The 107563-nt window shown below is 50.8% G+C and overlaps 4 protein-coding genes and 1 long non-coding RNA gene across 12 annotated transcripts; all 5 read right to left on the bottom strand.

Moving 5' to 3' along the window:
- Positions 1 to 12197: 12197 nt before the first annotated feature.
- PBX4 (PBX homeobox 4) lies at positions 12198 to 49780 on the bottom strand. 3 transcript variants are annotated; one of them, XM_072721112.1, is made up of 8 exons: positions 49570 to 49780; positions 35837 to 35910; positions 19356 to 19603; positions 18888 to 19078; positions 18292 to 18427; positions 15222 to 15378; positions 14896 to 15002; positions 12198 to 12574 (listed from the first exon to the last, which is right to left on the bottom strand). In XM_072721112.1, the coding sequence occupies exons 1-8, from the start codon at positions 49719 to 49721 to the stop codon at positions 12482 to 12484; spliced, it is 1158 nt and encodes a 385-aa protein (XP_072577213.1). In that variant the 5' UTR covers positions 49722 to 49780; the 3' UTR covers positions 12198 to 12481. The 3 variants fall into 3 exon arrangements, with proteins under 3 accessions (XP_072577213.1, XP_072577211.1, XP_072577212.1); XM_072721110.1 differs by having other exon boundaries at positions 12198 to 15002; XM_072721111.1 differs by lacking the exon at positions 49570 to 49780 and adding an exon at positions 45948 to 49051 and having other exon boundaries at positions 12198 to 15002.
- A 3391-nt stretch (positions 49781 to 53171) lies between these two features.
- On the bottom strand, positions 53172 to 56742 carry LPAR2 (lysophosphatidic acid receptor 2). Of its 2 annotated transcripts, none has more exons than XM_072721109.1 (3): positions 56693 to 56742; positions 54768 to 55509; positions 53172 to 54041 (listed from the first exon to the last, which is right to left on the bottom strand). In XM_072721109.1, the coding sequence occupies exons 2-3, from the start codon at positions 55507 to 55509 to the stop codon at positions 53728 to 53730; spliced, it is 1056 nt and encodes a 351-aa protein (XP_072577210.1). In that variant the 5' UTR covers positions 56693 to 56742; the 3' UTR covers positions 53172 to 53727. The 2 variants fall into 2 exon arrangements, with proteins under 2 accessions (XP_072577210.1, XP_025845159.1); XM_025989374.2 differs by lacking the exon at positions 56693 to 56742 and adding an exon at positions 56299 to 56440.
- A 602-nt stretch (positions 56743 to 57344) lies between these two features.
- GMIP (GEM interacting protein) lies at positions 57345 to 66860 on the bottom strand. 5 transcript variants are annotated; one of them, XM_072721105.1, is made up of 22 exons: positions 66675 to 66860; positions 66266 to 66391; positions 65684 to 65766; positions 65144 to 65219; positions 64974 to 65031; positions 64536 to 64661; positions 64383 to 64447; positions 64165 to 64272; positions 63678 to 63758; positions 63397 to 63567; positions 63171 to 63308; positions 62652 to 62848; positions 62234 to 62340; positions 62071 to 62160; positions 61629 to 61706; positions 61406 to 61560; positions 60998 to 61186; positions 60764 to 60901; positions 60467 to 60663; positions 59719 to 60106; positions 58271 to 58334; positions 57345 to 58140 (listed from the first exon to the last, which is right to left on the bottom strand). In XM_072721105.1, exons 1-22 carry the CDS (start codon positions 66843 to 66845, stop codon positions 57767 to 57769), a joined length of 3180 nt encoding a protein of 1059 aa, XP_072577206.1. In that variant the 5' UTR covers positions 66846 to 66860; the 3' UTR covers positions 57345 to 57766. The 5 variants fall into 5 exon arrangements, with proteins under 5 accessions (XP_072577206.1, XP_072577209.1, XP_025845144.1 ...); XM_072721108.1 differs by lacking the exon at positions 59719 to 60106; XM_025989359.2 differs by lacking the exon at positions 66266 to 66391 and having other exon boundaries at positions 65682 to 65766; positions 66675 to 66828.
- Positions 66861 to 68425: 1565 nt separating this feature from the next.
- On the bottom strand, positions 68426 to 84923 carry ATP13A1 (ATPase 13A1). Its single transcript, XM_025989343.2, has 26 exons — positions 84489 to 84923; positions 82182 to 82271; positions 81878 to 82068; positions 80297 to 80369; positions 79916 to 80071; positions 79692 to 79761; positions 79507 to 79613; positions 78804 to 78933; positions 78626 to 78681; positions 77947 to 78073; positions 77729 to 77866; positions 77528 to 77648; positions 77027 to 77184; positions 76444 to 76619; positions 76263 to 76373; positions 75122 to 75247; positions 74195 to 74303; positions 72522 to 72721; positions 72343 to 72439; positions 70807 to 70967; positions 70620 to 70734; positions 70327 to 70523; positions 69391 to 69533; positions 69061 to 69172; positions 68832 to 68975; positions 68426 to 68746 (listed from the first exon to the last, which is right to left on the bottom strand). The coding sequence occupies exons 1-26, from the start codon at positions 84888 to 84890 to the stop codon at positions 68636 to 68638; spliced, it is 3621 nt and encodes a 1206-aa protein (XP_025845128.1). The 5' UTR covers positions 84891 to 84923; the 3' UTR covers positions 68426 to 68635.
- Positions 84924 to 89442: 4519 nt separating this feature from the next.
- On the bottom strand, positions 89443 to 107214 carry LOC140593945 (uncharacterized). Its single transcript, XR_011994433.1, has 3 exons — positions 106817 to 107214; positions 106276 to 106434; positions 89443 to 100745 (listed from the first exon to the last, which is right to left on the bottom strand). It is a non-coding gene; the product is annotated as an uncharacterized lncRNA (long non-coding RNA).
- Positions 107215 to 107563: the final 349 nt, after the last annotated feature.

Genomic DNA, 107563 nt, shown 5'->3' with positions numbered 1-107563 from the left:
GACACTCTTGTGGGCTGGGGTTGGGGGGAGAGGGCAATGTTTCCCAGAGAAGGGGACATAGGTGCTGGCTTTTGAGGGATGTGTAGGAGTTTGCCCCCAGCAAGGCAGGAAGGGTGTTCCTGGCTGCCAGAAATGTGTCTGTGAAGGAGGAGGACACGGAGAGCAGAAGCTAAAGGGAGGCACGCAGGGAGATGACCGGAGCCTTGAATGCCGAGTGAGAAGCTGAGCTCTCTCTAGCAGGTGATGGGGAGCCACAGAAGGTGCCGGAGCAGAGGAAGGTTACACAGTTTCTCATAACAAAGACTCCTCGGGAGCTGGTGCAGGATTCAGCCTGTTGGAAAGTGTTTCTTTCATGGCAGCGTGGTCTGGCTCTTCCCACGTGGCAGCCTTTGTGGGGTCCAAGCCCTGAAGGCCGGCGCCCCCTCCCCTCCGGCTGCCTCCTGTCCTGGCTGAACATTGCTGGCTCCTCCGTCGAGGCCTCGTGGACCTGGCGCGGCCACCCACCACTTCCCCGGCCCCGTCTGTCTCTCTCATCAGCCCTTGGAGTTGGGTCCGTCCCAGGCTCAGACCCCAAAGACGGGAGCCAGCCTGGCGGGGAGACCTGGCTTCGGTCGGCTGGGGGGAAGGTGGAAACAGAGGCAGCGCGCCAGTGGGAAAGAGCAGTCCAGGTGAAGCCGGTGTCCTGCTGCCTGACCCCTATCAGGGCCTGGGGTGGGGGTCTACGCGGGCAGGAAGGAGGAGACCCCAGGCATAAGGGGAGCAACAGGCCCCAACATTTTGGCGTGTGTGCCCTGCAACATAGGCTGCCCGCCCCAGGGTCACCGCCACCACGCGGTGCCTCGGGGCTGACCCCCCTCCGCTCAGTCCCAAGATCACAGGGTCCTTGCCACACTCTGTCCCTGTCCTCTCCAGACACACCCTCCCACATCACCATTTGGGTGACGCTGTCACTCGCAATTATAGCCCTTCGTGCAGTCACCAACCCCCCCCAAAGTGCACGTGGCTAGACTTGCCCGATGTACTGGATCCCCCAGACACGCCGGACGCTGTCCCAGGGGGCAGAATGCACCGCGACAGGCTGGCCCACGCCGCAGGGTTACGTGAGGTGCGTGCGCCAAGCACACCTGTGCACCGTGTAGCATCTCCCTGCCCCCCTGCACTTGGGGGTGCTCTGATCCCCAGCAGCGGCTGCCGGAATCCAGCCAGGTAACCCCTCAGGGGCTGGCGCAGTTCAGCCCCTCCGAACACGGTGGGCCATAGCCCAGCACATAAGGCACCTTCGACCCTTCCAGAGCCCCGGGGAGGGCGTGGGCCGGGGGGGCTGGGCAGGGGGGGGAGGGGACAGAGTCCCAGCTGCTTTTCCTGGGAAGCCCTGAATCCCTTCCTGCTGACTCAGCCCGGGGGCCGGCTCCGGTGCTGCCAAACCTCAGGTATGTCCTCGCAGGCTGCCCGGTGGGGCCTCCGTCAAGGCGTGGGAGGGGGGCTCCCACTCAGGACTCGCGCTTCCCCAGCCCCAGCCTCCCCTCTCGCCCCAGATGACGCTTGAACTTTGACGGTGGGGCCCCAGGCCGGGTGCCAGCTCGGTGGAGGCTGAGGCTGGCTGCTTTCCGATTGAACGTCGGCGGAGCAAGGAGTTTCCAGCCAAGCCAGGCTCCCTTGTAAAGGCAGGGGCCCTGCTCAGCCCACTCTCCCTGCCTGTGTAGACGCTGATGTCCGGGCGGTCTGGGGGCAGCGGGCCTGGCTGCTTATCCTGGGGCAGCACAGGGGCGGGGAACACACGCATGTGCACACGCACACACGGCTGTGCACAGGGCTCCCATGTGATGTCTACATGTAGACCCGTGGATGCAAATATGCTCGGTTATGCATAGACTCAGCCGCTGGACTGGCCCTCACAGAGCCCCATCCTAAAGAGCCAGACGAAGCCAGGTGCACGTACCCCAGCCTGTGGGGTAGGGTCTGGGCCAGCAGGAGGGCCGGGGGCTGGGAAAACCAACAGGAGGGCCCGGGGAAGGGTTTCTGGGAGAGAGAGCAGTTGCTATGGGCTTTGAAGGGTGAATAGGAGTTTGCCACACCAAAATCGCACATCCCAAGGTCTTGAATGCTGGTTTTATTTTTTTTTTTTTTGAGAGCTTTTTTTTTGGTTGAGATTTTTATTTATTTATTCATGAGAGACACACAGAGAAGGGCAGAGACATAGGTAGAGGGAGAAGCAGGCTCCCTGCGAGGAGCCCGATGTGGGACTCCATCCCAGGACCGGGGGATCACACTATGAGCCGGAACAGACGCTCAACCACTGAGCCACTCAGGCGTCCCTTGACTGCTGGCTTTAGTTTACTTTTTGTCCATGAAGAGTTTTTTTTTTTTTTTTTTTGTCCATGAAGATTTTAAGCAGGGGAATGACACAGTCAGACAAACCCCAAGCCACTACCTCTTCTCAAGGACCCAGCCCATGACCTTGGGGAGCCCTTTATTCAGGTGGGGGAAGCAGAGCAGATCCAACCAGGCAGGCGGGGTAGAAGAGACCTGAGGGGGGATCCCTGGGTGGCGCAGCGGTTTGGCGCCTGCCTTTGGCCCAGGGCGCGATCCTGGAGACCCGGGATCGAGTCCCACGTCGGGCTCCCGGTGCATGGAGCCTGCTTCTCCCTCTGCCTGTGTCTCTGCTTCTCTCTCTCTCTCTCTCTCTCTCTCTCTCTGTGACTATCATAAATTAAAAAAAAAAAAAAAAAAAAAAGAAGAAGAAGAGACCTGAGGTTTGTGAAGCCCTTGCTCTGCACAGGCTTGGAGCCCGTTAACAACCCTTCAAGGTTTCTGTTACTCGCCCCGTCTTAAAGCCCAGGAAGCCAAGGCTGAGAGTACTTTGCCCCGGGTCCTACTACACAGCCCCGGCCTCCCACCCGACACTGGCTGCTGATCTGGTCCCAAGCTGACCCTAAAGTTTGGAGGACAGAACAGTGAGGCTCAAATGCCAGGGGTCATGCGTTTGCACCTGGCCAGGGAGCTTCACGCACAAGCTCCCCCTGGGCCTCTTCAGGAAGACTGTCCCCCATACCTTGTCGTTTGGCTGCTGAGCAGCTTTACAAGGGGCTTTCAGGCAGAGCGTGTCCAACTAGAGGCCCGAGGGTGCTCCTCCTCCCTTCTGGGAGGCCTGGGCCCCTGGGCTTGGCCCCCGCCTGCCGTCTGGCCCAGCTGAACACAAACACTTGGAAATGGCCGACCCAACGGAATCTAGGTTGTGGTCAGGCTGTGGCTGAAGAAGCCACTGGAAAAACACGCAGTCCACGGGGCCAGGCCCGGCTGACGTTTCACCGAGCAGGAGTGGCCTGCCCGGCGCCCAGAGCCGAGGAATGTTCATTTTCTAGCTCTTTGGAACCTGTCCTCTGAGCAATCCAGCCGCTGGGTGATGCCACTGTCCGTCTCATGTCACCAAGCTGGGTGGGACCTGCGTCCGAGGGGGTCCCTGAAGAATCAGGGTGCTTGGGTTGGCCTCCTGGTCCCGCTGCTGTTGGAGACTCCTTGCCTGCTTGCGTGACCCTGACGATGGGGAGTTCACCCCTTTACGGCTATTATGCCCTGCAGCCAAGAGCCTATAATTGGGCAGATTTCTCACAGGAAGTTCTGGCTTCCTTGACCACATAGAGGGGAGGTCAGGCAGCCTGAGCACCCCACACCTACACCCCTCAGTGGGTCTAACCCCTTCTGGGTCTCTGGATGACCCCAGGCCCTTTGGGTTCAGTGTGTCCCAAGGGGGTCCGAGTGTCTCTCCCCAAAATGTGTTCCTCACCCTGTGGCCATGTTTAGTGCTGTCTGCTTGTCCACCTGTCCTGAGCCACAAGGTCCGGCCAGAAGGTCCCACACACCCATTGAGCACCTACTGGATGCTAACGCACTTTACTTACATCTCTTCAGTGACTCCTCCCAGTGAGGCTGTTCCTGTTATTGCCCCATTTACAGATGGGGAAGCTGAGGCTCAGACAGTTAACTTGGTATCCTGGGGTCACAGGAGCAGACATTGGAAGCAGAAGCCTGTGTCCTACTGGCACCAAGATAGGGGCCTGGGCAACCTGGTCTTCTGGGCTGGGGCATCCCCTGGAAGCCACAGTGGCAGCTGGCAGGCCCGAGGGTCTCCAGCTTTCCAGAGGCTCCAGTCACGCAGCTGCTCACACACTTTCCATGACTCCCACAGTCCCGCTCAGTGAGGTGGGGGCTCTGGGTGAACCCTTGCTGGGTTACCACAGAGACCTCTGAACACAAAACCTGGCCTCTTGGGTCAAACTTAGGCCCTGTCCCCAGTCAACCTCACAGACTCAGTTTCCCTCAGGTGAACAGCTGGCCTCTGCTTCTTCGGGTCTTAGTGAATGCAAGCTGGCATGCAGTAGGTGCTCACTAACTGCAACGATCACTCTCAGTAACGTGTGAAGAGAGGCAGGGATTTGAGCCGGGGCGTCCCAGGCAGCCCCAGCCCCCCTCCCTTAGCTACTGCCACCTCCAGAGCTCTGCAGTGATGTCGAGTGGGGAAGTTAAAACTCCCCAAAGCACCTAAATCAGGTCCTCGATTTCCCCACTGGCATCTGCGGGCCTCCAGGCTTCCTCCAGGACTCCGGGGTGAGGGTCTCGGGGTGAGGGTCTCGAAATACCGCCTGGAGTTTCAGGGGAACAGAAATCTTTTTTTTTTTTTTTTAAGTTTATTTATGAGAGACACAGAGACAGAGAGAGAGAGGCAGAGACATAGGCAGAGGGATCAGGATTCGATCCCAGGACCCTGAGCCGAAGCAGATGCTCAACCACTAAGCCACCAGGTGTGCTGGAACAGAAATCTTTACTAGGGTTTGGGTTTGGGCCCTCCTCAGGCGCTGGAACTGCATGTGGGGGCCTTGGAACTGCCACAGCAGGAGCGCACCTAACTTGGGCGGGACATGCCTCTGCTACCTGGACTGGGGGAGCCCTCTAAATCTTTCCCATGGACTGGCTTAGGGGATCTGGAAGTTTCACCTAGGGCTTGCACATGGGGAGCCTCCGAAATCCCAGTTGGGGAGCCTTCAAGCCCCCTATTTCAAGGATCACACCCTTAGTGGCCCTGGGGGGTTGTGGCCATTCTTGGAGGGGGGAGACTGGGGTGCAGGGAGAGAGAAAGGGAAACCTGAAAGGGGTTTGGCCCGGACCCTTCTGACCCCCTCTCAGGTCGCAGGGCAGCAGCGGCCAGAACCCCAACCTCTGACCCTCCCCTCTGTCCCAGGTGACCTTCTAGGCTTCCCTGGAGATGGAGAAGGCCTGAGGCCGGGAGCAGCACGCGCCAGGGGAGGAGCTTCAGGGAGAGAAGGGGCGGGGCCAGGATGGGGGGGGCGGCCCGGCACCCCAGGTAGAAGATGAACCCTGGCTGCAGCCGCGGAGGGACCGCCGGCGCAGAGCCGCTAGTCTCAGGGTCGGGAATGGGGGAGACCAGCCGGCAGAGCCCAGGTCCCTGGGGGGGGGGGGTAGTCAGTGAGGGGCGGGGTCTAGGTGGACAGAGACCAAGCACCTGTGGGTCCCCTAACTCTGCCCCAGCCCAGGGGAGATCAAGAAATTAAACCAGAAGCTGCGGGAAACTTCGACCCAGGACCAACGTGAGGTGACTGAGGTCAGAGACCTCCCCCCGACACACACCCCGCTCTCCTCACCTCTCAGCCCTCCCTAGGACTGCCCCATCCACCAGGCTGGCCTAAGGGTGAGGCCAGAGAGGGGCAGCCTTGTCTCTAGGGACACACAGCCACTCCCTCCCCATGATTTCAGGGCAATTGCCCCCACCCCCGGCAACTGCTGGAATCGCCCCATCTGTACCCCAGACGAGAAGGAGATGCCAGGCGGGACAATGCCCCCAGCATCGCAGCTGAAGTCCCAGGATGCTGGCTCGCCTGGGGGTCAGCAGGGAGCAGGGACTCAGAGGGCAGCGCCTGGGAAGGGGCTGGGGGCGGGGGGGGGCTGGGAGCTGAGAAGAGCCTCAGCAGCAGTGCAGCGTTAGCCAGGCGTTCAGTGCAAAGGCCCTGGGGTGGGAAGGCGCTCCGGGAGGGGTAGTGAGGAGGCTGGCGCCGGGAGAGAGAACGTCAAAGACAGACCTCGTGGGGCCCTGGGGGCGGAGATGGAGGGGGGATTGAATGCGGAGAGGGAAGGGAAAGCCGGCTGGGTAAGGCAATCGGCGGGATCCGATTCACGCTGTAGGATCGCCCTCTGGCGGCCGCAAGGAGAACGGGCCGAGAGGAGTCCACCCTCTGCACGTTATCCTGGCCCAGCGAGCCGACCCGGTCCGACCCGGTCCGACGAGCGGCCTCCTGTCTCCCTCAGTGTCCCCCTCGGGGGATGGGGACAAGACAGCCCGGACCTGAGAGCGCCCCCGACGCGGACACTGTCCTCAGTGCCCTACTTCACAGAGACGCCCCTCGAGAAGAGACAAGTTGAGGAATAATAATAGTAACAGCGGCGAACGAGGTCCCGTTTCTTGCCCGGAGCCCGGCCCTTTGGGTGGATCGGCCCTGGGACAGCACAGCCACACTGCGGGGGGCGGGGGGCCTCACGACCCTGGGAGAGGCCGGGGCTCCAGGCCCCCAGCTCGGCGCTCGCGGCGGGGTCTGCGGGCCACGGCGACCCCTGGTGGTGGGGGGCGGGACACAGCGGCCGGTCGGCTGGCCCCTCACCCTCCGGTCCTCTGTGCTGTGGCCTCCACTTCCCTCGCCTGATGGGTTCCCCTCTGGGGTGAAACCCTTCATCATGCGCCTCCTAAGCCCCAGGCTGGTGGGACGATCATGAGCAGGGCTGGCTGAGAAGTGTGGTCAGAGTTTCAAGGGCTCCAACTCCTGTCCCTCTTCGGAGTTGTTAAAATGCAGGCTGCCCCAGGGTATAAGGAGGAACAAGAGGTGGCCTTCCCTGCCAACCCCTGGACCCCTGGCTTCCTCCCTACAGGTCAAGGCTGTGACCGGTGTCTCCTTCCAGAGATATTTGGATATAAGGTCCCCCTCTCCACCCCATTTCTTCTTTCCTTTCTTTTCTTTTCTTTCTTTTCTTTTCTTTCTTTCTTTCTTTCTTTCTTTTTCTTTCTTTCTTCTTTCTTTCTTTTTCTTTTCTTTCTTCTTTCTTTCTTTTTCTTTTTTCTTTCTTTTTCTTTCTTTCTTCTTTCCTTTCTCTTTATTTTTCTTCTTCTTCTTCTTTCTTCTTCTTCTTTCTTCTTCTTCTTCTTCTTTTCTTCTTCTTCTTCTTCTTCTTCTTCTTCTTCTTCTTCTTCTTCTTCTTCTTCTTCTTCTTTCTTCCTTTTTTTTTTAAGGATTCCATCCATTCACTCACGAGAGACAAAGAGAGAGAGGCAGAGACACAGGCAGAGGGGGAAGCAGGCTCCACACACAGAGCCCGACAGGGCACCCGATCCCAGGACCCCAGGACCATGCCCCGGGCCGAAGGCAGGTGCCAAACTGCTGAGCCACCCAGGGATCCCCCATTTCTTTTTTTAAAATAAAGATGTTATTTATTTATTTGACAGAGAGAGTGAGCAAGCAAGCAGGGGAAGGGAGAGAGAGAGAGAGAGAAGCAGGCTCCCTGCAGAGCAGGGAGCCAGATGCGGGGCTCCATCCCAGGACCTGTGATCATGACCTTAAGCCGAAGGCAGATGCTTAAGCTACTGAGCCACCCAGGCGCCCCTCCTTTTTATTTTTTTAGTTGTAAGTTTTATTTATATAAACTTCATTAAGAACATAAAAGATAAAAAAAAATAAAAAAAAATAAAAAAAAAAAAGAACATAAAAGATTAAGTTTCTTTAAAAAATCTGCAGTTAGGGCAGACCCAGTGGCACAGTGGTTTAGCGCCGCCTGCAGCCCAGGGCCCGATCCTGGAGACCTGGGATCGAGTTCCCGTCAGGCTCCTGCATGGAGCCTGCTTCTCCCTCGTCCTGTGTCTCTGCCTCTCTCTCTCTCTCTCTCTCTCTCTCTCTCTCTCTCTCATAAATAAATAAATAAATCTTAAAAAAAAAAAAAACTGCAGTTAGGTACAGCAGTGTTGCATAAATAAAGTGGCAATTACCCTGTCAAAATTAAACAGTGCAAAACACAAGTAAGCCAGGGAAATCACAATACACGTGCTACAAACGCTGGGTCCTAGGAAACAAGTTAGTGACGGGTCAGTATACAGACAGATCAGTGCTCTTTAGAATGTGTACCTGAGGAGTTCTGGTACAGTGACTAGCGGTCGCAGAAACTGGACATACAACTTTAGCTTCTCTAAAGTCCGATTCCCAAACAAAAGTAGTCGAGTTACCTCGCTGGCAACTTGAGGATGCTTCCTGAATACAATGCCATTTAGAGAACAGGAGTCATCTCAGCTGGTTTAGTGTCACATGTGGACACATCCCTGCACACATGTGAGTGGGGAGTGGATACACACAGGCACCAGGCGAAATCAGCAGGGATGATAGAAGCATCTACTGACACGGGATCCGCTAGGAAGTCTCTCTACAGCTTCCACATCGTCACATCCAGTCTCGTGGGATCCCCAATCTCTCTCCAGGCCAGCAGAGAAGCAGAAGGAAGACAACTGATTTAAACAGTCCCCAACTGATATTTGTTTTCAATATTTTGTAGTTAAAAAAATGTGGCAAGAAATGCTTTCATTTTGCCTTTCTCGCATACATATATTTGTATACTTGTGTACGTTTATCTGTAGAAAATTCTTAGATGGGAAATTGATGAGGAAAAAGGTGTGTGCACTTTTAATACTCACAGATTCTAGAAAATTGCCCTCTTGAGCAGCTGAATGGATGAGCAGTCCCAGTAGTGAGGCCTTCAGAATCATAGCCGTGGCCCTGCCAGTATCTAACTGGGGCCCTGGGGACCAGGTTGGGAAGCCTCTGAGCCTCAGCATCCCTACCTGTCTCATGGAGACCCCATCAGCACCCATTCTGCTTGCAGGGCCCTCTTGGGGTGCTGAATGACTCCTCTGCATTCTTGTAATATTACTGGCTCAATTATTCTTGCGAGGCCACATTTTAGGTGTTGTTTTTTTAAAAAAAGAGAAAGAGCACGAGTGGGGGGGGGGCAGAGAGAGGGGGAGAGAGAAACTGAAGCGGACTCCTCGCTGAGCCAGGAGCCTGATGCGAAGCTCTATCTCAGGGTCCTAAGATCGAGACCTAGGCCAAGACCAAGAGTCAGAGGCTCAACCGACTGTGCCACTGAGGCGTCCCTAGGAGTTTTTGAATAGCGCAATATAAAATGTTAATAAAGTGCGACTTTATGTGCAGAATTTGAGCAAAGGGGACGCCCGGGTGGCTCAGAGGTTCAGCATCTGCCTTCGGCCCAGGGCATGATCCTGGAGTCCTGGGATCGTGTCCCACGTCGGGCTCCCTGCATGGAGCCTGCTTCTCCCTCTGCCTGTGACTCTGCCTCTCTCTCTCTCTCTTTGTCTCTCATGAATAAATGAAAGCTTTTTTAAAAAAGAATTTGAGCAAAGATATTCTTTCAAATTACACCCCCCCACCCCCCCCAAGACCCAGCTTCCCGAGAACCACGGTCCTAATTCACACCGTGGCCACCAGAGGGCGCCCGTGGGCGGGAGGCCAGGCGGTGGGGGGAGGGCTCCTGCGCCCGCCGCCCGAGAGTCGCTGCTTTGTCTGCGTCCCCGGGAACGCCGGCCTCGGGCCTGGGCCCCCCTTCCCCGCCCGCACCCTCCACCTCCCCGTCACACCTCCCTGTTGCCCAGACGACCTGTCCCGGCGCAGCCCACCCTCTCCCACCCCAAGACCTGCCCGGTGCTTGCTGCCGGGTTGGCCTCCCACGTCGCGGGGTGCTTGGCCATCTCTCCGCTGGGAATCTCCTCCGGCCCGACTGTGCTCCAGTCGCTGATTCGGTCTTGAAGCCGTCAGTGGGGGTGGTCGGTGGTCGGTGGTCGGTGGTCGGCGCCCCAACCCACGCGGCTGCGCCGGCGGTAACTTCTAGCTGCTAATGCAGCCCCTGCTCCTGAGATCTAGCCTTCCGTCTTCCATGACATGCTCTCCTGGTTTTTGTCCCATATTCCGGCCTCTCCGGACTTCCCAAATTTCTCTCCCCTGAACACAACTAATACATCCAGTTGTGTGATAGACTCCCCAGCCCTGACGGTCCAGAGCCCAGCTACCTTCCCTCCGTGGCATCCTACCTACTCTCCCTGTGGCTCAGGCCACCCCTCTCCCACTCAACAGCAAGTCAGATATGTGCCCCCCACCCTGCCTACCCTGCCTGCATTTGCCCACCCTCCTCCCGGTGATCACAGGACCCTCTGGCCGCCACCCCCTTCAGTCCACTCTGGGCTCAGCAGCTGGGGGGGTCTGTGAAGACCTGAGCCCCCGCGGCCCCCACTGCGCACACCAGCCTGGCTCCCCCCTCGGGCGGGCACCTCTCATCCCTTCCACCTCTGTGGGCACCTGGGGCAGTGCCCAGCCCACCTGCCCCACACTGCATGCTCCCTGGCTCACCTCCCTAAGGTCTCGTCTCAAACCTACCTTCCTGGGTGAGATATTATCATAAAATGGAATGAAGCCCTGACACACGACAAACCTGAAAAACGTCATGCTCAGTGAGCGAAGCCAGTCACAAGAGGCCGCAGAGCGTATGATCCCATGTATGTGAATGTTGGGCACAGATAAATCCATGGACAGGGAAAGCAGGGTGGTGGTTGCCAGGGGTGGGGGAAGGGGTGAGGAGTGACTACTGGTGGGGACCAGGTGTCCTTTGTCGGGGGGGAGGAAACGTTCTGGGACTAGAGAGAGGTGGTGATTTCACAACACATTGTGAATGTAATCTGTGCCACTGGAGTCTTTAAATGGTTAAAATGAAAAATTTTATGTTATATATATATTTTACTACAATTTTTTAAAAATATATTTATTCATGAGAGACACAGAGAGAAAGAGAGAGAGAGAGGCAGAGACATAGGTAGAGGGAGAAGCAGGCTCCCCTCAGGGAGCCCGATGTGGGTGGGACTGGATCCCTGAACTCCAGGATCATGCCCTGAGCAGAGCTTAACAGCCGAGCCATCCAGGCGTACCATCTTGCCACGATTTTAAAAAGAAAGAGGAGGGGCACTTGGGTGGCTCAGTGTCTGCCTTCAGTTCAGGCCATGATCCTGGGGTCCTGGGATGAGCCTGGCGTTGGGCTTCCTGCTCAGCAGGGAGCCTGCTTCTCCCTCTCTCTGCCCTTCCCCCCATCACTCGTGCTCTTGAGCACTGCCTCTTTCTCTTTCTCAAAGGGGAAAAAGGCACCTTCTTCCGGAGGTGGGCCCTGAGCCCACCCCCAGACTTCTGCTCATGTTTATTCTTTTTTTCTCTGGAATGTAATCTCACTAGAGCAGGGCCCTGGTCTGCCAGTGAATCCTGGGCTGCGGGGAGCCAGGAGGCAGGCTGCAGGAACTGAGGACAGGCCAGACCTGAGGACAGGCATCTCAGGCAGGGGGAGGGAGTCAGCTGCCACTGTATGGATGCAAACGACAGAAAACCCACATGGAGCCTTGTGAGGAGAAATACCCGCAGCAGGCAGTGCCGGGTTGGTCCCCAGCTGGCACCCGAGCAGCCGCAGCCAGGGACAGACACCAAGCCCTGAGGCCGAGGGGCTCCTGCCATGGCGCTTCATTGGCTGGAGGAAAATCCTGGCAGCCATGGAGGTGGTGGCCCCCCAAGCTGCACCATGCGGAGAACAGCAGGGCGTTCAAAGTAGGGACATGTAGCTGGGACACATCACAGACTGTTACAGGGCATCTGGGTGGGATGGCCTGGGAACTGGCAGGCACTGGTGACCTCTGGAGAAGGGAGGAGGGGCCAGGCCCCAGACAGGGTGGGAGGAGGCGGCAGGGCCCACCTGAAGACGCCAGCAGAGGAGGAACTGGGGCAGCCGGAGGTCACCCAGGAATGAGGGGGGTTAATGCCAAGGCCCTCAGTGCTGCACCAGCACAGCGCTCGCTCGCTCTCGCTTGGAGAGTGTATTGACAGGTCATTGGAGGATGGTAGAACTTATGTTAACAGAAAAAAAAATATAAACCCATCCCCAGTAAAATCCGGAGCTCACAACAAACGGAAGGAAACAACAGAAGAGGGCAGGGAAGGCAGCACCTGGGGGAGCAGACCCACGAAGGACCCCAGGAGCGGCCAGATCCGCACTCCGACCCACCCCGCTCGGCCAGCTGTCGCCGAAACAAACCTGATATGACCAACATCGACATGAAAATAAGTCCAAAATTTTAATGGGAGAATTTGTGACAAGTCCTAGAAGAAACAATTCACAGTCTTATCATAAAATTACTATTAAAAAAATGAACTGAATTGAGAAAATGAGCAGCATCTCAGCCCATTTCAGATCCCAGCCGGCAAGCAACGGATGGCGCCTGCCACCTGCTGCGGTTCTGGGTCTTTGAGGTAATCAGCTGCACGCGCAGCAAAGACTCGGGTGCCTGCAAACCACTGCAGGCCACCCGGTCCACTTTTCTGGTCGACTCCAAACCTTAATTAGATGCGTCTGAGTGGACGCTGCCGGGGTCTCCAGGGGGGGAAGCGGTGGACGCTGGGGGCACGGCTCCCTGCCAGCCACCCTTGGCCTGTAAAGACAGAGACTGGGGGTCAGAAGGCCGTGAACTGAGATGAACCGAGAAACAAGGAGAGGAGCCAGGAGCCAGCGGAGGGACTGTGGGGCCCTCCTGGGTCACAGCTGGCCTCACTGCCTGACCCCTGACATGGGCGAGCTTCCCGGCCAGAATGGCCTCCACTGGCCACCCGACGAGGATCTGGTCAAGGACAGATGTGGCATCGTGGTGCAGCCGAGGCTTCTCCACACACTGAGCGGGAGGCAGCCTGGTCTGGCCTGGAGCTGACGACAGAGCCGGAAGGGGCTTTGGGACCCGGCTGGACGCTGGTCTGGCTGCGCAGCCAGAAGGGTAGCAGCCATGGCCCCCAGGCACGGGGACTCTGTCTGCCGTGCAAGGACAGTAGCAGGTACACGCAGCCTTGGGATGTTTGCCCATGGGATCTCCCCACCCACTGTAGTGGAAAACACCACTGGAAGCGGCTCTTTGCGAGTGGTCTGCTCTGTGGTGAGTCCTGTTTGTAGCCCACGAGAGCAGGGCCATTCTGCTTCCTGACATGTGCCCGGAGGGCGGCTTCCAAGCCCAGTGGTCCCAGATGTCATACCCTCCACGTGACCCTGAGGGCTTGTTGGGTCCCTGCTGAGTTGGTGGGCGATCACACAAGTTCCTCCTTACCTTCCTCTCTCTAGCACTTTCCCTGACAGGCTGAGGCCTTCTGCCTGCATCTTCTACCTCATCTGACCCCACCAGGCCATAGACCCTGCCCCCTGCTCCTCCCCACCGCAGCTCCTTCCTCACCACGTGTCCCCTGGTGCTGCCCCAGTGCCTGCGCTTCAGAGGCCAGTGTCAGGTGACTGGATCAGCGGACCACTGGCTTCCTGAGGGGGCCGCCTCATCCATGACATGGGGCACCCTGCCCATCAGTCTGACAGCAGCTGGGATGAGCACCAGCCTCAGGGGGTCACTGTGCCCTCGGACACCCACAGGCCTGTGTTCCAGGAAGGAGGCCATGAGTGGTGAAGGGAGGGGGGTCCATTCACAGGACTGACAGGTGACAGGCTAGTATCCAGGTGCGGGACTGACAGCCAGAGGGCAGCCCAGATGTTCCTTGGGCACACAGGGTGGAGGCCATGGCTTCTGGCCAGGTGGCCTCCGCCCTCGGGGTCTGCCCTCTTAAAAAAGCATCTGTGCCCCACCCACCCCAGCACAGGTGGGGCGTCCACACCAGACCAAGGACATTCCCACTTACTCTGCTGGGTGGATAGGACCTGCCTCCTGGTCCAGGGAAGCCACGAGACTCCAGATCTCCTGGGCTGGTTCTAGGGGTAAGGACGGACCTCGTCTATCAGCTCCCCACTCTCATACTCACACCCGCTACACCTGAGGCACTGAGCCAGCCACCGAGCTCCCTGCTCTGCCCAGGTGCTCATTATGGGGCTGTGGGGTTACTGTGGTGACAGGACATGGAGGACCCTGTGCCAGGTCCTGCCAAATGGCACCAGGAGGCATCCAGTACCTGCACCAATTAGGGGGTAAATCAGTGGGGGTCACCTGGCACTGTAGGCTACACTTGTGTGAAGGAAAAGGTGTGCTAAGGCCTTGCCGGATGCCACACAGCCTTGAACCTATAAGATACCTCACAACTGTGCTCACAGCCTCTTCAGGATGGCCCTGTGTGTGGGCCAGGCCCTTGTGACAGCAGGGTGCTGGGGAGGCACCGGGGGCCAGGAGAGGGATGGGGCCCCCTAATCCTGGCTAGCCCAACACCCTGAGAAAGTTCCAGAGGGCATGTCTGAGATGCTTATGATCCCCGGCTCATTTTCCCAGCCACCAAAATGGATGTTCACTCTGACCCAGCTGGGCCCTAGGTGAGGTGACAGCTGGGCTGGCAAGGCCAAGGCACTGATGTGGTGGAGGTCTGAGCCTAGTAGGGCTCCAAGTCCCAAGGGTCAGGGCCTTGTCTGTCTGTCCCCTCCCACCCCCTCCGGGTACAGATGCCTGATGGGAAGGAGGGCTCCTTCCCAACAGCTCAACAGCTACCGTGACTTCCTGAGTCCTGGGGCTGGGAGTGAAGGGAACATGTCTTTGCAAAGTGGGCCCCACAGAATCGTGTCCCAGACGCAGCTTAGCCAACCTGCAGTCATCAAGGCAATGGATTGAGTACCCAGTGGGCCCTTCCTCATTGCTGGGATTCCTGAGAGAGCCTTGGGGAGGCTGAGAGGTAGCTGGCAAGATGGCCCATTCCCAGGACCCCCTACCCACTTTGTCTCTGAGTCTCTGCCCCAACACTGAAGCAGGGACCCCAGGGCATCCTTGGACTGTGCCTTGAGACTCACCTGGGACCGCAAGCTGCCTCCTGCAGGAGTACGGCGGAGAGAGGCCAGTGTCTGTAGGGTGATAAGTGCATCCCCGGCACTGGTCAGTGGGAAGGGATCAGAGGAACCTAGAAGGGGTGTGAGGTATCAGGACTAGTGTTCCAGCTCCAAAAGTTACAGAGGCTCCTCAGGTGGGATCTACTAGACCTTCAGCCAGGAATGCAGCTCCTGCCGGCATCTGCTCCACAGAGGTCTCTGGCAGCCCCGGCCCCTCTTATCCCTTCCCGCGCAGCTCAGCGGCATGCCTATGTGTGAGGACAGGCCCTGGGCTGGGCAGCCTCACTCACCAGAGCTGGGTGTTGATGGGCAGCTAGCCTGGCTCCTCAGGCCCCCGACTTTGGTGGTGTCGACTGCCATTTTAGTAGTATAAATGGTAGCCTCTTCTTGAAACTTCCCCATGTTCTTTTTATATCGAATTCTTTTGTTGCCGAACCAGTTGGAGACCTGTGGACACCACAGAGAAAGAAGTCGCTGGAAAAGCTAACCCAGTAATGAGGTAACATGAACATATGGTGGGCTCTCTCTGAGATGCCTGTGCTCCCACTGCCCAGGAGGGACATCCCTGAGTGGCAACAAGCAGCCCTGGGGCCGGGTGAGAGGATGGGACGGAGAAGCTGGCACTGATTGAACCATGGACACAGGGAAATGGCTGCAGTGGGTGGAGGTCACCCCAGAGCCGGCCTGTCCTACCATGTGCTGCTGGAACAGGGATGGGAAGGAGCTGGAAGGAAACAGGATGTCTGACATGTGGAAAGAGGAGCACCGTTCCTCTTCCTGCAGGGGCAGGAACAGATTAGATTCCAGATTGTTCTTTAGGGAAAGTGAGACCCAGGGAGACACGCCTCCCTGGGGACCCGGTAACTCCACTCCTGGGAATTCAGTCTAAGGAAAGATCACATTGATCCACAACTTATCAAAGGATGACACAGGTGGACGAACTGGCAGGGCAGTGGAGAGGAGCTGAACACTGAGCTAAGCGCCTGTCTAGTGCTCGGAGCAGCTGGGGCAGCTGCTGTCACAGCCAATCTACAAGCAAGCAGGCTCGGCAGGTGGAGAAGCCCAGGGCTGAGCGGGCCGAGCCCAGCTGACTCCAAATCTGCAGGACTGACCAGGGCTTCTCCCCGGGGTCGTTCTCTAACTCAGGGCTGTCCTGGACTCTGTGGGGTGCTGAGCAGCATCTCCCCCAACCAGATGCCAGTAGCGCCCCACCCAAGGGTTATGACAGTGAAAATTTCCCCTGGGGGCAGAATCTGTCAGCCCCTGACCAGCACCTTCCTGTGGAGACAGCCATGACTGGAAACACTTCAATACCCCAGAGTAAGGCCTGGGGCCCTGCAGTGAAATATGTGTGGGTCAATGAACAGAAAAAAAAAAAAAAAAACAGTTGAGTGACGGTGGCAGGGTTTTGATGACCTTTTCTCTCTTGAAAATGTATTTCTTTAATGTCCCTACCCAAGTGCTCCACATTATCCTCTCCATGTTAACCACGAAAAGAAAAAGCCCTTATGTGCGCTCCCTGCCCCTCACACCGGGTCTCCTTGTGCCTGCCCCCGGGGTGTGAGGGCAGCCAGAGCAGCACTTGGCTCCCACCTACAAGGAATGTGCTAAAATGTCTTTGTGGAACGGAGTTTGCAGAGGAATGGCAGCAAGCAGTTTTCCATATTAACTGGCATTTTAGGAGGGCAGAGAGCGAGCTTTTCTGTGTGTGGGAGGCTGGCCCTGTTCTGGACAGATGGGGGACCCAGGGGTTGGGAAAGAGCAGTGTCCACCCTCTCCATGAGGAGCACCTCAACATGGGCACCTCAAGCAGGCTCTCAGATATTCTCTCGGCCGGTGTGGATTCCAGGGAGCCACTGGCCACCCCTACCCAGTCCCTCTGGCCCGGCCCTTCCAGCCGAGCCTGCTGCGGCTGCTGCCCAGTCTCCACTTGTCACCTCATCTGTGGGTCAGCAACCTGCCCCTTTCTCCCTCGGGCCTCCTCAGCCTGCAGCTGCAGCTGATTCTAGCTTGAAAACGTCTGTGGCCTTATTTGTGACACCCCTTGCTCTAAGGGTGCCCCCATTACCTTCTCCTTAGGTGAACCTCACAGCTTGCACATCTGTACCTTAAATTCAGAATGTCCCCTCCACTGTTAGCCACTTCAGGCTGTCCTGAGACCTGGTGGATGCACCACATTGGGGAGGGGCTCCCAGCACAGAATTCTGCTGCTGGTTGGTGTGTGTGGGGGGGCATCTTAGGGCACGACCACAGAGGGGGAGTCACTGGGATGTGGCTAGTGCTTTTCAAACTTTTGTTTGCAACTGACCCTCTGCTCGATGAAGTCTAGACCCAAGACCCATCTGCTTTCCATAGGCTCTGGGCCTTGAACTGAATCTGGCTGTTCTTCAGAAGACAGCACAAGATGACCAGGAAGCGCCACAACGCCCGGAAGCTCATGAGGTGTGCGCCTTCCTTCAGCTCTGGCCTTGGTGCTGGGGATGCCAGAGCAGTCCAGGGTGAGTGAAGTCAGATGTGACCAGGACACCTGCAGGTTCTTCTGCCTGTGGGACCCTACAGGTTCCTGCGTGCCCCTTATCATGAAGTTGCAGCCTGGACTTGGCCTGGGCCAGGGTAGAGAGCTCTGGCTAAGGGCATGGGCTCTGGAGGCAGCCAGATTGGGCTGGAATCTCAGCCCCTCCGACTGTACAGCTGGAGGAGGGGGCTTCCTCGGAGCTGGTGGCAAGATCCAGTGAGCTAGCATTAGCACCAGTCAGCTCTGCTGCCAGGGGCTGGGGGGTGCAGCCTGACCCTAACTGGAGCTCCTGAGCTGCCCATCCTCACCATTCCCACCTTGAAACCGTCTAAGATGTTTCTTGGATTGTCCCCTCAGCACCACCTCTCTCGCCCCCGCTCCACTGAGGACACTGGAGGACCAGGCTACCAGGCTCTCCCAAGGCTGTTCGGGTCCCATCTGCAATCTGTACCACTGCTCCTCGTATGGAGCCAGATGTTGCTTGACATTGTATAACCCTGGTCATGCACTCTGGGCCACTGGAGAAACAATCAAGCATGTGTACATCCAGGCCTTTCCCAGGATAGCTGAACCAGTTCTTTGGCACAAGAGCTGGTCTATCATTTCAAGTCCTAATTTTGTTCCAAGTTCTCTTTCTTCTCTTATGCTAATATGCTAACCTTCCTTATGCAACACAGAACATCCCTGTGATACAAGTGTGACGAGGGCCACACTCCACGTGCCACTGGTGCTTGCGTCAGGGACTTCACACTCTGTCCAAGTCCATACAGTTAATGAACTTCCCTGGGTGTCCTCCTCATTGGACACAAGCTTCTCCCCCTCCTACATTCAGGGAGGCCCATCACCTGGGAGACTGTGATGCCGCCCTTCCTGGCCAGCTCTTCTTTGGCTTCTTCACTGGGATAAGGGTTGCTCAGATGGGAGTAAAAATACTCGTTCAGCACTTCCGTGGCCTGCTTGCTGAAGTTCCGCCGCTTGCGCCTGCAAAGACGGACAGCCTCAGGCAGTATGTGCACCGGCCTCTCATAACGTCCCTGTGTCCCTGTCTGTGATTTCCTAGAGGTCAGCACTTTTATTTTTTATTAAGATTTTATTTAATAGAGAGAGAGAGCGCGTGTGTGCACGGCCAGGGGGGAGGAGCAGAGGGAGAGGGAAAAGCAGATCACCCACTGAGCAAGGAGCCTGATGTTGCGCTTGATCCCAGGACCCTGATATAATTACCAGAGCCGAAGGCAGATGCTTAACTGACTGAGCCACCCAGGCGTGCCTAAGTCAGCACTTCTGATTGCCTCTCAAGAAGCTGTGTGAGGGCTGCACCCCTGGTCACAGCTAGAGCCCCAGGACAGGCTGGGAAGCCCCCAGAACTTAAACCCAAGCCAGCAGCAATTCGGTTCTTCTTAAGAGCCAACCCTAGGGTCACGGGAAGCACGTAGGGCCTGACCTGGCATCGAGGAACCGTGAACGCAGGGTCATCACAGCCTCACAGGTGCTCTGCTTCAGCTGCATCTGGATGGCATTGAACTTGCCGTGGATGACACCGACCATGCGCTCAATCTCCTTGGGTGAGACGGGCCTCATCCTGCTCTGCTCCCGGAGAAGGTTGGTGACATGTGTGGTAAACTCACGGCAAGCCTGGGGTGGGAACATACATGCCAGCCTGTGACCACCCAGCTGGTGGGCTCGGGACTCCATGTGGGACCAGCCACCTGCCGCCCCCTGCAGCTCCCACACAGGCTGGCTATTAAAAGTGAATGCAAAGGGTTTCCAGCAAAATTGGCCACCTCTGCCGTGAGACCAAGTGCATGTACTCTCTGGTCTGTGCCACAAAAGAAAGGTGGTTAGCGTTCCATGTTTTGCTTTGACAAATGCGCATTCACATGATAAAAACTCTTCCATGCAGAAAGATCACCTGTTCATATTTCTCTAGCTCAGAGTGGTAAATCTGTCGGATCTGGGACAGCTTGGCCCTGTAGTCAGAGTGCTCAAGGCTATTGTCATTTGGACAGCCACCTGGTGTTGCTGTGTTGGCCGCTGCCGCCGATCCTCCTCTTCCTCGCCTCTCCGGCCTGGATACACCCTCAGCCAGCAGCATGTTATCCAACCTCATGAGCTGAGCATTGGAGGGACCTTCTTCTTGAATGCCATGGATGCTTAACACTAGACAGGAGAGATGGGACCGAATCAGTGGGGGCTGTCTGAGCAAAAACAATCACAACAGATTATTAGCACTGGTGTCATATCTGAACACTTGAGGGGAAACGAAGGCTTCCTTTTATCTGTAAGAAACACTGAGTTCCTCACTTTGAAAGTGGTCCAGGTGCCACATAGGAGCACAATCCAGGGGGTGAAGACAGGCTACCATTCAGTGTAGCCATGTGGGCACATATAGGAGGCCTTGATAGGGCGAGTTTGGGGTGGCACCTAGCACTGGAGAAGCCCGAAGCCCTGAACCATGCCTCCAGAGGGTGGGGAGTGCACATTTCCAGATGCCCATACCAGCACAGGCATGGACATGAATGTGACTGGCAGCCTGCTGTCAGTGCGATACTGTGGTGGTGTGTATCTGTTGTGACTATGTGTGTTGGGGAGGGGAATTGGTGCTATAAAGTCAGAGAGGAAAAGCTTGATCCGGAGGGTACCAGAAAAGATGAACTAATCCACTTAGACATTTTAAGCAGAGAGACAAGACATTTGACCCTAAAACCTGGAAAAGCCATTCCAGCTGGGCTGAGAGGGTGATCTGCTGAGGGGCAGGGCTAGACAGGCAAGGGAGGCCTTGGGGAGAGCTGCCGATGTTCAGGTGGATACGGGGCAGCCGCAGGGCCTCCGGAGGGAGAGTCCTCAGGATCCTTAACTACCAGATATGGGTGTGAGAAACAGGCAATTCCCAAGTTCATGTGGACAGTGCCATGGATGGCACATTCTCCCAAGCACAGTGTGCAGAGTGGCAGGTTAAAAGGCTGACCCAGCCTGAGTCCCTGACGCAGCCAAGCACAGACGTGAGGTGGCTGCTTACTGGGAATTGGGGATGAATTGACCAGTTTGGGTGGGAGACAGGTATTTGTGTGTCATCTGCATGTGGTACTTGGGACATCTGTATATACCCACCTATCCCCATAGCTATACTTATGAGAAGTAGGCCATGCCCCTCGAATGCTAGAAAACCAACACAAGGGACAGGCAGACGAGGAGATGGAAAAGAATGATCAGGTAGGTCAAGGAAAAACCAGAAGTAGTCATGGGGTGAGACATGGGCTTAGTCATTAGGAGACCGCCATTAATCTCTGCAAAAGCAGCTGCAGGATCTGGCAAAGTAGAATCTGACTAGAAAGCTCCAGGAGACCGTGGGAGCCAGGCAGTGCAGAGAAGGAAAATGAGGCTCAGATCCGAGGGGGGCAGTCTTGTGGGACCTGAAGTTTGTTTGCTTCTTCAGTGACTGAAGAAGTATCTGTAGCTACAGAGAAAGAACTGGGTGGATGATCATTGTGGGTGGTGGGGTGAGGAACGAGGTGATAGTGTCCATCTAGATCTGACTTTCCAGAAAGTCTAAGTTTTGTTTTGTTTTGTTTTTTAAGATTTTATTTATTCATGAGAGACACACACACACACAGAGAGAGAGAGAGAGAGAGAGAGGCAGAGACACAGGCAGAGGGAGAAGCAGGCTCCATACAGGCTCCATACAGGGAGCCCGACAACGTGGATCTCCAGGATCACGCCCTGGGCTGAAGGCGGCGCTAAACCGCTGATCCACCCAGGCTGCCCCAAGAAAGCCTAAGTGCTCCCCACAGGGAGCCTGCTTCTCCCTCTGCCTGTGTCTCTGCCTCTCTTTCTCTCTCTCTTTCTCAGGAATAAATAAACAAAAATCTTTATTTAAAAAAAAAATAGTGTTTTCTTGGGAACAGCCTTCTTTAATACTATCAGCTACTAACTGACTCCAGCACTCAAATAAAAAAGGAGTGGAGCCCTCTCAGAGATATTTACGTATGGCTTGTCCTTCACCTCATCCTTGTATAAATGATGGACCTTTTCTGTCACAAATTTACTTGTGATAACTGAAGAAGCTAAAAAACTATCCTTGTAGGAATCTCCCTTGTGTGTGGGGCCCCTTGACTCCTACTCCATCCCCCTGGGTCGCAGGCAGGCACTTTCTGGAAGAGCTGAGGGAGAGAGCTGTCTCTCCATCAGCTCCCTGCGGCCTTCCACTGTGGAGAGCCAATTCTCTCACAACCTGCCTTGATCTCCAAGAGGCAGCGGATGTGAAACCTAGTTCCGGTGCTCTACCAGGACACCAGGACAGGGACTTGTGAGGCTAAACACATCCCCCATTTGGTCCTTGCAGACGCAAGCTGCAGTTACAGGGGTTGGGGGCTCCTGGATGGGTCCTAAGTCTGCACTAGAGTTAACCTGCACTGCCTGGTCTTGGTTCAGGCCCCTGTCCCCCTAATCTCTCCTCACCCAGAGTAGATAATGGACGCCTTCCTGTTCAAGTTCCACTGTTTTCTAATTCTATCAAATCTACCTCTTCAATCAACTGACCATCCATCCTCTCCCTTAACACTATTCCTGGGTCCTGCTGTTGACCCCTCCCATGCCCTCCATGATCTGCAGAGGAAATCCCTCTCTCCATCCATCACATACACCTGCAAACGGACTACCTTCAAACACTTGTTCATCATGCCAATCTTTTGTTCAAAGACGTCAACGACTCCCTGACTCCCACAGGTGAGACCTAGAATCTGACACCTGGCACTCAGAGACTTGCCTGACACCCTTCCAAACTCATGTATGTCTTTGTGAACCTTCCCTCTGCTGGGCCCTTTGATGGCACAGCAGATACTCTACTCCTTCATAAGGTTTATTCTGCAGCTGTTCCCTGAGTGCCTGTGGTCTGGGAGGGGGATCAGGAGCAGGCCAAGAGGGACACATGGGACCCATTCCCTCCCCAGAAAGGCCCCAGCATGCCCTGATGCCCAGGGCTGGAGAGGCTACCTCTTCACTTTCCATTATGGCTTCAATTGAATCAGGGAAAGGAGTGGTCAAGGTTGGAACATGAGGCTTTAGTGAAGGCAGGTGTGTGCACGCAGAGGTGTGGGCACATGTGAGGGTGAGTGTGTCTGTGTGTGCCCATATGTGCATCTGGGCTGCTGCAGGCATGTGACAGTCTTTCTTGTGCTATTTATCCAACAGCAAGCATCTATGGAGCCCATCACAAGCTGGATACCACACCAAGTGTTGGAGATTAAAAAAAAAAAAAAAAAAAACCCATCAAAAATACACTCAAATGAAAGTTTGAGAAATTATAGAGAAAATTCTCAAATTACAGAGAATACCCAAGTCTTTTCTCATATCTCATATCTCTCTACAGGTATGTAATGGTACAGCCATTTTTGGAGGCGAGTTTTGAAATGCTGATTAATAGTGAAAAAGTGCGTATCCTTTATCTCCAAATTCCTGGTCTGAGAATTTGTCCTACAGGAACATTGACACCTACAGATGCCCTATTTATAGGACACACATTCCCTACACTGTTTGTAATTTTGAAAAACCGAAACTACCCAGATGTCCATGAATAAGGAGGCAACATGCCTGTCATACCCTAGGCCCTGTGGTGTTAGCCAGGCATAGGTCTTGAGGTGCTGCTACGGTAAGCTACCACACCCTGTAAGCTTTATTAAGACTGGATGTCTTTTTTTTTTTTTTTTTACATTTTTACAAATGTCCTTAATTTGCAAAATTAATTTGCTTTTACTCCTTAATATAGGAGTAAAAGCAAAACTTAAAAAAAAAAAAAAGCGACCCCGTGCTAAGGTCACCACCAATTATAGCTGTGGATGCGGCTGTGCAGAGAGCACACATGTTTGGATGTCACTTTACATGCTTGCAAAATGTGCCTTGCCCTCTCCCAACTGCCCTGTGTGTAGCTCTGTCTCTCCCTCAGCTCCGAGCGTCTGTCCTCCCAGGGCACCGAAACTGGCCTAATTATGGTCATTAGATACTCACTGCCATCAATTACAACAAGCTCATTTCCGGTAGGCTGTTCCAGAGCATCTCAGACGTGCTCCTGGGCACCCTCAAGGGCCCTTGCTGGCGACTGGGAGGCCTCAGGGACCAGGAGCTCAGCCCAGGGACACTGTCTGCCCAAGGCACTTAGAAGAGGAGGTACAATCTATAATAAAGCCCCCCAAGCCCCCACCCTGGGGCCAAATGCCAGATTTCCTTCTGTTCCCAACTTACTAAAGGTGACAGAGCACCTGATAAATCAAACAATGAAAGGAAACTGTGAATATCAATACATTATTTTTGTTTTTAAAAGAAATCATACAGAAATGTTATGGACTGAACTAAGTCCCCCTAGTTCACATGCTGCAGCCGTAATTCCAGTGGGACTGTATCTGGAGGGGGTGATGAAGACTGAATGAGGTTGTGAGGGCCTTCATCCTAGGACAGTGGCCTTCTAAGAAGAGGGAGAGCCTTTCCATTCCCCCAACGTCGGGTGTGAGGGTAAGGCAAGAAGGGGGCTGTCTGGAAGCCTGGAGATGGCTCTCAGTAGGAACTCAATAGGCTGGCACCTTGATCTCGGACTTCTACCCTCCAGAACTATGAGAAAATAAATTGTTGTTGAAGCTTCCTCAAGTAGATTAAGATAGGAGCATGATCCCAAGTTGCTTTATTTTTCTCTCCTTGATGGAACAAAGACATGGCTACTGGGGGAGACAGAAGGCTTGGAGGGGAAGCCTCCTTCACCCTGACTCCCCCCATCCTGCATGCCTGTCCCTGTGCCCAATCAGGAGTGTCCTATTTGGCAGCAAGACTGTGTCCCAGCTTCTTTCCACCGAGGTGGGAGGCTGGGTCCAGCCATCTGCAGGACCAATACCCACATGGGAGAAAATCTAACCCATGAGCTGAGCCCCCAGAAACCTCAGATGCCCCTAATTGGCCTGACCTCCTGGCTGCAAATGTGACACCCTGCTGGCCACAGCTCACAGCTATGAATGGAGCTGCTCTGAGCACCCGAAGGGATGGGATGATCCACAACAGGCCTGACCTGGAGCCTGCCAGTGTGCAGAACTCAGCAAAAACACTGACCTCCCTTTCTCCTTACTCCCCTCAGAAGCCTGCCTCCCTCACCCACACAGTGGAGTCTCCACCACCCACTGCCTGGATGGATGAAGCTGAGAGAACCCAACATAGAAAGATGCACTGAGGCCAAGTGAGAAGTGACAACTGAACTGCTTTCTGAAGAGCGTTTTGACAACAGAAAGGCCAAGCCTGGTGTTGGGACCTCAGGGTTAGGGTTGTGAGCCCCAGAGTCTTGAGAACATGCTGAGCACCCACAGTCACCACTCATCTGGTCACACCAGTCCCCACATCCCCATACCCGCAGCACCAGTCTGGAAGTGACAGCATTAGTGTCTTTGCAGTCATGAGTGACAATAATCATTAGGAAGAAAAACTTGGGGACTTCCTGCTTCCAAAAACTTCGCCATGTTTTTTTTATCCTTTGCTCAGTCTAAGTGTGGGGCACAAGCTAGGGCTTTGGGGTAACTAGTGGCTGCTGCTGCCCCCAGGGAGCAGCAGAGACCGGGGTCTCCTGCTGCTACATCTTGGCAGGAACAGGGCCTCTGGGGTGGACCCAGTGGGGTTCCCTGAGACCTGCACTGAGGTTAATGCTCCTGTCCTCATTCTCAGGCTCGAGTTCAGCTCCCACTGGCTCCAACTTCTCTTGCAGTCAAAGAAGCAAAGGTAATAAGGGAATTCTACAACCAATTCTGGCAAAGTGCTAATCCCAGCAACCATGGTCATCTTTTGTGAGAGTGTAAGAGTGTTTCTTCCCTCACACAATGCCTCTGATATTGGAACATGGAAAGGGGTGGCATGTGATGAATGATCTTCTGTACTTGGACCCAGTGGCTCAAGAAAAAAAACCCAAACGACTCCAGCTATAGGAAAAGTCTCAATGGCTCATGGTTTCTTTCTGATTCTGTTGCATCCCTTGGGTGTCCCCTACGTCCTTCCCTCAGGGGGACACCAATGGAGCATGTACACGGGACCCAGGAGTCTTTTCTTATCAGGGTAATTTCATCTGATAGGCCAGAGGTTTCCCAAACTAACTCCACACTCACCTGGGGAGCCAGGAAACTACACACACCCCCTAAATGGTTGCAGAGATTAGACAATCAGCATCTTCCTACCCTGATATGGAAACTGGTTTGATCCAGTCTTGGTCAGTGGCAGTTGTTGTTAGTAATGGACAGTTTCTGAGCCTTAATTCCTGGGTACAGGAGCTGCTGCTGCTGTGAAAACCCCATCAAGCCACAGGCTGGGTGCCCCAGCAATGCCCCCAGCATCCCCACCTGCAGCCCATCGAAATTCTTCCCTCCCACAGCTTGGAATAGCTCTGCCAAACCTAACCTTCTGGAACTGCCATCCCTTACCCACTCTCCTGCTTCTGGTTCCAGAGGCAGAGTCCCTCCTATCAAGATCTGTAAACTGTAAAGAACCCAAGAGTAATTCTTTTGTGCTCTGTGGGCCATGCGGTCTCTTGTCACTACTGCTCAGTCACTGTTCTAGCACTAAAACAGCCCCAAACAAGAATAAACAAATAAGCAGCTGTATTTCAATAAAACTTCATTTACCAATGCTGGTCTGATGACTGACCCCTGCTCCAGAATATGCATGTCATGGAGCCTAACATGGATTTGCGGAAGAACCTGGATGCATGCAAGTCCAAGTAGGCTAATACCACTGTATTACTGCCTTCAAATGTTCCTTTCCTCTGGGCCCCCTCTTGATTCCTCTCCCTTCTTCTGTGGGTGCACTACTGAGGATTTTAGCTTGGCTAGGTCAGTTTGTATCTAGATCAGGGCTCTTTAAAAAGTGGTGTCTGATTTGTCACCTGTCCATGGAGAGGCCAACACAGACACAAAGGGCTACATGTAGAAACTTTTATAGCAATGTGATGGAGTAATTTTGTCTGTTGAATCTAATGAGACTTTTAGGCTTATTATTTTGTATGTCCACTTTACTTTCCCTTTTCTTTTCCCAGAACTTCATCCTGCTTGTATTTCACACTGGTACTGGGTGGTAGTGAGCCAAAACCCTTCTTAAGGCCAGAGCAGACTGAGCCTGGGTCACTGCCAGAAGCTTTGGCATGGCTCTGAGATGCCCCAGCCCCAGATCCAAGCTCTCGGGTCCCAGAAGAATAGTCCAGAAGTAACCCTCTAGGGGAGTAAACCCTAAATTTGCAGGATTCCTACCTCTCTGTGCATCATTACTGTCATCAGTGTTGGGGCAGAGATTGTGCTGTCCCCTGGAAAGACCCTGTGGAAGTTTCCTGGGTCCTAAAGACAAGAAACTGAGGAAAAGTCCTGTGTGCAGTAAAAAGGCTCACTCTATGAGCTCCCATCAAGGGGATGGAGAGATCCTAAATGAGGAGCAGAACAGCGTTTTAAAGAAGAGCGATCCATTTCCACAAGAAGACCCATTTACTGGGGAGGCAGGTCCCTCTAACTTTGAGAATGCCTAGCGACATAGTAAATGCGGCAGAAACACAGGCTGTGGGTGCCGTGCTGGATTTTGGGAGTGAAGGAGTTCAGGCAAGTCTGCACAGAGGAGGAAGACCAGGTTCCTGGGCCCAGGAAGCCAAGGCAATAGTATGGGAACAGGAGTGGGGTTTCTGAGCACCTGGGACAGGTACCCAGAGTGGCCATGGATATGACAGGTTGGGAGAGGCCTAATGGATGCAGGGGCACCTGTTCATGCAGGAGGGTACTGGGTGGTGTGAGGAGGTGGCATGGAGGTGAGGGAGAGCAGGTCTGTGGGATGACCAGCAGGACGCCCTGGGAGCCTACACACTGAAAGAAGGTGAGAGGCAAGAGCAGGAGGTGGCCTGACTCTCCCAAGAGAACCCAAATGTGCCACGTCCTTCAGAATCTGGCCCTGAGAAGCTCCCTGTCATCCTCCATTTCAGCTTACTCCCCACACCCACTCACTCCAATATGGCTTCTCTCTGGCCTGGAGCACCAAGCCATTCCTCCCTCTGAGACTCTTTCCCAGCAAGGAAGGGAAGATGTGCCATTAGGCAGGAAGAGGGCCACTTCTACCCACAGCCCCAAAGCTGCACGTCTGTCTCTATTATCATTGTGTGAAACTGACATGCTCATTAAAGACCATCACTGGTTTGCTGTCATCACCCCAGCTCCTTGGAACACACCTGGCCTCACAGAATCATGTTCCAGAAATAGGAACTTCTGCTAAGAAACCTCTCCCCAAAGATCATCAGGCCATTTTATGGCTACCAGCCTCTCAAGGAAGACCATTGGGGCTTCCTTCTTCAACAAACTGCTCATATAAGAGACCCAGAAAAAACCACACTCACCATAAAGAGACCTCAAGACAGGAGCTCATAAGGAAATCACGACCCAGCTGACTCATGTAAAGATGCATGGCTGTCTAAATGACCAGCAACCTGAAGCCAGCAGCATCTATGTATATATATGTATGTACATAAATATATGAATCATAGCCCAGAGGATTTATTTTTGCATACAGGTGCTGTCAAACTGTCAGTGTAAATAATCAGTGTAAATGAAAATCTATCAGTGTAAATAATTTCAACCACCTAAAGGAGAAAAACTATCACTCAAAAGCTACAAAAAGAAAAAAAAATCAATTAAAACAATACCTACTAATGATCAAAATCATTGGCAAACCGGGGTGCCTGGCTGGCTCAGTCAGTGGAGCTTGTAACTCCTGATCTCAGGATTGTAAATTCCAGCCCCATGTTGGGTGAAGAGATCACTTAAAAATAAAATCTTTAAAACAAAACAAAACAAAACAAAACAACCCTTAGGAGACCATGGATAGAAAGAATCCTTCTTTTTTTTTTTTTTTTTTTTTTTTAAGATTTTATTTATTTATCCACAAGAGACACACAGAGAGAGGCAGAGGCACAGGCAGAGGGAGAAGCAGGCTCCCTACAAGGAGCCAATGCGGGACTTGATCCCAGACCCCAGGATCACTCCCTGAGCCCAAGGTAGATGCTTGACCGCTGAGCCACCCAGGTGTCCTTAATTTATTTATTTTTTTTGAAGATTTTATTTATTTGAGAGAGAGCAAGAGAGAGAAAGAACACGAGTGAGGGAGGAGCAGAGGGAGATGAAGAAGGAGAAGCAGACTCTTCACTGAGCAGGGTTCAATCTCAGGATGCTGAGATCATGATCTGAGCTGAAGGCAGAAGCCTAACTGACTGAGCCACCCAGATGCCCCCAAGGGTCCTTTTATATTCTTGTTTCACTGGAAATAAGAGTCCTGAGTTTTTAATTCTAAGTGAGGACACTTTTGAATACAGCCTGTTGGTCTTGAGAACTGCCTGCATTTACCTGTGAGGCAATGTCCCCTAGGTCAGTCCATTTAAGCAGCACTCTAGATAAATCCTCATTGTAAGAAACAGAACTTTCTCAGTCCTATAGAGCCTTATTGAGACCATTCCTAACAAACACTCATCTGAAATCATGGCTACTATGCACACTAGATATTCATCAAACTGAGGGAGAATAACATTATGCAAATTCCCATAATTTCTAATTAATCCTTATTAAGCCTAAGTGCTGAAAGTGCTCAACCAAATATGCAAATTATTTTTCATTTCAGTATACTTACACAGTTTGGTAATAAACTACTTTATGAAGTAAAAATGATATGCAGTTTGTTTAGGTTTATTTTCCTTGCATGTGACAACAAGGCAAAAGGAAAAGACAGCAAAACACTGTAATGAAAAACACAGCTAGGTAAAAGATCTAGAAAATTAGTTCATGCTCTCCTATAAGGCTCTGAGAACAGTTAATAGCAATAGCTAAAAAAACAACACTCAGGGGATCCCTGGGTGGCGCAGTGGTTTGGCGCCTGCCTTTGGCCCAGGGCGCGATCCTGGAGACCCGGGATCGAATCCCACGTCGGGCTCCCGGTGCATGGAGCCTGCTTCTCCCTCTGCCTGTGTCTCTGCTTCTCTCTCTCTCTCTCTGTGACTATCATAAATAAATAAAGAAAAAAATATTAAAAAAAAAAAAAAGATTAAAAAAACAACACTCATAGGTGATTTCTGTCTACGTTAGACAATTTCATTTCTCATCCAAAGAAATTCTCTAATTTCAACTGAACACATACCACATGTGAGCCATGGGGAAAGACCTAGAAGCTTCCAGAGCTGGGTGCCATTGTCCAAAGTGTGACCTTTATTTTGCCAAATCCCACACAGGTGACTAGCCTGGTAATATATACATCAACCATGTCCTACCCAATTTTCCAGGCTGGGAATCAGTCTTTTAGATCAGCCAATGTCCTAATCACCCTAAAAGGTATTATTCCAGGAACTGATGTTAAGTTCTAAGTGACAAGACAAAGGAACATTTTTCTGTCAAAAAAAAAAAAGGTCACTCTCATGCCATGACCAAGTTCACTGATATATACCGTGAGCCAGGCCCCTGACAGGATTGGGCCACACTGTGGACACACCTGCGCTTTGGGCGGCTAGCATTCCAGGTTGGGAATCAGAAAACAAACCAGAAAAAAAAGTACAGGATCATTTTAGTCAATGGCCAAACTATAAGAAAAAACCTGAACGGGGTAATAGATTCTGCAAGAAAGTGCTGCTTTACAAGAATCTGTGTACATACTAAGGCCTTAAAGTTCCTAGCTCACTCTTTATTGGAGCTATATACTTACAACCAAAAGCCCTCAGTTCTTAAGCTTTTAAAAAAATTTTTTTTTAATTTTTATTTATTTATGATAGTCACAGAGAGATAGAGAGAGGCAGAAACACAGGTAGAGGGAGAAGCAGGCTCCATGCACCGGGAGCCCGACGTGGGATCGATCCCAGGTCTCCAGGATCGCGCCCTGGGCCAAAGGCAGGTGCCAAACCGCTGCGCCACCCAGGGATCCCTCTTGAGCTTTTTAAAAGGTTTTATTATTTTTTTTTTTAAGATTTTATTTATTTATTTATTTATTTATTTATTTATTTATTTATTTATGAGAGACACAGAGAGAGGCAGAGACATAGGCAGAGGGAGAAGCAGGCTCCCTGCAGGGAGCCCGAGGTGGGACTCGATCCCAGGACTCCAGGACCACGACCTGAACCAAAGGCAGACACTCAACCGCTGAGCCACCCAGGCATCCCAGATTTTTATTAGTTTTAAGGAATCTCTACACCCTATGTGGGGCTCAAACCTACAACCCTGAGATCAAGAGTGGAATGTTCCACTGACTAAGCCGGCCAGGTGCCCTGAGCTATTTCTATAACAGCTTTACTGAGATATAATTCATGTGACATACAACCCACCCATTTAAAGTGAATAATTCAGTGCTTTTCAGTACATTCATAAGGTTGTACAGCCACCACCACTACCTAACATTTTCACCACCCCCAAACGAAACTCTGTCCTCGTTAGCTGTCACTCCCTGTTCCCTTGCCCCTCAGCCTCTGGCAGCCACTAATCTTTATCTGTCTATTCTGGACACTTCATATAAATAGAATCATAGAATATGTGGTCTTTTGTGTTTGGCTTCTCTCACTCCATAAAGTTTCTTTTTTTTTTTCTCCATAAAGTTTCCAAGGTCCATTCCCGTTATAGTGTGTGTCAGTGTGTTATTCCTTTTCATGGCTGAGTAAAACTCCACTGTACAGGTGGACCACATTTTGGTTTCTTCAGTCATCATGGACATTGGGTTTCTTTCATAATACCTGATTTATATATTTGTATATACTAATTATCTATCTATCCAATAAAACTTTCTCACTGTTCTAGACTTATGCTAATGAAAGCCATGAGCCACAAGTGGCTACTAAGCACTTGAAATGTGACTAGTGTGGCTAAAGGATGCCTTCTTTAATTATAATTAATTTAAATATAAAAGTAAATGGTAAGAGGTGGCATATGGGAAGGACCACAGCTCTAGTCTACAGTTGCACAGGAGAGACAGGCTGATCAGACTCCGAGCCTTGGGGTGCTGGGCTAGCTCAGTCGGTGGAGCATGTGACTCTTGATCTCGGGGCTATAAGTTCAGGCCCCAGGTTGGGTAGGGAGCCCACTTAAAATATAAATCAATCAATCGATCAATCACAATTGATAATGGCCTAAAGGCTAATTAATTGTTGGGATAAGTCCAACCATAAGGCTGGACCTACCGATCATGAATTTGCAATTGCAACAGACCCAACTAGCTGATGAGGAAGGAAAACAAAGGTAAAAAAGCCACTGGATTACTCAAGCCTGACAGCTCCTAGCCAGGCCAATGAGCAGTGTGGTCAGAAAATAACAAGGTGTTCCCTTATGTTATCCATTATTTACATTTACTCCTCTGAAAGGCAGCCATCTGTGCTGGCCCAAGAACAAGGCTAGCCAAGCCAGGTCTCTAGGACTTCTGATTCCTCAAGAGACAGAAAGCATAGGACTGATCAAACCAGGTATAGATGTGAGCTTGAGATCAGCACAGGGGACAGTGACAGTGCAGAGAAGACAAAGCAGGTCCTTCTGAGTCAACTGCCTAAGCACCGGGTGGCTTTTCAGGGCACTTCCTATGTACACCAGGTCTAAGCTGCCTGCTCATCCACAATCCAAGATCCAATGTTTTTACAGAAGCTGGCACTCAGTTCATTTGGAGGCAAACCCTGACCCAACCAGTGTGTAAGAATGTTCCTGTTCTGGTGCTAAATGTCACCTTTGGAATGCAGGCTCTGTCTCTGAAGTCATCAACACGACATGCCTAAAATCCAAACAATTCTCAATTCTGTAATGCATCTAGCCCCAAGGGTTTCAAGAAAGGGATTGAGCCAGTATTTTGTCCTCCCAGCCAAATTAAAAACTCTCCAAAAATGGTTTGTTTTGTTTTCTTAGGACAGCTCTTCACCAAGAACAGCTGTTTCAAGGGAAGGATTCAGGGGGAAGGGTTCACTCCTAGGGGGTCCTTGGCCTTCAGAGACCTCTGCAGGCAGGGATGCCCAAGACACCCCTGACCTGGAAGATATGCCAGCATCCCTCCCATAGGCCAAAGGAGACAGTAGAAGGCAGTGAGGAAGTGAGACAGTGCTTCCAGGTATGTCTGCCAACACAGGGTTTACACACAGGATGGCTTTCTTTTCAGGATGATATGAACAATAGCCTTGTGTTCTAAGTCAGGCCCCAGACAATCTTTCTGAACCTCATAAAATGAACAGGATGAAAAAGATTTCAATTAATAGGTATCAGTCACCAGGAACAGTTCTTCATTAACAAAAACCTAAGGTACATGGCACTGTGTGCCAGGTACCAGGACAGTCCTAGAACACAGCACATCCTAGACTCTGAGCTCACTGGAGGGGACAGGTAAAGGCCCAGAGCCATCATGAATGCAGTGAGGGCACTGGATACAGAAACAGCACTTGGGCTGGTGGATGTAGGCTATGAGGCAGGGAGGGTTCCCTTTCTGAGCCAGGACAGGGTGTGGAAGGCAGCACACAGCTTGGCTGTGGGCCACTGGGGTGCTCCTGTTCTCTCCAGAGGTTCAATCTGTTTATCTATAAAACAAGAGTAAAGTAAGAGGCTGCTAGAAGGGTGGGGCAATAATGCCAGGAAGCTCTGAGCTGCCTGACTGCAACCCCTGCTCCAACAATGCCCAATGGACTTTAAATGTTCTACACAGGTTTTGGTCTTTACCCTAAAGGCCTGTTGCAGACTTTAGCCAGAGGGGAATGTGAGGAATGTGGGTTAAATCAAGAAGCAGATATGCTTTGTTCCTGCATGAGGAGTCCCCGCATAGAGTCAGTCTCTCAGGATCGTCAATAAGGTGGTGACCCATTGGATCGGGACCCTGAATAGTTTTCTTTGGGCTAATACTGGATCATTCCCATCACAAGATTGGGAGAAGCTGAAGCAGAACTGAGATCTTGTTTACTTTCCTGCCACTCACATGTTGGATCCACAGCGCTCCCACAGCTGTACTTCCTATTGATGAGAAAAGACACTTGGCCACGATGAACTTGACAACTCAGCCAGCCCATGTGGAGCCCAGCTTATGGCAATTGCAGATGGCCTACACTTTTCAAGGCTGAGCAATGCTGCCCCATTCCTGTGCTACCACGCCCCAAAACGCATTATGCAGTCCAACATTTGAGCCAGTTGGTAGAAAGGAAATCTGATTTTCTAAAGAATGCCCAGATCTGATGTGTGTGCCTTTTGCTCTGAGCCCCATGACTTCTTGGGATTTAGCCTGGGGCAACTCAGAAGCCCCAAGCATGGCCTTTGCAGCCTGGAGGGATGGGACAGATGACAGCATGGGTTTAAATGGATACCGTAGCTTGTCCTGGTGGCAGTAAGTATCAATCCTTTCTTATTCTCCTCAAACTGATGAGTTTGAAGGTGATGGACAATTGTACTCATTTTTACATATACAGAATCAGATGGAGCAAAAAAGATGTGCCCAGACTGCACACCCATAGCTCTCAAGAAAGGCTCTAGGAAAAAGGTCATCAAGAACTATAGCTTTCGGGATCCCTGGGTGGCTCAGCGGTTTAGCGCCTGCCTTTGGCCCAGGGCGCAATCCTGGAGTCCCGGGATTGAGTCCCACGTCGGGCTCCCGGCATGGAGCCTGCTTCTCCCTCCTCCTGTGTCTCTGCCCCTCTCTCTCTCTCTATGTCCATCATAAATAAAAAAATTAAAAAAAAAAAAAAGGACTATAGCTTTCTGAGACAATGGTTGCTTATATTACTCTTTTTTAAAAATTATTATTATTAGGGATCCCTGGGTGGCGCAGCGGTTTGGCACCTGCCTTTGGCCCAGGGCGCGATCCTGGAGACCCAGGATCGAATCCCACGTCGGGCTCCCGGTGCATGGAGCCTGCTTCTCCCTCTGCCTGTGTCTCTGCCTCTCTCTCTCTCTCTCTGTGTGACTATCAAAAATAAATAATTAAAAAAAATTATTATTATTAGAGAGAGAGACAGAGAGGGAGGGGCAGAGGGAGAGGGAAAAACAGTCTTAAGCAGGCTCCATACCCAGTGCAGTGCCCAACATGGGGCTAGATCTCACTACAGGGAGACCATGACCTGAGCCAAAATCAAGAGTAGGATGCTTAACCAACTGAGCTACCCAAATGCCCCTTAAAAATTGTTTTTATGGATCCCTGGGTGACTCAGCAGTTTAGCCCCTGCCTGCGGCCCAGGGTGTGATCCTGGAGTCCCGGGATTGAGTCCCCCATTGGGCTCCCTGCATGGAGCCTGCTTCTCCTTCTGCCTATGTCTCTGCCTCTCTCTCTCTCTCTCTCTCTCTCTCTCTGTGTCTCTCATGAATAAATAAAAATCTTAAAAAATAAAAAATAATAAAAAAATAAAAAGTTAAACAAGCAACCTATGAGAACAAGTGTAGACCACTCAAACTATAATGACTTGGTAAGCCAAGTAGAATAAAAGCTTCTTGGTTACAAAGTGCACTCACAGGTAAAAGAACCAGGAATGAAATACAACCCAGGCTGGCTTTTATGAAAAAGGAAAGTGATGGTAAAGGCAACAGATACAATGTTGGCTGCTACCTGGGTTGGAAACAACACCATGGAGATCCATCATGAAGTGTTTCTTTGAAGTAACATGGGTCCCCACAAATCTCGGTCCCACCAAATGACTGAGTGGATCCCAACCAAAGTGTGAAAGTCACAGATGATGAAGAAAGACTGAGGAACCGTCACAGATCAGAGGAGACTAAGGAAACAGGGATGACTAAATGCATTGTGGGAGGCTGGACCAGAAAAAGGGCATTAGGGCAGAGACTGGGGAAATCTGAATAAAGCCTGTTGTTCAGCTAAAGAGCACTGTACTAAGGTCAGTGTCCTGGTTTTGATCATTGCTCTGTGGTTCTGAAGGTGTTGACATGAGAGGAAGCTGGGAGAAGGGTACAGGAGAACAAGCTGTACTATTTTTCGAATTTTCTGCATATCTAAAATTGATTCAAAATAGTTTTTTTTTTTTTTTTAACAAAAGGATTTGCAGTGGCAGAACCTTCCATGGGGATTACTCTGGATACTTAAAACAAATAAAACAAAATCGTCATCATTCTACTTTTCTAATTCTATCATCTTTTCCTTTTCCAAAACAACTGAATGCCACAGTGCCTCTTAGGTCTTGCTTAAGAACAATGCAGCTGCTTGTTACTCACTGGCAACAGTATTTCTCCAGTTACAAATTGCAAAATAAATGGATGTGATACACCAGAAAATGGCACTGACAAGACAGAAAGGAAGAATCTGAACCATCCGCTGCCAGAGAGAAATGTGACAGGCAAGATGGCCCATGACACACATCTGAGTCACGACCAGAGGTGCATCATTGTCATGGTACTGGAGCCAAAAAAAATGTCTCTCAAAGCCTACCTGTCTTTTCCTTGATCTCACAGAGCACACTGAAGAGAGCCGGCTTCATCCGATGGCAATTCAGAGCATGCTTTCTGAAAGAGAAGCAACAGAAGAGGCTGTTGAAAAAGAGAAGTTATCCTATCCACAAGAGTAAAGACCCTTCATATTACCTCTGCCAGTTCTTTTTTTTTTTTTTTTTTTAAGATTTTATTTATTTGAGAGAGAGAAAGCATGAGTAGTGGGAAGAGGGAAAAGCAGACTCTCTACCAAGCAGGGAGCCCAATGTGGGGCCCCATCCCAGGACCCTGGGATCATGACCCAAGCTGAAGGCAGATGCTTAACAGACTTATATACCCAGGCACCCTGCCTCTGCCAGTTCAGTTGAAAGCCGCTCTTCTTGGGAATCCCTGGGTGGCTCAGCGTTTTAGCATCCAGGGCGTGATCCTGGGTTCCCAGGATTGGGTCCTGCATTGAGCCCCTGCATGGAGCCTGCTTGTGTCTCTGCCTCTCTCTCTCTCTGTCTCTCATGAATAAATAAATAAAATCTGGGATCCCTGGGTGGCGCAGCGGTTTGGCGCCTGCCTTTGGCCCAGGGCGCGATCCTGGAGACCCGGGATCAAATCCCACATCGGGCTCCCGGTGCATGGAGCCTGCTTCTCCCTCTGCCTGTGTCTCTGCCTCTCTCTCTCTCTGTGACTATCATAAATTAAAAAAAAAAAAAAAAAAAAAAATTAAAAAATAAATAAATAAATAAATAAAATCTTTAAAACAAAAAGTCACTCTTCTGAAGTTACAGTACAGAAGCATTTCATACAAATTCCATTTTGCAAAATTCAAAGAGCAATATACAAATACTCAAAACATTTGCCTTTATATGTAGAATTTTATTTTTATTTTTAAAGATTTATTTATTTATTTATTCATGAGAGACATAGAAAGAGAGTCAGAGACATAGGTAGAGGGAGAAGCAGACTCCCCTGCAGGAAGCCCAACGTGAGACTCAATCCCGGGATCCGGGATCATGTCCTAAGCAGAAAGCAGATGCTCAACCACTGAGCCACCCAGGCGTCCCTACATGTAGAATTTTAAACAAAGCAAATTTAAATAATGCACGTAAGTCATCAAGAGCTATAAACTTTCAAGGTCTGTGTTCACACTATTGCCCTGTAGCAGCACTTTGATGCATAAGCAGAAACCCCAGCCATCCTACCCCAGTGTCATGAGACATTAATTTAGTAGCTGTTTACTGAACGGGCACCATGTGCCATATATCATTCTAGTGTCACAGGTACAGACAGATAAGGTGCCTACCCATGTGGTAGTTAAGACAGAGGGAGTGAGAGACACCAAACACAAACACAAACAAGACAACCATGAGCCATGGCAGGTGCTTTGTGGCAACAAACCAGAGTGATGGCTAGGTTTATTAGAGTTTGCATGTGTCTGATGTGACATCAAACCTGAGACTGGAATGACAAGGTAAAGTCAGGCAGGAAAAGACAAGCTGAAGAGAGTAATAATTTAGGTAGAGGAAATAGCCAGTGCAAAGGCAAAGTGAGAATACACTTGGCTTTTTTTTTTTAATTATTTATTTATTCATTCAGAGAGAGGAAGAGAGAGGCAGAGACACAGGCAGAGGGTGAAGCAGACTCCATGCAGGAAGCCCGATGTGGGACTCGATCCCGGGACGCCAGGATCACACCCCAGACTGCAGGCAGCGCCAAACCGCTGCACCACCAGGGCTGCCCGGCTTTTTTTTTTTTTTTTTTAAGATTTTATTTATTCATTCATGAGAGGCACAGAGAGAAAGGCAGAGACACAGGCAGAGGGAGAAGCAGGCTCCTGGCACAGAGCCGGATGCGGGACTTGATCCAGGACCCCGGGATCATGACCTGAGCCAAAGGCAGATGCTCAACCACTGAGTCACCCAGGCATCCCAACACACTTGGCTTTTTAAGAGCCCAGGATGCTGTAAAGGGTGAGGGAGAGAGCCATGAGGTAAAGTTAGACAAGGGGCCACCTAGAAGAGACTTGGCAGTCAGGGGAATTACTCTGGCTTTTGTTTGCCTGTGATGAGAACAGTGGTCTGCAGAAGAATGGCTCCCCAAGATGTCCATGTGCTGATCCTCAGAGCAAGTTCCAAGGGAAAAAAGAACTCTGTGGGTGTGATTAAGGTTAAGGATCCTGAGTTGGGGAGATCATCCTGGATTACTTAGATGGGCCCAATCTAATCACACAAGTCCTTAAAAGTGGACAACTTCTTCTAGCTATGGTCAGAGAGAGATGGTGACATGGAGACACTATACTGTTGGCCCTGAAGATGGAGGAAGAAAGGACAAGCCAAGGAATGCAGTTGGCATCAACAAGCTGGAAATGGACTCTTCCTCTATTGCCTACAGTAGAAAGGCAGCCCTTTGAAAACCTTGATGTTAGCCCAGAGAGACTCATGTTGTACTTATAACCTACAGAAATGGAAGACAATAAATAAATGTGTGCTTTTTAAAGCTGCTATTATTTGTTACAGTGGCAACAGAAAACCATTACAGGGAGCAATGGAGATTTTACAGAGTAGTTATCACATGACATAAATTAGATTTTTTTAATTAGTGTTGATTTTTTTGAGATGTAATTCATATACCATAAAATTCACTCTTAAAAGCACACATACAATTCAGTGGCTATGAGGGTTCCAATTGCTCCATATCCTCACCAACACTTGCTATTGTCTTTTTCATTATAGCCACAACAGTGGGTGTTGAGATAGTAGCTCATTGTGGTTTTGGTTTTCATTTCTCTAAAGACTAATGATACTGAACATTTTTTCATGTGTTTATCAGTCATTCTTCTTTTCTGGGGAAATGTCTATTCAAATACTTAAATACTTTGCTCATTCTTCAATGGGGTTGTCTTTTTATTGTTGAATTGTAAGAGTTCTTTATATATTCTGGATACTAGCTAGACTCTTATCAAATACATGACTTGCAAATCTCTTCTCCCATTATGTGAGTTGTTTTTACTTTCTTGATAGTGTCCTTTGAAGCACTGAAGTTTTTCTTTCTTTTTTTTTTTTAAGAGTTTATTTATTTATGAGAGACAGAGAGAGAGAGAGAGAGAGAGAGAGGGGCAGAGACACAGGTAGAGGGAGAAGCAGGCTCCATGCAGGGAGCCTGATGTGGGACTCGATCCCGGGTCTCTGGGATCACGCCGTGGGCTGAAGGCGGCACTAAACCACTGAGCCACCCGGGCTGCCCAAGTTTTTCATTTTAATGAAATCCAATTTATCTATTCTTTATTTTGGTGCTAGTGCTTTAGGCATCATATCTAAAAACCTATTGCTTAATTCAAGGTTACGAAGATTTATGCCTGTGTTTCCTTCTAAGAGTATTACAGGATTAGATCTTACACTTAGGTATTTGATCCATTTGAGTTACTTTTGTATATGATGTTAGTTAAGGGTTCAAAGTCATTCTTTTGCATGTGCAGATCCAGTTTTTCCAGACCATTTGTTGAAGGGACTATTCCTTCCCCACTGAATGGTTTTGGCACCCTTGTAGAAAATCAATTGGTCATATATATGTGAGTTCATTTCTGCATTTTCAACTCTATTCCATTGATCTATTTACTTATCTTTAAGTGAATTGCATTTTATTTATTTTAAAGATTTATTCACCTATTCATGAGACACACACACACACACACACACACACAGAGGCAGAGACACAGGCAGACGGAGAAGCAGTCTTCTCACAGGGAGCCTGATGTGGGACTTGATCCAGGATCCAAGGATCATGCCCTGAGCCAAAGGCAGATGCTCAACCACTGAGACACCCAGGTATCCTTATTTATTTATTTTTAAAGATTTTATTTATTTATTCATGAGAGACAGAGAGGCAGAGACATAGGCAGAGGGGGAAGCAGGCTCCCTGTAGGGAACCCGATGCAGGACTCCATCCCAGGATCCTGGGATCATGCCCTGAGCCAAAGGCAGACGCTAAACCACTGACCCAGCCAGGAGCCCCTTGAATTGCCTTTTTTTTTTTTAAGTTGCATTTTTAAAAGATCACTGTGGCTGCTCTGAGACCAAAATGGAAGGCAAGGGGTGGAACCAGGAACACAGTCTGGAGGCTACTATAGCTGGAATGGTCCAGAAATGCTGCTGGCTTAGAGTTATGGAAGTAGACAAAAAGTAGATACATCTTGGGGCACCTGGCTGGCCCAGTCAGTAGAGTATGCGACTTGACCTTGACATCCTAAATTTGAGTACCATATTGGGCGTGATGCCTACTTAATAAAAAAAGGAAAAGAAGGTAGATAGATCTTTGACTTCTGTGATGGAATCAACAGGACCTCCTGATAATGTGGTGTGAGATTTTGGGGACAAAGGAGATTCAAGAATAACTACTAGTTTTAGGCCTGAGCAACCCAATGAAAGGAGATATCATTAACTACTATAGGGGTGACTGGAGGGCAGCAGGTTTAGGGAAGAAGGGTCTGGAAAACAGAGCTGTGCTTTGATCAGGTTAACTTGAGATACCTATGAGCTATCCAAAAGGAGGTATGAGGTAGGTAGCCAAGCACATGGACATGGACTCAACGTTGGAGATAAGCAATAAAAAGATGGGGAGTCTTGGGCATAGAGATGGCACTTTAGGTCACAAGACTTGAGGAAATCGCCACAAGAGAGTGTACATAGAGAGAGGTCCAGGCCCCAGACCCATGGACTTATAGAAGTCAAGAAAAGCCTACAGAAGAGACTGGGACTGAACTGCCACTGAGGAGAAACCAAGAAAAGAGTTTCAAGGAGAGAAGAGCAATCTGTGAGAAATGCTTCTTAGAGGCTAAGCAAGAGAAGAACCCAGAAGAGACCATGGAATTAGCAACATGGAGGTCACTAGTGACTCAGCAGAGGGAGGAGAAGGGTGGGATAGAATGAGTGGAGGAGGGTAAGTGGAAGCAGCCAACCACAAACTCTTTGATCATAAAGGAGAGTAAAGAAATGCAGGAGGTGCTAAAATAAAAGGTGTTTATTTTTTTATTTTTTAAATATCTTATTTATTTATTCATGATAGACACAGAGAGAAAGACAGAGAGAGAGAGAAGGGCAGAACACAGGCAGAGGGAGAAGCAGGCGCATGCCAGGAGTCCGACATGGGACTCAATCCCAGGACCCCAGGATCATGCCCTGGGCCAAAGGCAGGTGCTAAACCACTGAGCCACCCAGGGGTCCCCCAATAAAAGATGTTTAATCATGTTATTTATTTATTTACCATGCTGCTCTAATGTTCATAAGAATTATTACTTAATTTCTGCTAGACAGCTGGAGCATTATGGACCTTCTTTCCTGCCTCACAGTCATGTTATGTACAGCAAAGTCTTCCCCTCTTCCTCCTTTCCTCCTTTTCCTTTCCTTAAGTAGACTCCAGGCCCAGCATGTAGCCCAATATGGGGGTTGAACTCACAACCCTGAGATCAAGACCTGAGCTGAGATCAAGAGTCAGACGCCTAACCAACTAAGCACCCAGGCAAGTGTAAGACTCTGATGGGTGGCTTGCCCCATTCTGGAGTCCTTACTCCTTTTTTTTTTTTTTTTTCTGGAGTCCTTACTCCTTCCCCTGTTCCCTTTAAAGCATTTACTATGACTGGTCTGGGCATGAGGAAGGCCTCAACTTACTGGTTTCAGAAACTCTAGGCCCATACCATACTTGGCACACTAGCTGAGCAAAGACTCGTTGAACTGAAGAAGAGGTAGAAGCTAGAGATGTCAAAATGGCAGAGAATAGAAACAAAAAGTTTGAAGGCAGAGTTCTGATGTCTCCAGACTTAAACTTGGACAAATAGAGAAGTCAAAAATTGGGGTGAGAACCGCTGGGTTGCACCATCAAAGAAGGTAGCAGAAGCCAAGAGAACCACAGAGGTCTGTTGGAAGCCCCTCGTCTTGGTCTCTTTCTAAAGCCCGGGACAGGGGATCCCTGGGTGGCGCAGCGGTTTAGCGTCTGCCTTTGGCCCAGGGCGCGATCCTGGAGACCCGGGATCGAATCCCATGTCGGGCTCCCTGCATGGAGCCTGCTTCTCCCTCTGCCTGTGTCTCTGCCTCTCTCTCTCTGTCTCTCTCTGTGACTATCATAAATAAATAAAATTTAAAAAAAATTAAAAAAAATAAAGCCGAGGACACAGTGGGCATTCATCCACTCTAGGAATGAGGAAAAGTGTTAAGGGGTTTAATAGTGCTGCATGAGAAGAGAGAAATAAGATCAAAAAGGATAATGGCCAAAGGACACTGGAATTGGGCAGGAGGGGGTTATGGAAAAAAAGGGAAAACTGCTTTAGTTTGAAAGAACATGAGCCCTCAAACCCCTAGAGGGCTCAATCTGAAAAACAGGTTATAAATGAGTGTCTCAAGACATTTCTGAAGAATAGATGGTAGACAGGAGGTAATAACTATTGAGCTTTCTTTGGACCAGGACCAATACCTTAGAAAGGTTTGAATACTTTGAGAAGTACTTATACAAGGAACAGAATAAACTTTATGCTCACTCCTTGCTTAGCAAGGAATTCAAGGCCATGCTCCATTAGACAGCAGCTAAGGCAAGCAGTCACCCCATCTGAGTTCCCCTTTGAAAGCTGTGCCCTCCACTGTGCCTGATGGAGCCACATTGCATGTCTTCATGCCTCCTGCCTTCCATGCACACATGCTTGCCCCAGCCAAGACTGTGGTGCCTTCTTTTTCTGCCTGGGCAAAACTTTGCGTCCAGATGCATGGTCATCTCTTTGGGGCATGCTCGTGTCCCCCCGCCTCATTTAGCTAGATTCTAGGGTCTTAGCATCCACACTCATCTTGCTGCCAGGTGGCCTCCCTCAATCTTGACTAATTCCTTGTCACACTTTCTCTGCCCACCCCCCTAATCCCCCCCCCGCCGCCCCGCCACCATAGCACTCTCCTATGTCTGCTGTTTCTGAAACCGTGAGCTTTCGGGAATCATTGCTGCATCCCCGGGCCTGGCACAAAACGAAGTTTTACTGAGTAAATGAGATTAAATCTGTAAGAATGAAAATTTAAAAACATCTTTAGCTTTATCCCAACTGTCCAGGTTCTCATATGATCACCTTCTAGCTCCTATGAGCACGAAGTGACGTCATAGTCTAGTAAACCAGGTGTGGGGGTGGTGGCAATCTCTGGGAAAATCAGGGAAGGTGGCAAGTCAGCACCAGCGTTTCAGAGAACAGAGTCAAACCTCTGTCCAACCACTTCCTAGTTGTCCAACTTCAAGCAAGTTCTTACTCAGGTCCAGCTCTTCATCTAGAAACTATGTGAAGAACCACCCACTTTCTAGGGTTATTGGGAAGTTTAAATGAAGGAAAGCATTATTGTTTTCATTATTTTTAAAAAGTTTTATTTATTTACTTGACAGAGAGAGAGAGAGAGCAAGCGAGCCAAGCAAGGAGCATAGCAGAGGGAGAGGGAGAAGCAGACTCCGCTGCTGAGCAGGGAGCCTAATGTGGGGCTTGATCCCAGGATCCTGAGATCATGACCTGAGCCAAAGGCAGACACTTAACCAACTCCCTGTGTCCCCATTGTTTTCATTATCATCAACCACTGTGTTGACAGAGGCACTCAGTAACTGTCACTAAAATGAAAGAGGGGTACTTACTTATTTGTGAAACTTTTCTAAAACACTGCATGTTGCTTTACTTAATAAAACTACTTCAAAAGGGATTTTGCTGTGACCCTAGCTAGATTTTAGATAGCTTTAGGAAACTGTATTAAAACCAACAAAATCCAACTCTTAGGAAAAACATTCCAAAGACCACAAGACTTTCCTTTTGGCACTAGACCAAGCCAAGCTAAGCTAAGCATGTTAACCCTAAGAGCAAAGCTAAAACCTATAAGCAGGCTAAGAACAGAGTGGTGGCACTAAGTTGACTGGGATCTAACAAACCTTTCTAAGGATGATGAAAAGAAAAAATTTAACTTTAATTCTACTTCCTAGGTTTGGACTAGTAGACCTTATCTTGCTAATACTATCTAGCTTTGGGGAAATTCCAAACCATAAATTCCTTCTCTGACTCCCCACATACTTTGAATAGGCATGCTGAAAGCTGAATGCTCACTGACATGCATTCCAGAACTGAAGTCCTAAATATGGGGACACAGACTTTTAGAAAAGGGGCACACCATTCAGTTGACAGTTTATGCATTGCTACTTGAGTAAGTTCTAAGGACAGTCAAAGCCAGATCATCTCCCTTTAATAATTAGAATTTAGTCTGTATTACAGGCAATGTTAATCTGCAGAAATACTGGAGGAATTAAGTCAGTCATGTAAATTTCTACTCCTAGAAAGTATCTAACATGTTTCACATGTAAAAATCAAGTTAAAAAGGAAATTCAGAGAAACTTTTTCTTCCTAAGAAAAGCTATGACTGCCCTTGTCATACCTATTATGCTGCCTAAAAGTGAACTTCTATTTTTTTTTAAAGATTCTATTTATTTATTCATGACAGAGAGAGAGAGAGAGAGAGAGAGAGAGAGAGAGAGGCAGAGACACAGGCAGAGGGAGAATCAGGCTCCATGCAGGGAGCCCGACATGGGACTCGATCCCAGGTCCCCAGGATCAGACCCTGGGCTGAAGGCAGCATTAAACCACTGGGCCACCGGCACTCCCCCTAAAAGTGAACTTCTAAATATAATCTTTTTAGTTTCAAGCATACCACCCCATATACCACATTGCTTGCTCCTAAACAGTTATGACAGTAATCATTATCCATCATCCCTTTATTCACTATATATAAAGGGTTTTTTCCTTAAAACCTATTCCCATTCCCCAGCAGTCATTTTCTATTGCATTCAAGTTATATAAACACAATGTTAGGCTGTGGTTTCATAGACACTATAAAGGAAATATAGAAACAACCTTGAAACTTCCACAATCTGATTTTTTTAGATTAAAAATGTAAACAGGGGTTCCCTCGGTGGCTCAGCGGTTTAGCACCTGCCTTTGGCCCACGGCGTGATCCTGGAGACCCAGGATCAAGTCCCATGTCGGGCTCCCTACATGGAGCCTGCTTGTGTCTCTGCCTCTCTGCTTCTCTCTCTCTCTCTCTCTGTGTCTATCATGAATAAATAAATAAATAAATAAATAAATAAATTAATTAATTAATTAATTAATTAATTTAAAAAAATGTAAACAGACCCTGAAACAACAGGGTCTTGTGGCCTCAAGCCAAGATTTTCATTAAGAGAAAAAAAATCAACGATTTTTTGAATTTTATTTTTTCATTTATAATTTTCTTCCTAAATTAAGTAAGCAAAACAATGTTAATAAGTGACCCTTGTGATTAACTTAAAACCTATTATGACTGCAAACACAACTCAGGCTTCAAGAAGATAAGTTTCATTTGTCACATTAACCAACTACTAGGTGAACTGACTCATGAAAATTTAAATAAAAGGGATGCTATTATCTCCACTTTTGAGAGCCTGATGTCTCCAAGTGTGGTTTGGGATCATCAGCATTGGCACCTTCGGGAGCCTGTTAGAAATGTGGATTCTTGGGCCCCATTAGGCCCCACCCGTACCTGCTACATCAGAACTTGCATTGCAATAAGATTCCCACAGAAATTTGCTGCATGTCCAGCCAGAGAACTGCTCTAAAGCACCACTGTCCAGTATTTTCTACAATTATGGAAATGTTCTCTATCTGTGATAATATGGTAGCCGCTAGTCACGTGTGGCTACTGAGCACTTGACATGTAGCTAGTGCAACTGAGAACTGAGTATTTAATTTTAATTCATTTTAACTTAAAAAGACATATAGTGGAGCACCTGGGTGGCTCAGTTGGTTAAGAATCTGCCTTCAGCTCAGGTCATGATCCCGGAGTCCTGGGATCAAGCCCCACATCGGAATCCCTGCTCAGCAGGAAGTTTGCCTCTCCCTCTCCCTCTGTCTCTCCTTTCCTTCATGCTCTCCCTCACTCTCTGTCATTCTTAATAAATAAAAAAAAAATTTTTTTTAAAGAAAAGACATACAGTGAGTGGCTACCAAATTCAAGTGTGAATCAGTGTGTACCTGTAAGCAAAGGGTGACCACTACAGTGAAATCTGCCAATCCAGCAACACACAGCACAACTCACCTGTCATTCCAACATGCAGAACAACTTGAAGACAAGTCTTTTTCAGCTGCTCTCCCAGAACATCAGGTGTGGAGTATGGATCTCCAGATAACACTGTTACCATTCTACTTCCTTTCTCTACCAGGTTTCCAAAATCTACCCCTCAGTTCTAGAGTTCTCATACTAATTTCTTAGAAATATTACTACTGGACAAAAAATGAGTCTACCAGCCTTTGATGAGAGGCAGCTTCCAGGCTGTGGAGCACTTGAAGCTGAGGATCTCCAAGGGGGTGGGAAGTGAGGGAGGGCCCAGAGCTTACAACAGATTTTTATGACTCATACACTCATTAAGAACCTTGGGAGGAGGGAAGAACTTTGAGCCTGGCAGTTTTGACAGAGGAGTCCTCAACTCTAGTCTAATAACCCTCCTAAACTTCTCATAAAGGTAGTCAAAGAAGCAGATCAAATAAACTATGCAGAAACTGTAAAATGTTGTAAAATTTATTATTATAAAAAAACAAGGCTATGCATGATAGAGCAAAATACTCAGACAATCCTTGGCAAATGAGATAAAATTTCCTGCCTGACTTGTCTCATACAAGAAATGGATGAGCTCATCATCAGGGAATGGTTCCAAATCAGAAAATGCAGAACTGTACCTTCTCCAGGAAGAGCTTAGGGTATAGCTGAAGGTCAGAAGATCATTCAAGAAGACTGCTTATCCCTCACATAGGAAGTCTTCAGCTGACTTGGGCTGAATCTAAACTAAAGTGAAATATTCCAAAGTCCCTTACAGTCAGTCCACTGTGTAGCCCAAAGGAAGAACAATATACAGTTCACTATTCCAAGACTATCATGACAAAATGAATCATGCACAAGCACTTGGAGATGCCTTCCAAATAATGCAGAAAGGTGCAAGTAAGAATTCTTGTTTAAGGAGAATAGGTATGCTTTCCCTCTTTTTATTTATTTATTTATTTATTTATTTATTTATTTATTTATTTATGATAGTCACAGAGAGAGAGAGAGAGAGAGAGAGGCAGAGACACAGGCAGAGGGGGAAGCAGGCTCCATGCACCGGGAGCCTGATGTGGGATTCGATCCTGGGTCTCCAGGATCGCGCCCTGGGCCAAAGGCAGGCGCCAAACCGCTGCGCCACCCAGGGATCCCCATGCTTTCCCTCTTTAAGCACACTTACGGTGACAAAATAGTTTGAAAGGGCCTTGAATGTGAGATGAAAAATTCTTTCTTGCTAGACAGTTAAGCTAAACTGACTCCAGGGCTATGAAGGGGTCAGGGTGCACCAAGAAAGGGCAGGGGCAGAAAGACTTGCAAAAGCCTCACCCAGTCGGTTGATCAGGACAGACACAATCTGCTCCCCCTCCCAGGTTGATAATCTACCAGGCTGCAAAGTTTTACTATGAGGAAAAGACCCACCCAAGCTATCTACCTGGAGTGGAGTAAGTGATCCACCTGAGGACTGAAGACTGTTGTCTGAACTTGGGTGGCTTTTAGAGCTATATCCAAAGAAGGGGGGCAGATCTGAAGCTTCTAAGTCTCAAAATAAAAGCCCCAGAGGCCTTTCTACCTCAAAAAGAAACCAGGAACCAGCTACCTAACAACCACGTTGTCATGCATGTATAATGCCCCACTATTCAATGTCCTAGCCTTAAAAGAAAAAGAAAAAGCTGTCTTCAAGAATAGCAAGGAAGAGGTCATTGACTGCACACCATTCTAAAGTCTATCTAGGGGAGTACTGGATTGCTGTAAGAAGAGTGCACCTTGGGGTTGTAATAGGGTGACAGATGCTTGAGGAAGGCCACACCTGAGCAGAGCTCACTCCTTAAGCAGCTCCCTATCTAGAACAGAAAGAACTCAGGGAGCTCCACAAACACCCAAAGCACTGTCTCTGATTCCTGGGTGTGAAGAGCCCATTTCCCTCTCCCCAGCTCCTCCTAATCCTTCCAGAATCTGAAGTGCCACAAACTTTACTACATGATAGGTGCCAGGCATTGTGCACAGTCCTGGGAATACAAAGGAAAATAAGACAAAGCCCCTGCTCTCAGACAAGTCTAGCAGACAGGGTATCACACAGGGCACCCCCTCTCTAGGCCCATCTCTTTTTTCCCCTGGTGCCAGGAATCACCTCTAGTCAGCACACCCTTGTTATGACAACTACTTATAAATTAGTCTCCCACACACCCCACTTTTCAATGATGTCTGAGAGGGCAGAGAACATCTTAGCCAACTTGGTTTCTCTAGCACCTAGCACAGTGCTCCAAAAAGTAGAATGAACATAGTAAGGGAGGAGGATAATAATACTCTTAACTTTCCAGACAGAGGCTATGAAACTGCAGAAAATGGACAATCCACAAGAAGCAAAGGAAAGTGAGAAGAACAAACGCATGCTGAATCCATCTTTTCTTTGCCTCCTCCTTCCTGTGGCTGCTGTTCACTTGGCTTTGGCATAACCCCTCCTCACTAGAGGGCTCTAGCAACTGCACCAGACCCTAGTCCCAGCCCCAGGGACCATCCTTCACACCCAAATAGGCCCCATCCTCCAAAAGGACGTTGGTCCTTTCCTATTTTCCAATAATTTGAGCAGGCCCCAAACACAATGGGTTGCCTTGTGAAGCCGATTCTACTGTTCCTGGCTGGCTGACAAGTGGTGGGTGGAAGCAAGTAGGACAGGTTGTCTTAAAACTGCTACGGTTTTTCCCAGCGCAATTGAAATAAAATCCAAACTCCTTCCTAAGACTTGCGGGTCCCGTGTGGTCTGGTGTCAACCCCTCCCCAAACTGAACTTGGGATTTTAAGTCTCTGGCTCTGCTTTCTCTTCCAGCTCTTTCCTGCTCCCGGGGGCCCGAAAGCGCCGTGTCCTCAACACCTGACTTCCCATAGCATGCCATCCCTTTTCTCAGAGCTTTTCTCACAATGTATACTTAGTTTTTGCTACTTTCTCTCCCTCACACTAAGAGTCTGAGAGAAGGGACTGTGTCAGCAACCCGGCTGGGTGTCCCACACAGTGTCTAATACATATTTGCTGAGTTAATAAAAAGGCGGCCCTCCATCCCCCACCCAGCAGCTCCTCCACTAACCTTTTTTCCTGATGGTTCCCACACCAAGTCACCCCCATCTCCTCATACGTAAGTCCCACTGCCCACAACTCACTCTCCATCATCTCTCTCAAAACTTCCCACCTCAGAAGTCTCACTAATGCATCCATTTAGCTGTCCATCCTTCACAAATCCCATCTCTCAGCCCCTACACCTTCCTTCTTTCCTCTTAACATTTACATTTCATAAACCCCAAAACTGCCTTTCACCATATACCTCCCCATTCACAAACTCCTCTTAAACCCATCCCTCTCACCCCAGGATGGGCCCCTAAAACCCATCACCCGCTGCTTAGCCCCATAAGCCTTTCAAGCTGTCGCATTTTAACCTCATAAATCCCTTTGGCCTCAGAACCCGCCCCCCTCAGCCCTCCCCGAGCCCCCACATCTCCCCTCTCACGCTCTCACCCTGCACCCTCCTCACCCCTCAGCCTCCAGTCAACTTGGCCTTGGCCCCTGGGCCCGCCCCCTTCTCTGCCGCCACTTTGGGTGGCCCCGGCCCCCGCCCCCGTCGAGCCCGCGCAGCACCTGGCCTGCGCCTCCTCCAGGCTCTGGTCGGTGATGGCCATGATCTGCTGCAGGACCTCGCCTGTGTCGGGGCCCGGCGGGGGCCCGGGCGGCGGGCGGCGCGGGGCCGGGGGAGGCGGCGCGGGGCGCTGCGGGCGCGGAGGGGACTCCATGGGCGGCGGGGCCGGGCAAGCGCTGACTCGGTGCCGCCGGGCCTGGAGCGCTCACAGGGGCGCCGCAGCCAACCACCGCCCCCCGCGCGCTGTGCGCGCGCGCGCCCAGACCCCACCCCTCGCCGCTGCCTCCAGCCAACCGCCGCCAGCCAGGCCGCCGCGCCCCGCCCACGGACACGCCCCGCCGCCGCCGCCAGCCAATTGCCGCCGCCCGGGCCGCCGCGTCCCGCCCACGGACACGCCCCCCGCCACCGCCCGGGCCGCCGCGCCCCGCCCACAGACGCGCCCCTAACAGCTCACTTCAACGGCCCAGGGCTCGGCTGGGAGTTGCCGAGGCAACGGCTCTTCGCCCCCACACCCTCCTTCCACCGCTCAGATCTCCGCCTTCCTCACCTGCTCAGAGCAAGGACTCCCGCTTAGGGACCTTAATCCTTCCTGGGGCCCTCAGGTCTCCTCAGAGCCCCTGCCCCTCCTCAGAGAGGTCCCGCATCTTCTCAGAGACCCTCAAGTCTGAGTCCGCCGCCCCCGCCGACATCGCCGCAGAGCCCTTTACTCCCCTGCAGAGCCCCCACTCCTCCTTAGAGTCCTCACTCCTCACAGGTCTCCACTCTGATGCCCCCACTTCCTCAGGAACCCACATCTCTTCCCAGTCCCCACTCTTCAGAGAACCCCACTCCTCCTTCAAACCACCCCTTCCTTCTCAGAAATCCTGAGATTTCTCAGATCCCCACCAAAACCCACCATCTTCAGAAGCCCTGAGACCCAGGCCCCCCCTCAGTACCCTAATGGTCCCCTCAGTCTCTGCCCCATCAGGAGGGCTCCCGACCTCCTGGCTCTACCCCCCTCTCCCCGGAGCTTTTGACGAGGGGTGCGGTGATGGTGGCTGGAAGATTTGCACGGAGTGATTTTTCTCTGCTACACAAATCAATTCTCTTTTCAAGGTCCAGCTTATAAATGACCTCTGGTTTATCCATTCTCTCCATCAACTGCAATCTGACCCTAGAACATCCACGCAGACTTACTGAACTACTGAAGGATGCTTCCTGACGGTCTCCTCTGAGGTGTACCCCAAGTAACAGTGAACCTCCACAAGTCTTGGTTTCTAGCCATCAGTGCTCACTGCATCAGAGAAGGATCCTCGAGTGAGAGAAAAGGAACTGACTGGACACGACTCACTTCTCCAAAGTCACTGGGACCTGGTGGAGCCTTTGCTCTGAGAACAGATTCCAGATGCAGTCTCATAAAGGTCCTCAGCCTCTCTGTGAACCCTTTGGGGCAGGGCCCATCTTCTTCCCATTGCTGCTGGAGAGGAAACTCAAACACTATCTGGTGTGATTGGATTGGAGGACTCCAAAAAAGACAGCAGGGAATGGAAATGAGTGATAGAGGCTGGTGTTAGGAACCACTTCAAAACTCTCTGGTGGGGTTCCTGGGTGGCTCAGTGGTTGAGCATCTACTTTAGGCTCAGGTCATGATGGGGGGTAGGCCCTGGGATCGAGTCCCACATCAGGCTCCCCAGAGGGAGCTTACTTCTCCCTCTGCCTATGTCTCTGCCTCTCTCTCTCTCTCTGCATCTCTCATGAATAAAATCTTAAAAAAAAAAAAAAAAAAAAAAAAAAAAGCACTCTCTGATTAAGGAAACTCAACACTGGGTCCCAATAAGAGAAAGTACTAGAATTTGTGGGGACCATGGAGGGTTGTTGCCCTGCACAAAAGTTCAGCAGCTAGTGCAGCCCTACACAGGAAGCCTAAGTTATGGGTAATTTTGGTGTCTTTCAGAGAACAGTGGTGGAAGCAGGGGGTTGAAAGCTTTAGGGACCAAAGGTTGAAGGGAAGAGAGACCTACAAGAGAGAGAAAAACCAATGGGACAAGATGCCAAAGGAGACCAGAGGAGTGTGGGTTAGAACTGGGGGATGCTGATGCAAGAGCAAGTGAAACACAGCTAACTTTGGGCTCTCCACCCTATAGGAATTGGTGTTGACACCCAAAGGGACATGTTTGTCTAATAGTCCTAGAGCTCCATGGAGGCAAGGAATCTATCTTTTATGGTCCTGTGCCCAGATCCATGGTGGAAGGCACTTGGTTGGCTCACCATCTCTGGAGATTCTGGCCTCAGGCCCTAGAAGATGTGCTGCCCACCTTGGACCCTGAAGTTCCCAGCAACCCAGTTCATTCTTGCCTCCTCACAGAGCTGTTTTAGGACAAAGGGAGTTTTCCCAAAGGGAAAGCCAGCCCCATTTAACATAGGACTAGATGTTTTTGGTTCTTCAGTAATATATGCTTTACTGGCTTAAGAATTTGGCTTCTGGGATCCCTGGGTGGCGCAGCGGTTTGGCGCCTGCCTTTGGCCCAGGGCGCGATCCTGGAGACCCGGGATCGAGTCCCACGTCGGGCTCCCGGTGCATGGAGCCTGCTTCTCCCTCTGCCTGTGTCTCTGCCTCTCTCTATCTCTCTCTGTGACTATCATAAATAAATAAAAAATTAAAAAAAAAAAAAAAAAAAAGAATTTGGCTTCTAATGCAAGGCCTGAGTCCAAATTCTGGCTATTTAGCATGTGAACCTTAAGTAGAGCTATAACCCTGTCTCCTCCCTGCTGAAGTGGAAGCAGAGAATCCAGATTCTAGTCTATACTGTACCTGGCAGGATGCCTCTATGAGCATCTGAGGGTGGGGCTCATCATGGCATGTCTAAAGCCTTGGAGGGCTGTGAGGTGAGGTGAAGAAAACCAGGCTGAGTTTGTGACCAACTCTGGACATTGTAGGGATCCAAAGCTCTTTCTCCAGGGGCCTCTCAAGTCTCTCGGTTCACCTCCATAGCCTTTTGAAGCTGTGTATCCAGCCACAGGCCATACTGCAACTTCACTGTCTTCATGTGAAAATAAGTGTGCATCTGCACCACAAGATGCAAGTAATGATTAAATAATGCACCTACAGTGCTTGTCAGCGTGCCAGGCACATCAGAGGAGCTGGAGAAACAGCAACTCTCATATCTTGCACCCTACTCTGTGGGCCCCACTCCCACTGTGGGATCGACACACATGACTGTAATAGTCTGGACTCAGACAAAAGGGCAGGCAGGAGAAAGAGGGCTCACACAGGTCAGAGACCACTGTGGGCTCTAGAGGACAGAGACAGATGGGGGTGAGTCAGAGGCAGGGGAGTAGGCAAAACGGAGGCAAGACCTCCAACAAGAGATTGAATAGGGCATCTGGCTGGCTCCGTTAGTAGAGCATGCCACTCTTGATCTCGCGGTTGTGAGGTCGAGTCCCATGTTGGGTAGAGAGTTTACTTTAAAAAGAGAGAGAGGGAGTAACAGCTGTACAGAGATCAAAGAGAAAAGAGAACTAGGGCTGAGGAGATCCCAGCCTAGCCCAAGCCTAGGTGCACAATTCTGGGACACAGGGACAGATGGACCATCTGAGTTGATGACAAAATGCTCTGGAGACCTCAGCAGAGAGAAAGGTTTACTCCTTATAGCACATTCTCCCCACAAACTCCTCAATTCTAATAGGGACAGGCAGGACCCCAGAGGCTGCAAGGGTCCACAAACCTTTTCCCAGCTCATGCTCAGCACCCCTCAGTCTGCACCCCTGAAGAATCAGATTCAGGCAGATAGTGCATCCATGGTCCATCCTTGTCACCCTGTCACACTGAGCAGAGTGGCCTGAGAGAGCTCTCATCTCTCCCATCTTAAAAACCCACACCACCACAGACAGGGAAGTAGTCCACAGGGTTTACCAGGGATGAGCAGTAAAAATAGAAAATGTCAGTTAAAAACCCCCACAACCTGAGATGATTGAAGGGCAGATTCCTGAATCCCTTCTGACTCTCTCCTGGGCATTGAGAGATGACCCCACTCCCCCAGGCCCTGGGGCAGGCTGGCAGTGGAGTTGTGCCATGGCAGACTGAATGTCTGTCCTGCAGCTTAGGTAGAGCCAGGTGCATTCACCAGTGGTCGGAGGCCATAATCTGGCATTTGCAGCACCCCACTGAAGTCCCAGGTCGGCTAAAGGGTGGAGTCCATCAAGGAGTGGCCATTCTCAGGAAGCATGATGCGAGTGCTGGCACCTGTTCGGGCTGAGGGTGCATAGCGGGCAGACTCGTGGGTGGACCGGCGTAGGCACAGACAGCAGAGGAGGCGGCGGAAGGTGCGGCGCATCTCAGCATCTCGGCACGAGTACACCACGGCGTTGACCAGTGAGTTGGCCTCGGCCAGGAGTAGGAAATACTTCTCCACCGCCAGGACGTTGCAAGACTTGCAGCCCAGACCATCCAGGAGCAGCACCACCTGGCCTGGAGTCCAGCAGACCACGAACGCCCCTGTAGGATGGAGCCTGAGGTGAGCAGGGCTAGCTATTGGGGCCCAAAACCCACAGGTCAGAGATCAGGCCTGGAAGGATCTCCAGAGCTCAGACAACAGCCATGTAGTTTGCAGGGCAAGAGCCGCCCGACACCTTTCTGATTTATCTGCTAGAAGGGATGCCTTTCCTAACCTGGTACACGGTAGACAGGGTGCTGGACATTTCTACATGAAAATTTGTTCTATGGGGGGAAGGAGGTCATTGTGGGAGAGGTGTTACTTGGTGGGGAGAAAGAGGGTCATAGGGAAGAGTCACTCCTTGTTCTTAGGGGTAGGGGAGTGTATCCTCGCAGGATAACCTGGCTACCTCCCCCACTCAGACCACTCTACAGCCAGACTGACCTCATTACTCCCTACTAAGAACTCTTGAGGGCTTCCCACAGAACTCAGAACAAAATCTGACTCTTGCCTGTGCCCTTCGAGGCGGTGCTGACCTTTTTCTCCTGCTTCTCTCCAGCCACACGGGCCTCCTCTCCTCTTTGGAGGCACAGCCCAGTCCTGCAGGGCTCTCACCTTCTGTTCCCTCTGCTTGGAACTCTTCCCTGCCCAGCATTCAGGTCTCTGCTCAGATGTCACCTCCTTGGAGAACATTCCCCACCCAAATCATGCCCTCCCATGCCTTGTGGGAGTTGGGGGGAAGCAGGGTCCCCGCAACCCTGGGCCCGCAACCCTGGGCACTCACTCACCCAGGATAATGACAACGGTCTTGACCAGGCTGAGTGTGGTCTCTCGGTAGCGCGGGTGGCAGCTAACGTGCTCTGCCATGCGCTGCACCCTCCGCCTCACATAGAAGAAAATGCGGGTGTAGACAGCCACCATGAGCAGGAAGACAAGCAGGCTGGACAGGGCCCAGACAGCCAGATAGGAGCGGCTGAGCAGGGGGGCCATGCGTGAGCAGCGGTCCAGGGCACAGAGGCAGTGCCAGGAGTGGGCCGGCAGCAGCCCCAGGCCCAGTGCAGCCACCCACACCCCCACGATGAGCATGACGACTCGGCCTCTGGGCAGGCGGCTGTGCAGCTGCACAGCCATCACGCTGCGGTGCCGCTCCACGGCGATGGCTAGCAGTGTGGCCACCGATGCCGTCAGGCTCGTGTCCAGCAGGCCCTGCCGCACGAACCAGCCCTCCAGCGAGAGCCGGGCTGTGCGAGGGCCCGTGTGGAACATGAGGAAGAGGTAGGCCACACCAGCAAAGAGGTCAGCCGCGGCCAGGTTGCCAAGCAGGTAGTAAATGGGCTGGTGGAATCGTCGGTTGGAAGCAATGGCTGCGATGACCAGCAAGTTGGTCAGCAGCACCAGCACGCTGACTGTCAGCCCCAGGGCCACCACAACCACATCTTTGGGCCGCCAGTGGGAGCTGAGTTCCTTGCCACTGTTGTTGTAGAAGAAGCCGATGGTCTCGTTGTAGTAGCACTGGCCCATGGTGACCATCTGGGGGCACAGAGGGAGAGGTCAGTAGAGGTGGCATTTGTTCGAAGGACACAGGAATGAGCAGCAGCCAGTGAGGGTGGGGGTCAGGACAGGAAGGGCGAGGGTCTCAGACTCGGGATAAAGTGGCAGTGGTGGAGCCCAGGGTAACGGGGAAAGCAAGCTCCCTGGTGGGAGTGTGGGGGATGGGCAGCTGTTGCTCATTTACTAAGACCCTTACAAAGATTATCCCCCCCCAAATCAAATGACTGGCTGTTTGTTTTAAGCAAAATCAAACAAACGAAAACAACAAAAAATCATCTACTACCCAAGCGCGCCCAATCTGTACTGGGGGGGTGGGTGGCGGGGAAGCAGGGACAAAGCGCCAGGAGCTGTGCAAGTGGGTGAGGGACGAACGCTCGGTGCCGGGATCAGCGCAGAAAGCAGAGCCCAAGGGGCGTGTGTGAGCAGGGTGGAGTCGCTGCTGGGACCCTGCAGGCGGCCCGTGCTTGAGCGTGGAAGCGACCGGGTCCACCAGAGCCGGCAGCGACGCGGCCCAGAAGTTGGGCGGCGGGTTCCGGGCGCGAGCGTTCCCGAGGCGGGCGCGGTACCGGGCAATCCCGGGTGGCACGGAGGACCCCGGCGGTCTCCCAGACAAAGGGGGCGGCCAGGGAGGCGGCGGCCGCTGGGCCTCCAGGCGCCCCCAGGCTGGAGGAGGAGCCGGGGCAAAGGGGAGGAGGGGGCGGTGCCCGGGCCCCGCAGGCACGTGCCGCGCCCTCCCGGGGACCCGCGCCCCCCCGCCACCGTCAGTACCGGCCTCCTCTGGGCGGCCCGTCACGTCGCAGACGGGCGGCCTCCGGGGGGACGCGGTAGGCCCCAGCCCCATAGCCTGGGCACCACCGCGGGAGCCGACGAGCGTCCGGGCGCGCTGGGCGCGGGCGCGGGCGCGGGCGCCGAGAGCCGGAGGGCGGGGTCCCGCCCCTGCCTGCGCGCGGCGCCCCGCCCCCGCCACCTGGGAGCCCCGCCCCGCCCCCGCCACCTGGGGGAATCCCGCCTCCGCCGGCGCGGTCGGGACGGGGTCTCCGGAACCGCAGCCCCCCACCATTTCCTCCGGCCTCGCGGTCGCCCTCCACTTCCGGCGCGGGACCCCCGCCCCGTCCGCGCCGCCTCGCACGCAGTTCCGAGCCCCCGGGGCTGAGCCACTCACCGCACCACGTCCCCGCCGTGACCTCGCGCTGCCTGGGCGCAGCTCCGGGTGGTCTCAGGGTCCGCGCCCCCGCCCGGCCCCACCCCACCCGCTCCCCGCCGTCCAATCCGTCGCCGAGCTCCAAGCCACGCCCTGATCCGACCGGGCTCCCACCGCCGGGACCCCCGCCCCGCCTCCGCGTCCCCGGCCCCGAGATGCGGCGCGCGCGGCCCCCGGGGCCCCACGGACCTCTGCGGCCCCTGCCGACCCTCGGGCCGCGCTCAAGTTTCTGGAAATCCCACCCCCACCCCCACGCCCTCCGCCCGCGGCCGCGCTGCCCCCTGCCCGGCCCGGCTTATGGCGGCCCTAGGCTCCCACGGCCCAGAGCACACAGCCCCATTGTCCCGGTTATCTGCACTTTGTTATATTTGTTTGATTATGCAGGACCGGATCGGGGACGTGGAGCTCCGGGAGGGACGGGCCGTTGTGACTCAGCTGGGTGCCCGGGCCCAGCCCGTACTTCTTGTAGGTGCTCAAGGATGTTTGGGGATGAAAGGGGGCCTTAGTTCCTCCAGTGGGTAAAGTGGGGCCAAAGGATGCTGCCCTCCCATCTCTCTCTCCCATCACCCTTGCCTGGCAAAAAAAAAAAAAAAAAAAAAAAGACACTCAAGGGTATAAAGGACACAGTTTATTCCCAGGCGTCAGGCCCCAGGTGCCACAAGGATGTTGAGTCTGGGCTGCCCACTCCCTCCAAGAGCTGCTCCCCTGAGGCAGCTAAGGAGGCAGGCAGAGGTGGGGGAGTGGCTACAACCAAAGTAGCAAAAGGTACCCCTGTCCCCGGGGTTAGAGACTAGAGTGGATGCCAAGGATCCCATGACTTGTAATGACCCTGAGTGTTGACCCTGACTAACCTCTGAACCTGAGTGGCCCTGATGCTTGGCAGTGACCTATGTCTAGTGGGGAATACTGGTATATTGCTTCAAAAGGGGTTTTAGTCTCCCAGGCCATGTAGTCTTTCCTTGCAGGAACTCTCCAGTTCCCCCAACACTGAACACCTTCTCAGTCCTTTCCCCCTTGGTCAGAAGGCTGGGATGGTCAAAGATGGTCCTCAGCTTCCTCAGGTTGGGAGTCTGGGCAGCAGGTGGCCTTGGGCACAGCTTCGCTGGGTAGCTTGGAGAGTAGCCGGGCTGTCTCCTGGGTGATCTCAAAATGCTTGGGCAGCGGGGTGCGGCGCAGAGGGCTGCCCTCAGGCGAGGAGGTGACAGGGCCAGGTCCTCGCCTCCGCAAACTCCCTCGCGTCACTGATGTGATAGGGGTCTCCTCACACAATTTGGAAGCTACCAGGGCAAAGCTGGACAGCTGGTGGGTGATAGGCCGCGCTCCGCCCCGGGGATATTTCACTGGCTGGCGGCTGAAGTGGCCACGGGATTGAGTCCCCAGGAGTGAGTCCTCTGGACCTTGGCTGGACACTGTGGGTTGGGATGGTCAATGCTGAGCACCCCTGAGTCCTCTGGATATAACCTGGGAGTCAAACCTCAGCCAAGCTATCCCAGGCAAGGACACCCCTCTGATTCCTGGGCTACCCCCCAACATACTCACCTTCCTCTTCTTCCTTTTTGGTGTCCTCAGCCACTTCTCTGTGGTCACTCTGTGGAGTTGGAATCTGTAGGAACAAACCCAAGATCAAAACCCCAATAATAAGATCCCAGTTCTTTGAGGTTCTTTGAGAGCTGAGTGTTTTTTTCTGGACATGTAAAAGGTCTTTTGCAGTTTTGGTATCTGGGGAGGCGATGCCCTTAACAGTACAGCTTGTCTCCTTGTGCAGAACAATATTATTCATCTCAACTGTGGACTCCATGAGGGCAGGAACGCCCTTGCTCAGCAGAGAGCCAGGCCAGGGAGTGACTTAGCCATGTCCGCATTAGGACCAAGTGAACTATCTGTCTCCTTTCTGCTCTGCTCTATAACCTTGCACCCACTTTTTAATTTATCTGTACATCCTTCAGTTTATTCTTTAGCTAAATGCTAAGAGCAGCTGGAGTTCTTTCTACATGTTCCAAGCACTTTCTGAGCCATTCCATTTCTCAGAGACCCAGTGCTCACTGACAGGCCCTTTGCCAGCTCTGGGCTGCTGTGAGGGGAGGCACATGCTCTCAGGAATGGTGTGTGTAGCAGGATCTGAGGGGCAGGGAAGCCATCAGTAGGAGTCTCATCTGTAAATGGTTTTCACTAACAGTATCTATCTCTCAGGGCTGCAGTAGAGATGATAGGAAGCCTATAAAATGCCCATGCACAGTAAGTGCACAATGTGTGGCATTCCACAGACCCCTCTTTGGCCTCACTTTCTACCACCTTCTCTTCACTAATTCATTACAACTCAAGGCTACATCCTACACACACCAGGCATGCTCTCACCTCAGGGCCTTTGCATTGGCTGTTCCCATTAGAACACCCTTCCCCGGATCTCCACCTGGCTCATTCCTCCCTCACATCTTTCCAGTCTTTGCCCAAATCCACCTTCTCCATGAGATCTGCTCACAGCATCCTATTTACTGCTACAAACTGCCCTCTGCCTCTCCTTGGTACCCCCAATGTCTCTTACCTTATGCTACCCTTTCTTTTATTCTCCATAGTACTTGTCACCTTGTAATGCCCTATAAACTGACTTTACACCATATTTCTTATTTGTTGTGGGTTTCTTTCCCGCTGGACTGCAGTTACCAAAAGGATGGGGTCTCTGAATAATTTACTCACTGATGTATTGGTAATGCCTACTACAACAATACTTGGTACATAGTAAATGCTCAATAAACATTCTGTTGAAAGAATAAATAATCACCTATGTTAGTAACTCTGCAGAGCTGTACCCTGTTGTTCCTCCATTATTACCTCCATTATTATTACTCACCATTTCATTCCTCATGTGTAAGGAGAGAGGGAATGAAAGAGAACATTTTAAAGGCAAAGAAAGGAAGGAAGACAGGAAAGTGAGAGGATTAAATGGAGAGAAGGCCCTCTTCCTGTCTGCGGGCCCAGTGGGTTCCTACCTCAGGAGGCGTGGCCTCAGGATGCTTCTCCAAGGTACCATGGAGCTCAGAGTCTGGGTCGGGGTCCGAGGCTAGGACTAGGGGCAGGGGATCTGGGGCAAGGTTGGAGGGTGGTGGTTGAGGGTTGTTTGTGAGAGGCCCAGGAGCCGGACTGGGGTCTTGGGGCGGAGGCTCAGTGGCCACAGGGAGGTCGTCCATCCCAAAGATTTGCTCATAGTATACAATGAGGAACTCAACGAGCTGGGCCTGGTGCCCCGAGTCTAGTAGACAGGTGACGGAGCCAGCACCAGCTGCCCCTGGACCGTCCGGTGGCCGCAGCAGTGTTGGCCCAAACACAATGCCCAGGTTGTTGGCAGACATCTTGTTTTCCTCAAACTGTGCAGCCACCCTGGGGATGGTATGAGGAAAAAGATCAGGGCATGGAATGGATGGTCACTGGCCATCAGGAAGGCGAGGCTAGTAGGCTAGGCTAGTGACAACTTGCCCAAGTCATGGGTAAGTGGTCCCAGTCATTGAGACCAGCAGCTACACGCCCAGCAGTAGAGATCAGGGGTGAGCCCCCAAAGTCTGGAGTCATGTATTAAGATTCAGAGCTCAGAAAACACATGCGAAGATCAGAAGTCAGTGTCAGGGGTCAGTCCCAGAGGTCAGTAGTCATGTCAGTAGTCATGTGACATATCCATGGACACAGTCACAAATCTGTGGCTGAGGTCAGAAGTCACATTTCAAGGTCAGGGACAGTGCACACCTGAACAGATGGGCCACCAGGTGCCGCAGGGTGCTGTAGTTAGAGTCAGGCAGCTGCACCAAGAGGGTCTTCAGCGAGCGGATAACCTCAGGGCTGGGGCTGGGGGTCCCAGGGTCGTGCCCAGGGTCTGCATGCAGGGTCTTAGCCAGAGAGATGAAGGCGTCGTAGAGGTGGAAGGGGACCACGGGGTCAGTGAGCTGGGGGTGGAATGGGGGGAGGGACATGGGTATAGGTGGGCTGCAGAGGGCCCTCAGCCTGAGCCCGCCCAGCCCCTGCCCCCAAGCATTGAGTACCCACCTCCTGGAGGAACCGCTTGAGAACACTCGAGACATCATGAGGCGAGTTCCCTGACATGTCCACCAGTGCTCGACCATTCTCAAAAGCCTGGCACAGCCGCTCCACACGGACCCGGGACCCGCTGACCCGATAAATGCCCTGCAGGGCAGGGGCAGGAAATAGATACTTGACTTCCAGTCTGGCTATCAAGAGGGCTGGGTCACTACTGGGGGTGGTCAAGAGTCAGGGCAGCACCTGCACACCCAGGGCACGCTGTTCTATCTCAGCCGTGCACCTGGTGATCACAAAGGGCACCTCCTCCGGGAAGTCCCTGGGCAGCTGCAGGAAGTCGACTCCAAAGAGGGGGGTCCGGGCTGGGAGGCGCTTATGTCCACAGAGGATCAGTAGAGTCTCCAGGCAGCGCTTGTGGCAGGTCAGAAAGCACTGAGAGGAAGGTCATAGAGTCAGGGAGGTCATCAGGGGTCAGTGGGGGGAAGAGAGGTCATAGAGATCCTCAGGGGCAGGGGACTCATAGGATTCTGTTAGATCAGGGTATGTCCCAAGGGCAGAAAGGTAATAGGGATTTCAGGGCAGGGAAGTGCTTAGGGTCAGGGAGGTCCTTCGGGTCAGAAGAGGTCATTGGTTGATGGGCTCCGGCCACACCTCCTCACACTCAGTCCCGCTGACCATGAAGGCTTCACATTCACGGCACTTGGCTGGGCCCCGTAGCCGTCGTAACCGGTGGGTTTGGGCCGCACTGGAGAGCGTCCACTTCCTGAAGGGGGTTCCTGGGCCGTTCTCCAGCCCATCTACCAGGTCTGCAGGGACACAGGGTCAGGGGTGCCTGGTCCACCCCCCGCCATGCCCCATCTGCTTCCAGCCTTACCGGGATCTCGCTCCTCAAAGTCATCTGAGGACTCAGTGCCTATGGATGAAACCTTCATCAACCGCCTTGTGCCAGAGCCTGGAGTCAGAGGGTCAAGGATCATAGAAGACAGGGGTCACAGGGGTCATGGGTAAGCTGCAGGGCTAAGGAGATATTCCTGGTTTTTGGGTTTTCCAGAACTACCCACAGATGCCCTTGGGGAAAGGGTTAGAAATCAGGAGGAAAGTCAGGTCTGATATTAGGGGTTGGAGAATGGGTCAGCAGTCTGTGGGGTCATTCAGAAATTGGCTCAAGAGAATGGATCAGAGGATGAGGAAATAGGTCAGGGGTACAGGTAGGTCAGAGGTCAAATGACAGGTTAGAGATTGAGGGTCAGAGCCTGGGCAGGGTCTAGAGGCTGGTTAGAGGTAGGGAACGGGTTAGGGCCAGATCCTGGCCCCACCTGGGCTGGAAGTGGGAGAGTCCAGGGACCGAGATTCGCTGCCACCGCCCACACTGTCCACATCGCTGCCTGGAGTTGGGCCTGGAGTCCCTAGGGGCAAACAGATCAATTAGGATGGACCCCTGCCCCAGCACCACTCCTGCCTCCTCCCTGCTATGCTCACCTTGCCAACTTATGCCTGTGTCCTCCCAAGGGCCAGCCTCAGCTGCACTTTCATCCAGCCGTGGGGGTGGGGGTCCAGAGGGCTTCTTTCTTATGTCCAGAGGGGAGCTGAAAGGAGTTTGAGGAGTCTGATAACCAGGAAACTGCTTTGGGATGACATCACCTATGCACTACATCTAGCACCCAACTCCAAGCACTTGTGTCTGCAAACCTCGACACCCGTGAGCACCCAGTACAGTAATCCTAAAGTTTGGACTCTCCCAAAGTTTGGACCCACCCCCACAGATAAAAGCCTTGGGTACTAAACCAAGAACCGAGGCTTTGAGTTTTCTGATCCTGAGTATTCAGCTTGGTGGTGCCAACAGCCTGCCACTGTCTATGGGGCCCATTCCTGACCCTGCTCCTGGGTGGGTCCCCACCTGTGTGCAGTGGGCACAAATTCCTGGAAGGAGAAGGCAGGTGGAGGGGGTGGTGGGGCCTCAGGCTGCAGCGCCCTCACGAACTCCTGGTAGCGCTGGCCAGCCTCAAAGGGCTCACAGCACTCGGCCAGGGCAGCGAAGGCGCGAGGGCCACGCTCCGCCTGCGCCCCTCGCAGCCCGAACAGTCCCAGGGTCACCTGCAGGGGTGGGGGCTAGGTCAGACTTCAGTGAGAGAGGGACAGAGCCTGACCTTTAGAGACACCCAGTGTGGTCAGGGTCTAGGGGCAGGGCAAGCAATGAGAGGCAGCTGGGGCAGGGCATGATCACATCCTGGCCCAGAATGGGGGGGTAGAGACAGGACCCCAAGTGGGTGGCACCAGAGCTGAGGTGTGGTCAGGGACTGAGGGCAGAAACTGGCTGTCTGGGGAGAAGGAGTCCTAGGCCCTGGGGATGGGTTAGGGGCAGGCGGCCGGCTGGGGCCAAAGGAGAGTGTGAGGCAGCAGTGGGAAGGGGTCTCACCCGCCTCAGCACTTCGTCTCCCTGCAGCACCAGCTTGCGCACATGCGACACGATCCGCTGTTTGGCAGCCTCCAGGTCTTGTTGCCGTGCATTGGCTTCACGGACAGAGGCCTGATATAGCGCCACGGCCTCCTGAACCTAGGGAAACCAGGGCCAGGACACATGTGGGACAAAGTGTGGGGCTGGGTGCACCACAGTGCTGGGGAGCATGGCACCAGGTCCCCACCTTGGCCTGGGCCTCCTCTCGAGATCGCCGCCGCCGCTCCTGCTGTTTGCTGGGCCCAGGCGAGGCCTGAGGTGCCGGGTCCTCAGGGGATGCCTGGGAGCGAACCCACAGGTCCTCGCTGCGCTGCACATACTGGAGCTGGGCCCTCCGCAGTGCCTGCACTGCCTCATTCTGGGACCGTGGTGGGGCAGGGGTGGTAGGGACAGAAGGGAACAGATCAGAGCCTCTTCCTCTCCTCCACCTCCAGCCAGCGCACACCCACTCACCCAGCCAGGCCTCACCATCCGCTTCTGCTCTTTCAGCCACTGCTCCTTAAACTCCTTCCGCCATTTCTCGATTTCAGTTCGTTTGGCTGCTAGGGGCTGGCAAGGAGGACAGATGGGGGGCTGCTTCAGGGCTGTCCCAGTCTTTCTGCTCCTTGCTACCACGTGCCTTTCATATTCTGGACCCTCTTTTGGGTCTGCACTCTCTCCCCCACCCACTGGCCCTTCACCTGATCCTTTCTAAAGCCTGGACCCACATGTGCCAAAGCTCTCTGCCTGGGATCACTCAGCAACCCCCAACCCCATGCCAAGCCCTGCAAACAAACAAAAGGACAGTTTTGCAATTGCACAGGAAGCTTGGTTTGAATCTCTGCTGGGTAGCCTTGGGCAAGTTCCTCAGCATCCCTGGGCCTCAGCTTCCTCATGAGCAAAATGGCACTTGATGGTAGTGCCTTCCTCCTAGGGAGAGGGGACTGGAATAATGCACGCAGCAGGGCCCCCTCACCTGGTAATAATCTCTTTTCTGCTGGGCCACTGTTTCCATGGCCAGGGCTCCCAGGCTTAGGTCATGTTCCAGAAACAGGGTGTAGATGTACTGCAGTGGCATGTGGCTCTGGGGTGGGAAGGTTGGTGTCAGAAGATGCTGAGGATCTAGGGGGTCAGGGCTGCGGTTCTGGAGGGCTTGGGCCCTGGGCAGCGGGGGGGGGGTCTGCTCATGGCTACCTGCTGGTGGATTGACACCTTGCCAGCCTCAGCGATTTTCATGATGCTTTTGGCAAACTCTAGCTCTGGGGGAAGACAGCAGGGGTCTGAGTTGAGCACGGTGTGGGCACTGCCTGGGCCCTGGAGCCTGGGGCAAGGCAGAGGGGCCCTCACCAAGGCTGGCTCTCTTCTCCGTCCAGGCCAGTAGCTCCTTGGCATAGCGGCTCCAGGTCTTGGCATAGTCCAGAGCTGCATCCACGCCCCCCTTGGTCCGTATGAGCCGCAAGTCCAATTCCTCCCCTGGGGCAGAAAAGTGAACCTCAGACCTCTGAACTCTGACCTTCTGTGTTAGCTTTCCCTGAACCCCAAGATCGGCCAAACCAGAGACCCCTATTCTACACCCTATGGCTGCCCCAAACACCCGTTTATGATCTTGTCCAGGTTGCAATTTTATACTGATTCTCCACTCAGACGGGGGCTCCCTAAGGGGAGGAGCTCAGCTCTGTCCTGTGTACTGCTGTGTCCCTGGCACACAGAACAGGCAGTGGGTGATGACTAGTTGAAGGAGGGACTCCTCTCTGCCCTCATTCCCTCGGCCCCAAAGTCCCCTACCTGTTAGGGATGTAGGACCCTCCAGGGAAGGGCCACTCCAAAGGCTGGTTTCATTGGTCTGAAGGGGAGGGAGGCAGCATTCAGGAGCAAGCAGGCCAGAGGCCTCAACCCCTAGAGCCCCTCCTCCTGGAGGACCCCCTCCTCCCTGCCTCCTTGGTTCCGCCCTTCACCTCAGTGGCTGTAGGGGTCTTGTCAGATTCTGGGTCTCCTGAAAGCACGGGGTCTCCAGGCGGCATCTCAAGGGTCCTGGGAGGTAAGGGTGTCAGGATACCACCCTCCACTCAGTCTGTCTTGGTTAGGGGTGTTGGGAGTCCCCAGGGCAATCTGAGTGGTAGTCCTGGACATATCACCTCTGGGACATCTCTTGTATCTGGGACGCCTGAGTGGTTTTGCGGGGAACCAGATGAGTTTTTTTTAATGGGACTTGAGGGAGTTAAAAGGTCCCAGGTGAATCTGGAGTTCATAGAGTAGAATTATAAGGATCTCAAATGTTTTAAGGGATCACAAGAAGAATATATGGGGGTCCTAGGACCATTTGGGGGATTTCCAGTAGGTTGGGGTGGAGGGCTGAATTTTGGGATTTTTCATATTTTGGAGGGACCCATCCTGGACTTCTCAGGTTATTTGGTAAGTGGATCCAGATGTTATAGGTTCTTAATGAGGTACCTAAATGGTTAGGGATTTGGGGTGGCCCAGGTTTAGACTCACACGTTCCCCAGTGAGATCTCAAGGTTGTCCAGGCTCCGGAAGATGTCACTGTACCTCTTCCTGCTCTCGGGAGCCAGGGGTAGCCCTGGGGGAAGGGAGTGTCATACATGGACCAATTGAAGCTTCCCTCCACCCACAGCAGCACCTAGGCCCTTAGCCAGTAGTTTGGAGGGGAGGGAGAGAGAAACAGTGTTCTGGACCTGTAGAGAGTGCGGGGTGGGTGTCAGAGTCAGGATTGAGGCAGTGTGGCCTGGGGTGAAGCCAACTCAGGGCAGGCAGATGGACTCAGGCACAACCCAACACAGAGACAGCTGCTCAGAGGAACGGAGACACCCACACACACATGGGCCCAGAAGCAAAGCAACAAAACAGATGCCCCAGATGCAGCCACACTGTCCCTGGGGAGAGAGCCAGCTTGACAATGGAACCACATGGACCTCAGGCCAGACAGATGGAAATACACGTGGGAGAGACCGGCACAGAGCCTGTGGCACAAACAGACCAAAACCAGAAGAACATAAAGACCAAATGACACTCAACATGCACAGCAGAGACACAAAGACAGCCGGAAATACAAGTCAGACCTGGCCACATTTCTGCCACAGGCCCCCTTCTACGGAGCCCAGATCAGCAGTGCCCACTCCCTGGACTATGGAGGAGCCGAGCGGGGATCCTGCCGCGTCGCCCTCTCCATCAGCAGTCGCGACACCCTGCCCCCATCACAAATATCAGAAGCAGAAGCAGCCACTTCCCCTTCCTGGGCCCCCTCCCCCAGGCATCCGGGGTGAAGACTCCAAAGGGGGAGGGGGTCAGAGAATGATGTCCTGGGCCCCCTCTGTTTGGGGGTACCCAGTGGAGGATGCCCGTGTCCCTCCCGTTTGGGACTCCTTCACCACTCTCTGGACAGAAAGGGACAGCCGAGACCACTCAATTTAGGAAGTGGGGTACAGCTGGGGGAGGTCCCTCTCGGATCCCGTATCCCGGACCGCCTACCCGGCTCTGCTGCGTCCATCGCCCGGCCCGAGGATCGCTCGGCGGGGACCGGGGCTGGGATGGGATCTCGCGCCGGCGGGGCCCAGCCCCTATTTCCTGCCGCGGCCGCTGCCGCCTCCGCCGCCGCCCGGGTTCCGCGTAGCCCCGCCCAGCAGAGGCTACGCCCGCCATCGAACACGCCCCTGCTCCGCAGAAGCCTCGCCCCCGGCTGCACCTCGGCGGGTCGGCCACGCCCCTGAGGCCCGGAAGCCGGTACCGCTCCCGGAGCCCAAAGAGCCCAAAGACGTGGGAGATGCTGTGGGGCCAGGGCTTCCAGTGCGACCACCCCCTGGCTCCATGCCTGCCAGGGTTCTCCTTGCCAGATCTCTCTGTGTGGGCCCCAAAGCCCCAGCACACTCCCTGGTCCCGAGCGCCTGTTCCCTGAATCTTCCACACTCCACCACCCATTGATTTCTCTGCCCAGGTGCCTCTTAGACCCCTGAACCCATTCAGGCTCCACTGGGTCCATGGAGCTGCCCAGTGGAAAGGCCTGATGTCAGACTTTATTCCAGCGGGATCTTAAGTCCCCCAATGCTCTAGGGCTGCAGACCCCTGCTCTGGGGCACCTCTAGTGACCTTGAAAGCTGAATGACTCTTGAAGCCCTGATTAGAGCACGGCTAGAAGTGCCCCTAGCACCTCTCAGGTCCCAGAGGTCACAGATCCCCACCCTGAGCACCTCAAGAATCATTCCCAGCAAACAAATTCCAAATCTAGAGCTCTCTGAGTTGCCTCAAATTGTTTCAGGGATTCCAAGTGATCATAACAGCCCATCTGTCCAGTGGGTTCTGGCACCCCTAAACCTCCATACACTTTGGTCTGTGCCAAGGGCCCGTGTGATGCTCACAGGCATTCACAGATGGTCCCTGACCATTCCCTGTTTTGGATCCCAAGGCTTTCCTTGGACTGTGGACCACACTCCTCCCGATAGCAAGCTGGACAAGGGACAGACTGCTGAGAATGATCAAGGGGTGGTGAGCCCCTCACAGATAATCAGCAGGGAGAGAGTTTGTCTTGAAGCCTGGGCCTGGGATTCTCACATCCAGCTTGTCAAAGTTATACTTATGAGGCACCTGGGTGAAATCAGTCAGTCTCGGGTCACAATCCCATGCTGAGCATGGAGGCTCTTTCTCCTTCTGCTACCCCTCCACCCCCACCCCCTACTTATCTTAAAAATAAGAGAAAGAAGAACAGGTTTATAACTTTGCTTTCTAAAGTTCTTAGCTGTTGAGAAGGCAGGAAATCTCCCACGGCCATGATTGCTCTCATGCTACCTACTCCACAATTCCGGAGTTGTAAGGAGTGCGCACCCTCTGACAGATGATAAATGACACCCCACATAGCACAGGGCCCCTGCGGGTGTGACCCGAGTTAGTATCTGCAATGATTTGGAATCAAATCACACTGTGAGAGGAAGGAATGCAATACTTCACATATCCCTAAAGAGGAGAAAATGCCATTATCCCTAACTCTTCACTGACCAGTACCTAAGAGAACAGAATATGAAGCTGAGACCAAAGAAATAGAGAAGTGCTTATCAAATTAGGAAATATGTACAACTCTCTGAGATTGGAGCCTGGCACTGAATAGCTGGATCCAGAGGCTTTTTAACAACCTCATGGCTCCTGGGGAGGTGCCAGGACCCTCCCTGCTCGGTGACTGCAGAGCCCCACCATGACCCCTCCAGTGGCACAGACAAAGGTGGAGGCAAGGCTTCTTAAAATCATGGATGCGGCTTTATTTACCAAAGGTGCTGGCCCTAGGCTGGTTCTGCCATCTGGGCCCTCAAGTGGCTGCGGGGTGGTCCCAGCTCAGTTCAGTCCTGGTGGCAAGGCCGGACCTGCCTCACCACGGGGGCAGTGTTCCCTCTTGGGGCTCCCGCCCGGTGGCACCAACATGGGCAGCAAGTGCCGGCACTGCCATCTCAGGAAGGCACTTTCAGCTTCGGGGTCCCCAAGAAGAACTGCAGGACACGGTCGGCCAGGAGCGCCAGGCAGAAGTCCAGGAGCAGGACCTGGGCGATGACCAGCTTGAACTGTGGGGCAAGGAACACTGGTGAGCCGGGTGCCTGTGGATGGGCCCAGGCTAAGTCCTGGGGCCACATCCACAGGGCCACTCACCTCCACAGGGATGTCCACGAGGCCAAACTGACTGTTGAAGTCAGGCGAGGAGCCAAGGAGCAGGCCCACGATGGCCAGGAGTGACACGGCCAGGCTCCACACGAGGGGCTTGTTCTCTGGCAAGCTTTCCATGAATGGTGGGCCCTGTGGGGACAGAAAGATGAAGAGTCATGTGCTGTGGAGGCCAGGAAAGTGAGCAGGGTGAACTCAGGAAAGGGCTGGGCCTCACTTTGTAGTTGATGGCAAAGGTGGCCATCTGCATGGCCATTGCCATGATGTACACGGTGCTGTTGACCAGGCTTGGCTCAAACTCCTTGTACAGGTCCACGAACTGCTCCTGCCTGCAGCAACACACAGGGGACAGGGCCGTCTCTGACCCCCATCATCCCTGCACAGAGCCAGGGCTCTCTGCCTGGCTGACCCCACTGGCTAGACCTTGGTTACCCCACAGGGGTAATGCCTGGTTGCACATCCTCCTGTAGCCTGTACTGCAGGGACACTGCCCACTGCCTATGAGCGCCCTGCCCCTCCCCAACTCCCATGCTGGGGCAGCACTCACTTCTTGGGGCTCCGGGCCTGGGCCTCACTGTACAGGTAGACGAGACTCAGGAAGTGGACACAGAATTGGAGCACGACCGTAAGGACGGTGTACAGGTTGAAGATGTTGGGCAGGGGCCGCTCTCGGGAGAGAGTCTTGAGGGGCTGTAGTAGCAGGGTGGAGGGACATGTCAGGGTCCACGCCCCCCTGCACCAGTCCACCCTGCCTCCTGGCAGGATTCATGCAGAGAGCAGTCACCAAATCCTGGAGGTTAGGAGTCAGCACCAGTCCCCAGAGCCCTCCTCATTACCCAGGCCTTAGTGCAGATGCCACCACACCATCACTCAAGGCCTATGCTCCACAGAGCAGCCAAACCCACCCCCCTCCCCTTGTTCTGGAACAAACCAAAGCCCTCCCAGGGACCCACCAGATGTGCATGATTGACACAACTCACCGACCCCCTCCTCTGGCTACCAGGTGCTCCTGGCATTAGCAGATGCCCATCTATGGCCTTTCTGTCTACTTCCTGGAAGGTTCCCTTGTTCTTTATGCATAACACAGGCTCCCCTGAACAACCTAAGGCTGTCCCCTGTAGCTTATGACCCACTCTGTATTTTTCATGATACTGCATGCTTTCTGAGTGGTCTTGATAATCATTTCCCCATTGTCCTCTCCTTCCCTGTGGGTTCTGTGTAGGCCACCTGAGACCCCAGCTGGTAGACAGTGCTGGGGCCCAAGTTGTACCCCTCTGAGGAGCCTCAGCATGCACCTGCCCTGCCCAAGGGGTCCCCATCTATAACATGGGGATGACAGTTCCCACCCTGAGGGCTGCTGTGAAGACAAATGGATGACATGTAATAGTGGTGACTTTAACAGTCCACCCTAGCTGGCCCAAAGAGGTAAAGGGTATTCCTGAGATGGGAGGGAGCCCCTGCTTTTGCCTGTGTCTCAGCCCACCTTGGAACGGGAGATGAAGAGGAAGCAGCCGGCCAGCAGCAACCCCTGCAGTGTGGCCTGGAAGTCACTGAACTTGACGCCCTCCAAGTAGAGAACACTCTGACTATAGGCCAGGATGAGGGCATTGAGTGCCAGGATCTTGAACATCTGCAGCGTGGTCACCAGTGTACAGCGGCCCTGCTTGATCACGTGGCAGACTGTAGGGGGGGCAGGGGAGGAGAGGAAGGTGTGGGCATGGGGCCAATCAGGATGGGCCTGGGGATGGGCACAGGGAGGACTGGGGTGGGACTCACTGCACTGGATGGAGGAGAGCTTGGAGGTGAAGGGGGCAGCGATGCTGGCATCCCCCAGCTTCACAATGGGCGTGCTCTCATCCTCGAGTTCCCGTAGCACCTGGCTCAGGCGGTCCTGTGGGGCAGGCAGCAGGGGTGAGACTTGGCCACCAAAGGGTGCCACTGCCCCCCACATCCTGTGACTCACCCGCTGGGAGACCAGTTGTTCCTCGGGGGGTGGGAGCCCTGACTTCTGCTTGGCTGCCCTGGAGGTGGCCCGGACTCCACTGCTGCTCAGAACAGGGCTGTCTCGCGGCCGTCGGCGCCGTTCCACAACTCGCTCGGGGGCATTGGCCAGGAGTGCCACACCTGCGGGGAGGTATTTGTGTGTCTGGAGCGAGAGGGATCCAGTCACCCCAGCGTGCTGGCCCTGTGCCAAGTGAAGCCCCATGCAGAATGGAGTGCCATGTCTACTCACAGAAGCCAAACCTCCCCATCTCAGATGATCTCCCCAAGGAGTGCCTCAAAGAGCATCTATATTACTTTTTACATTTGGAAAGCAAAACCCAAATACACAGAAAACCTGAGGAGTCAAAACTGATTTCCGGCAATACCTAGGTGGCTCAGTGGGTTAAGCGTCTGCCTTTGGGTCAGATCATGATTTCAGGGTCCTGGGATCAAGCCCCAAGTCTGTGCCCTGCTCAACAGGAAGTCTGATTCTCCTTTTCCCTATGTCCTTCTCCTGCCACTTCTGCTCTCTCAAATAATTTATAAAAATCTTAAAAAAAAACAAAAAAAAAACTAATTTCCAAAATATACTGCCAAGGATCACAATTCTAGGGAATAACAATTAACAAAGTAGTTAAGAATCTGAAAAGCGCTTTAGGTACATTAGGTTGGTTTTTTCCTTTATTTTTAGAGAGAGAGTGCACATGTGGGGGCACCCGAGTGGCTCAGTGGCTGAGCTTCTGCATTTGGCTCAGGTCGTGATCCCGGGGTCCTGGGATCGAGTCCTGCATCAGGCTCCCTGTGGGAACCCTGCTTCTCCCTCTGCGTACGTCTCTGGCTTTCTCTCATGAATGAATAAATAAAATCTTATAAAAAAAAAGTGCATTTAAACAGGGGTGGGGTGTTGGGGAGGAGGAAGGAGAGAGAAAGAGAAAGAGAGAGAGAGAGAGAGAGAGAGAATCTCAAACAGGCTACACTCAAGTCCAGAGCCAACATGGGGCTTGCTCTCACAAATCCTGAAATCATAACCTTAGCCAAAATCAAGAGTTGGACGCTTAACTGAGCCACCCAAGTGCCCCATCAGATTGGTCTTGAAACCTTAACCTGACAACTACATTCTGTTGACAGAAATCCAAGGCTGTGAACAGCTGGCAAACGCCTCAGCTTCAGTTTGTGCATCCCTACTTATCCCATCTTCCCCTGCCTCCAGCCTCAGCACTCACTGCCCACATGGTCCTCACAGTACCGGGAGGCCTGAAGAAACCAAGCTGTGTCTGCCACCTGGAGTCCACCTGTCTTCCTATACTCCCAGAGGCCCCGGTGCCTGCCTGCCCCACCTTGTTCCTCTGACGCCTACGTCCCTTCCAAAGACCTGCACTCCTCAGATCCCCAATCCCACTGGCACCTGCTCCATTCCCTGCCTCCTCAGAGAACTCACTCAGTGACATATCTCTCATGCTAAGCTGCGCTGCAAGACAGTAACGGAAGGAACAGTCCCTCAGCTCGCAGGACTCACCCACGTCAGCATGCTTTAGGGCACCCACATCATTGGTGCCGTCGCCACACATGAGGGTCACGTAGCCCAGCTCCTTCAGGCTGGTGATGACAAACTCCTATGGGTGCAGAGATGGACTGAGTGAGGGCTGTGTGCTGCCCCTAGGGCTCTGCCTGCCCCCCAACCTCCTCTGTACACACCTTCTGTTTGGGGGCCACACGGGCAAACACCTGCACATGGGGGATGAGGTGAAGCAGCTGCTGGGGGTCCTCAGCCTGTAAGTGGGCCAGGCCATCGCCCGTGAGGCACAGCGCATGCTCCAGGGCCAGTGCCTTCGGGGAGCCCCTGGCCAGGGGCAGCGTGACACTGCCATCGATGGAGCGCCACTCACAGGGTCGACCTGCAGGGCCAGAGCCCAGGGTCAGGGAGGGAGTTCAGCCACTCAGCAACTCCCCCTCACGTGGAGCCCACATATGCCGTCCCAGTCTCATCTCTCTGAAGCAACTTCTTGGCCCCCACCTCTCTTTATCTCTACCAACCCCCAGCTACACCTGCACCCTAGACCCCAGCAATCCCACAGATGTTGTTCACAGAACCTTCTAATACAAAGGATTCAAGAACCCAGAGCCTAGGTCACTGGCCTGAGACCACAGATTTAAATCTAGACAGCCTGACCTCAGGAGCAAGACACTGCTGACCCTGGGACCTGTCTGAAACCCTGCTCTTCCAGGGCCAGGGCACCAAGTCACTTTCTTGGGCCAGATCCTGCTTGCCAACCACTTCATCTTTCTAGATGGCTGGCCTGGGCATGGACACTGAGAAACAAGGATGGCTGAAGGAGGCCTTCTGGCACTGCATGGCTCATCCTGGGTTGTCTGGGCTGGAAGGGAAAACAACCTCCATCTGACTTTTATGATGGCTTTTTTGCTAGAGCAACTTCACTTGCCAATCAATAGTCCTGATTACCATCTCTGGGACACCTGCCTCTAATCCCTGGGGCCGGGACAGAGATGACAGACATGTGGGACCAATGGTGCAGACTAGAAGGACTGCGAAATTCTAGAATCCAGCAGAGTTCCAGAAGCCAGTACCCTTCTCTGACCTGCAGCCTGGCAACCAACCCCGTGCATGTGGCTCCCCAAGGCAGGCACCATCCCCTGGCATCTGACAGAACCCATACTCTACCAGTTGGAGGTGCTGGGGCTGGACTGCCCCTCAACTGGTTCTACTCTGGGGCACCACTTGCAGCCAATTTGATTACTCAGGAGTGACCAGAGGCCATGAACTCTGGAGTCAGAACATCTCGGTTCAAATCCTTAGTCACAGTGTCACTAAGGTAGGTGAGTTTACTTCTGTTTCCTTATCTATAAGGTGTGAGTGTCAACAGCACACCTGTTCATTTTCCTCCTATAGGGTGTGGGATGATGAGGCCTCCCATGTAGGGCAGAGGGGCCAACATGGTAACACAAACCAGACCTTCTGCCTAGGGTCTGGCCATGCTGAGGACGAGCACTAGCATCCCTGTGCTTAGAGGAGGGGAGCCCTCACTGAGTACAGGCAGCCTGCCAGGCCCAAGACAGGTGTGAGGATAGGAAACATGGCCTGGTGTGACAACAATCAACCACTCCGGTTCTAAGTCGTCATTGACCCCAGACCAGTTATTCCTGCCTACTGCTGGACACATAGGTGTGGGGCTCCTTGGCCAGAGAGCCCGAGCATGCTGATAAGGCATGGCTATGTTCCACAGGTCTGGGTCACAGATACTGGATGACAGTGAGGGTGTTCTCTCAGGCCTGAAATGCAGGTGGGCCACCAGATCAGAGCTGTTCTTGGACTCAGGGTTCCCCCGGCCTATGGACACATGATACCTCACCTTTCTCCGTGGGAGGCTGCAGGATCAGTGTTTGTGCCTTTTCAATGAAGTGCAGTTCCTGAGCCACGTGGCAGGCAGTGAGCGGGTTGTCACCTGTGATCATGACCACCTGAGGAGAACATAGAGGCACAGTGGGGCAGGGCCCCGCAGGTCAGAACTCCAGACCTGGTGGCTGAGGCCCCTCTAAACAAGGCCACAGAAGGTAGTCTTGGCCCCCTGATGCAGAATGGGCTTCCAAGGACCACAATCCATCCCAACCTGGTGGTGTTTTATGCCAACGATACATGTATGTGTGTCTAAGAACACTCACAGCCTTTATTTGTAATACAGACTAAGAACTAACCATTGGTGTGAACCCTCTTGACTTGGTAGCTGCCCTAGGTAGAGGGAGCAGATGCTCCAGTCTTCTCAGTTAGAGCCCGGTGATGGGAAGACGGGCTGTGACCGCTGAGGGCCAGGTGGGGTATTCACGTCACCAACTCCGAGACTGCTCACTATCCTCCCACATCCTAAACTACATCCCGAGTCCCAAACTAAAAAATAGAAACCACAGGACAGATGGATGTAGTTTGTCTAGGAGTTGCCTCCACATCTGCAGTCCAACTCCTCGTCTCTAGGATGGGGTGGAGTGGGGGAACTGCCCTCGCCTCCCAGGGATGCTGGGGGCAAAAGAAGTAACTTGAGAAGGGTGTGCACAGATCAGGTCCCAAAGCATCCTGAGGCTTGGGATAGCATGTGCACCAGAGCTGTGATGGAGCTTGGCCAAAATCCAAGAAAGACATCCTTGAGACTGAGACGTGGATACCCACCCACACCTGCCCCACTGAGGGGAGAACTGCCCTCCGTTGTCACATTGCTCTCTCTGGAAGAAGGAACCAAGACCCACCCACCCTTGGGGCCCAGTGGGGAGGGGTCCAGCAGCTGTACCCGGTGGGATGCATTCTGGATCTCCCGGATTACGGATTTAGAGTCAGCCTTGAGTGGGCAGGAGACCACGATGAAGCCAACGAACTTGAGGTTGCACTCCAGGGCCTCCCGTTTGACCTCCCGGGCCTGTAAAGGGATACAGGGTTACCCTCATGACCCATCCCTCCCCCATTTTCAAGCAGTGGAGTGGGGGTCAGGGAAGGGCCCATCCTTACAGGAGGAACACTTGAGGCTCAGGTAAGAAGTAGGGAGGGCAGCAGGTACCCTGGACCCACAGGACCCTGGTTTCCCCACCACGGGGCTTTACTCCCTGGTGTGAGCAACAGCAGGGCATAAGCCTCTGTGATTCCACTTCTAAGATGGCAAAGTCAGATACTCCTTTGTTATCCATTAAGCGCATGCTCACCCTATACCTCATACCAGAAACTGCAAACTCTCGTCCTCACAGAGCTTGCCTTCTACTGGAAGAGATGTGTAATAAAAAAGTCACAGAAATCAGAAGACTAACTGCCATAAAAGACGAACGCAGGGGAATGGGGCAGATAGGCTCAGAGAGAGGCACCAAGGAGGGTGGTCCTGGGGGCAGGAGAGTAAGCTGTGACCTGGGATCTGAACACAGGGACACAACCTGGTATATACGTTCTAGAAGGATTTCTCAGTCATTAGCTGTAAGTGGACTGGATGAGAACCAAGGGGGAACCAGATAAAAGAGCAGTACTGATGGTGGAAACGGGAGGAGCCGATAATTGGCAGGATAAACAGTATGACAGAGAACTGGGGGTGCCCCAACACCACGTGGTGATTGGGTGGTCAGGCAGGGTAGGGGTAGAACTGGGCTGGAGACAGGAATCCAAGGTGCCTCCTGGTGATCCCTGGGGGGGTGTGAGGACTCAAGGGTGTGGGATAAGAGGCTGCATGGAGCCCTGGTTATTCTGCAGGAAGTGGCCTCAGAAGCCAGGGTGGGATGGAGTTCCATAAGGAGCAGGTACACAGTAGAGAAGGGACCAAGGACTGAGGGCCACTCAGGGCCTCCCAAGGTAGACGCCAGGGAGGAGGAAACTGTGCCTGCTCATGGTGATGTTACAGAGAACAGACGGTGGTATGGATACAGGGCCAGTAGATGGGGGGCCTGAACCCTTACCTGCTGGTGGGTGAGGTGCCCCAGTTCCTTGTACCCCAGCGCCAGGACTCGGGCTCCTTCCCGGGAAATCTCCGTATGGATGTGATGGTAGTCAGGTGGGCACTGGGCGAACTGCAGGGAACGCAGGGGATGTCACCGACCGCCCCACGCCCCCCTTCCCCCGGGGCCGGGGCTGGCTCACCATGGAGTGCAGGGTTTCGGGGGCCCCCTTCACAGCCGCGATGTAGCAGAGATCAGTGGAGCCTAGCTTCTCATAGGAGGCGAGCACGGACATTCGCTTTAGGGCACTGGCAAAATGAAAGCGCTGGTGAATTTTCAGCCCCTGAGTTTTAATACTTCGGGGGAATACTTTCTCATCTGGAAACAAATAAGTACGAATCCTGAGGGCCTTCGCTCCAAAGAGGCAGCCAAGCCCCCGCCTCCCCTTTCCACCCCTCTGTTCCCCCCCGCCCTTAGACCCAGACCCTGCAGGGTAGGGAAGGGGGAAGGGGGGCTCCTCGCTCTAGGAGGGATCAGATTGGGAGATCTGTACTCAGAGGATGCTGCCCGTGGCTTCCAGCAGGGTGAGGTAGGTTCTACTTCCAAGGGGTGGACTATCTCAGGTCAGAGGTAAGCCTGTGCCCACCCACCTAGGGGACCACCAGAACTGTGGGCTTGCCTGCCCCTGAGCTGGACACACTGTCTCTGAGGGATGTAGCCCGCCTGCCCAGGGGTGCGAGAGCTGACAGTTCAGCCCAGCTGGGCCCAAAGCTCCAGCCCCTCACCTTTGGTCAGTGTCCAGTCCACAGCTGTCAGCATAGCCTTCTCGAGTGGGTCACCCACAAGGGTGCCATCATCCAGCTGCATGAGGGAGTGGCATGAGGCCAGGGCACGGTGCGTTTCTACAGGGATGTTGGACACAGGAGTGACCTCCTTCCCATCTCTGCAAAGATAGGAAACAGCTGCTGATAGAGTGGAAAAACCCCTGGGAGTCGCTAGCCAGGATGAGGGATGGGCTCCCACTCTGGGCTCGCATTGCAGGGGCCCAGAGGAATGCACTGTCTTGGTCCTCGGGACATCTGTACCCATCTTGTGGATGTCCCTAAAGGTCAAATGGCTGCTTGGGGTGGAGCCCCCGTCGCTGCCACATTGAGGAACAAAAGGAGCCTCCCCGCTCCCGATCAGACTTTTGGGTTACACCATGGGACCTAGGGGTGGGTGCTATCTGTCCTTTGAGTTCCTGCAAAGCCATCTGCTGGGCAAGAGCCCAGGCCGCTCGTGTTCACCTGAGCCCAGCCACGCCACGAACGACCAGGCTGTCGCTAGTCAAGGTCCCTGTCTTGTCAAAGCAGCACACCTCCACCTTGCCAGCAAATGGGATCCGGAAGGGCTCCGTGCAGTACATGTCTGGGAAGTGGGGAGTCAGGGTCAGGGGTTCTGTCAGGCCCTGGCCCACTCAGCGCCCCAGCCCTGACCCAGGCACTCACACAGCTTGGCCAGGGCGATGAGGGAGGTATTGACAGCCAGAGACAACTCAATGGGCAGTTCCGGGGGCACGACTGATGTGAGGATCAGTGTGCATTCCAGAAAGAGTTTGTAACGGTTCCGGCTAGGGTCCTTGGTGCCTGCAGAGACAGGGCCTGCCAGCCTAGGGGCCGGAGGGAGGGAGGGGGCCAGCAGGCAGGGGAGGGGCCCCCGCATATACCTTCAATCCACACATAGGCAGCTGCTGCGATGGCAAACACCAGGAGGAAGAGGATGAAAATGAAGGTCTCCAGGTTGTTTGCAGTTACCCTCTTGACTCCAAAGAGGATGGTGCGCAGCAGCTTGCCCTAGAAGGTCAAAAGCTTAGAGGCCTTTTCTGCCAGGGAGGTGGCCTCCCACACCCGAGAGCACCAGGCCACATTCTCTGTCTGTGGATGGGGAGTGCCTGCCCTGGGCCCACCCGTGACTCTTGCACCCATGACACGGGGTCCACACAACTATGTAGGGGGCTGCAACTTGGCTAAGGGCTATAAAGACCAGTGGTCAAAAACTGGGGGTCAGGGAAAGAAGTGGCTGAGATGGGGGGACTGAGTCTTTCAGAAGGAGGCGCTGCCAATTACCTCTACAAGGCAGCGCTCACTTTAGTCAAGTTTACAGGTGTGATTCTGTTCGTGACCCCAGTGTGTTTGGCCAGTTTCCTTTCTGTGCTCCCCACCAGAACCTCAGCTGAAGACAGCAGGCCTGGTGTAGGGCTCACGTCTGCGCCCTGGCCACAAGCCGATACCTGCTGTCTGAATAAGTCTTTGGCCAGGATGTTCTGGGGTCTGAAAGAGCCACTGTCGACTGTCTGCCACCTGCACTAAGGCCTACCCTCCCCAGAGCCAGACAAGGGGCCATACCTGGGATGTATTGAATCCAGTCCTAAGAACGTAGGCCACACACCCGTTGTCAACCGCTGCAGAGACAAACAGGACCAGCATCATTTGTGTCTGTTCATCCCAACTCCCTCAGTCAAGCAGATGTGGAGGGGGTGGGGATGGTGGGGCCAGGACACTTCAGACCCCCCAAGGCACCTACGCTTCAGGCCTGTGGTGGCCTTCTGTGGGGGGATGTGCTGCACCACCTTGGTGCCCCCAAAGATGACATGGAGCCGAGAGTCAGCCTGGAGGTCCAGCACCCGGTCAGGGTTAAGGTCTTCAATGGGCTCCTGAGCAGGAAGGAAAGAATGGTGAGGGCGGTCTCATATCAGCCTCCTCCTCTGTCCCCAGTCTGGCGAGAGTAGGCTCCTGGGGCTGGGATAAGCCACTCTGACCCCTGCAGGGCTCCTAGCCTAACACAGTGCAGCTGACCAGGAACAGCATCCTGCCCTGCCTCCTCTCCACCTGCAGGTGCACTCACACTGACTCACGTCGACTCCACATCGACTCCTCTTATCTCACGATTGGCTTGAGGCTTTGTGCTCTCTTGGTTTCCCCTCAGCCCACCTCAGTCCGACGTCCCTGGTCCCTGGCCTGGACTACTCCTGACGATCTTGGCCTCTCTGATCTCCTTCCCTCTCATTATTACCCAGCTCCCCTTCGTCCGAGGGCAAGACCAGGAAATCCGGAAGCTCCAACTAGGCACTGCACCTACTCTGCCTCTTCTAGTCTCTTAGGCCAGGGTTCCATTCCTCCTCCATCCATGCCTGGGCAGGATGATGGCCCAGCTACCAACCCTCTCCCTCCTCCACGAATAGGGACAGTGACACACCTGAGTACGACCCCCGCTCCCCACCCAGCACCTTCATCTGTGGCACCGACTCCCCTGTGAGCATGGCCTCGTCCACAATGCAGCGGCCTCGCAGCAGCAGCACATCACATGGCACTAGGTTTTCCTGCGGGGAGCGGCCTGCAGGAAGGGGCAGGAGGGTTAGAGAGGAGCCAAGAGAAAGGGCTCCCACCAGGACAGATCAGAAATGTGCCTCACCGATGGAGACGATGTCTCCAGGAACAATCTCATCACTGGCAATGGGCCTCCACTTCCGGCTGCGGTAGACCTGGGTAGAGGCAAGGTGCAGTCAGCTCTGGATCCTACAGTGCGCACGATGCAGGCGCATCCCTGGAGCTGATCTCACCCTGTTCCCACTGCACACAAACACTGGGACTGGCAGCCCCCCACCCTGCCCTGGCCAATCTCCCTGTTGGCCACACCTGGATCATGTGGGGCTTGTTGCCCATCTTCCGGATCTCAGACATGTTCCGCATCTGCTGCTGCACCAAGGAGGCCTCGAAGGCCACCAGCATGGAGAGTGTGAAGACGCTGTAGTACCAGTACTCATCCAGACACCAGAGCCCCACGCAAAACACCTGTAGGACACAGCCTGTGTGTCCACACCCCTGCCCGGCCATCCATGGGGGCACACGAAGACCCCTGTGGAGGCTGGGAAGGGACACCAAAGGTCATTCTGCCCATGGGCTCAGATCCATGAGGACACAAAGAGGATTTCAGGTCTGGAAATGGAGATTGCTGTGGAAAGCCCCAAGGGATGAGGGAAGGTGGGATGGGGGGAAGGGCTCAAGCTGCTGCTCTACCTGGAACACAAAGAAAGGTGCTGTGGCTCTCTCCTTGAACAACTCCGAGAAGTCAGGCACCACCATCTCAGCCCTGCAAGAGACCAGACCCCACATCCTGTTCATAGTATGAGAGAGACCTCAGAGGCCCCACCCTAACACCTTCACTCAGGGCATTGCAGGCCTCCCCAGGAAATGAGCCAGAAAGGACACTCCACTCTACTACGGCTCTCCTTGTCCCCAAGGCACTGGGGCAGGCATGCTAACTGCTGCCAGCCCTCTCCTCCGCAGAACCCAGGTAAAGCTTCTGAACCAGCGACAGCCTGTTCAGGCAGGCAGCCACCCACCCAAGCAGGGCTAGTGGGAGACAGAACTTATCATCAGGTTGAGTAAGAAGGCGGGCAGAGAAGGAGCTCCCTGACTGTGGGATGGGAGCCCTGCTGCTGCGCAGAAAAGGCCTGGCAGCTGGGCACTATGGAATCTTCTGGGGCCTGAGCTCCACTCCGAGTTGGAGAGGGGAGGTCTGGAGCTGAAATTTTCTAAAACCTCCTTTAAATAAGCCCCATAAATTGAGGAGTAAGGCCTAAGGGTGTGTTCTCTGCCACTGTGTGGTGGCCCAGTCTGGTCAGGGGACCAGCCAGGTCAAGTAGGGCCACCCTTACCCTGCCCTTGGAGATGTGTCCTAGATATGGGGTGTAAGAAAAAGAAACCACTGTGATAACAACAACAACCAGACCCCATTCTGTATTATATCAGGTAACTTTGCATGAGCCAGGAGATGTGAGAAGGGACATCCCAGGCCACCACCAAGGCTGACCCCAAGCAGAAGGTAAAGGTAAAAATTTCTTGTGAATCTTCTTATTATATTGCTACTTGTGACAGTACCTCAGTTTTTTGTTTTTGTTTTTTTAAAACCTCAGTAGTTTTTTAAAAGCAACTGAATAAGAAAAGAATTCTCTAAAGGTTCTGAGGGTTTTCAGGTTGAGAACAATTATCATGGAGGCAGGACCAGGGGCTCTGAAGATGAACAATGAGCTCTAAAGCCAGGCTCTGCCCCCACCTAGTTCCATGTCAGCACTGGTGGTTTTGCGGATTAAAGGGAGGAAGTATGTACAAGGTGTCTGCCATCATGCCCAGTAGAAAGGAGAACTATTGTGATCACTGGCAACTCCTTTATCACTCTTCCTAAAGTGCTGAGATGAGTATGAGAAGCATGGTGATAATACACACTTAAAAGAAAAGCTTAAAAACAAAGAGAAATCCTACAATAATTACAAAACAAGCATCAGCAGTCAACTCTCTGGGGCGTTGGCCCAGGCTGCCACGAAGAGTTGCATGGGCTCCTGTTGGAGAGCACCCCCAGGGTCCCTGTCAGCTGGTGAGTCCACGGGAGGTAAGACTAGAACACATTTCTCAAAAGGTGACTGCCTTCTTCACCTGGGATGTACCGTTGAAGGGGCGGGCTCCTCTCCCATTTCCTAGGCACCAGGACTTGACAGGGCAGTAACAGGAAAAGGAGCCAGTGGCTCAGCCAAATGTCCATGCTGTGACCACAGGCAGAGCCCCAGCCCTGTCACAACACATGGGCACATCAGGACTCACTTATTGCTTCCAAATTTCTTCTCGGCTGCACGGATCTCTGAATCCTCCTGGAACCCTCTGTTGCTCTGGTAGTATGAGAAGGCATTTCTCACGGGAAAGGCCACAGGGAGGAAGCGCTTCTTCTCCAGGGTGTCGTAGGAATACTTGATCTTCTGGAATTCGAAGGACAGCACCTCCTGTCCATCTTCACCCTGTGGGAGCAGGCGTGTCTATGGCAGAAGGCCCACACCTGGGGGTGTCTGTCAGGCTTGGGAGTCCCACCCAAGTCCTGGGCTGAGCAGCCCAACAGCTGGTCCGTCCCTACCTCATCCCGGTGCAGGGCCACGAGCTCAGTGGAACCATTGTTGGGGGTCGGCACCACCTTCACGAAGGTTGCTTTCCTGGGGTCGTACTCCTGCGAGGGGCAAAGCGGTGTTGCCAAGGCCTTCTCAACCCCCAGCTCCAAAGCCCTCCTGGTGAGGTTGCAAGCACAGCGGCTCTAGGCTCAGAGCACTGGCCTGTCCACTCTCCAGTCTGTCACTGAGACAAAGATACCACCTCACCACACCTCTGGTCTCGTATCATAAAAACTGGAGTCACAGACAGCACCCAATGCTTGGGGTTCTGCTGAACTCAAACAGGAAGAATGTCCCCTGCATGACCTGCACCCATAAACCATGTGGGCCAAGTCTTGTCACAGCCCACTGGCCGGCTGCTGCTCTGCGTCTCCTCTCTTAACTATTTCGTGTCCTGAAGTGATGGGGGACAACGAGGCCTGTCCTTGCTTCAGCCAAGGGGCTCGGTACAAGCTGTTTTCTCTGCCTCGAACATGTGGTCCCACAATCAGCTTCAGGGCTTTGTACAAATGTCCCCTTCTCAAAAAGACCTCCCCCAGAGGAGGCTCCACATAAGGGGTCCTTACAATGTTCCTCTTTTTGGCCAGGGTTTTCCTCTCTGTAGCACTGGTGGCTGAGCACAAGCTCTACCTCTCCCACCAATACTATGAAGGCAAGAGCTTCTGTCTGTTTTGTTCACTGCTGTTTCCTCAGTGCTTAAAATGCAGAGGCAATGGATGAATCTGTGAGGCCTGAAGCCTGAGCTGTACCCATCTCACTGCTGCGGTGCTGGCTCATCAGCCCCTATGATGGGTGTGTGTGTGTGAGGGCAGGTGCCAAAGGGTGACCCTCAGAAGAAAGGCCCTGCCTGCCCCTTGGGGAGATCACCAGCCTTGGAGCAGGCAAAAAATAACAAAGACTTAACTACAAAAACACCGTGGAAAAAAAGTGTGAAGAGCTACTTGGGGCTACTGCCAGGCCACTGTGCCAGGCCAGGCACTTTGCAGTTTTTCAGTTTCTTCTCCTAATGGCATGCGGTGGGTGTTACGGTTCTCATTTTACACAAAGGGAAAGTGAAACCCAGAGAAAAGAACCCGAGATCTCTGATGGAAACCCAGATCTGCTTGTCCTCACCCCATGGTCGCTTAGCTCCTCTTTTTCTTCCACCGCTGGAAAGAAAGTTAACACGCATGCTTTCTAGCTGCAGGCCAAAAGGCAGCTGGAAGTTGAGGTTGGGGCGGCTGTTCACACTCCCTCCAACTTCCCTGTATTTCTTTGTCCCTCACTGGAGTCTTTCATTGTATTGACCTGAAGTCACCAAGCCCGTAAGTTTGAGCCCCTCCCCTGGGATAACGCTTATTGGGACGACCGAGACTTCATTCCCTCAGAAGAAAGAGAGGACTCAGTCCACATTTGGATTTAAATAGAGGGAGCTTCTGTCTTTTTCTGCAGCCATTCATGCTCTTCCAGTTCCCTCTTCTTCCAAAAACACATGCCTGGGATCAAAGGGGAGGCTGGCTGGACCTCAGTGCCCATGGCTCCAAACATGCCAGTGTCATCTGAGGCAGGCCCAGAGAACAGCAGTGCAGTCACCAGCAGTAACTGCTGATCCAGCTGCTCTCCCTATCCAGATCCTGGGGGTTAAGGGTCAGAAGTGCAACCGTGCTGCTATATTCCAACAGAAGCCCTCAATGTCACCACCCTCATCTTGGACACAGGTCTAAAGAGACTCCCAAACAGTTAAGTCACTTGCCCACAAATTGCTCCTGCTCCTCTTAAATGCTACGATCAAAGAACATTTCAACCTAATTCCGGTCCTAGTATGCAAGGACCTTTAAGCACTGGACAACTGAGTTCTCAAAACAAGCTTCACAGATGCAGGAACACATCTTGAAGGCCTAGCCTCACATTTTGAAAACCAAGATAGGAGATAGAAGGAGAACATGACCGTTTCTAGGAGAAAGTACCTAGTACTCGCTACTATGGTAGCTAGCATTAACAAGCCAAATCAAAGAGCGACATATGCTGGAGCCTACACTGAGCTTTTTATAGGTATTACCTTACCGAATCTAAATGACCACACCAGGGAAGGATTCCAAGGAAGGGAAGTAACCTGCGCCAGGGTCGCACAAGTCAGTAGCGGGGCCAGGATTGGGCCACCCAGAGGACACCGCTGGGGACTCAGGCCCTGGAAACAGGAGGCCCGGCATGGGGTGGGGATCGACACGAACGTCGTGACTGTGACCCGCCGCAAGGCCCGACCTAGCCGAGGGTCGGGCTCGTGCCCGCGCACTTACCGGGGTGCAGGTGAGCGCGCAGTGCGCGTGCACGGACCAATGCCCCGAGAGGACGGTGAGCGCGTGCGCGAGGCAGATGGTGGCAAGCACAAGCAGCGCGGCTTCAGGGATCTGCACCCAGCTGCTGCCCCAGCCCCAGCAGCCGGCGGCCGCGGCGCCCACCCAGGCTGGGTAGAGCAGTCCCGCGAACGGCAGCACCGTGAGGCGCCGCAGCAGCGCCAGTCGCCGGTACGGCCATACGGCTGCCACCAGCTCATCGCCACTCGCTATGAGCGCCGGGCCGGCAGCGAGGAGGGTGCGCGGCTGCGGCCTGGGCTTGGGCTGCCCGCCGGGCCGGGCCCCACAAGGCCGGGCCCCGCAGGGCACCGCGTTGCCCACCGCAGCAGCCGCCGCCGCCGCCATCTTTCCCAGCGCCGCGCTCGCTTCCGGGCAGAGGCACCGCCTCACTTCCGATGTTTAACTTCCGTTGAGCCCTGGGCGCCGCCATAGTAGCCGGAGGGTAGAAAGAGCCGGACAATGGAGGAGTTGGGTTCGGAAGTGGTTACTCAGGGCGCCGCCATGACAGCTGAAGCCGGAAGGAGAGGCAGGGCGCGGCCATGACAGAGTCTTCAAAGGGCTAAGGCTGCCTGCCCGCCCTGCCACGCCGGACAGAGACCGGAAAAGATTAAGCTAGGCGGGTTGGGCGCCACCTTGACGCCTGAACCGGAAGAGGGGAGCTCCTGTCCAGAACTACCCAGGCAGTGGCCAGTTTGGATCGTCACGGGCGGAGCCTGGACACTGCGGAGGCGGGCCAATTACAGAAACGCCGGGGTTCTGGGGGCGAGGCCTGCACAGGCCCGAGGGGCGGGGTTTGTCATGAAGGCGGGACTTGCTAGGGGCAGGGTGCTGGGTTGGTTTCCCCGCGGGAGGGGCCCTTGTCTCCCTGCCTGGGGTCCTGGGCAGGGCTGGCGCGGACAGGCTTCCAGAGCCGTCACAGGACGCAGCGCGCACGTTAGGATTATACACACACAGAGTTACTATTTCAACATAAAAATATGAAAAGTGGGTGTTTATTTGAAATTACATCCATTCTGTAACATTTACTTTCCTGTTACATAAATGCTGTTGTTTGAACAAAACCACAATAGGAATCGTTAACAGTGGCAAGAGTGTTCAGTAGTACTAGTAGAAAATATTGAGAAAATGTATAAATAACACTTTGTTTCTTTGTCCTCTGATAGAGCAATTTGAACTACTTTTTAAACCCTATTGGATGTTTATATTTTGTAGGTTAATTGTTGCATATTCTTAAGATACATAAGTGTAAGACTTTGTAAAAGACTAGAATATGGCAGCCCGGGGGGCTCAGCGGTTCAGCGCTTGCCTTCGGCCCAGGGCGTGATCCTGGAGACCCAGAATCGAGTCCCGCGTCGGGCTCCCTGCTTGGAGCCTGCTTCTCCCTCTGCCTGTGTCTCTGCCTCTCTCTCTGTCTCTCATGAATAAATAAAATGGGTTTTTTAAAAAAGAACATGATAAATGCAATAAGACTTAGTTAATATTCTGTATTTTTTAATATTCTATATTTAATAAAAGTAATGATAACCGCTTTCTGTCCCAATACGCGGGATGTTTTTACTCTAAGTTTTCTTTTCCAATAATATTTGAGTGGACTGCAATCTTTAGCATTAAAGATTATATAGTGATAAAACTCAGTCAAAGGTGATATCACTGATTTGTTTCCCTGCTATCAAGCCGACAATTACTCTGATTCTTGGTGTCATTCCAATGTGATAACATCAAGCTAAATATTGTCTCAACTAAAGCCTTTCAGCATGGATTTTGCTTATTAGGTTTTTTTGACTTGTATGGATGAGTTTCTAGCTCTCCAAACAGCAGGGTTTGTTTTTGTTTGTTTGCTTTTTGGTAGACCAGCTTATTTGTCAATCAGGTCTTTGTGTATGTAAACTCATTATATGCTATGTCCAAAACATTATTTTTGAACACTCTAGAGCACATTGGATGTCATCATAAGTCAAACCTCCCTTTCTCAAGGACAATTATTTTTAAGCACATAGATAATTTGAAATTATGAAATCAAAGCTAGATTGGAAATAGTTCACTTGGAAAGAAACTGAGACTATCCTGTCTAATTTGACTGCCCCCTACCTTTTTTAAGAGGTTATTTATTCCTGAAAGAATAAAGAGAGAGAGGTAGAGACATAGATAGGCAGAGGGAGAGACAGGCTCCCTACTGGGAGCTCAGTGTGGGCACTGGATCCCAGGACACCAGGGTCATGACCTAAGCCGAAGGCCAATGCTCAACCACTGAGCCACCCAGGTGCCCTGACTGCCCATTTCTGATGATGTTTTGAATTCTAAATTTTAAAAATGAGTCATTTTTCTCCCCTGTATGAATGTTTAGGGGCAGTTGCTTTGTCCCTGTTTGGGTTCCCATGGCCTCTTCAAAAATCATTAAAGTACTTTGGAGAAACAGCATGTAAATTTCTGCTTTACTATAATTGTTTTCTCCATTCTAATCTTCACTGCATTTCCAAATTAGGAGACTTTTGTCACTCTTTGAAACTGATTTTGTGGCAGGACAATTAAAACAAAAAAAACCCCACCTTTATTAGTTTTAGGTTCAAGTAAAATTGAGAGAAGGGTATAGTGATTTCCTATACATCCCCTGCCACCATACGTATATAGCACCCTGATTATCAACATCTCTCACCAGAGTGGTACATTGTTCCCAATAAACCCAATGCCTATAGTTCACATTAGGGTTCACTCTTGGTATTGTACATTTTATGAATTTGGACAAATACAGAATGAATCTATACATCATTATACTATCCTACAGAGTAGTTTTACTGCCTTGCAAGTCCACTGTGATCTGCCTATTCATCCCTCCTCCCAACTCCTGGGAGTCACTAATCTTTTTAGGGTCTCCATAGTTTTGCCTTTTCCAGAATATCATAGAACCATATTATATGTACCCTCTTCAGATTGGCTTAACTTAGTAATATGAATTTATAGTTCCTACATTTCTTTTTATGGCTCTGTATCTCGTTTTTTAATGCTGCATAATATTCCATTATCAGGATTACATCAGTTTACCCATTCATGTACATCTTGGTTCTTCCAAGTTTTGAGTTATAAAGCTGCTATAAACATCTCTGTACAGGTTGTTTATTAATGACTACATGGTGATTTCCAATTTTCATGTTTATTGAGAAATAATTGCTGTGTATCATTGTGTAAATTTAAGATGTACAATGTGAATATTTGATATATGTATATATTGCAACTTGTTTACCACTATATATTTTTTTAAGATTTTGTATTTATTCATGAGAGACACAGAGAGAGAGAGAGAGAGAGAGAGGCAGAGACACAGGCAGAGGGAGAAGCAGGCTCCACGCAGGGAGCCTGATGTGGGACTCGATCCCAGGTCTCTAGGATCCAGGGCCTTCAGCCCTGGGCTGAAGGCAGTGCTAAACCACTGAGCCACCTGGGCTGCCCTACAATATAGTTAGTTAACAGTCCTTTACCTCACCATGTTTTGTTGTATTTATGGTGAGAACATTAAATGTCTACTCTCATAGTAACTTTCAAATATACAATACTATTTTTCAAGTATACAATATTGTTAATTATAGTCACTACGCTATACATTAGATACCCAGAACTTCATCTTGTAACTGAAAGTTTGTACTCTGATCAACATCTCTCCATTTCTTCTACCACTCAGCCCCTAGCAATCACTATTCTAGTCTCTCCAGTTCATGTTTTTAGATTCCACACATAAGTGAGATCATACAGTATTTGTCTTTATCTGACTTATTTCACTTAGTATAATGCCCTCAAGGTTCAAAGGTCCATCCATGTTGCCACAAAAGGGAGGATTTCCTTCTCATGACTAGTATATATATGTGTGTGTGTATGTGTATATATATGTATATTTATGTATATATGTACATACATACTAGCAATTTTTAAAAAGGATTTCATTCATTTATTCATGGGAGACAGAGAGAGAGGCAGAGACATAGGCAGAGGGAGGAGCAGGCTCTTCGCAGGGAGCCTGATGGAGGACTTGATCCCCAGACCTGGGATCACACCCTGAACCAAAGGCAGATGCTCAACCACTGAGCCACCCAGGCGTCCCATATATATTGCAATTTCAATGCAATTTATATATATATTAGTTTTAGTTGTATATATCACATTATCCATTCATTGATGGACACTTAGGTTGTTTCCATGTTTTCTATCATGCAAAAATGTTGAATTTTGTCAAATGCTTTTCTGCATCTGTTGAGATAATCACACGATTTTTGTCTTTCCTCCTATTAATGTGGTGTATCATATTTATTGATTTGTGTGTATTGAACTATCCTTGCATTCCAGGAAAAAAAATCTCATTTGATTATGGTGTATGATCCTTTTAATGTGCTGTTCAATTTGGTTTGCTAATACTTGGTTAAGATTTTCACATCTAGGGCAACCCCGGTGGTGCAGCAGTTTGGTGCCTCCTGCAGCCCAGGGCGTGATCCTGGAGACCATGGATTGAGTCCCACGTCAGGCTCTCTGCATGGAGCCTGCTTCTCCCTCTGCCTGTGTCTCTGCCTCTCTCTGTGTGTGTCTCTATGAATAAATAAATAAAATCTTGGGATCCCTGGGTGGCACAGCGGTTTGGCGCCTGCCTTTGGCCCAGGGCGCGATCCTGGAAACCCGGGATCGAATCCCACGTCAGGCTCCCGGTGCATGGAGCCTGCTTCTCCCTCTGCCTGTGTCTCTGCCTCTCTCTCTCTCTCTCTGTGACTATCATAAATAATAAAATAAAAATTTAAAAATAAATAAATAAATAAATAAAATCTTAAAAAAAAAGATTTTCACATCTATATTCATCAGGGATATTGGCCTGTGTATATGTACATATACTTTAGTGGGTGGCAAAACAACACTCCAAGCATTTCTTAGGTTATACTTTATTTTTTAAGTTAATACACAGTACCACGTCATATTTGATTCCATGCTTCTGTGATCAGTTAATGTTTGTTGAAAAAAAAACATAAAGATTAACAATATTTATTCATTCAATGTAACAGAAGTTCCTTGGGTGATTTTTAAATAAATACTTTTAAACAAACATTAAATTAACAGCTTGTTCACATCAATATTTCAATCATTCCTTTGCTTTCTCTTTTTAAAAAAGATTTTACTTATTTTTTTTTAAGTAATCTCTACACACCATATGGGGCTCAAACCTACATCCCTGAGATCAAGAGTTACATACTCCACTGACTGAGCCAGCTTGGTGCCCCTGCCCCCCTCCTTTCACTTTGAGCTATCCATTACAAAATTTTCCTGAGCAAAATAAACTTCAATTTAGTCCAAGTGGAATAATTAGAAATGTGGGACAAGCAGTGTGAATTAATGAGTGTTTACTGTGTTCAGTATAATTCTAGAGTATTAGAGTATAAGAAGTCTTAATGTGTTAATTAAATTCTTCCAGGTTAGTTAAGGAGACAGAGGAAGGGAAAGGAAAGAAAAGAACAGCAAGGGCTCTAATCACACTATGTGGGGCCTAAAAGTAAAGTCATTCACAGATAGCCCTGGTAAGACTTTCTGACAGCTGTTCACTCCCACCTTAACTCTCACTTTAGAGAGTACTGTAATCCCCAATAGTGAAAGTGAGCACCCTAGCATATTGGGCCACAGGGCAATTTGTTGTGAGAAAGATGATTCTGACCCCCTGTCCCTTTAGGAATGAACCAGCACTCGGATGTGCCTAGAAGTAACCCTTCTGTTCAGATGCTTCATGGATAGTTCAACCTTGGACACTGATTGATAAAGTGAGTGTCTGGGCTGCTTCACACCTGTTTGGTTAGAATGGTTGTAGTATTTAGTCTCAGAATAATATACTTATAATGAAATGAAATGAAATTAGTCATACTAGTAAATTTGTAAGATAGGAACAGATTTTCCTAAAGGTACATTCACTTTTATTGTGGTCATCTATCTTCTTACTTAAACATAATAATGCCAATTGTTATTCAAGTCTGGTAGGTGACTCTATAGTTTACTGATACATAAAACACTGGACAACTTAAAACTATCACCCAGTAGTTATTTTACATCAACCAAGTGAAATCAGGCTTTCTGGTGAATCTGAGACTGCTGATAAGGAGACATCAAGAAATTTATATATCTGGGGATTTCTGAGGTTTCTGGTTTCTGGTAAATCTGAGACTGCTGATAAGGAGACATCAAGAAATTTATATATCTGGGGATCCCTGGGTGGCTCAGTGGTTTAGCGCCTGCCTTCTGCCCAGGGTGTGAATCTGGAGACTTGGGATCGAGTCCCACATGAGGCTCCCTGCATGGAGCCTGCTTCTCCTTCTGCCTGTGTCTCTGCCTCCCTCTCTCTCTCTCTCTCTCTCTCTCTCTGTGATCTGAAATACTTTTGTCATAGCTCACATATCCCCATATGTGTTTATTTCATGAATAAATAAATAAAATCTTTAAAAAAAGATATTTATATATCTGGATTTCCTTATTGTGATTTTGAGCATAGAAATAACATGACTTGGTTATAAAAATAAGTGTCATGTAGAGGATGCAGAATAGAACCTAATGGAAATCCAAGAAATAACCCATGCATATATGGTCAACTAACTTTTGACAAGGGCACCAAGAATATACAATAAAGGATAGTCTTTAGTAGACTGTTAAAAACTAGATATCCTTATCTTACACCATACAAAAATTATCTTGAGATAGATTAAAGACTTGTGTAAGATATGAAACTATATAAAATTCCTAGAAGATGGCATAGGGAGAAAGTTCCTGACATTGGTCTTGGCAATATACTTTTTGGATCCGACATGAAAAGCACAGGCAAGAAAAGCAAAAATAAGCAAGGGGAACTGCAGAGTAAGCTTATCTCTCTCTCTCTCTCTCTTTTTTTTTTTTTGTAGAATATCCCCAAAAATAAAGCTTTTAAAAATATTTTTGATAAATCTAGGATCAATGAGAAGGTATCTATAGATCCCTGGGAGTTTTTAAAAATTTGCCATAGTTTATATCTGCATAAATAGTCCCTCTGTGGACATGGAGATTTCCATCAAATGCCAAACTGACCAATAAATCTTGACTGGTTATACTAACAAATGTGCTTTACTATTATTTTTTAAAAGATTTTATTTATTTACTCATTAGAGACACCGAGAGAGAAAGAGGCAGAGACGCAGGCAGAGGGAGAAGCAGGCTCCATGCAGGAAGTGTGATGTGGGACTCGATTCCGGGACTCCAGGATCACGCCCTGGGCCGAAGGCAGGCACTCAGCCAACCACTGAGCCATCCAGGTGGGTGGCTTCTTGCAAGAGATGTTAAACATTTAAAAAATTACGTGAAATACTGTTCTTAATTTGTTAGCAATACTACCATAATCATATACAAAACCTCACCATAATAAAAATCAGAGAAAGAGGGACACCTGGGTGGCTCAGTGGTTAAGCATCTGCCTTCAGCTCAGGATGTGATCCTGGAGTACTGGGATAGAGTCCCACATCGGGCTCCCTGCTGGAGCCTACTTCTCCCTCTGCCTATATCTCTGCCTCTGCTCCCCCCCCCCCCCCGTCTCTCATGAATAAATAAAATCTTTAAAAATAAAATAAAAATAAAAAAATAAAATGTATATGAGATATAAAGGGCCAAGAAAAGCCAAGACATTGTTAAAGAAGAAATAAGTAAGAGAGACAACTCTATAAATTAAAAATTTAATAAAAGCTATAAAAATTAAGGCAGTGATACTGAAACAAGACTAGAAATTAGAACAATGGAAAAGATCACAGCCCCAAAACAAACCAACACATATGGGGATATGTGAGCTATGACAAAAGTATTTCAGATCACTGATAAAAATGCATTAAAAATTAATGCTGCTAGGTTAATTGGATAGTCATATAAAAAGGCACTTTTTCAAGAGAGAGAATGTAAGTGGGGCCAGGGGGAGCAGAGGGAGAGATAATTCTAAGCAGGCTCCATGCCTAGAGCAGAGCCTGACATGGGCTTGATCTCATGATCATGAGATCATGACCTGAACTGAAATCAAGAATCAGACATTTAACTGACTGAGCCACTTAGGTGCCCCAAAAGTTAAATCTTGAAACTATTCACAAAATAGTTTTAAATCTTAAAACTATTCACCATTCACAAAAATAAATTGCAATAGAAATGTACATTTAAATATGAATGGTAAAAAGTAAACCTTAATAAATTATTTTTATGATCTGCAGTTAGGGAAAGATTTCTTTTTTTTTTTTTTAAACTTAGGTATTTTTTTAGTTTTATTTTTAAAAGATGGGCAGCCCGGTGGCTCAGGGTTTAGCACCACCTTCAGCCCAGGGCCTGATCTGGGAGACCCAGGATCGAGTCCCATGTCAGGCTCCCTACATGGAGCCTGCTTCTCCCTCTTCCTGTATCTCTGCCTCTCTCTCTCTTTCCTGTATATTCTCATGAATAAATAAATAAAATCTTAAAAAATAATAAAAAAATCTCTACACCCAATGTGGGGTTTGAACTCATGACCTTGAGATCAAGAACTGCATGGTCTTCCAACAGAGCCAGCCAGGTGCCCTTAGTTAGGGAAAGATTTCTTAAATCACAAAAAGCAACAGCTATAAAGGAAGAGCTTGATAAATTAGATAACATTTAAATTAAGGGTATGTGTCTATCAAAAGACACCATTAAGAGTAAAAAGTTGAGAACAGATATATACGATATATATACCTGATAAAGGGCTCACATTCAGAATATGTAAATAACTCCTGCAAGTCAGTAAGAAAAAGACGATCTAATAGAAAAATGGGTAGAAGACCTGAAAATGTAATTGATAAAAAAAGATATTAAAATGAGCTCAGGGCAGCCCAGGTGGCTCAGCGGTTTGGCGCTGCTTTCACCTGGGGTATGATCCTGGAGACCCAGGATCAAGTCCCACGTCAGGCTCCCTGCATGGAGCCTGCTTCTCCCTCTGCCTGTGTCTGTGTGTCTCTCATGAATAATAAATAAAATCTTTTAAAAATATAAATAGAGCTCAACTTCCTTAATAATCACGTACATTTGAATTAAAATCATAGTGAGATACTAACATCCTCCCGAATACTTGAGGAGTAAAAAGACTGCCAATACCAAGTGTTTGTGAGGATGTGGTGCAATGAGAACTCTCACTTGCTACAGGAGGGAGTACAGTGTGTTTGACATTGTACACTAGATCTAAAAATGAGCATAGCTTAGGGCCAGGTATTTTACTCCTGAAGTAACAGAAATGCACACGTATGTGTGTCAAGAGACATGTATAGAAATATGTGTATCGTTATCTGGCATAGGAAAAAAAACACACTAGAAAAATATCTCCATGAGACATCTGGTTTCAGCTCGGAAGCTGTCACTCCTGTCTTCACAATAAGACAGAAGCTAAAACTGAAAATCAACAACTTTCTTTTAGATACATAAGAAAACTGAGATCGCAAGGCAAATTACTACAACCCAAATTTGAGAGAGGTGAATATAATCAGCTTACCAGGATCAGAAGCAGCTGCTAGAGACAGTGAAGGGGGTGCTAGGGGGAGGGCAAGAAACTGACACTGTCATTGACAAATCAGCATCCCAGGGGCTTGGTGTGTACAACCTTGAGAGTTAAAAATTAAAGGGGGAGGCCCCACATTTTCATGAGCTTACTCCCAGGAGCCCTATCAGGTGCTCCCTGAAGATCAGAGAAAAACTGCCTGTTTCCCTCAGGGGAAAGGAAAAAGTAAACCATTTTTAAATATGCCCAGAGTACTCTGTTCCCCTTAACAAAACCCTGCCCTCAAGGAAACAATTTTATTAAAGCCTAGCCATTCTGGGTTTTACCAGAGCCTCACAGACACAGGCGATGGGAAATAACCAACTCCAGTTCCCAGTAGCCTTCCAGTCTCACCTAAGCAGAGAGTGGGGGAGTGGCTAAGAAGCAGTTGTGAAGGTCGCAGCCTGAGGCACTGGCTTACTAAAAGCTGACTGACTGAATCCTAGGATGGAGAGGACACTTCGCCTTCCTCCATACCTCACCACCACGTTGTTATGTATGGCTCCTGAACAATAACCAGGGATTACAATGGCAAGAACTGCAAGCCTTAGACTTTTTTTCAGAAGTCTCTGGGAAAACCCAAAGACAACAGTGTGGGGGAAAAAATACAAGGACACCAGAGGAAATTTTAGCCTCTAACACCTTAGCTTCAGCAGATGGTAAATATAACTTTACTTCTACACAGATAAACATAGAACCTCACACTAAAGGCATATTTACCTCAGTTCCTTTTACCCGGTACATCATGTTCAGCTTTAAACAAAAACAAAAACAAACAAACAAACAAAAAAACAAGGCATACTAAAAGGCAAAAACCCACAGCTTGAAGACACAGAGCAAGCATCAGAGCCAAGCTCAATATGGCAGAAATTTTAGAATTATCAGATCAGGAACTTAAAATAACTATGATCACCATGCCAAGGGCTCTAATGGAAAAAGTGGACAACTCGTACATTACCCACCCGCAAGAACAGATGGATAATGTAACAGAGAGATGGAAAGTGGCTAGAAATAAAAAACATTAAAGAAATAAATAATGCCTTTGATGGGCTCATCAGTAGATTGGACACAGTTGAGAAAAGAATCTGTGAGCCTGAAGATATGTCACTAGAAATCCCCCAAACTGAAAAGCAAAGAGAAAAAAGAATGAAACAGAGTATCTAAGAACTGTAGAACATTGTAAAACTGTAATCATACTTGTAATGGTGATACAAAAGGACAAGAAAGAAGGAATATATGGAGTAATAATGGCTGAGAATTTTCCAAAATTAAATGACACCAAACCACAACCAGGAAGTTCAAAGAATAGTAAGCAGACAAATGCCAGAAAAATCTATGCTTAGGCATATCATATCCAAACTGCAGAAAAATCAAAGACACAGAAAATCTTGAATTGAAAGAAGCCAGGTGGGGGAATACACCTTATTTATCTAAAACGAAGGTAAGATTTTCATGAGACTTCTCTGCAAAAACCTACCAACTAGAGTTGTCTCCAGCAGAATATACTGAAAGAAAGAAAGAAAGAAAGAAAGAAAGAAAGAAAGAAAGAAAGAAAGAAAGACCTGGACTAACAAAAACTGAGGGGTGATGTCACCAGTAGATCTGCCTGTCAAGAAATGTTAAAAGTTTTTCAGAGAGAAAGGAAATTGATATAGGTAAGAAAGATACACATGAAGAAAGGAAGAGCATTAGATAAGGAAGAAATGGACTTCTCAATTCACATTTTGGTGCCAAGCATATACCTGGATCCCCAGGCCCATGCTGAATGATATCGACATGGAGCACGATGGCTCTGTTGGCTTAAAAAAAGAAAGAAGACTTGCTTTCGTGACCCACAGCTGCAACCTCCACATTTAAGATACTGCAATGGACATAGCAAGTTCTCTGGCTCATAGAAGGGAGAAATCTACTCCAAAGACTCTGGGCAAAATTTGTAAATAAGAAGTAAAAATATGATGAAAGCAATATCCCCCTCAGCTTTATAGAGGTTTATAATGTACCTTATTGTGTCTAATGCCACACAATATTTCCCTACAGTGTTAAAGAAAAACCAATTTGGAAGGAAAAAAAAAAAAAGAACCGGATCTGGACATTAGTAGTTAAAGTAGTTAGAATAGGTTTTATTCAGAAACCATTGCAGTAGGGAAGAAAGAAGCCTCCATAGAGAACAGGACCCCATCCCCAGGACAGTACAAAATGGGGATTTATAGCCAAAGAGCAGGGTCATGGTCAAGGGATGGAAAATTACTGAGAAAACCTCAGAAATAGAAAGATTCTAGTTAAACAGACCTGACAGGATTCTTGGCAGAAAGCAGGCCAGGGTAGTCAGATGCTGTGCAAGGGAAAACCCAGTCTTTCCACTCAGGAGTTTTTCTCCTGTGAGTCTGTCTCCCTTACTACTCACACAAAACACTTCACTTCCGGTCACCCAATGTGTGGGTTTTTTCCCTACATGAAGCAATTCTCTATGACACCAGATGGATATGATACTACAATTCAATTCAATTCTAACATTATCTGTCTAGAGCTAGCATCAGGTTCCACAGGTCAAGGGCTCAGTGCCACAAAGCAGCACCCTCCCCTCCTCCCTTTTCAGACGGCAATCTAGGTCCAGGTTCCCACCTGATCAGACTGATCAGGGATCCCTGGGTGGCGCAGCGGTTTGGCGCTTGTCTTTGGCCCAGGGCGCGATCCTGGAGACCCGGGATCGAATCCCACATCGGGCTCCCGGTGCATGGAGCCTGCTTCTCCCTCTGCCTGTGTCTCTGCCTCTCTCTCTCTCTCTCTGTGTGTGTGACTATCATAAATAAATAAAAATTAAAAAAAAAAAAAAAAAAAAAGACTGATCAGCTCTAGAGTGGAAGTTCCAACAACCCCCTCCTTAGGTTCAATTTATTTGCTAGAGTGGCTCACAGAGCTCAGGAAACACTTGCATTTCTACCACTTCATTAAAGGATGTGATAAAGAATACGTGAATAGTTAGATGAAGAGATACACTGGGTGAGGTCTGGGAGGGTACTGAGCACAGGAGTTTGTCCCCATGGAGTTGGGGTGCATCACCCTCCCAGGGTGGATGTGTTCATCCATGTGGAAACTCTCTAAAACCCCATACTATTGGGATTTTTATAGAGGCTTCCTCATGTAGGCATGACAGATCATTAACACCACTTCCAGCCCCTTTCCCCTCTCTGGAGGATTGGGGGGTGTGTGTGTGTGTGTGTGTGTGTGTGTGTGTGTGTGTAGCTGAATATTCCAAGCTCTAATCATGGCTTGGTCTTTCCGATGACAGTCTCCATCCAGGAGTCATCCACAGTTCCCTGATTAGAACAAGACATTCCTACCACCCAGGAAATTCCAGGGGATTTAGGGGCCCTGTGTCAGGAGCTCAGGTTAAAGACCAAATATTAGAACAAGAGTTGCTCCTAGTGCTCTGAACCCTTCAGAAATTACAAGGGTTTCAGGAGCCTATGTCAGAAACTGGGGGCAGCAACCGATACATATATTCTATTTTCTCACAGATACCAAAGCAGGAGAGATGAAGAATATTATCAGATATTAAGGGTGAAGAGTTCTCTCTAAACTGACTTGGCAAGATTCTTGCTACAACTGCGTGGTACAGACAGACAAGAACAGACTGCAGGGTCTAGGCCTAGAGAATGACTAAAGTTAATCAAGGAGAGTCATTACTGATAGCTATTGTAAAGACAGTTAAATTGTGATATCATTTTGACACTGATCATCCACAGTTTCAAGAAAAAGGAATTGAATTATTTTAAGGCTCGACATCCTGGCTTTCTTTAAATACCAAAAATTATTACAGATTTCCAAACTAGACATGAAAAGGTCACCAAAGCATCCTTCAGGTTTTAACTTTTAGTAACCACTATAAGCCACATAAACATAAAGGCCTTTGGGGGTGTCCCCGCCCCCTTTATTAAGAGTAAAGGGTTCCTGGGAAGCCCTGGTGGCTGAGCGGTTTAGCACCGCCTTCAGTCCAGGGCGTGATCCTGGAGACCTGGGATTGAGTCCCATGTCGGGCTCCCTGCATGGAGCCTGTTTCTCCCTCTGCCTTGTGTCTCTGCCTCTCTCTTTCTCTGTCTCTCTCATGAGTAAATAATCTTTAAAAAAAAAAAAAAAAAAAAGAGAGAGAGAGCGAGAGAGTAAAGGGTTCCTGAGACCCAAGTGAGAAAACCATTGTGAATTATCCTTAATGTTAACAGGCCTATTTCTTATAGTGACTTCAAGAGCCATCAGGAGAGAATCCTAAGCACCTCTCTGCATAAGCCCTACATCTTTTTGGTTCTTTTATGCCAGAGACCTGGTGTTTGGTGAGCTGAGGGACTTTTGACCACAATTAGCTTTTTCCCTCTTTGTTCTCTTATTTGTTTATTTCCTCTCATCTTTATGTAGTTTGTTAGTACTGTTAGGGGGCAATTGTAGTTAGTATTGCTAGCAGTAAATCACTGAGCTGCAGGACCTGGCAGCCATCCCGGCAACCAGGAGACTCACGTTGACAACTACCAGCCCCTTGAGACTACCAGCCAGAGGCACCTTTGCCAAGGTGAGGTTGGTCTGGCACAGCCTGAGCGGGTCAGAGGCGTCCATGAAGGTCATTAACAAGAGTCAGCAGAACTCCTCTAGCCTCCATAGACTATTCCTTGAAGTCCAGAGCGTGAAGGCCCTGAATCACCACCCTCGAGTCATGAAACTACATGAGGTGATGGACACCATGGAAATGCTCCACCTGGTCACAGAGTATGCTATAGGCACTTGCTTACTCACTGGACCACACGTGTGTGAAAGGAGGAGCCCCCAGGCAGATTCTGTCAGATGGTGTCCACTGTGTAGTACCATCACCAGAGGGTATCGTCCACAGGGACCTAAAGCCAGAGAACCTGCTTTTGGAGGCTGACCTGAACATCAAGGTTGCAGACTTTGCCTTTAGCAATGAGTTCACTGTCGGCCATAAGCTGAACACCTTCTGTGGTAGCCCCCCCTCATGCCTACGTACAACAGTCTCGCAGTAGATGTGTGGAGCCTGGAACCATCCTCTATACAATGACTGTCCAGTAAGCAGCAGGTCCCTGGCCTTTATAGGACTTCAGGGAGATGTGGCAGTGGGTACTGAGCAGAATATACCACATTCCCCTTTATATGTCTGTGGAGTGTGAAAACCTACTAGAGAAATTCCTGACCCTCAATCCCAGGGAGAGAAGCGCTTTGAAGGAACCATGAAGGACCCACGGATGAACATGGTCCATGAAGAGGAACTAAAGCCTTACATTGAGCCACTTCCTGACTACAAGGACCCCCGGCAGAACTGAGGTGACATTACCTATGGGCCACGGGCGGGACAAGATCCAGAACCTGTTGATGAGCTGGAATTATGATGAAGTGATGGCCAACTACCTGATCCTAGGCTGCAAGAGCCCCAAGGAGAAGGGGTAAACCACTGCTGTGACACTCCTGCCTTCAGCTGATCCTACCAACAGCTGTTGTCCTTCCCCATCCTATATGCTTCAGCCTAGGGTCTCTGCCAATGCAAAGAAATGCAGTTTTGTTGAGCCTGTCATTCCTCCCCACCCCTTATTGTGTCTCATAACTCAGTCAGCAGCTTGGGGAGGACTGGGAATCAGTCGAAGGCCAGCAGCCCAGCCAAAGGGCCTGCCAGTCTCCCACCAGGCCTGGAGACAAGAACCAGCCCATTCCCCAGCACAGGCCCTCATGTGCTGTGCCCTCATGGAACCAGCTGCCCCCTACCCTGGGTTTATCCTACATTGGAAACTCCCTCTGTGCTGGATGACCTGGTGATGGGAGCCCAGCCTTTCCTTTTGGCAAGAGCCAGGGCTGACATGGGGGCTGTTGGGAGCTTCTTCAACTTCCTACTCAGACAGACACCCATGTTTCAGGCTGCCTAGAAAGAACTTGTGCGGCCCTTAAAACACAGTGAGGGCAGTCTGGGTGGCTCAGCAGTTTAGTGCCGCCTTCAGCCCAGGGTGTGATCCTGGAGACCTGGGATCGAGTCCCGTGTTGGACTCCCTGCACAGAGCCTGCTTCTCCCACTGCCCATGTCTCTGCCTCTCTGTTTATCTCTCATTAATAAATAAAATCTTAAAAAAAAAAAACCCACAGTGCAGCCAATGAAAGCTCACATGGTTGATAGCCAAGGCAGGGATAAAACCAAAAACTGCTTTTAAAAGAGGGAGCAATGTGCTCGCATATACTAAAAGAGCAAGAAGATCCCGAGTTCCACAGAGCCCAGTGACAGGTGTGGGAGCCAGGACAGGGCTGAGGCGACAGCTGCAGGGGTGGTTGTGGTGCAAGGAGCTTACAGCACACGTGCAGGGACACCTAGAATGAGGACTGCGTGCAGGGGAGGATAGCAAGTGCAGACTGCCAAGGTGCTCTGCATGGGATTCAAATCAAGGGAGTACCTGCACTTCTACAGCTTTCAAAAGCATTGAATCCAAATGTAGCATTGAATCTACAGCTTAAAGGATGGCTGGGAGCCACCAGGGAGATAAAAGGAGAGGCTGGCCCTTTGTCCCAACCTGGATGAATCTTCAGAGGCTGGACTGTTGTCCTGGGGCACTTCTCTCCTGCTCTTCTCTCTCTTCCTCCATGTTTATCAGGGAGGGGAGATACTGCTGCAGAAATAAACACAAAAAAACACATTTAATGAGGAACCATTTAACATCTAATTTCTGAGTCACTTTTAATTTTCTTCAAAGATCGTATTTATTCATTTATTTATGAGAAAGAGAGAGAGAGAAGAGGCAGAGATATAAGCAGAGGGAGAAGCAGGCTCCTCAGGAAGCCCTATGCAGGATTCAATCCCAGGACTCCGTGATCACGCTGTGAGATGAAGGTAGATGCTCAACCACTGAGCCACCCAGGTGTCTCCGCTGAGTCACTTTTAAAGCTGGATTGTGGGAGGTGATTATTGATTTGACTGGTTCTCATTGATGTTTGTCTTACAGAACACAGGGTTGTCATTCCCATGAGCAGGTTTGATAATAGTGATATTAACATCAACAAATAACAGTAGCATTTACTAGTGGCCACAGATGCTCTAGACCATTTCAATTCCTTTTAGGTACAAGTGCCTATTTAACAGACTAGTAAATGAATGTTGAGTGGAGTTAAGCACTTTGTACAATCACGGAGCAGGTGAGTGGCAAAGCTTGTGTCAGGAGCTTGTGCTTTGAGCCCCAGCTCTGTGGCCTCCCGTGGCTCCAGCCTGGGGCCTCTGTAGTCCTGGTTTTGACACCCTTTCAAGGTTGTTACACTGTGTCTCTGAATTAATGGATGATTCAGTAACATAAGAGAGGAGACAACCAACCACTTGGGTAGTAATCTTCAGAGCTCTGGGTGAATTAATCTGTCTGCAGTCCCCTAAATCCTTCTTTGCATAAGTAGGACACAGTTCTGAGTATACACTCTACCTCAAAAATGTAAGGAAGAAAGATGAAGCTGCTTAGAGTGCTGGAAACACTAAGGTTTCTAGATCTTGAGGGATAGTGCCTTATAGGTCCTTTAGCAATGAAGTGCCCCCCCGCCCCGCCCCATGTTAGAGCCTGATCCAAATCTAAACAGATCTAGGGTGGTGCCCAGCAGGGTGGTCTTAACTCTCTTCTACCTCATGTTGAAATCTGAGGAGCTAGAGAGCAGATGAAGAGTGATGGCTTTCAGATGAACTCTCATGTATTTATTTTTAAAGATTTTATTTACTTGAGAGAGAGAGAGCGAGAGAGCGAGAGAGCGAGAGAGCGAGAGCGAGAGAGAGAGAGAGAGAGAGAGAGAGAGAATGCATGTGCGAGCCAGTTGAGGGGAGGGGCAAAGGGAACAGGAGAAGGAGAAGGAGAATCAGGTTCTCCTTTGAGCAGGGGGCCCAATGCCAGGCTGGATCCCAACACCTTGGGATCATAACCTGACCTGAAGGCAGATGCTTAATCAACTGAGCCATCCAGGCACCCCAAACTCTTGTGTATTTAAAATTCACTTACTAGAGTCAAGAGCCCCTTTTCCTATCCCAATCCTCTTTATTCATGTACAAATTAATTAGAACTTGCCTGAACTGCTCACTCACCCCAGAACTGCTGGGTCACATCTCTGCCCTGGGGGATCTGCCACAGTGTGCTCTGGGCCTCTATCCTCTCAGGCACAGGGAACAGACTTCTCATTTATGGTCAGATTTGAGCCTTTTCCAGAGTCACTCTGCTTCCAGAGTCACAGTGGTGAGGGCACTGAAGAGCTTTGGAAGGGTCCTTGATTGAAAATTTGATGGCAATTCTTTTTTTGGCACATCCTCTAGGTCAAGGTACAACCCTCTGGCATGGGCCTTTGTGATTATCAGAGTGCCTGGGACATACCAGTGCTCCACAAATAGTGCTTTTCCTCTTTGCTGGAAGGGAGTTACATGGAAAGAATTGCAGGGAAATTTTGGAAGACAGAGACAGACAACTAGGTATAACTGATGCGAGGGTCAGGAATGTTTTGCGGACAAGACAGATTTGGAGCTGAGGCCCACCAGAACTGCTGGGACGCTGAGTCCTCGTGTGAGATGGGTCACATATTCTTCTGAGGACTGCCATGTTTTCCCCCACTGCAGCTGCTGTGTCAGTTTCCAAGCTGTCTGCTGTTGGGAGGGCCTCAGCTTGTATACAACACAGATCCGTTGGTGGTGGTTGCCTGGAGCCCTGGCTGGAAAGGATCTGGAAGTCAAGGTCAGGCTCAGCAGGGGGGAGTCCTGCTTGTCAGGCACCCATAAGAGTTACAGTTCCTAGAACTGCCTTCACTGTTGCTCCCACTTGTTTTTTTTTTTTTTAATTATTTTTTTTAAATTTTATTTATTTATGATAGTCATACAGAGAGAAAGAGAGAGAGGCAGAGACACAGGCAGAGGGAGAAGCAGGCTCCATGCACCGGGAGCCTGATGTGGGATTCGATCCCGGGTCTCCAGGATCGCGCCCTGGGCCAAAGGCAGGCGCCAAACCGCTGCGCCACCCAGGGATCCCTGTTGCTCCCACTTGTAATGAGATGATGTTAAAGGACTCCAAGACTGAGGATCCCTGGGTAGCTCAGGGGTTTAGCACCTGCCTTTGGCCCAAGGCATAATCCTGGAGACCTGGGATCGAGTTCCACATCGAGCTCCCTGCATGGAGCCTGTTACTCCCCCTGCCTGTGTCTCTGCCTCTCTGTGTCTCTCATGAATAAAAAAATAAAATCTTCAAAAAAAAAAAAAAAAAAGGACTCCAGGGCAGAGCCAGGACGATGAACATAACCCAGTCACGACAGGAGCTGCTGGGTCAGAGAGCTCTCTGATCATCACTGCATATACCTGGGTATGATAGCTTTGCAAGCCCCTGTATTCCTGATATTTCTAATTTTATTGCATTATGGCCCAAAAATGTAATGTATTAAATTTTTGTCCTTTTTATATTTACTAAATATATACTTCTGTTTCCAAAGTATAATCCGAAGGTATTTCCATTTCTTTGTAAGTTGTCTTGGTTTCTAAAAAAAATTCACTTTGTTATTTGTTAATATATTCTTTTGGGTAGATACATAAAGGTCAGTTATATTTTCATTGTTTTGTATATTTGTGTGTTTTAAATCATTGGGGCCTTTCATTCTCTCTGAAGATTTTTCCTTCCATGCAGAGAGGGAGAGAGGGAGGCAGAGACACAGGCAGAAGGAGAAGCAGGCTCCATGCAGGGAGCCTGACGTGGGACTCGATCCTGGGTCTCCAGGATCAGGCCCTGGACTGAAGGCAGCGCTAAACCGCTGGGCCACAGGGGCTGCCAGGATTTAATTTTTAATACCCAGATTGGAGCACCTGGGTGGCTCAGTCGGTTGAGCATCTGCCTTCGGCTCAGGTCATGATCCAAGGGTCCTGGGATCGGGCTCCCTGCTCAGCAAGGAGTCTGCTTCTCCCTCTCCCTCTGCCCCTCCTCCCTGCTTGTGTTCTCTCAAATAAATCTTAAAAAAAAAACCCAAATTGCATAGCAGTTATTTCTCTCTCAACATTTTTAGCTGATTATATATATATATATATATTATTATTATATATATTATATATATATATATATATATATATATATATAGAGAGAGAGAGAGAGAGAGAGAGAGAGAGAGAGAGAGATTGAGTCTTCAAAAAATACATTTTAAATGAGGAAAAGGGATGCCTGGGTGGCTCAGTGGTTGAACGTCTGCCTTCAGCTCAGGACATGATCCCGGGGTATTGGGACAGAGTCCCTGCATCGGGCTCCCTATGGGGAGCCTGCTTCTCCCTCTGCCTATGTCTCTGCCTCTCTCTGTGTCTCTCATGAATAAATAGATAATTTATTTTAAAGAAACGAGGAAAAGTTTCTTGTTGCTTTCAAATACAATCAGCAGACCATCAATCACACTAGTCACTCTGCAAATCTTTGGAGTGTTGGCAAGATGTATAATATCTGATGCTGCTGGTCTACAAGAGGCCACTGCCGCTGCACAGAAAGCAATTATATGCTAACGGCCGCATTATTTTTTATTTAATTTTTAAAGTATGATGTGGAGAACAAAGGCAAAAGAAATCTAGAAAAAAATTAAATCTCCTTACAACTTGCAGCCCATTGACAAGCCTTTGAGATAGGCAGAGTGACCTTCCTCTAAGAACTCAGTTCAATACTTGGCTAGAAGCAAAACATAATCTTAGCTTAACATTAGCCCAATCTCCAGGATCTTCTAAGTCTTCTTAACACATAAAAATTCCTTTGGAGACAGCCCAGGTGGCTCAGCGGTTTAGCGCTGCCTTCAGCCTGGGGCCTGATCCTGGAGACCCAGAATTGAGTCCTCTGTGGGACTCCCTGCATGGAGCCTGCTTCTCTCTCTGCCTGTGTCTCGCCTCTCTCTCTCTGTCTCTCATGAATAAATAAAATCTTAAAAAACAATTCCTTTGGAAACTTCCTTTATCTTTACCCTCACCCCCACCAAGATATATGTCAGCAATCATCCTCCAAGCATATGGCCCACTGATATACATCTGATGGGTCTCATGACAAAAGTTTTACTAGACAGTAGTAAATGCCCTTTTCCTAATAACAGCTAACCCCTCAAGGTCCTGGAAACCTGGCTTCCAAATACCTTAGAGACTCAAGCTACCCCATAACCCCCTCCCAACTTACAAGTATATAATCGGCCACTCCTCACCATCCCAGTGCAGTTCTGCTCAAGGGCTCTGTCCCCTGTGCTTTAATAAACTCACCCCCCCTTTTTAAAAAAAAGATTTCATTTATTTATTCATGAGAGACAGAGAGACAGAGAGAGAGAGAGAGAGGCAGAGATATAGGCAGAGGGAGAAGCAGGTTCCATGCAAGGAGCCCGATATGGGACTCGATCCCAGTACTCCAGGATCACATCCTGAGCCAAAGGCAGACGCTTAACTACTGAGCCACCCAGGGATCCTAATAAAGCCACTCTTTTTGCATCAAAGATGCCTCAAGAATTCTTTCTTGACCGTTCACTCTGAACCCCAACATTTTCACATCAAGTAAATTCTATTCCCAACATGGGGCTTGAACTCACAACCCTCAAGAATTGCAAGCTATAGTGACTGAGCCAGCAGACACTGAAAAATTGTTAGGGTTTTTTGATGGACTTGTTATACCTTACAATTTTTTTCTATTTAAAATAATAGGAGGACACCTGGGTGGCTCAGTTGGTTAAGCATCTGCCTTCGGCTTGGGTCATGATCTGGGGTCCTCGGATCAAGTCCCATGTCCGACTTAGCGGGGAGTCTGCTTCTCCCTCTGACTCTCCCCCTTTGTGCTCTCCCTCTCTAATAAAATAAATTTAAAATCAATAAATAGGGATGCCTGGGTGGCTCAGCGGTTGAGCGTTTGCCTTCTGGCTCAGGCCATGATCCTGGTGTATGGGGATGGAGTCCCGCATTAGGCTTCATGCATGGAGCCTGCTTCTCCTGCCTGTGTCTCTGCTTCTCTGTGTGTGTCTCTCATGAATAAATAAATGAAATCTTAAAAAATTAAAATAAAATAAATAGTGGGAACTAAGGTCTCCTTAGAGTTTCTTCTCAAAGAAAGTCTTGACATTTCAGGCATAGACTATCAATCTAACAATCACCAGTGGCATATAACTTTCCAGCTTTGTCTTAGTTTTAAGTTTTTGATTACCTACCTTGGAAATTACTTAACTTCATTTCTTCCAATTCTTGTAGAATTGCTGCTCCAGAAAGTAGGACCATGGATATTTTGCTCTTTTGCATCCTCCCTGCACAGAATTGGAACTGTGCATAAGTGAGTTCAAGACTGTGTGTAGGGACTTAGTAATTGAGAGCTAATCAGAAAAAATAAATGGACAAAAATAAATAAATAAATAAATGGACAAAATGACTTAGGAAAAATATCACTATCACCCCCGAAGGCAACAAATTGTTTAATTATTCTGTGGTTCTGGAGGAATATTTAAAAAGGGATATGTAAAGGGGTTCCAAAGGAGCCAGACTGTAGGGTAGAAATTGTTATGCTTCCTCCTCCATAAACTTCCTCCATAAACTTCCCTGACGTTTTGGTAAGGACCAAAGGGAATTTGTAGTCCTACCGGCCTGTGTGAGCGAGGCCAAGAGGGCCACTATAGGGAGCCCTGTCAACCAGCCCCTGCGGGGAGTTAGAGTCATAGCTTGGGTGTCATCCCCCAAGGGGATTAGGAGGTCACTGACCTGCCCGCCTGAGTTTCCCATCTGTACCATGCAGCTTGGGGCCTCTCCACTGTCATGTTTCTCCTTTGCACAACACCGCACTGTGCAGTCCCTCTAAGAGGCCTGATGAAGTGTGGACTGTTCAGCCAGCCCAGGGGTGCAAGAGTTGCTCTGCGGCCACACCGCCAACAGCCCATGGGGATGATTTGGGCAGCCCCCAAGGACAGAAGTGACGGCGGGAAAGGTGGCTTTGAAAAGGCAAGCTCCAGGTTTCCAGGTACCGGTATTTCCATTGCAGCCGGTGAGTTTACGTTTCAAATAACGGCTTACGAACTTCCGCGCGGATTCCAAGCGGCCACACCAACCGCCAGGTCCGCGCGGGCCGCTAGCTCCACCCCCAAGCCAGGTAGCCTCAACCTGCGCGGCCCGGCGGCACTGCGCATGTCCGAGGGGGCGTGGCTCGGAGGCCTCGGCGAGAAGAGGCGGGGAGCGAGGCGGTGGGAAGGGCGGGGTGTGCTGAGCCCCGAGGCCCGGCTGTATCCGCAAGGCCCGCTCGCCGCAGGCTGTCAGATGTGCGCTGCGGCACTTGCTCGACTAGAAACCCGGCTTTGGCCACAAGTCGCGCCATGGGCAATTCGTGAAGATGCACTCTTACGATTACAGCGCCAGCCAGGACGCCAGGGGCCGGCTGGGCGGTGTTTCTGGGAGCGGGGCTCGCAGGACATCGGCGCTCCGCCCCGGGGCTCGGGGGCGGGGCTAGGGGCGGGG

This window comes from Vulpes vulpes, chromosome 9, assembly GCF_048418805.1.
Source record: "Vulpes vulpes isolate BD-2025 chromosome 9, VulVul3, whole genome shotgun sequence".
Taxonomy (NCBI): domain Eukaryota; kingdom Metazoa; phylum Chordata; class Mammalia; order Carnivora; family Canidae; genus Vulpes; species Vulpes vulpes.
Note: the sequence above shows the minus strand (reverse complement) of the source record. Positions and strands in the feature narration are given on the sequence as shown.

What these genes read in the sequence shown, in the direction of transcription:
- GMIP (XM_072721105.1), bottom strand. Translation starts at nt 66,845, where the DNA reads ATGGCGGGCGTAGCCTCTGCTGGGCGGGGCTACGCGGAACCCGGGCGG. An exon ending in AGGTGTCAATCCACCAGCAG is followed by an intron (nt 64,273 to 64,382) that starts GTAGCCATGAGC and finishes TTCCCACCCCAG; the next exon opens with AGCCACATGCCACTGCAGTA. An exon ending in GCGGGACTGAGTGTGAGGAG is followed by an intron (nt 61,187 to 61,405) that starts GTGTGGCCGGAG and finishes CCTTCCTCTCAG; the next exon opens with TGCTTTCTGACCTGCCACAA.
- PBX4 (XM_072721110.1), bottom strand. Translation starts at nt 49,721, where the DNA reads ATGGAGTCCCCTCCGCGCCCGCAGCGCCCCGCGCCGCCTCCCCCGGCC. An exon ending in TGAGATCAAGGAAAAGACAG is followed by an intron (nt 19,604 to 35,836) that starts GTAGGCTTTGAG and finishes TCTCCTGTCTAG; the next exon opens with TGTTAAGCATCCATGGCATT. An exon ending in GCGGCATCACAGTCTCCCAG is followed by an intron (nt 15,379 to 18,291) that starts GTGATGGGCCTC and finishes TGGTGTCCACAG; the next exon opens with GTCTCCAACTGGTTCGGCAA.
- ATP13A1 (XM_025989343.2), bottom strand. Translation starts at nt 84,890, where the DNA reads ATGGCGGCGGCGGCGGCTGCTGCGGTGGGCAACGCGGTGCCCTGCGGG. An exon ending in TGGCCCTGCACCGGGATGAG is followed by an intron (nt 82,069 to 82,181) that starts GTAGGGACGGAC and finishes CTGCTCCCACAG; the next exon opens with GGTGAAGATGGACAGGAGGT. An exon ending in CATCGCCCTGGCCAAGCTGT is followed by an intron (nt 77,649 to 77,728) that starts GTGAGTGCCTGG and finishes CCCACTTCCCAG; the next exon opens with ACATGTACTGCACGGAGCCC.
- LPAR2 (XM_072721109.1), bottom strand. Translation starts at nt 55,509, where the DNA reads ATGGTCACCATGGGCCAGTGCTACTACAACGAGACCATCGGCTTCTTC. An exon ending in GACCGTTGTCATTATCCTGG is followed by an intron (nt 54,042 to 54,767) that starts GTGAGTGAGTGC and finishes TCCATCCTACAG; the next exon opens with GGGCGTTCGTGGTCTGCTGG.